This window comes from Nelumbo nucifera, chromosome 7 (genome assembly GCF_055504915.1).
Source record: "Nelumbo nucifera cultivar China Antique chromosome 7, China Antique-T2T, whole genome shotgun sequence".
Classification (NCBI taxonomy): Eukaryota; Viridiplantae; Streptophyta; class Magnoliopsida; order Proteales; family Nelumbonaceae; genus Nelumbo; species Nelumbo nucifera.
In genome coordinates, this window is record NC_142655.1 from 39,559,179 (window position 1) to 39,703,357 (window position 144,179).

General features: G+C 40.7%; 1 protein-coding gene across 2 annotated transcripts; it reads right to left on the reverse strand.

The window, feature by feature from the left end:
• Nucleotides 1–32,181: 32,181 nt before the first annotated feature.
• LOC104589884 (MAP3K epsilon protein kinase 1-like) lies at nucleotides 32,182–108,545 on the reverse strand. Of its 2 annotated transcripts, none has more exons than XM_010248336.3 (24): nucleotides 108,269–108,545; nucleotides 107,982–108,116; nucleotides 106,426–106,446; nucleotides 105,885–105,958; nucleotides 105,709–105,799; nucleotides 105,519–105,602; nucleotides 102,671–102,772; nucleotides 96,018–96,149; nucleotides 95,588–95,659; nucleotides 94,105–94,211; nucleotides 70,631–70,739; nucleotides 69,823–70,236; nucleotides 55,682–55,978; nucleotides 55,547–55,591; nucleotides 53,411–53,590; nucleotides 53,197–53,280; nucleotides 52,720–52,811; nucleotides 52,543–52,626; nucleotides 49,407–50,209; nucleotides 48,791–49,179; nucleotides 48,549–48,683; nucleotides 45,213–45,619; nucleotides 32,844–32,958; nucleotides 32,182–32,711 (listed from the first exon to the last, which is right to left on the reverse strand). In XM_010248336.3, exons 1-24 carry the CDS (start codon nucleotides 108,326–108,328, stop codon nucleotides 32,535–32,537), a joined length of 4,209 nt encoding a protein of 1,402 aa, XP_010246638.1. In that variant the 5' UTR covers nucleotides 108,329–108,545; the 3' UTR covers nucleotides 32,182–32,534. The 2 variants fall into 2 exon arrangements, with proteins under 2 accessions (XP_010246638.1, XP_010246639.1); XM_010248337.3 differs by having other exon boundaries at nucleotides 69,823–70,230; nucleotides 108,269–108,540.
• Between the last annotated feature and the right edge of the window lie 35,634 nt (nucleotides 108,546–144,179).

A 144,179-nucleotide genomic window follows, 5' to 3' on the forward strand; every position in this document is an offset into this window, starting at 1 on the left:
TCATTATCATGGTTAGGCTTTCCACAGCCCTAGCTAAAAATAAATCAATTCATGATAAAGGAAATAAAGCAAACAAGAGGAAAGAAAGAACTCATGAATTCGTCCATGGTGCTGAGATCTCCTCTTCTTCTTGCCGCCACCTCCTTCTTGAAGTTTTCTTGATTGATAGATTGGTTGCTCCTATGCTTCTTGATACCTTTCTAGTCTGCCCCCAATCCCTTTATATAGCTTAAAGGGGAGGGGGTGGTCTCCAACTCCTTCTTGGAGTTTATCTTTCAAAAATAGAAAATCCTAGTCTAATCCTACTCTTATCTCTTTATCTAGTGAACTCAATCTCTTTATCTTTCTAGGATTACATCACAAATTTAAATCTGGTGGAACTCTTATCAGTTTCTTGTTCTTGCATTCGTATTAGGCTTCCTCTGCGAATTGGGCTGCTGCAAGGCTTTTCTGCAAGTTGGGCTTCAGTTGCGAATTGGGCCTTCCTACGAATTTGCCCCGACTTCAGGCCCGGATTTGACTTCGATGCAGGCCGATTCTGTGAAAGCCCAAAACATGAAAGTTGTAGCTTTATCTCTTATCTTTCAATTGAGTATTGAATCATCCTAATCGGATCTCGGATACGAGAGTTAGGCCCAGATTACTGAACGGTGCCGAAACTGTGAAAAATCATCCGATTTTCCTTGCTTTTCTCCTGATGCCTTCTTTCATGCCCTGAACCGAAATACAAGAAATATGAGTCCAAATAAGTACTAATTCAGTATAAAAGACTGAATATTTGGGGATAAAAAAATGATAAATTTTATTCTCATCATTTCCTACAATGAATTCGGCCAGGCCTTGTAACAAAGACTGGGCTGAACCCATGTGGCTGATGAGTAGATCAATGTTTGGGTCCCACGCCATACAAGGATTGCAAACTGGGCAGCAGTTAGGAGGTTAAGTGAGCACATAGACTTAATGGTCCTAAAATCCAATTCAAACTGGCTTAATAAAATTAATTAATTAGGGGCGGTTCTGGGATTTAGATCAGCAGATAGAATAAGGGATTATCCCTATCAAATCAGAGAGTCCACATCCAAATAAAGATTTGAATAAGGAAACTCCTAATTTGATTAGGAAGGCTGATCTTTATCTGCAAATAAGATAAGGAACTATCCTTATCTCTTAAAGAGAGTTCAGATCCAAATACAAGATTTGGATTAGGAAACTCTTAATGGGATTAAGAGATGCTCTCTTTAAAGGCTATAAATAGAGGAGCAGGGCTAACCTCCAAAACTATATACTCAGTTTGCAGATTACAAAGAGATAAGAATCTGCAGTTTGACTGCTTCTGTCTTCTACTCTTGTTCCTGCTCTTGCCGCCCCTATCAGTTCGATCTCCACCTATGGGAGTGATCAAGAAAGATTCTTGATATTACCTTTTGGTAGAAAAGGTAATCTGAAGTCGTTCTCACCAACCCTCTTTGGTTCTTATTAAAGAACCATCCTGCTGATTCTGCTCCACCTCACAGTGTCATCTTTAGTGGGAGCAGTTTTTGGTTTTCTCCTTGGGCGTGAACACCTTCATTGGGAGTTACTGTTACTCCGTATCAAGTATATCCCTTCACTCCCTTTTGGTTTCAGATCTGGTTCGGTTTGGTTTCAAGATTGATTCTTGAAAATGCAGTTTTCTAAAATAGGTAATGTGATTCCCACATGCGAGAGAGAGAAATTTTTGAAATTTCGCCCAACCTTCTTTCAGGGTTCGGCCATCCATATGATGGATCCCTCATCCCTTCACGAGGATCCTCATAACCGACATGTGCTACCACCTTTTGCACCTTAGTTAACCGACATGGTGCTAATGACGTTACTGCTCGGCGAGCAGCCTCTTATTAGATGTACGGGGCACCTTGTCACGCTCATCGCTCGAAATTACATGTGCAGTGATGTGCCCGGAAGCGTGTTGTTAACCACTTTGGAACACCAGTTTAAACATTTATAAATTTTTTCCACAGTAAAATCATGAGAACGGGTCGTATCCATAGGGTAGCGAGGGAAAATTAATACATACTCAAATACGGACAAAAAAACACAAGAGGGAAGTGCAAAAATATAAAAATTAATTAATTAAACTGAGGAAAATAAAAAATTCGAACAGTACTAAAAGTTAAATGTATAGAAACATAAATAAATATAGAAATAGATAAACGAAAGAAATGAAATAAAAATCTATAATCCGATCAGAGGTAGCAGTCTCCGCATCTCTCCTTTGATCCTTGAACTTCTCGAACTAGGCCTTCCGTCTTACCTAGCCGAATTGCGTAGAAAAAAAACAAAGATCAAATAGAATGAAAATAAATTGCAGAAAGGAAAAAACAAAACCGGAATAGAAAGAACAAAAATTAAAACTAAAATAAAGTAAAAGTGGTTGGGATCCGATTCCAGAAGTGGTAGTAGTGGTGTTGGCGATTGGCAAGTAGGAAACCCTCCTCTTGCCTGAGTGTCCTCCTATTCCTCTACTCTTGAACTTCTCAAGATCAGCCTTCTTCTTACCTAGGGGCAGAATTCAACCCTTTCTCGGGAGCCATTGGGTCCTTTTTATATAGAAGAGTGGATACAACTGGGATTAGAGAGAAAGAGGGAGGCGACAACTGGTTTTAGCAAAGATATAGGCACCCTAGGATTTCTAATGGTGGGTTAGGATGGTTCCGGGGTGATCCTAGGGCTGAGAAGAAAAGGAGAAGGTGCCCAATATTATGTAGGGTTGAGATTTGGGCGCCCATAAATGAATGGAGGAGATTGAGGTGCCTAGGGTTGAAAGGTGGAGATTAAAGGAGGTGGGTGGCGTCCTAGAGTGGATGGTTGAGATAGAAGATGGAATGGAGGACTGAGATCTAGTGGTTAGCGGCTGAATGGTGAGGATTAGTAGTTAGGTGGTGCCCTAGGGTCTAAAAGCTACAAAAAGAGTGCCCTAGAATGAGTAGTGGAGATTAGAAGAAGTGGAGGGTGGAGATTAAACAACTAGTGGCAGCTAGGGTTTTCTAAGAGTGAAAAGAATGGGTTAAAAGGTGCCCTAGGTTTTGCTAAGGCATGGGGAGCATGCTAATATAGTAGGAGAGGCGTCAAACTGGGTTTAGCAGATAGGAGGCACCCTCATGCTCTTAGTTTTTCACAAAAACACCCCTGTCTCAGCTGGACTTCACACCAACTTCCCAAAAGTTGCATTTCAGCCATGTATCTTCCCCTGTTTTGCACAAAATTTGCATAGGGACCCTCAGAGGTCACAATATTGAAATTAACTAGGGAAAGGGCACCATTTCTAAAGCCGAAAATACCCCTGAATTGATGCCCTTAAGGCATCAAAATGCAGAGTTATCACAACCCCCAACTTACCCATTGCAAGTCCCTTAGCAATGCAGCCTTAAAATTACAGTGAGCATAGAGATCCATCGCATCTTAAGATCATCATTGACAGAATTAGTCAAGTACCCTGATTCCAGAATTCTCAAACTCTGTATAGATTGGTATTGGGCTTAAGGGGTAAATCCGTCTTACTTTGAATATTACGGAAACTTGGCTTAAAAATCTTATATACCCTTCCATTTGCAGATTGTCTTGATAAACTGAGATTGATTTTTAAAATCAGACATGTATTCTTCTTATCATTTTTTACAGTGGATTTCTACCCCTGAACTTGATTTGCACACTTATTTCTATTGTTACCTTCCACCGTTTGACGTGAATCTCGACACTTGCCTTAGGTGAAGAGACCTGGCTACTAAGTGTTAGGTGATTGTCTTTGGAATTCCCTTTCCTGTTTGACTCGAATCTCAACACTTGACTTAGGTGAAGAGACCTAGTTACTAAGTTTAGGGTGTCCATTGACCTTTTATTCTCTCTCTCTCTCTTTTTTTTTGCAACACTGTTCAGGGTAGTCCACTGTTTCTAACAATTTGAAGAACTTTTGTATCTAATTTCTCCATCTTTCTCTTCTTATCTTGGCTGGGGCAAATTTGGGAGTATTTTCCAATTTCTAAATGGTTTCAACAATATTCAAATAAGACCAATTTTTTACTCCTATCACTTGCTACCAATTTCTACAAAATTCAATATTCTTTTATCAGTTTCCTCATCTTTTTCTGTTTGTGAATCTCTTTTAATGGAAATTTTTTTTAAAATTTTTAGTGAAATTTTAATTCTACATATTTAAAGGCTTAGCTTTTCTCTTTCTCTCTCTCTCTCTCTCTCTCTCTCTCTCTTTCCTCACCCCCCAACTTAAATGCCATTGTCCTTAATGGCATAACTAGAATGATGCAGAAAGGACTTGGGCCAAAGGGAACAATTAATAGGGTTTTCCTGAGGGGTTCAAGGTCTCCCACCTAGTCTCAAATCAAGAAAAGAAAAACTCTAATCATAATAGTAACCAAAAATTACGTTGGGTTGCCTTCCAACCAACGCTAAGTTTAACGTCTTTAGATGGACACATTAACACACTTTCTTCATCTAAACTCTCTGACTCACTTTCATCTTCCGACAGACAGGGTTCAGACTGGGCTAACCAAGGGATTGGCAGGGCATCTAAAAGATCATCCACTATATCCACCTTGCACTCATCTTCCCTTAGGTTTGGATGCTTAGAGGCATTAAAAATGTTTAACCGAACTTTCTGCTCCCCTAATGAAATGTCCATTTCTCCCAATTTATAGTTGATGTTTGAATTGGTCATTGCTAGAAACGAACATCTTAAGATTATCGGGATATGGTTCAGTTCCTTGATTGGGGTCATGTCTAGGATGATAAAATCCACTGGGGAGTGACAACCCTCAACCCTGACAATGACGTCCTTAATAACACTTCGAGGAGTCTTGACTGACCAATCAGTGAGTTGAAGAATTATTGGGGTAGGTTTTAACTCGCCGATCCTGAACCTGTCATAAATGGATGGAAGCAAATTTATACTGGCCCCAAGATCCAATAGGGCTCGATCGAGGGTGATTCCAGAGATGACACAACTTATGAGAGGAGCACCAGGGTCTCATTTTTTGGGGAAGTTGGTTTAGGAGAGCTGCACTGACATTTGCCGAGAGCATCATTTTTTTGGAGGTCGATCGTGGCTCCATCATTTGAGTACACAACTCTTTCAAGAACTTGGCATAGGCCGAGACATGCTAGATCGCGTTGAGGAGAAGGAAGTTAATATGGACTTCTCGGCTCTCCTCGTTGCGAGTCTGATGAACATACAATTTATCTATAATTTATGAGATCTTTACATGAATTCTTATGCCGGTTTTATTCAATTTTGCCCTAATTTAGTTTAATGCCAAGAAAGATTTTAGGGATAATCAATTCAAGAAAAATAAGGCAAAAGGTAAGAAAAGAAGGCAAAAAATTACCAATTTCATCCTAGCTCAGCCATGGAAGCAAAAGAGCATAATTCGGCCCAAGTAGTGCAAGTTAATTCCTTGGGAAAACCTAAGGAAGGAAGCCTAGCAAGGAGAAAATTTAGGCCCAACGAGAGGAGGCCCATTCTCAGCCCAAAGAATAGCCTGGAGTGTAGCTAACATGTGCTAAGAAGGAACTTAATTGCAGCCCAAATAGCAACCCAAAGGAGCTAGGGCGGCAACCCTTAGAAGGTTCTTGAGAGAGCACTCTAGAAGGTTCAAAGGGGGTGTAATACTCCCCATTCTAGAGGCTTCAAGAAGGGGCAAGAGCTCCCTTGAAAATCTATATAAGGAGGCCTCTAGAGGGGGGAGAGGTGTTCAATTGCTTGAGATCAAGGCTCTCCCACTCCTTGGGGTTCGAACATCTTGAAGAGAAGAGGAGAAAGAGAAGGGCTAGGCACAAGAAGGAGAAGGAGAAGGGCTGAGGAGTTCAATCTAGCAAGAATAGAAGGTGAGTTCGAAATTGGGGATTTTGATTCAGAGATCTAATGTAATTAATTCCTTTTTAGTTTCAAATTTTCTTTGATTCGAATTCAGCTTCCTTTGATGTAAATTTTTCTCTCTCCCTCTTCCATTCTTTCTTGATGTAATTAAGTTTGTAAAATTTCAGATCAAGCAATCAATTTCTTTTTGTTCATTCGAATGGATGTGATTTGTTCTTGAAGTTTCTTGAATAGAGATTAATTGTAGGTCAAATCAGTCAATTAACCTTTCAAAACTCAGATCTGAGATTTGCAAGATCTGAATTGCTTGAAAGAGAATTCGGATATCAAATTTTTAGGTTGGCCAATTTGATCTAATGCTTGGAATCCTTAGAGTGCTTGAGAAAGACTCTAGGAGTTCAGTGAAGGGATGAGGGATCCATCCTATGGACGCCCAAAGATTGCGGAATAAGGGGGCGAATTTCAAAAATTTTTCTCTCCCTTCAACTGGGAATCGCATTCCCTATTTAAAAAATCATATTTTCAAGGATCATTCTTGAACCATAAACTGAACCAGATCTGAACCAAAAGGAGTAGGAGAGGATTATACCTGATACGGAGAAATAGTATCCCCCAACGAAGGTGTTCACGCCCAAGGAAGGATCCAAAGACTGCTCCCACTGAAAATGGCGCAGTGCAGGATGGAGCAGAATCAGCAGTGTTCTTCTCCAAGAACTCTGTCTTTCGCAAGAATCAGCAGGATGGCACGTGAGCAGAGCTTCCTATCAATTCTTTCTCAAAGAACTGATGTCAAGATCGAATCTTGACTTCTCCCACAACTGGAGATCGAACTGGCAAACAGGGGCGGCAAGAACAGGGAGGCGGCAAGAAAGAATTCTGCAAGGATGCTTAAGTCTTCCTTCTGCGTTTTTCAGCACTAAAGAGGATCTGAATGTGTGTCTTCTCAAGGCTGCCGCCCCCTCCTTATTTTGTTAACCTAAAAGAACATCTCCTAATCCAATTAGGAGCTGCTTAATAAGACCTCTCTTTAGCTGATAGGGATAAACCCTTATCTTATCTGCAAATTAGATTAGCTTTCTCCTAATCTCATTAGGAGGTTTCTAGATCTGAATCAAATTCAGATCTGGACTCTCTGAGTGGATAGGGTCAAGACCCTATCCTATCTGCTAATCCATCTTAGAATTCGCCCCATTATTAACTAATAAAATAGCCCAGTTCGAAATGGGCTTTAGGCCCATTAAGCTTATGTGCTCACTTAACCTTCCTAACTGCTGCCCAGTTGGGCTTCCTTGTATGGCATGGGACCCAAGCATTGATCTACACATCAGCCACATGGGTTCGGCCCAGCCTTTGTTACAAGGCCTGGCCGAATACATTGTTATGGACAGTGCACCCCCCGAAACCCATCAAATGGGCTCTCTGGGTCCAACACTTACCCTAAGTGGTCCCTGGGCCAAGCCACCTTGTAACACCCAGGGACTGTGGGTAGATGCAAGATTAGCCCATCAGGTATTATCCTCAATGGTCTTACACTTAACCTCTCAGTCCATAATGATCATACACTATCCGATAGGAGAGGACTTCTCCCTCGGCTGCAAGGAACAGTGTTGCACTCTCTACTTGTATGGATCCCGGGAATTAAAACCTTCTTGCAAACCTTTTAGAAACCATAATATTTATACATAGGATGAACATGTGCTTGAGAGAGGCTGTTCATGACCTTGGGGTTTTACCAAACCAAGGCTTAATCATGGCCTATTCGAATGACTCAAGTTGATTGATTGCTGAATCTTGAAATTGGGTTTTATTGCTTATTCTTCTAACTTGAATTGAAGGCATTTGAGCCAATGTTTTAGGTAGATTTTAGCTTAGGATTTAAGTTTTTAAATAAAATTATAATGTGTTGTTAATCAAAAAAGAATTGACCAATTTAGTATTTGTAGTTGTTTCCTAAATCCCCGTGGGAATGATACTCTATTCACTACTTTACTACTTGAACGGTTAGTGCACTTGCTAGTGTCACAATGAGCCACATCAGAGTCTCTTTATTTTTTCGCACTGGCCTAACTGTGAGTGCAGTTGGAAAGGGAACTACGGATTGGTTCAATATAGTTTCTTCTTCTAAATTTTCCTTTCCTTTTTCTTCCCCCCCCCTAACTTATGGTCTTCTTGCTCCTTTTCACTAACTCTCTTTTTCTCACACGTGTTCTGTAAAATCCTCCAAATCCTTAAGGTTGTAATAGCCTTGGTATTTTCAGGCTGAGGGTTCTTAGGAGGTGGTTGAATTTGTTGTAGAGGAAAACCCAGGGGCTGATTTCTAGGAGTCGCAACTGGTTGACTCAGTATTTGCCCCACTTCTCTCCTCACCTTGTCTTCGGCTAGCCATCCTATTTGGCTTTCTAAACAGGCAATGGACTGTTGTTGATTTAGGATCAACTATTGAAGCTGCATGAATTGATTATCTACTGTACGGGTTTGAAGAGGTTGAGGGTAAGCCTGATACGGTTGGGCCGATTGGTTCCTAGGGTACATCTGTTGGAATTGGTTCTGTACTTGTGGCCTCTGAAATTGTTGGGCCATGGAGTTAGATGGATGATAATACTGTTGGGACTGTGAATTGGTTTGACATGGTGGTCGGTTGAGTCCCAGGATAATCATTGTACTCCCAATGATTTTGGGTTTTTGACCATCGAGAGTGCACATTTGGCAGGGGGTTTTCATGGACTTGGGCCCTATAAGTGAAGCTGAGTTGATTTTCCCACCCTGGGTTATATAAGTGAAAGAATGTGTTAGTATTGGGTTGGAAAAATCTGTTGGTCGCATGTACTTGGTCTGGAATGACTGGTTGACATGGGCCCGTCGCAGGGCACTGGCTAACATGATGGGCCGGGGTTGCACAGATGGAACATGATGGATAGGATGACAAGGTTGGGTATGGGCCATTTTGTTGATGATATGCAAGGACTTTTGTCAATTCTGTGGGTCATCCCATTAATCTTGTCTAGTTGTCGAGACACATGGTTCCAATCTATTTGTGGCTCAGGTTGGAAGTAATTTCTCATTCCACACACTCCGACCATTGAATTCATTTTCTCTTATTTTGTTTTAACCCCCCTTTTTTTTAATTTTGAATTTTAATTTCAAATTTAGATTTTAAAATTTAAATTCTGCAATTTAAACTCAAATTTGAATTTTTTTCTCTTTTTTTTTGTTTTATTTTATTTTTTTATTTTCTCTTTTTTTTTAATTCGAAATTTAAATTCAAATTCAGATTTTGAATTTTAAGTTCCTAAAATTTAAATTCAAATTTGAATTTTTAAATTTAAAAAAAAATGCAAGCAAATCAATCACACGACCTAGGGTTTCCTAAACTTGTGGTTCAACCAATGTGAATCCTTTTAGGTTCACTTGGAATTACACCACTTCCTTTGGTTAGCCAGGTAAGAGGTGGGGATGTGGGAGGCTCGCCTTGCTCTCACAAGGACCTAATTAAGTAACCACATAACCCGCTTAAGCTTAGCCATTTAACCTCTTTCCTTAGACACCAACCGCCGGTTATGGGAAGTAATCACAAGTTTCCCTAAACTTCAGCACACTTTTGAACCAAATGTGAGGCTCCCTAAAGGATCTTGCTATCAAAATTTTAAATTAGGGTTAAGGTGAACTACACGTGAAGGGTGGTGATTTTTGGGCCAAGGAAGGGTGATGAAATCCCCACCTTATCTTTTTTAAGTTGAATGCCCTTAAATGAATTAACAAAACAAAAACAATCAAACAAAATGAATGCAACTAATTACAATGCATGAACAATTATTTCTAAAATGCAATTCAGCAATATAACATAAAATAATAAAGCAAACTAATTAAGCAAAAGGAACAATTAAAAATAATAAAAAGAAAACCTAACACATTCACAACTAGCAATGATAATTTAGTAAACCTATATGATGCATGCTCTAAAATGTGAAACCCTAAACGTTGGGATGCAAATGCAAAACTTTTAAAATATTAATTAATTAATTAATTTTTATTTATTTATTTATTATTTTTTTTGTAAATTCAAAATTTTAAATTTAAATTTTGAAATTTGTAATTCAAATTCAAATTCAAATTCAGATTCTAATTAAAATTAAAATTTAAATTCAAATTCAAAATTTAAACTCAAATTCAAAAATTTAAACAGTTTCCTATTTAATGATTAATTATTCAATTAAATAACTAGAAAATAATTAAATAAGGCAACAAATAATTATAACAAACAGAAAATAAAAGAATTAACTATGCTAAAAAGATTAACAACTACCAAAATAAATTCTCACAAGAAAATTACTATTCTAAAAATTAAACCAAAAATAAAATAAACAAAAAAAATGTTTTATTTTTTGCAATAAAAGAAAAACACAATCCTAATAAGACAAAAATTCAAATAAGAAATTAAAATAAAGAAAGAAAATAGATATAGAAACAAAATGGAAGAGAAATAATATTAAACAAAACAAAAAAATTAAAAAAAGAGTTCAAAAATAAAAACAAAAAAAAATTAAAAATAAAATGGGACGACTACACCTAAAACGCAATCCAATTTTTCTTCTCTTCTCTCCCGTAGTCCCGTAATGCTCCAATACCCCACCTTTCGCTATTACATCCTGCAAAATCAAGAGAAACAAGAATTAAACTGAGATAATGGATCAAGTAATTAAATGAAAATAAAAAAAAATAATGAAGCAGATCTGGACAAAGCAAATAAAAAATTTTCTCCATTCTTCCCCAGCAACGGCGCCAAAAACTTGGTGTGTCTAGAAGCATGTCGTTAACCACTTCGAAACACCATTTTAAACATTTATAATTTTTTTTCAATTCTCAAACAATTACAAACATAGTAAAATGATGAGAACAGGTCATATCCACAGGGAAATGAGGGAAAAATTAATACATACTCAAATCCAGACAAGGCAACACAAGAGAGAAGTGCAGAAATATAAAAATTAATTAATTAAACTGAGGAAAATATAGAATTCGAACAGTAATGAAAGTTAAACGTGCAGAAAGATAAATAAATATAGAAATAAATAAACAAAAGAAATGAAATAAAAATCTGTAATCTGATTAGAGGTAGTAGTCTTTGGATCTCTTCTTTGACCCTCGAACTTCTCGAGCTAGGTCTTCCGTCTTACCTGGCCAAATTGCAGATCTGTAGAAAAGAAAACGAAGATAAAACATAATGAAAATAAGTTGCAGAAAGGAAATAATGAAACTGGAATTGAAAGAATAGAAATTAACACTAAAATAAAGTAAAAGTGGTTGGGGTCCGATTCCAGAGGTGGTAGTAGTGGTGTTGGCGAACTGCAAGTAGGAACCCCTCCTCTTGCCTGGGCATCCTCCTCTTCCTCTACCCTTGAACTTCTCAAGATCAGCCTTTCGTCTTACCTAGGGGCAAAATCCAACCCTTTCTCAGGAGCCCTTGGGTCCTTTTTATAGAGAAGGGTGGATACAACTGGGATTAGAGAGAAAGAGGGGGGTGGCAACTGGGTTTTAGCAAAGATATAGGCGCCCTAGGGTTTCTAATGAAGGGTTATGATGGTTCTGGGGTGATCCTAGGGCTGAGATGAAAAGGAGAGGGTGCCCAATATTATGTAGGGCTGAGATTTGGGTGCCCAAAAATGAATGGAGGAGATTGAGGTGCCTAGGGCTGAAAGGTGGAGATTAAAAGTGGTGGGTGGCGCCCTAGAGTGGATGGCTGAGATCTAGTAGTTAGGGGATAAATGGTGAGGATTACCAGTTAGGTGGCGTCCTAGGGTTTGAAAGCTACAAAAAGAGTGCCCTAGAATCAGTGGTGGAGATTAGTAGTGGAGGGTGGAGATTAAACAACTAGGGGCGGCTTGGGTTTTCTAAGAGTGAAAAGAATGGGTTAAAAGAAGCCCTACGGTTTGCTAAGGCATGGGGAGCATGCTAATACAGTAGGAGGGGCGCCAAACTGGGTTTAGCAGATAGGAGGCGCCCTCCTGCTCTCAGTTTTTCACAGAAATACCCCCTCTCTTAGTTGGACTTCACACCAGCTTCCCAAAAGCTGCATTTCAACCATGTACCTTCTCTAGTTTTGCACAAAATTTGCACAGGGACCCTCAGAGGTCACAATATTGAAATTAAATAGGGAAAGGGCACACTTTGACTTTTCTAAGGCCGAAACCCCTAAATTGATGCCCTTAAGGCATCAAAATGCAGAGTTATCATGCAGTCAATATTTAAGCCCAGTTCTTAACGAACCGAGGTCCCATAGTGTTCCTGGTTTTATCACAATCGTGTGATGAGGTGTGGGTTTATCGCAAGCTTGCGATGTACTGTGAGTTCATTGTAGAGGAAAGATGAGCTATAGAATGATCGCAAGCATCCATATGGTATCAATTTAGTGTTTTCTATACTCTAAAGGACTGTGCAAGCACTATGTACCTACAATGTGTGATAAAAATGATACCCTACGGAATCCTTGGGGTAGCCCACAAATAGGCAATGACTGGTTTTGGATTCTAATGAGGGGTGATTTGGCCCAACCTAGTAAGTAAAGGACACATAGACATGACCTGCCAGTTGGATGACAACTCAGCAAGGGGAGCCTTGTCAGTAGTTCGGGAGCCCGGGTGTTCAGGCACCTTGGCACTAAAGTCGCTTCGGCACCCGAGTACTAAAGTGACGCGCAATCAACTCCAGAAGCTTCTCAATGGACTCTGAATCTCCTGGGATCACGACGCGTAATGGCAAGCCTTATCCTCTTCCCACCCAGATTGGATGGTAACGATAGACTTCATTGACTAGTGCTTTACTATCCTTCTAAAGTGGAACAGATCTCATCTACATGGACCGAGGATCCCAGAGTCATTTCGTGAGACCCACGGTAGTGATAACCCTGCATTTTGATGCCTTAAGGGCATCAATTCAAGGGTATTTTCTGCCTTAGTGTAGTTGAAGTGTGCCCTTTTCCCAGTTAAAATTAATTATGTGACCTTTGAGGGTCTCTATGTAAATTATGTAGAAAACTGGGAAGTTTTCATGGCTGAAGTGTAGTTTTTGGGAAGCTAGTGTGAAGACCAGTTGAGAGAGGTGGTGTTTTTGTAAAGAACTGAGAACAGAAGGGTGCCTCTTATTTGCTAAACCCAGTTAGCGCCCATCCTATTGTATTACCATGCTCCCCTCTCCTTAGCAAACCCTAGAGAGACTTTTTAACCCATTCTTTTCCTCCTTAGCTAACCCTAGCCGCCCCAGCTGTGTAATCTCCACCATCCACTCCTAATCTCCCCCATCCATTTTAGGGCTCTCCTTTGTAGCTTTTAAACCCTAGGGTGCCACCTATTCTGCTAATCCTCACCATTCATCTCTCCTACCATTAAATCTCAGCCACTCCCTCCATCTTATATCCCAACCATTCAATCTAGGGTGCCACCTATTCTTTTAATCGTAACCCCTCAACCCTAGATGTTCTAATCTACACCCTAGATGGTAACGGTAGACTTCATTGACTAGTACGTCACTCTCCTTCTAAAGCGGAACAGATCTCATCAACATGGACCAAGGATTCCGGAGTCGTTTCGTGAGACCCACAGCAACTTAACTATATAAGGGCATCAATCCCCCCAGGACCCAAGTACGCATGATTAAGTGCATTCTAGCTCTCCTACTTCTCAAACTCTCAGGTCGCATACACTATTACTGATTGAAGCATTAGAGCAACCTCGCTGGGCTAGCCACCCTGGGTTCTCTGATACCTCCCTTTCTTTGTAGTCGAGCGACCTACTTGGCGATAGGTGTCCAAGCTGCCCTATTGCTAGGAGCATCTAGATCGCGCACCATCAATTGGCGCCATCTATGGGAAACGATCAAAAGGTCATCCCAATCCTAGTCTCAATCTCAACTCCAATCTCACTCTCAATGGCATCCACTAGAAATACCGGAAAGGGTCTCAACATGAACGTCACTAGGGGCAAGAGCAACAAATGACCATTCCACAAGGTCCCTCAATGACCATTGGCCAATTCACTATTCCCCTGACAGTCTTAGGGGCTCCATCACTGTCGATGCCGCACACCACCCAACAGGTGAATGTCCCGCTCTCCCAAGTGAACAACACATTTTCGGAGCCCTCTATGATTCCCCCTAGGATCAGGCATTCCTAGATTAACGACCTCATTCAGAGCGTCCGAACGATGCAACAGATTCACTAGTTCCAACAGTTTCAACAATATTACTTCTACCAACAGTTCCCACCACTGCAGCCGAACCAACCAACAAGTCAATATCAAGGACAAACTCAGAACTAGAACCAGCATCGGGCCCATCAGAACGTCCACCAGTCTCCTCCCCGCGATGAGAGAACTTCACAGGTACCCATCCCTCCGACGGGATGAACCCCACCACGGGGTAGAGTAGATGAACGACATACTCCCCCAGTCTCTCAAAGGGGGAACTCGAAGGACAGGCCCGAGCTTAGCTAGCTTGAGAGGCACAGTTGGCAGCTTCCGCAGCAAGAGAACGTAGATCATCAGCTTGGGGCCCGAGGTGTGAGCTCGAGAGGAAGCCCCTCAGTACCCTGCGATAGCCAGCACCAGTCACGTGGCGAAGAAGCGGCAAGAAGGACCCCAATCCACCTTGCCCCATTATTCGGAGCAAAATCAACATACCTGACAACACTGAGGCTGGTAGCACATATGCAACACAAGTGGAGAAGCAGCAGCGGTGACGTCACAAGACTCACCGTTCCTCAAGCAGGAACAGTCCGCTAACGAAGCCCAGTCACTCGGTAGGGCAAAGCAGAGAAAGAGAAGAGATAGGCTCGGTGGCCACGAGAGTGGCACTTGTTCTATTGAGCCGGCCATTACCCTTATCAGCCGAGCTCCTAGCTGCCCCAATGCCAAAAGATTTCAAAGTACCACCACTGGACAAGTACGACGAGTCTTTTGACCCAATGATCATGTAGACGCTTTGCAGTCCCAGATGCATCTTGCTGTGCCGACAAGGCTTGTATGTGCGTGGCTTTTTCCACCACATTCAGGGGCATAGTTTGGACTTGGTATAGGAACCTCGCGTCAGGTTCTATCAGGAGCTAGACGCAGTTCGCGGACATGTCTATGGCCCACTTCATCACTAGTAAGAAGTGCCTGAAGTTGCAGGAGAGCCTTCTAAAGGTGGTGCAAAGGGAAGGAGAATCAATTCGGAGCTACATCAAGTGCTTCAACGAAACTTGTTTGTAGATACTAGACCTTGATCCAACAGTACACTTTACTACAGCTCGGAAGGGAATTACTCACAAGGAATTCAAGTGGTATGTCATGGCAAACAAGCCAAAGAACTATTAGACAGTGTATGCCCTTAGCTCCAATCAAGATGATGTACATTATGACATTTATTGTAAATGAATAAAATACATATTTGATTCATGTTATTGTGGTGTGTTTCTGTGTAATACCCTTAAACTGGACACTTATGAGACTCGTGTTAGTTTAGAATCTTCACAACCGTTGGATAGATCTGGGGAGATTTATCTTGCCAAGGCTAACACTGATGTGCCGCCAAGTTGGTTGGGGTGGCTTGTCTCAGTTGCCAGGGTGAGACCCGAGGTACATGCAGTGTGGGTTTTCTTGAAACCCTGAACCGGACCAGAATTTCAGTATTGCCCTGGACCTTGGAGACTGGTGGGCAAAACTGGAATGTTACACCTGACCCCTAGACTCGATTATGATATTGCACTAGGTGTCGGATTGGGCTGTGTTTGATATGTCAATCAGTGAGATCCTTAGAGGGGGTCAAAACCTGGGTATGTTGGGACAGTCCGAGAATTTATCTGAGTGGGTGATCATAGTGACAGGATCAGCCCCTTTGTTGGACAAAGATAATGATCGGGGATGCACTCTCCCTGATGGAAACCAAGACTGCCGGCAGCTGATTTCAATCGTTGAAATTTGTTTTGCAAAATATATTTATATATGGATATATATATATATATATATATATTACGGTTTCAAAATGTTTGCAAAAGGTTTTAATTCCCGGGATCCATGTGAGTAGAGAGTGCAACATTGTTCCTTGCAGCCAAGGGAGAGGTGCTCTCTTGTCAGGTAGTGTTTGATCATTATGGGTTGAGAGGTTAAGTGTAAGACCATTGAGGATAATACCTGATGGGCTAATCTTGCATCTTCCCATAGTCCTTGGGTTTTTATAAGGTGGCTTGGTCCAGGGACCAGTTAGTGTAAGTGTTGGGCCCATTAGGACTCCATGTGATGGGCTTCAGGGGGTTCACTGTCTTTCCAGTGAATTCGGCCAGGCCTTGTAACAGAGGCTGGGCCGAACCCATGTGGCTGATGTGTAGATCAATGTTTGGGTTCCACACCATACAAAGAAGCCCAACTGGGCAGCAATTTGGAAGGTTTATGAGCACCTAGACTTATTGGGCCTAAAGCCCATTTCGAATTGGTTTAGTTGGACTAATTAAAGAGAGGGACGGATCTAGGATTGGATCAGTAGATAGGATAGGGAGTTATCCTTATCCACTCAGAGAGTCTAGATCTGAATACAGATTTGGATTTGGAAACCTTCTAATGAGATTAGGAGAGAGCTGATCCAATCTGCAGATAAGATAAAAATTTATCCTTATCACTTAAAGAGAGTCCAGATTCAAATAAAAGGAGGAGGGGGCAAACCATTCAGTTCATCATACCATCCCAAAAATCGCAGAGATCAGATCTCAGATCGCCTAGAGAGAAGACAACAACAGTGTGACTGTGCCATCTTCTCCTTGCGTTCTCCTCTAGTTGCCGCCATAGCCAGTTTGATCTCCATTGTTGTAGGAGCGATCAAGAAGCGTTCTTGATATAATTTTTGGTGAAAAACTGATTGGGAGTCGTGCTCACCTACCCTCCAGCGAATTCTTGGTGAAGGATTTGGTTCTTGGGAAGAACACGTTGATTCTGCTCCACCCTACACTGTGTCATCTTCAGTGGGAGCAGTCTTTGGATCCTTCCTTGGGCGTGAACACCTCCATAGGAAGATATTATTTCTTCGTATCAGGTATATCCCTCTCCTACTATTTTGGTTCAGATCTGGTTCGGTTCTTGGTTCAAGATTGATCATTGAAAAAGGCAGTTTTTCTAAAACAGGGAATGTGATTCCCACATGGGAGAGAGAAATTTTGAAATTTCGCCCTACCTTCTTGCAGGGTTCGGCCATCCATATGATGGATCTCTCATACCTTCACTGGTATCGGAGCCATGGTTCAAATCTTGAACCGAAATTGAATAGATCTGAACCTGCACAAATGGGTAGAAGACGTTCTACCCGATTTGCGTAAATTAGGGTTTTTCTGGGAAATCGATTCCCAGTTAAAGGGTGAATGATCTGAAATTAATTTTTCTAAATCTAGAATTTATTTAGAATTGTTCTTTATTATTTTCTTGATTTATGGGCTATTCGTACAACTGGAGATCGAAATCTTGATTGGCGCAGTGAACCTGCGATTTGCAGTTTTTCTTTTTACATTCTGGTCTGTAAATAATTTTTTTTATTTTTCTAGACTGAATGTATAGGATTCGATCAGATGTAATATTAATAGAAATTAGGTTTTCTATTTATTTTATTTTCTTGATCGAAGATGGCGGCGTAGAAGGAGATTTCGCAGATATCAAAATCGCTATCTGCGATTTGCAGTTTGTGAAACTGCAAACTGAGTTCTGATGTCTGTTTTGCACGTTTGAGATGTGCGAACAGCCCTGTCACCGATTTCTGATTGTCTTTGATCAGTAATTAATTTCAGATTGTTTTCTTGAATTACAAATCAAACCCTAGACCCATTCGAACCAGGTTGGACCAAACTGGTTGGATCGAATCTGTGGTTCGATGGGGGCTGTTCTCGGCCCTAAATCTGGCTTTATGAAAGTCAGTGGGAGCCACTTTGGTTTGACCTAAATCAAACTAGGGTGTAACTTTTGTTCCCTCCTGAAATATGAGTGCATGTGATAGGGAGATTCATATGATGAACTCTATAAAGGCCTTCCATCATTTGCATGAAGATGGGTTCTTCAGTAATGAGGAAACGCACCATAAAATTGGGCTATCCATTTGCTGTAGGATTTGTCGGAATGTTTCATAAGATGATAGGGGTGTCATAGACCGATGTGGGAGGAGCTCACTAGAAAATGGGAGATTCTCACGGTACCTTGGCGTTCACGAATATGATGGGTGAGCACTCACTGGACAGAAAGGTTTAACCTAAAATGGCAATGAACCTTGTCTGACAGAAGCCAAAGGGAAAGCTCATATGATGAGTGGATATGATCATTCACAGAAAGGTGGTGGGGTTATGCAGCTGAAATAGTTGGCTCCATGCACCCTATGTGATTTCCCACCCAGAATCAAGTTAGGTTGTGGACTGATGTTTGCTCTTTTATCAGAAAATGGCAAACGGACAATTTGCAAAGCTTCTTGACGGCAACAAGCTTAAGGGCCCAAAATATGCCGACTGGTACCGTAACCTTATGCTGGTCCTGACTTCTGAGAAGTTGGACAAGGTGGCTAAAACCCTACCCCGGAGTGTCCGGGTGATAGGTCTTCTGAGGCCCGTAGAAGGGACTATCAGGATTGGGAGGAGAAAAACTCGGCTCGGTGCTATATCATTGCCTCCCTGGACAATCTGATACAGAGGTAGTTTGATCAAATCGAACTTGCCAAGGACATATTGGACAGTCTAAATATAATGTACGAAGAGCAGAATCGTTCTACTTGGCAAAAGGTCTTTAAGCAGTTCATGACCGCACAGATGTCCAAGGGGCAGCAAGTTCATGACCATTGTCTTCGGATGATGGGTTACATCAATGAGCTTGAGGCTCTTGGATCCGGGCTGGATCACACAACCCAGATAGATGCCATCCTGAATTCTTTGCCTCCTTTAATCCGTTCATCATGAATTACAACATGAATAAGCTAAATGTCAGCGTTCAAGAACTCAGCAATATGTTGCTGAGGGCCAAGGAACTGATTAAAAAGGATGAGCCTATTGCTATGCTTGTTGAAGCTAGCAAGTCAAGCAAGAAAAAGAGAAAGGCAAAGAAGAAACCCGAGAAGAGAGGCACCAAGTCCAAAAAGCAGAAGAAGGATAGGACATCTGATGCATGTCACTTCTGCAAAAAGACTGGCCACTGGAAGATGAACTGTCCTCAATACCTGGAATCCAAGCAAAAGGTGTTTTATAGTCGAAATACCCATTTCTTGGAAGAAGATTACATCCTGAACAATCATTATCAGGAAGTTGTTTTTGATGAGGAGAGCTCAGGGGTAGTGGGAGATGTCCCACAAGCTCCAGATAATAACCAACCTAGAAGATCTACCCGGGTATCTAGGCCTCCAGTTCATTACAGCTATGACCAAGAAAGTTACTTGGTGGAAGCCACGATTAGTAAAGATGATCCCATAACTTATGCGGAAGCTATGTTGGACATAGATTCCTTGAAATGGGTAGATGCCATGAGAGCTGAGATGGACTCAATGAAGACCAATGGAGTCTAGACTCTTGTAGATCCGCCCCTGGGGTGAAAGCAATTAGTTGCAAATGGATCTATAAGAGGAAGAAGGGCCCTAATGGTAAGTTTGAGACCTACAAGGATCATTTTGTGGCAAAACGGTACACTCCAAAAGAGGGAATCAACTATGAGGAAACCTTTTCACCCGTGGTCAAGCTTAAATCCATTAGGATCCTGCTAGCTGTAGTAGCATACCATGACTACGAGATTTGGAAAATGGATGTCAAAACCATGTTCCTAAATGAAGATCTTACTGAAGATATCTACATGCAGCAACCACAAGGATTCATTGCCACAGGTCAGGAACACATGGTATGTAAACTTAATCAATTCATATATGGACATAAGCAAGCTTTTAGGAGCTAGAACATTTGGTTTGACTCTACTATCAAACAGTTTGACTTTGAGCAGAATATAGATGAGCTCTGTGTTTATAAGAAGATAGTGGGAGATAAGGTTACTTTCTCGGTTTTGTATGTAGATGACATTCTATTCATTGGAAATGATGTAGAGATGTTAATTACGGTGAAAGTGTGGCTTTCACAATTGTCCATGGAAGATCTTAGAGAAACCTATTACATCTTAGGTCTTCAACTCTGTAGTGATAGATCGAAAAGGATAATAGGATTATCCCAGTCTACTTACATTGACAAGATAACCAAAAGATGCAGTATGGAGAACTCCAAAAAAGGAAATGTTCTTTTTAGGTATGGAGTCACTCTCTCTAAGGGTATGTTTCCCAAGATTCTCGAGGAGATTAAGGGCATGAGAGAGGTTCCCTATGCCTCACCATAGGGAGCATCATGTATGTCATGCTATAAACTCGGCTTAACAATGCTCAGGTAGTGAGTGTAGTAAGTAAGTTTCAATCTAACCCAGGTTAGGAGCATTGGATAGCTGTAAAAAACTTACTCAAGTGCCTTTGAAGGACAAAAGGAGTTTTGTTTGGTACTCAATGGTAATTCACTATAGATCATTGGATATATTGATACCGACTTCCAATCAGACCCAGATGATAGAATGTCTACATCTGGTTACATCTTCACGATGGGCATTTCGACTGTAAAACACATTTTGCTCATTTGGGTCATAGAATAAATAACCTACAAATCTTTTGGGGTAACCTACAAATCAACAAGTGCTCTTGGATTCTACTTTGTCAGCACTTGTTCTTTTAACATGTGTCGGACAACTCCAAATCTTTAAGTATTTCACACTTGGTTTCTTACCGGGCTATAGCTCATATGGAGTCTTAGGAACAAATTTAGTTGGAACCCGCAGCACATATATCGCAGTCTCTAATGCGTAACCCCAAAAGGATATAGGTAATTCTGAGTAGACGAGAAGTGAACGGACAATATCTAATAGAGTATGATTTCTTCACTCCGATACACCATGTAATTGTGGTGTAGCAGAAGGAACCAATATCGAAGGGCTTTAATCTGTCTCCCCAACTGTTTCTCGACCTCTTGTTTGAACTCCTTGAACTTTTCAAAGGATTCAGACTTATGTCTCTTTAGGTACACATAACCGTACCAAGAGAAATCATCAGTGAATGTTATGAAATAAACATGCTGGTTACGTGTCCTAACATTTATGAGACCACATACATTAGTATGTATCAGGTCAAGTGTGTCTGTAGATCTTTCATGAATAATTGTAAATGGTTGTTTTGTCATTTTACCCTAAAGGTCAGGTTCACAGGTTGGAAGATCTTCTACAATTAGAAAATCCAAAGGACCATACTCTACCAACCTAATGATATGATCTATGTTAATGTAGCCAAGTCGATAATATCACAGGTACGTGGGATTAAATGTATCACGAGTTCTTTTCCTGGGGGTTATTTCCGACGTATATTCAATAACATTAGTTTCCAAAGAATGATGAAGAACATAGAGACCATCCTAACACAATTTTGAAACAGAAATCAAATTTTCTTTTAATGTTGGTATATAAAGACAACTTTTAAGTACAATAATGCTTTCTCTGAAAAATAATTCTACAGTTCATATGGTTGTAGCTGCAACTATTGTAGAAGTTCCCAAGTAAAGAACTACTTCTTGTCACTTAGCCTTCTACTTGTCTTCAACCCCTGCAATGTGTTATATGCATGATTAGAAGGCCCGAATTCAATACGCCAGGATGCAGAAATAACCAACAAATTGGTTTCTATGACAAAGGATTCGAAATTACCTTGCTTCTTGGTCTGCAGATATTGAGGCAATTACACTTCGAGTAGTCGGTCTACTTGCAAAAATTACATGCATCTGATGCCTTGTCTTTTTTCTACTTTTTTGGTTTACCAACCTTTTTCTAAGGCTTCTTCTTTGACTTCCGCTTTTTGTTGCCCGATTTGCCACCTTCAACAAGCATGGCAATTGGCCTGTCCTTCTTAATTAGTTCTTCAGCCCTCTACAACATATTGCTGAATTCCTAAAGGTTAACATTTAACTTACTCATGTTATAGTTCATGATAAACTGATTAAAGGAGGGAGGCAAAGAGTTTAGGATGGCATCAATCTTGATGTCATCATCAAGCCCTAACTCGAGAGCCACCAGTTCATTGATATAGCCCATCATCTTTAAACAATGGTCATTAACTTGTTGGTTCTCAGTCGTTTGTGTGGTCATAAATAGCTTCAAGACCTTAGACTATAATGTAACACCGGTCCTTAGACTATCCATACACGGTCCTTAGACTATCCATGATATTCTTGGACACTTCGATCTTATCAAATTGTCTCTGTATCGGTTTATCTAAGGAGGCTATAATGTAACAATAGGCAAGAGAGTTATTCTCCTCCCATTCTTGATATTCCCTTCTACGGACCTCAAAAGCCCTATCACCCAGACATTTCGGTATAGGATTTTTGGTTACCTTGTCCAATTTCTCAAACATCAGCACTAGCATAAGGTTACGAAACTAGTCAGCATAATTTGGGCCCATAAGTTTGTTGTCATCCAACAATTTGGTGAACTATCCGTTTCCCATTTCTGATAAAAGGCAATGCAATTATTAGTTCACAACCTAAATTGATTCATGTTATTTACATAGAAAAGGCTTTTAATTGATGTTCCATTTCCATTTCTTCATCTTTGAGATTTCCCTCCCATCTTAGTGATGGAGACACGGTTATATCTCTAGAAATGTGGAAAATCACATATGGTGCATGGAGCCAACTGTTTCATCTACAAAGCCCAACTTCATGCTAATGACGAAAAGCCTTTAGAGAGTTCATCATATGAATCTCCCTATCTCATGCACTTATATATATATATGGAGGGAACAAGTTGTTACGTCCCTAGACCTAATTTAGGTCAAACCAAAGTAGCTCCCACTAACTTTCTGAAAGTCAGATTCAAATGGGCCCAAAATGTCTAGGGTTCCGCATGGTTCCTCTTAAGGAGGAAGCTGATCTGAGACCCATCGAAAAAAGAGATCATCCGATGATCTTTAGGGAACCATGGAAATGACGTGCATTCAGCCGTTGTGTGCATAGAGAGCCATTAACGAATGAACATGGGCCGAGTACTTATGGCCCATGTACATAGCACATCTCACCCATCCACATGTATAAACAATCACATAATTGATCCAATCAATTAAATCAACTGAAAAACCCTAATTAATTTAAGTTAAATCTATATCAACCCATTAAAGCTCATAATATTATCATATAACATTATCTTGCAGTTTAGCCCATATAGCATTTATGCTGAAATAGGGCTAATGCAGTTTTAACTTAACAAAATTGGGTTTTATAGGGTGGGCCGAATCAGATCTTGTAATAGGCCATCAAACCCTTGGCCCAAATCAGAATTTGGGGCTGAGAATAGACCCCTATTGAACCACAGGTTCAGTCCTACCAATTTGGACTAATCTTGGATCAAATTGGCCTAGGGTTTGGTGTCCATTGCAATATTCAATTCAAGACTGTGATATGAAATTAATTACAGCCGATTAAAGACAATCAAGAATCAGCAAGAAAACATATCAGATGGTTGTATGTTTGATTGCAAACCTGCAAAACAAAGGGTTAATCGCGGATTGTGAATTCGATATCTACAAATCGCAGATTGCAATTTCTTTAACTACAAAAGGTCTTTCTTCCTCCACATGCTCCAACAAGTCTTCAAACATAAAAAAAAAATTAATTAATTAATTAAATAAATAAATTAGAAAAACCTAACTTTTCTATTAATTACATCACATCAAATCCTATACATTTTGTCTAAAAAAAAATTAAAAGAATTATTTACAGACCAAAAAGAATAGAGTGAAAAATTGCAGGGTGTGTAAATCTTGGAGCCTTTAAAGAATTCGACGTCCATCACACGACAGCCCAAGAATTCAAGAAACAATTACACAACCATTCCATAATCATTAAAGAATAATAAAGAATTAAATTCAGATCTACATGCCCAAAAAATGGGAACCAATTCCCAGAAAAACTGCAAACTTGTGCAAATCGGGAATAACAGTTTCTGCCCATTTGCATAGGTTCAGATCTAGTATAGATTTGGTTCAAGACTTGAACCTGACTTTGATACCACTAAAGGGAATGGAGATCCATCATATGGATGGCTGAACCATGCTGGGTGGCTGGGTGAAATTTCAAAAATTTCTTTCTCCCTTTTAAGAATCCTATTCCTTGACTGCATTTTTTAATATTCGTTTTTGAAACAAATTGGACCAAATCTGAAACCAAGATTAAGGGAGAAATATACCTGATACAGAATCAACAGTAGTTCCCAACATAGGTGTTCACGCCCAAAGAGTTCACTAAATCCGTTCTCCACTGAAGATGACACAACTTAGGGTGAGGTAAAATCAGCAAAGAGATTCCCAACATAGGTGTTCACGCCCAAAGAGTTCACTAAATCCGTTCTCCACTGAAGATGACACAACTTAGGGTGAGGTAAAATCAGCAAAGAGATTCTTCAACAAGAACCCTAATTTTTCAGCAAGAATTATGCAGGGATGTGAGCACAACTTCATGATTGTTTCTTCCAGCACAACTTCTTGGATTAGCTTCCTAATCATATCAGGAGAGGCTTCTCTGATCCAAATCTTTATTAGGATCATAACTCCTAAGTGGATAAGACATATCTTATCCTCTTGCTGATCTAGAAGCCGATCTGATCTCAAATTCGCCCATCTCTTATTAATTTCATTAAGCCAGTTCGAATTGGGCTTTAGGAACATTAAGTCATTAGGCTCATTTTCCCTTTAATTTGCTGGCTAGCTTAGCTCTCTTTGTATGGTGTGGGACCCTAACATTGATCTCCACAAAATCCATATGGGTTTAGCTTAGCCTCTATTACAAGGCCCGACCAAATTCACTATTGGAGGCAGTGAACCCCTGAGCCCATTAGTATGGGCTCTTAGCAGGCCCAACATTTATACTAAATGGTCCCTAGGTCCAGCCACCTTATGAAGGCCCAAGACTATGGACTTATGTGAGATTAACACATCAAGTAAAAGCCCTAAATGGTCTTACACTTAACCTCTCAACCCATAATGATCAAACACTACCCAACAATAAATGGCCTCTCCCTCGGCTGCAAGGTACAATGTTGCACTCTCTGCTCATATGGATCCCGGGAATTAAAACATTTTGCAAACATTTTGTGAAACCATATATATATATGTATATATATGTTTATTTCTATATAAATATATTTTGCAAAACAAATCTCAACAAGTTTGAAATCAACTGCCGACAATTTAAGTTCCCATCAAAGAGAGTGCATTCCCCGATCGCTCACTTTGTCCAACAAAGGGGTTGATTCTGTCACTATGATCACCCACTCAGGTGAATTCTCAAACTGCCCAAACATACCTAAGTTTTGACCCCTGCTAAGGATCTCACTGATTGGCATATCAAAGACAGTACAATCCAACACCTAGTGCAGTACCATAATTGAGTATAGGGGTTAGGTGTAACTAGAAAATGGTTTGATTCAGGGTTTCAAATAAATCCACATTACATGTGCTTCAAGTCTCACCTTAACAATTGAGACAAGCCACCCCAACCAACTTGGCAGCACATTAGTGTTAGCCTTGGCAGGATAAACCGCCCTAGGTCTATCCAAAGGATGTGAAGATTCTAAACTAACACAAGTCTCATTAGTGCCCACTTTAAGAGTATTATACAGAAACACACTATAATAACATGAATCAATTATGTACTTTATTCATTTACAATAAATGTCAATAATGTACATCAATCTGATTGGAGATAAGGGAATACACTATCTAACACACTGTCTTTAGTAGTGAATTTGGCCAGGCCTTGTAACAAAGGCTAGGCTGAACTCATATGTCTTTTGTGGAGATCAATGTTAGGGTTTCACGCCATACAAAGATAGCAAAGCTAGCCAACAAATTAAAGGGGAAGTGAGCCTAATAACTTAATGGGCCTAAAGCCCAACTTGAACTAGGTTAATTAGTTAATTAAAGGGGGCAAATTTGAGATTAGATCTGCTTCTAGATCAGTATCTTATCCACTTGAGAGTTCAGATCCTAATAAAGATTTGGATCAAAGAACCCTCTCTTAATAGGATTAGGAAGCTTATCCAGAGAAGTTATAAAATAGAGGGAGAAATCCTTTTGTTAAACACATTTTGCAAATCCTAGATCTTCTCTCTATTCATGCCGCCCTACCTAGTTCAATTTCCACATTCTTGGACTGATCAAGAATAGTTCTTAATTCTGATTCTTTCTTGAAGAATCAGATCTAAAGTTGTGCTCACATCCCCTGCATGATCCTTGTTGAAGGATTGCAATTTTTGTTGAAGAATTGCTTTGTTGATCCTGCCTCATCGTAAGCTGTGTCATATTCAGTGGAGGTGGGATTTAGTACCCTCTTTGGGCATGAACACCTATGTTGGGAGTTACTTGCCTGGATTCCATATCAAGTATATCCCTCCCTTAATCTTAGTTACAGATTTGGTCCAGTTTGTTTCAAGATCGAAACTTAAAAAATGCATTTTTTCTAAATCAGGGAATAATTCCCGAAAGGGAGAAAGAAATTTTTGAAATTTTGCCCAACCACCCTACATGGTTCGGCCATCCATATGATGGATCTCATTTCCCTTCAGTGGAATTACTGTAAGCTGGGAACAAATAATCGACACACGTGCATCACTAAATTACATACGTGATGGGACATCTCGTGGGCCTAATAAAGGCGAGCAATACAAATAGTGACGTCACTTGGACCACGTCGATTTAAAATAATCACAAAAGGAAGTAGCATATGTGGATTATGAGAAAAGAAAGTTCATCCTTAAGATATCTCATAAGACACGTGGCGGAACCTTAGCAGTGTTCCCTAATAACTGATAGTGAATCTAAGATTCCCTTCTCAATGGCAGTTAAACGCTTTTGGCTCCTTCCTTTCGGGACACCGGGATCTCTTCCTATAAATAGGGGTCCATCTCATAACGAAATCATCATTCTATCATCCCATTTGCCCTAATGTCACGGTCTGACACAGGCTTAGCCTTGCCTATGCTTGGCAGGCTTACGTTAAGGGACATCATGTCATTTTTTCCTGTAAGATTTTTGGGAGAATTGATGTTATCTTCAGGTAGACCACCAAAAGCTTAACATACTCTTTGAGGAGGGGTGGTCGACCTCCTTGTGTGCCTAACCTTGGTAGTCCTAGACCAACATCCCTTGTGGGGCGGCCCTAGTTAATGGCTAGCATACCAGGGTTCTTCATGGGCGCACACTTGCTCATGGGGACAATGCATGGACCGACACTGCGCTGCCGACACTCAAGGGAGGCTTGGCATGCGGGCCTAGCTCTAACATGACCCTTTACCAGCCAGCCCCTTGCCCAAGCTGAATGAACTATCCCATTGCCCACATCGCACGGGTGTGTTCCGGCCCAAGCGGTTGCCTCTCATCATGGCACACAGGTGCCCACATCATTGGCATACAGGAGACCCATCACATCGGTTCCCAATCACCTCTCATCGGTGCACGGTAGCCTCACATCATGGCCTTCCCCCTTCTGCATGTAAGAGGCACCTCCCATGGACTGGCCAAAACCAGCCGAGTGCCCCGGCCATGTGACTTGAGGTCATGATCCAGTGCTACTGACCTTGGTGGAGCCATCTCATTGGGCAACTCCTAGCCTCCAAGCACACATAAGGCTTGTCCTAGCCTACCTTGGCCTAGACGCCGCACGGGTTTCTTCCACTGCAAAACAACCCCTATGACGGTATCAGAGCAAGCTAGCCAACCGCTGCCACAATTGGTATCAGAGCAAATTAGCCCAGAAACAGTTGAAACGGTCATCATAACAAGCAACACATTATGGGGTGTGGTCCTTAGGCACTTCCACTCGGGTTCAAGCAAAGTTTCACATCAGGCCTAGCAAGAGATCATTCATTCGTGTCCCCATTCCAATGCCCCCAAAACAGCGCTCTTGCAGGGGAAGACGCATTGGTCGCTGTGCTCATGCGGGGGCAAACGCGTGAGCCTTTTTATGGAAGGCATGTTATGGTGGTTTGAGTGGGGGTGTGCCTACATCTAAGTTTCATGACGGATGCGCCATTGTTTCGTAGCTTTGTCTGAGGCACTACTAAGGTAGGAACAACAATCCGAAATTGGCTGGTGTCGACGGTTGGTCAAGGAATATCATTAAGGTGGCAGTTTTGCATCATAGGTCATTAGTTGAAGCCACAATATTGGAATGATAGGAATGTGGGTACATTAGCTGTTGGAGCATGGTGGCCCTACACCAGCAATGCATCGAAGGACATGCTCAATTCAACAACATGTGGAACGTTGGCAGTAGCAACTCTTATCACAAGGCGAGTGCATGTTTAGCAACATTATGGGTAAAAGTTGCCACACTCGCGTTCATTGCGGTCAGATCTCCTTGAAATAGTATCACATTGGGGCTGAGGGAAGAGGTAGCCCAAACCGGCATGGTGAAGTGTAGTTTTGAGGGCCAACAAAGCATAAGCCATGGACTAGGTTTGAGTAACCCGCACACGGCGAGGTGAAGTCTACAGGCCAGCATGGTGAAAGGGTACCTAGGACACATCTCCAACAACAGTAGACATATCACATCGTGTTCGGTAGCACTACCAAAAAGCTACCAAGAAAACGGTCAAGCTTTGGGGTAAAGATGATACATGGGGCGGACCTCCGTGAAACACACATCCAATTTCTTCGAGGGCCCTTCTTTCACACAGTTCAATAGCATAGCCATTGCGCGGTTTGAGTAACCTTAACACAGGAAGTGAAATCCAAGTAGGTCGTCATGGTGAAATGGTTCCGTCCCCAGAAATAGACACCAACATTGGCAAGACCTGGGTTGGCCAAGCAAGCTCTGGAACTGGCAGACAAGTGGATGGCGTAGGACACATACGCCCATTCACAGAAGGAGCCATTGTCGAGGACGACAATGGATTGAGTGGGGGAGTCTGTCACAGTCTGACACAGGCTGAGCCTACACTTGGCAAGCTTACGTTAAGGGACATCACCGTCATTTTTTCCCATAAGTTTTTTTGGAGAATTGATGTTATCTTCAAGCAGACCACCAAAAGCTTAACGTACTCTTTGATGAGGGGTGGTCGACCTCCTTGGGTGCCTAACCTTGGCACTCCTAGATCAACATCCCTTGCAGGGTGGCCCTGGTTAATGGCTAGCATGGCTACTAGGGTTCCTCATGGGCGCACACTTGCTCATGGGGACAGTGCATGGACCGGCACTGTGCAAGGAGGCTTGCCATGTGGGCCTGGCTCTAGCATGACCCTTTACCACGCCAGCCCCTTACCCAAGCTAAATGAGCTATCCCGTTGCCTACAGCGCACGGGTGTGTTCCAACCCAAGCGGTTGCCTCTCATCATGGCACACAAGTGCCCACATCATCAGCATACAGGAGACCCATCACATCAATGCCCAATCACCTCTCATTGACGCATAGTCGCCTCACATCATGGCTTTCCCCCTTTAGCACGTAAGAGGCACCTCCCATGGACCGGCCAGAGCCAACCGAGTGCCCCAGCCATGCGACTTGAAGTCATGATCTAGTGCTATTGACCTTGGTGAAGCCATCTCATCGGGCAACTCCTAGCCTCCAAGCACACATAAGGGTTGTCCTGGCCTACCTTGGCCTGGACACCGCATGGGTTTCTTCCACTACAGAACTACCTCCGTGACAGAAGCCTTTAACCTACCTCTTGCACTCGGTTTTCCTTTGTCCTTCAAGGAGACTCCCGTACATAGCCCAACCACCACACTTACACTAACCACTTTGGATTGCAATTGGCTTGATGAATTCGACCTTAATGAATCTCTCGATTTCTTCTTTGATTTTCACGACAACATTTGGCTAAAATACTCAGAGGCTACTTTATTGGTTTGTATCATGGATCTATGTACAAGCAATGCTTGAGAAATTTTAAATCCAGTCTAGGCATCTAGTCGTACAACCAAGTGAAAACATCTTAGACTCTACGAGTTGACAAGAGAAGGATATGGAAAAAATGTAAGGAGACGGCTATTGGATTTTAAAGGTAACACACCTTTTAAAAGTGAGAGCAAGGTCACCCAACGATTCATTGAATGCACTATTGGAACAAGTGATGTTTGTCGCCTTGTCCTTCTAAGATGTTGATTTCCTCCAATGATTCATTGAATGCACTATTGGAATCTTGCATGTACTTGGGAGGTCGGATTCCGTCATAATAGTATAATACGATGACCATTGTTCTCAACCTATGGGAAGGTTTTATTGTTAAAATTCTCTTTTTGTTATGTTTGTTAAATTATCTCGTTTATTGTACTTGTTTCTTTGTAAACTAAATTTGTTGCGGTGTCTATACTGTAGTGTCTTGGTGCGGTGTCTGTATCACAATTTTTTGTCTATTGTTGCAAGAGAAAAAATAGTTCGAGAGATGATGAATTTTCATAAGAGAATTTATAACTTGATTAAAGCTAGAAAAAGTGATAATGTTCATGTAATATATTCTTTAGCATACATTGACATCATATAACAGAAGTAATATACCTCATTTGTTGCTTTTCTTGGTAATAGGATCCTCTTCCACAATTTTGTAGTACACGGGGCCATTTAGGACTGTTACCTTTACACATTGGTGCCGCTTCTTCTCCTAAATTAACATTGTAGTCTCAACCTTGTCTTCTTTTGGGAGCTCAACCTTTGCAATTTGCGCATCACCATTGTCTATCGGCTCTATATAATAAGTCACATCTTGTATAAGTGCCTCCAATCACTCGAGTGGTACTCTATTGGCAGGTATCCAAGATACCAACCCGTGTGCCTCGCCTTGATACATTGGTGGTACATATACAACACTATGGTGAGGTAGAGGATCATTGGCCGACCGAGGACATGTCTTCCTAACAAAAGACTCATCATGACGAGGCTATTATAGCTATGCATGAAACAAACCCTATTGTCTAAAGCTTCAAACGGTATGAGCAATGTGTATAAGACATTAAAAGTGTAAATGATCATATTCGTTGCATCGCAAAGGTTTGAGATTGTGTTTGCTAGTAAATTCATCGACAAACACAATGCTCATGCCTACTATGATGATCACCTCTATATCATCATGATCCTCATTGAAATCCCCATGATGTTAATCTATATGTACTTACACTTGATTTGCATCATTTTTACCAAATAAGACAACATTTTAAAGTGGAGTCCAGGTCCCACTTTGCACATATATAATCCGATCATGATTGCATGAGCAACATATAAATACTTGCAACACAACCAACACAACAAATCATGGTGTGATATATGCCCCTAAAATACTTCATAAAATGTGTGCATCAACCACACGTGATATTTAAAATTCCACCATCAAACTACATATATTAATGCCACAGCATTTAAATGTATTATGTGATGTAATGTGTGCCAAATGGTATCATATATTAATGCCATGTGGCACTAAAATGTAATCAATGACGCATGTATGCCATATGATATATATGGATAATATATGGTACTGGAATATATTCAATGATGTGCACCATGCGACAATATATTTGAATGTCACATGGCACTTGAGTGTAACCATATGGCACAATATAAGGATGCCATCGATGCTGTAAATAGCATGTCCACAAGTTAAATAGAAAACATATGAACAAATTTAAGGAACTAAAATTTAGCCATCTAATTAAAATACATAACAATATACAGATACATACCTTCTACAGTTCCAATATCTCACGCTCAGCTATCAACGATCAGCTACTGAATCAGGGGTGGTTCAGCTAGTTAAGAAATTAATGCAAACAATCAATCTTTAGTAGTTTAATCAAGAGACATTCATAATCTGTAGTTGTCTATTATCATATAATGCACCAAGGCAGCCTTCAGATAATCTTATTCCACTAAGTATGTTCCCTCACTCAGCAAATGACATCTTGATAAGGCAAAGGACCACCAAAGCTTTTAAATTGTTTTCCGTTTCTTTCTTTCTTGCCTGTTCCTAAGCACCTGCATTACAACACAGCATCTTGTTTACATGTCAAATTAGTAATGATGTTATTTATTCAAAGAAATCCTGTACGATGTTCAGAGATGTTAATTTACCTCAAACCAAGTCCATGTGCCATTTACCGTGTACCAATGGGATTTTGAGAACATAAAAGTCACCCATAACAATGCTTATTAAAATAAAATTGGAGTGGCAGTCTGCCATTTACCGTGCCATTTCTTTCTGGCTATTTTTCCGTCCATCCCATTTTGTGGAATAAGCAGTCTTGCCTGATGTTATGATTTAAGAATAGCAATGTAGATACAGAACAGTTCAATTAAAAGTCCAAAATTCAGGTTTTATGTGAGAACCATCTATGGCTGTAGCAACCTTTACACAAGACTATCCTAACTTAGGTAAAAGGAAGAAAAAAACTTACAATCTTAACATCTCAATGTGGGGCTAAAATGACATCTAGACCTAGCAACCCAGATAAAATAGGGGGCCTTGCCAGCAATTAGTGTTCATCCTATAGACGGAGTGAAAAGCAAACACAACCATGTTGCTCCCAAGAAATCAAATATACAGAAACAGGGAGTAGAGGTTAGAAAGACCAAAATTTACAGTACAGTATTGATATGAAGTGCTTTGAGCAATGCTGTGGCCATCTGTTTCACCAAGACTTGACCTCCAGATCGCTGCCCATCCCTGCGCTCTTCAATCAGATTTTGAAGCTTCTGAGGTAGATCATTCTCCACAATGAGTTGTTTAGGCCGTGGATGGTGCTCATAAACAGCCTGCCATATTGGCTCCAAGTAAGACTATATTATTAATGCTGCCACAAAAATCTGAAATCTATAGAAAATTCCACATGAAAAATCTGACGGCAAATAATCATGGTAAAAGAGCACAAAAAAAATTAAACTCGCCTTTATTAGCTTGAGTAAATTGAGACGAGCAATTGCATCTTGGTGGTCAAGCCTTGCAATAAGCAATGGGGTCAAACCATTAACTGCCAATGTTGTATTTATTCGGGATGATTTCCTGCATTACAAAATTATCTCTAAGACTATCAGAACTTTTAAGAAACAAAGGAAAGCTGTACAATAAAAGAGGAAACCAAAACATTGCATTAGCTACAGGAATTAGTTGAAACCCATGAAATAATATTATTTTTAATAAAGATATTTAATATTAAGGAGGATCACATTTTCTTTATTTTTAATAAAAACCTTTTATGGTAAGAAGAATGAAGATTCATTGCACTAGATGAAAGGAGGGGGGGGGTCTTTCCCCTTATCTTTTCTTCCCTTCCCTTTCCTTTTCTTTCTTTTCTCCTTTTTTCTTCCTTCTCTATCTTTCTTTTTCTTTCTTTTCCCTTTCTTTTCCTTTCCTTTCCTTTTTTCTTTCTTTTTTTCTGTCTTTTTATATCAGGCGTATGCCTCCAACACACCTCATGAAAAAAGCGTATGAGTACGCCTCAGAGGTGTCAGTGCCTGTGGCATATGCCTCAGGGAATTTTGGGGGCGCCTTGCCTCCAGACATACGCTCCCATGCCTTTAAAACACTGCCCAGAACATGGTACTGAACAACTTGATATACAACAACAATTTAAGCAAAAGTCAGACAGAGATAAATGTACTTATGATACAAAAGACACGAGTGGTTTTATATAAAAGGAGTCATCTGAGCAGGTTAATGAATCAAGAGATCTTCTAGTTCTCAAACCCATCCACTAACTGGATCTACATTCTTTCTTCTGCATGTGCACAAGCATGCCATTGTATTCTCTACATTCTTCTATTGCATTTTATAGTTGAGTAACATGTTTACTTTATGTTTTATAGCTTTATGAGATATTCTTATAATCAGGGGTATATTTGCCCATCTTGGTATAATGATTAATAAGGGTGATGATTCTAATTTTGCTTTGATTTAATGATGCAGATATGAAAGCACAGAAAGAATCAATGGAGAATTTAATCAGTTATCTAATTCCTATACCAATTTCAGAAATTTAGGCTGATAGGATATACTGATCTCATTTGAGTTTTTAAATTTATTTCCCAGTCATAGGTTAATAGCTATCTTAAGAATAGGGTTTTAAGTTCTCCAACAATTTAAACTCACAATACTATTGTTAGTAATTTCAGATGTCTTTAGAATAGTTTAATTTTAGTAGGATTAGAAACATTTTCTTAGGGTTGTTTTAGGAATTAGTGTCTGTTGGAGTGTCCCTATGGTATAATGGGATATCTGAGTGATAAGAAAATTCAATTAGACATTGAGATGGGATTACTCCAAGTTTCAATCTATAATGGGATATCCAAGTTCATAAGCTAAATCTATAAATAGAGTCATTGAAATTCCAATTAAAAGAGGACGATTTGATGAAATAAAGTTTGGGTTTAAGATATAAAAATAAATAAATAAATAAAGTTTGGGTTTGTAAATTCTAGTTATTGCCAGGAACTTTTCCCTTCTTCCTCTTACCATTTCTTCAAGACCTCTCTTTCTCTCTCTCTCTCTCTTACTATTTCTTCTTATAACCATCCATCTCTTTTCTACCAATATACTTTATTTCTAATCACCCCACGAAGCTTAACACCAGATCTAAAGTTTATAGGACCCCTAGACCATCATACATAATTTGATATCAGTGCCATAAAAAAAATAAAAGAAAATTCAATAAGATGGGAACAATTACAACAGGAGTGATAAGAAATAACCCCCCAAAAATAAACAAACACGAGTCATCAGGTTCTTCTACTAAATACCCTTAGTTCATATAAATATTATGTATGAGACCACGTGATATGGACTTGAAACTTCACAACCTCTGGATACACTTGGGGAAGTCTATCCTAACAAAGTTGTCATTCTCACATAGCCCAAGGTAGTGGAGCAATGGATATCAACTACTCGAGTTGTGACCTAAGGTGTGGGGATGAATGTTTGCAAGAAACGTTAAATTGGACCAAACCCAACATGTTCTTGGACTTTCTAACAGGTTAAACAACTGGGTATTCAGTGGTCACTAAAACCATCTAAATACAAAGAGTGCTGAACCAATACTACACAAACGACTGCGATGAATCTATAACCTATCACTCATCTGTGATGAGTCCACAACTCATCGCACACCTGCGATGAACTTTGGCCCCGCTTAAACTTGTGATGAGTTCCGGACACACGCGAACTTGCGATGAGTTTCGGACTCGCGTGGACTTGCGATGAGTTTAAAGCGATTGTGGAACCGTGACGAATGTGGGCTTACCGTAGGTCATAAACAAGTAGTAGAAACACGTGCGTCGTTAAATAACGTGCGTGACGAGACACCCCGTGGGCCTAATAAAGATAGACAAACTAGGTAATGACATCACCCGTGCCACGTCGGTTTAAAAGGGTCATGGAAGGAAGTAGCACACGTAGATTATGAAAATCCTCAGACGAATGGAAAGTTCGTCCTTAAGATATCCCATAAGACACGTGGTGAAACCCTAGCAGTTCTCCCTAATAACTGATAGCGAATCTAAGATTCCCTTTCCTAATGGGAATCATACGCTTTTGGCTCCTTCCTTTCGGGACCTCGGAATCTCTCCCTATAAATGGGGGTCCAACTCATAACGAGATCATCATTCCATCATCCCATTTGCCCTAAGCCTTTAGCTTACCTCCTGCACTCGGTTTTCCTTTGTCCTTAAAGGAGACCCTCGTACGTAGCCTAGCCACAACACTAACATTAGAATCTCTGGATCAACATGTCTGGGTGGTCTTGGCTTGGTGCTCCAACCACGTTGATACTTCCTGAGTGTGTGCAGGGAGGGGGTTTGTCTCTACTTGTGCCGGTTTCCTCTTAACAAAATCATCAAGTTTCACCTTTTGTACAAATAATCACCTCAATGAAAGGTAGTCCATGAGGTCGTGGTGCGGCGACTGGTGAAAGGTACACCTTCCTCTGTGCCTCTCCTTTGGGTCGATCCCTGGCGGCGGCAGTGGTAGATTGATGGCACGATCTTCCACGAGCTTATTCATGATCATGATCACCTCCTTGGTGCAGGCGAAAGGAGGGATCGGTGCATTATTTCTTCTGCCCTGGACATTGTTGCGGTAATAGGGCCCTGGCCTAGGCCCTCCAATATTGCGAGGTTTTCTGTCCATGGCATAGGCCTAGTTCTTCCCGTACTGTCCTGCTACTAGTGTAGACTAGGACAAAGTGCTTTTGACAGTGTGCGTCATCCTCTCCGTGCACTTCCATAATTGGCTGAAGGTCTCTACTTCTACATTCTCTATGCCTATCCTATAGGCGGGCTGCATGCCTTGCACGCATTGTTCGACGAAACTCTTCTCAGTGACATGTTCGTCAAAAACTGAATGGGTCAGCTTCTGAAATCTAATCACATAGGCCAAAAGATCTTCTCCCGCGCATTGCTCTATGTTGCGCAAGTCATCCATCGTCAGTCTCCGCTCTAAGGTAAACCATTTTGACAAGAACCTCTTTGTCAGTTCTGCCCACGAGTCAATGCTACATGTGGTTAGATTGACAAACCAGGTATATGCCAACCCAGTCAAAGATTTAGAGCTCCCCAACTTTCAGGTCCCCGTTGAGAGCAAAGGACCCCAAAACATCCTCAAACTTGTTCACATGTTCCTGCGGGCTTCCCTTCTGCCTGTCGTACTGTGGCCACTACTGGGGGGGACGTAGCCGGTGGGATAGGGTTTGTAAAGGATTCGATCAGAGTAGGGCTTTTGTAGGACAAGGGAAGCCTAGGCTCTGCTCTAGTATTCCACCATCAACCCTAGAATGTATTCCTTTAGTCGTCATGGCTAAGTGGTGCCTCTATTGTTGGGTTGGTATGGGAAGTGACTAGAGGCTGTTCAACAGTGGGCTAGTTAGTCTGTGCAGGTGTAGAGTTGGTCCTTGCAGGTTACTCAGGCATAGTGGGGTTCTGATTGGCAGACTGGTGGCTGGTGGGGATGGAGGCAGGAGGAGCGGCTGGGGTAAAGGGGGATTGTTCAGTCCTGGCCAACTACTAAAGGAGAAGTTGTAGAGTGGCTCTCATCTCCTGTTGCATCTGCTCCACGCGGTCGAAGCGGGACTCGAACTCGTAGACCTTGATCAAGAGTATTTCAATGTTAACCTGCTCGGTCGACTCCATACCGAACTAGTTCCCAACTTCTGGGTTGACGTTCTCCTGGGTGTTGTCATGTTCTTCAGGAATGGGAGAAGAATAATCTTGCAAGCGGCTTGTTAGACAGTCTTGTATGCCCTTAGCTTCAATCCGATTTGATGTACTTTTGACATTTAGTGTAAATAAATGAAGTGCATGTTTGATTCATGTTGTTTGGTATAATTCTGTGGAAAACCCTAAAACTGAACACTTATAGAGACTCGTGTTAGTTTTAAATGTTCACAGCCATTGGATAAGTCTGGGGAGATTTATCCTGCCAAGGCTGATACTAGTGTGCAACTAAGTGTTGGGATGGCCTGTCTCGGCCACCAGGGTAAGACCCAAGGCACATGCAGTGTGGGATTACTTGAATTCCTGAACCGGACCAGATTTCTAGTATTGCCCTGGACCTAGGAGACAGATGGGCAAAACTGGAAAGTTACACCTGACCCCTAGACTCGATTATGACATTTCACTAGGTGTCGAATCGGGCTGTCTTTGATATGTCAATCAATGAGATCCTTAGCGGGGGTCAAAACCTGGGCATGTTGGGGCAGTCTGAGAATTCATCTGAGTGAGTGAACATAGTGATAGGATCAGCCCCTTTGTCAGACAATGGTAATGATCGGGAATGCACTCTCTCTGATGGAAACCAAATTGCCGACAGTTGATTTCAATCGTTGGAATTTTGTTTTGCAAAATTAATATATATATATATATATATATGTATTTGTACGGTTTCGAAATGTTTGCAAATGGTTTTAATTCCCGGGATCCATGTGAGTAGAGAGTGCGGCACTGTTCCTTGCAGCCGAGGGAGAGGTCCTCTCTTGTCGGGCCGTGCTAGATCATTAAGGGCTGAGAGGTTAAGTGTAAGACCATTTAGAATAATACCTAATGGACTAATCTTGCACCTGCCCAGTCCCTGGGTTTTTATAAGATGGCTTGGCCCAAGGACCACTTAATGTAAGTGTTGGGCCCATAGGGTCCATGTGATGGGCTCAGGGGTTCACTGAGTTTTTCAGTGAATTCGGCTGGGCCTTGTAATAAAGGCTAGGCCAAACCCATGTGGCTGGTGTGTAGATCAATGCTTGGGTCCCACACCATACAAAGAAGCCCAACTGGGTAGCAGATTGCAAACTAGTTAAACACTGAACACTTAATGGGCCAAAAGCCCATTTCGAGCTGGGCTGATATGATCACCCATCTATGGGGCGAATCTAAGATTAATGTTAGTAAAAGGATTGGGCCTTTAACCTTATCCACTCCAGGAGACCAAATTCAAATTAGATTTGAATCTGGTAACCTCCTGATAAGATCAGGAGTAAGCTAACTTAATCTGCAGATAGGATTAAGATAATCCCCTATCCAAATACTGATTTGGATTGGGATAACTCCTAATTATGAAGTTTTCTTAATCAAGAAGAAAGGAGGAGAAACCCAAGAGGAAACATCAGATTTCGAACCAAGTTTTTTGGCAAGAAAACTCCCTACGAATTGAGATTAGATCTCATACAGACTCCAGAGAGAAGAGAAGCAGTTCAGCCATCTTAGTCCCAAGAGTTCTCCTCCAATCGCCGCCATTCCCTCTCGCAAGATTTGATCTTTGCAGCAATAGGAAGTCAAGAAATCAGTTCTTGACATCAGTCTTGCAAGAAAGATTGAAAAAGATTCGGTGTTCAGTGTTTCCAGAGGGTTCTTGCAAAGGATCCAGTGTGTAGGATGCACCCTGCTGGTTCTGTTCCACCCACAGCTGTGTCATCTTCAGCAGGATCGGTTCTTGGTGTCTTCTTTGGGCGTGAACACCAACTTTGGGAGATACTGTTTCTCCGGATCAGGTATAATCCTCCATTTTTCCTTTTGGTTCAGATCTGGTTCGATTATGGTTCAAGTAGAATCATTGAATATTGTATTCTAAATTTAGGGAATGCGATTCCCAGTAGGGAGAAGGTAGGAAAATTTTTGAAATTCGCCCACCCATTCCGCAACCTTTATGGCGTCCATTAGATGGATCCTACCATTCTTTCAGCATCCTCTGTGATCAAGGAAGTGTTAGACAGTTTTGTATGCCCGTAGCTCCAATCAGTTTTGATGTACTTTTGATAGTTAATGTAAATAAATAAAGTACATGTTTGATTCATGTTGTATGGTATACTTTTGTGTAAGACCCTAAAACTAGACACTTAATGAGACTTGTGTTATTTTTAAATGTTCACAGTCGTTGGATAAGTCTGGGGAGATTTATCCTGTCAAGGCTGACACTGGTGTGCTGCCAACTGTTGGGGTGGCTTGTCTCAGCCGCTAGGGTGAGACCCAAAGCACACGCAGTGTAGGATTACTTGAAACCTTGAACCGGACCAGATTTCCAGTATTGCCCTGGACCTTGGAGATTGATGGGCAAAACTGGAAAGTTACACCTGACCCCTAGACCCGATTATGGTACTGCACTAGGTGTCGGATTGGGTTGTCTTTGATATGCCAATCAGTGAGATCCTTAGCGGGTCAAAACCTAGGTATGTTGGGACAGTCTGAGAATTCATCTGAGTGGGTGGTCATAGTGACGGGATGAACCCCTTTGTCGAACAAAGGTAATGATCGAGGATGCACTCTCTGATGGAAACCAAACTGCCGGCAATTGATTTCAATCATTGGAATTTTGTTTTGCAAAATTTATATATATGATATATACTTATATATGGTTTCAAATTGTTTGCAAATGGTTTTAATTCCCGGGATCCATGTGAGTAGAGAGTGCAGCACTGTTCCTAGCAGCCGAGGGAGAGGTCCTCTCTTGTCGGGCAGTGCTTGATTATTATGGGCTGAGAGGTTAAGTGTAAGGCCATTTAGGATAATACCTGATGGGCTAATCTTGCATCTGCCCACAGTCCCTGGGTTTTTATAAGATGGCTTGGCCTAGGGACCACTTAGTGTTGGGCCCATAGGGTCCATGTGATGGGCTCAAGGGGTTCACTGGGCTTTCTAGTGAATTCGGCTAAGCCTTGTAACAAAGGCTGGAACGAACCCATGTGGCTGATGTGGAGATCAATGCTTGGGTCCCACGCCATACAAAGAAGCCCAACTGGGCAGCAGTTTGGAAACTTATTGAGCACTAATTACTTATTGGGCCTAAAAGCCCATTTCAAACTGGGCTGATCTGATCACCCACTTAAAGGGGCGAATCTGCAGATAGGATTAAGACTAAACTCCTGATGAGATCAAGAATGGGCTGATCTAATCTACAGATAGGATTAAGATTATCCCCTATCCAAATACAGATTTGGATTGGGATAACTCGTAATTGGATTAGGAGGTTTCTTAATCACTAAGAAAGGAGAAAACCCTAATAAAGAATTACAAGAATTCGACCTAGGGTTTTTGCAGTTAACACTCTCTGCAATCTGAGATAGGATCTCATCCTCCTTAAGCTGAAAACTGCATTCACGCCACTTTCAGCCTAGGAATCTCCTCCAGCCGCCACCACCTTGCTGCATAGTTCGCGAACTCCATTGAAGAGAGAATCAAGAAATCTGTTCTTGATATCAGTCTTTGCTGAAAGGCTGATTTGGTTCGGTGCTCTAAGCCTCCAACGAGTTCTTGTGAAGAGTTCGATATGTGAGACGTACACTCTTGGTTCTGCCCCACCATCGCTGTGTTATCTTCAGCGGGAGCAGATCTTGGATCTTTCTTGGGCGTGAACACCGACGTTGGGAGATTTTGATTCTCCGTATCAGGGTATAACCCTTCCCCTAATCTTTGGTTCAGATCTGGTCTGGTTTGGTTCGAGTAGATCCTTGAATATTTGATTTTAAAATAAGGGAATGCAATTCCCAGTTGGAAGAAAGGTAGGAAATTTTTGAAATTCGCCCACCCATTCCGCAACCTTTTTGGCGTCCATACGATGGATCCTACCATTCTTTCAGGAAGAACCAAAGATTCTAAGTATCTGGTTCATCTATCTTCGGCTGAACCAAAGACAGGGGGCTAAAAATCAAATACTGCTTCAGTTGTCTTCGGCAAAGCATTGCCCTATCATGAAATTGGGGGGCTATATTCCTAAAACGATAGACTCCCTTTAACCAATAGGGGACTGGTTATGTCTTTCTATAAGACAATTTCTGTTGATTCGCAATGGGGCTCAAACCTTCGCCAACCAATTCGACACACGTATGCCACTCAATAAAAAGCAACTTGTATAAAGACAAGGGGGTTGAATCACAGAAAGCAACTTGTCAAAAGATAGGGGGGCTGGATTACAATGAAAACAAAAAGTTACTCCAAAACAAACGCACCCGATTCTCATCTAGATAACATCCCTAAGTCGGATGCCATTATGCTTATTGATAAGTAGGGGGGCTAATAACCCACCCAAATTAAAATTTCCCACACACAAAGTCCATAGAACTTGCCATCAAGAGCAAGAACGACCACCAGACCTAATGCGAAAGAATCTGGGTACCACAACACCTACAATCCTCATCCCCATCACCCCATTACAAAAATTCAAGGCAAACCCAATAACGGAAATAATTATCAATAAGCTCCCACTTACCGATAAGCAAGGGGCTAATGCAAGTATATAGTGGTCACTCAGACCATCTGAATACAGAGGGTGTTAAACCAATACTACACATCTGCGACGAGTCCACAGCTCATCGCACACCTGCAATGAACTTTGGCCCCACTTGAACTTGCGATGAGTTTTGGATTTGCCCGGGCTTGCGATGAGTTTAAAGCGATCGGGAAACCGCGACGAATGTGGGCTTACCGTAGGTCATAAACAAGTAGTAGAAACACGTGCATGACGAGACACCCCATGGGCCTAATAAAGACACACAAGCTAGGTAATGATGTCACCCGTGCCACATCGGTTTAGAAGGGTCACAAAAGGAAGTAGCACAAGTGGATTATGAGAATCCTCAGACGAAAGGAAAGTTCATCCTTGAAATATCCCATAAAACACGTGACGAAACCCTGGCAGTGCTCCCTAATAACTGACAGCGAATCCAAGATTCCCTTTCCTAATGGGAATCATACGCTTTTGGCTCCTTCCTTTCGGGACCTCGAGATCTCTCCCTATAAATGGGGGTCCAACTCATAACGAGATCATCATTCTATCATCCCATTTGCCCTAAGCCTTTAGACTATCTACTACACTCGGTTTTCCTTTGTCCTTCAAGGAGACCCCTGTACGTAGCCTAACCACCACACTTACAATTTTTTTTGGTATTGAATCATCGTCGGGTGACCCCATAGGGGCCATGTTTCATTTTTTTTTCTTGGCACAGTACAATCCTTTTCAACAACAATAACTTCTCTCAAAGGTGTGATGGGAATCGATAGCGGGGCTCAAAACTGCATATCTTCTGGGAGTACCCAGTGTATGTACCAACTGAGTCACCATTCAGTTGGTTGGTATTAGATTGAGTATCAGACTTATTTATCTTTGATATACCAACCAATGAAATCTTTTTGGGGTCAAATATCTAGGTATGTTGGGACATTCCAAAATGATATGTCGACTTATGATCAATGTAATAGGATCTGCTAGTACATTAAGTCATAGAGAATACTTTGTACAAACTTCCTCCTTGGAATCTTGAATATGTCGACAAAAGGATTATGTGAATCTTCAATAAACAATCCAATGGTTTTGGAAGTTGGACACCATGTAATGAAGAAAGGGAAAAAGTCCTTCCTTTAATGTGGTGTCAAGTGTTTATAGCAAAGAGATTGATTGCAAGTTATTAATTGGAATGTATTGACTTGATTATCACATAATGGGTTGAACCAATGGACTTGGGCCTTGGGGATGGTAAGGTCCCAAGTATCCCTAAGGCCCAAGTAGTTTTAAGTGTTTAGACACTTAATGGGCTTGATCACTTAAGCCCATAAAAATTATGGTCGAATTAGCCTGAAATGGGTGATTAAAACTTAATTGGCCAAACCCACTGGATTGTATAAAGCATTTGACATTTTTGGCTCTCCCATTAAGTTGTGGGACCCACACCATAAAAGTTGTAATCTCCTAATTAATAGAGTTCTAATGGATAATTAAGAGTCTTACATAAGAGTCCTAGTAAAACTATGTGATTTGACTAGTATGACTAGTTAGATGGATTCTGATTTACTAGCTGGTTTAAGAAAGCTGGACTCTCTCTAATATTATTTTAAATGAGTTAGGAGTTGTAAATAGATTAAGAGAGGGCTCTTGCAACCCCCCCCCCTCCCCCCCAAGTAATAAAGAGAGAGGAATTAGAAGGGATCAAACCATGTAAGTTCTCTCCTACTAGCTGAATTCAATCCCACCATTGTGAGACATTTAAACTAGGGTTTTGAACCCCATTCGACCAGACCTTTTATCCATTCCTTCTATCACATCCAACAAAAGAGATCTCTAACAATTTGCTTACCTCCACCTCCATGTTGACTAACTCCTTGTGCACAACATGAGTTTCATCCACAATGACCTCCTTATCTTTGAAGGGTTTAGTCAAGACCTCCTTGCCTCTTCTATTTGATTCTTCTAATGGCTTTGTTTTATATTTTCTACTACCCATTGCCCTACTTAAGAAATCTTTTGAACCCTTAATTGGATACTTCTTTCCCAACCCCTCTTTATCAGAAAGAGAAAAAAAAACTACTTAATAACTGTCATTGCTAGACTTGACCATGCTTGAAACCACTTAAACTCTTTTTCACTTTTCCAAAATAAACCCTAATTTGTTGGAAGGACCAACACCACAAACTCCTTTTAACCAAGAGATCTTCATAACATGAACCAGCTGGCCATTTTTTGAGGTCTTCATCTTTTTTGGACAAACCAAAGTTTTAAATTTCTCCTTACCCTCTTTCGATTCGTCAGCCTTGCCACCCTTCATCCTTCTTCCCAAATCATAACCCAATCTTCCAACAAATATTTCAAAAAAAAAAAAAAAAAACACTCCTGATATCACATCTTCTAGCACAACCCCCATAACATCCAAAAAACAAGATGAAACACTACCATACCCCATTTCCATTCCACCTCCTACCTCTTTTAGGGAATCACCAACTCCACTCACCAAATTCCCTACTGCCAAGCTCCTAGATTCCAAAGGAATTGGAGCTGTAGCCAAGCCCAACACGATTGCCATCCCTCCACTTAGGTCAGACATAGTTACTTACCTCCCCCACCACCGAAGAGAAGATGTCACTCTCTAAAACTTTAGGACCCCTGGCAGCACTAGGGGGGGAAGTGATCTTACCTTGTTTGGCAACAATATTGTTGACAAAACTAATTCCCCATGAGAAGAAGCCCCAATAAAATCAAAACCACAACCTTGTTCCTGTACATCCGTTTGAAAAACCTTGGCATTCACCTCCCCCCATCGCTGAAGGTCTGAGGAGAATGGCGAACTGAACCTAGTGGAGGAGGGGAGGAAAGGAGTTGGGCAAACCCCTAGAGGGGCTACTTACATACCCTCTATCGGCAAAGCTGAGAGCATCAACTCCTCTATCATGCGCCTCAGGGTGTTTTGGGGGCACCTCAGGTTGTACGCCTCCCACACCTTTTAAAACATTGATTACAAGTTGAAAGGTTTAGCAATGCAGGCCAAAACCAAAACGGACTATAGTAATAAAAAATAATTTGAGGGCCTATAATATAACAATGGATATGACACTAAAATGCATGTAATGAATCCCATTAGTTGGGGTAAGGTTTATTGAACTTGTGTTTTAGATCACTCAGACTCCATATGCATTGTGTGATTCCAATTACCATGTGCACATGCCATGTAATACTGTTGGTAAATCACCTTTACTATAATTAATACAACATATGCAATACATTTATGCATATAAAATCTATCTTGGAAGAAGATTTGTAGTTGTGCCCTTTAGTATTGAAGGCCACAAAACCAAGGAATCTTTGACAAGGAGATATGCTTTAGAGCCAAAAAAAAAAAAAAACTCAAATATGAGGTGAAATATGGTATTTATGTAGATTTAGGGAGTGAAGACGTGGTCATTCCAATGAGCCCCCACCCCACACACTATATATAGATAATGCTTGAAAGTAGAAAATGGTAAACAAATTCTTACACATGGATGGGAAAGAAAAAGATATGTGGATGGCAAGACACATACGTGATAATTTTCAAAAAGGGCTCCAGTATATTCACAAAATGTTGCTCTGGACATCTCTGGAAGAACTTCACCAATTTCTGAACAGCTTCCTTTTTGAGTAAAGCTTGTTCTACTTTTTTGTTATCATTGTCATGTGCCAAACAGACTGCAAGAGAATCCAATGCGGTCACTGACCAGAGTTCATCATCCAGCAGACTCAAGTACACATCCAGCCCACCATGGGCCCTTAACTGCTCCCTTGAATTACGAGATGCATGCGCCATATCACACAGCAGAGGCAATGCATACTGTTTCAAGGGTGAATCTGACATGATGAAACGCATCAAGTGTGGAATAATTCCATTTTCAGCAGCCTGCTCCTGCCGCCTCTTGTTTATTTTGCAGAGATTGAAAAGCGCATTGAGGACCTTCAATGATGGGAAATTGTCAGAAAATATCCAAAATTGAGTCGTGGAAGAAAAAAAAAATATGAATGTACACAAATTATGATAGAAAAATTTGTTCTAAAACCATCATACATTTGCTCAATAACAAGATAGAAAATAAATTACAACCGCAACATTCAACTACCTACTCTAAGCGATAGGGAGACTATCAAATCTCAATGAAGCTGTATGCAAACCATATAACTACATATAGGGAAGTGATGAGGTGTCCAGTCCAAACCATGCATCAGATAGAGAACTCTATGAATCAGTTATCTGCCCTGACAGGTGGGCTGTTCAGGTCTGCGGTTCTGTAACTGCTGTGACAGCAGTTTTTTCTTCCTTAGTTCCTATTAAAACTTCAATGGTTGTGTGGAAAATTGATGAATTATTGTTCGGAGGGACTGGTCAGACCTGATTTTTGATATGTTTTGCACATCTGAACTGGTTCAGTAGGGTTGTAATCTGAGAACAAGTGATGGTGTGTGATCAGATTTGATTATTCTGTGTGAGAACAAGATTTTTTGTGCCTAGAACTGTGGCTGAACTAAGGCTTTAACCTTTTTTTTTGACTGAACTATGATTCTGAACTTAACTGAGAACTAGTTCTTTGACTGAATTGTGACTGAACTGAAATCAAGTTCTATGTCTTGTGAGGATTCTAGTCAGAGTGGATTGAGTGGAGGTTTTGACATGAGCTTTCCCATGGCTATGATTCCCTTTGATGGTCTCAATTACCTAGAATGGTCAAAGGGAATCAAGCTCTACATAACTGCAAGCGGAAAAGTGGGGTATATCAATGGTAGAGTTAGAGACCCCAATCTGGAGCATTGTTTAAAATGTCCCTGATTTCCCTAATATTTCCACGACATATTTCCATTTCCATGGGTAGCAACACAAAATTTTACTGGAATCGACATTTCCCCAATGAACACTACCAGACCTACATGGAGTACAAGAGATGGCATCCACGACATATTATGGAATTTTACTAGAATTGACATATTCCCTAGTGAAAACTACCAGTACTATGTGGAGTAGAAGAGATAGTATTATAACATAAGTTGGTGACAATATTATAGATATGTGAAGTAACAAGTTATTGTCCACCTAACTTACATGATTACAACTTTGAGCTAGCTCAATATTCATTTAAAACATTAAGTTAAATAATAGTTTTTGTTTCTGTAGTAGATTATTTGGTTGATCTATTACAACCATTTACATTTTCTCTGAGTTTAAATTTTGCTTTAACTAATTCTATCATGAAGTTCTAAAGCTTAAGGTTTACAGGGCAACTTCAGAACATATTCTTTTGTCTATAACCTTAGTTTCTTAGTTTTGTTTAATAATTTGGAACAAGATAATAATTTAAAAAGGTGTGCCTACGCTTCTTTTGTTATTTCATAAAATACCATTCTATATTTTGCATATTTTACAATGTTTCCACCATGTCTATAATTTTTACAATATTTTCATACGATATTTCTGACATTTCCGACACGTTTCTTATATTTGGATGACCGACATTTCTAATGACATCGACATTTTAAACCTTGGAAGAAATGGAAGGAGGTACTGTTGATGACTACAATAAAAATGAAGTTGAACTTCCTAGTGGAGATGAAGATGCTTTGAAAATCTTAATTGTATTGTAAACTTGTCAAAAAATTAAATATAAATATAATAAAAGGCAAAATATATATAGGAAAATGACTTGACCCTATTTTTAATCTACATCTACCATTATGTACTTAACAATAGAATTTACCACTTATACAATAGAAGACTAAGATGAAATAATCAAGTTTGACTTGAAAATCAAACAAAATCTACATACAATGGCTTTAATATCTTGTTTCTTTGAATTTCAAGTGTGACCTTAGACTTTAATATCTTGATTGTTTGAATTTCAAGTGTAAACTATGTCTAATTGTCTTTGTGACTGAATTGCAATAATGGCTTGATGTTTTTTTTGAAAGGTAAGGTAAAATTTTATTAAAAGGAGGAGCAAATGATACAACAGCTTCCTAGCCATACTAAGACTAGCCAAGGAAACAACTCAGATTACAGACTCCAAATAGACTGGGACCTCAACACCTCAGGGACATTCAGGTGCTTAAACTCAGATTTTACAGAAAACTAATATACCAATTTACTGACTGCACACTGCACCAGATCATCTGGACTTTTTGACTTGTTACAGAAAATTCTATTGTTTCTTTCAGTCCAATTGACCATAAAATAGCTGCAGGGACAGGTCTCCAAACCAGCTTTCCTTTTTTCTCAAATATCAGCACAGCAGGTCTTTGACTGATCATGAAATTACCCAACAGAGACCACCAGATAAATCCAAAAGCTGCAGCCCTCTTCTATCCAGACTGGTTCTAGTAAGTTTAGGTATTTAACTTTTTTAATTATATTATTCAAGTTTTTGATTAAAAAAAAATGTGCCTTGCTTCAATAAGTTCATACCTCACCTTGCTCTTTCAAAACACTTCCACAACCACATACTAGAAGGATAAACATGATTGAACAGGTTTATAATGACTAGAATTTTCAACCTCAAAGTTAAGAACCTATTCTTGATGATGAGGAAGATGTGGGAAGTGATGCTCATTGGGATTTTGCTGAATAAGAAAGAAAGTCTTTTAATGCGATCAAGTGCATCTTTCATGCAGCCAAACAACCACTATGTGATACACAAGTAAAGAAACACCTAGAAGTAGCCAATGCCAAGTACAATGAAGCAGCTGAACAGCATAGATATTCTAAAGTTTTTAAAGAAGGCATTTCAAAAATTTAATTTTCAATTAAGACACAGAAAGCTATATCTGGCATATTGTCATCCAATTTGAACATATTAAGTGCAAAGCAAAAAAAGAAAAAAAAAAAGAAAGAAAAGACTCACTTCACTATGTATCTGATGTATGAGAGGTCCTTCTTGGAGATCAAGATTTGGAATCAAATGTTTGATTGCATCAGCACGCTGAAGATTCTCTAAACAGTTTGGATCGGTTGACAAATGGTTGATACACTTCAATAACTATAACATAGAATAAGAGAAAAGATAACAATGTCATAGATTTGAAATCAAAATTATAAAGAGAGAAACCTCAGTGGTACAGCATCAGCATGTTTCTTTTCTCAAACCTTCAGAAGTATAGGAGGTTCTATCTTATTGAACATCTGGAAAAGACGGCTAAGCAAGCTCTGGCTACACATGTAAGATTTAACTGTTGTGTCTGCTTGGGCAAACTCAAGCAGTAGGTCAGCAACCTTCTCAAGGTACTCCCTAGCCACATCAGCATTCAATGTTGACACCATGTGTGAAAGTAATCCAGAAGATGTTGCACTTCCTGGTCTAGCATTTAGAACACCTGAGCCAGAGAGTACACCTGATGCAGTCTGAGATGCAATGCCAGATGTTGAGGCAGCTCCTTCATTAGACATTGGTGGTCCTAACTTCTTGGTTACTGTTTTGTGTGATAATCTTGGAGCGGAGTCAAGATTTCCATTTTCTCTTCCACGACCAGAAACCTCTGTAAACAGAAGGAAAATTTTACTGATAAGTAATACTAAGAAATAAATATATACAAGTGTTACAGTCACTCCTTGTGCAAGCACTAATAAGTTAATTATGGCACCTCCCATAACTTAATAGTCAATAACAACAGAAAGAATAAATTAGAGTTGCAATTTAAGCAATCGGGAGCTGAAAAAAAAAAAGAAAGTCTTTTTTTACCTGCAAATAATCAGAGTTAGTTACCTGCAAATTCTGCCATCAGAAAATCTAATTCACCATTTGTTTTCCTTTCTGCGGATGAATGTAACAATGGCAGTATGCTTTCATGTCTCTCCAATCCAGAGAGCTGGCGTACATACTCAAGCTGACCAGAGAAATGTCTGGATGGAGGTTCCTTGTCCAACAAACTAAGAAGTGGTCGAATTTGCTCTTGCTGAGAAGCTAATGTGGTTGGGAAACCATTAGATGCATTCTCCGTTTGTTTTAAAGGCTTGTCAGTAGAAATCCTATTGTCCAAGTTAGTGACTCGTTGTCTAAGGTCAACTTCTGCTCGAGAAGTATCATTTTCTATAACTGTTGGCTCCGGAAACTTGGAAGCAACTGAAGCTTCCATTACAGTGTGGTTTGACTGAGCTTTATCACTATCACCAAGAAAGTACCTGGAGTCTTGGTTGGCATCTGATCTTTGGGAGTATGAAGCTGAAGCACGCGATGGTTCCATTGTTCCAGTTGACAAAGGATGGTCAATAACCCCATGTCTAACCTTAAGCACATCAAGTTGATCAGGACTAGAAAGGGGTATTTCACCTTGTGTTGAAACAGGAAAGCTAGAATCTAGAGGACCAGATCGTGGTCTTGGAGCTAAACCATCCCCTTGAACATACCCACCTGCCAATCGAGTTGCTTCATTCAAACTGTGAAGGGTGTTAATGAGCCTTATAAGTATACCATTCTTTGCAGCTATGCGACAGAAATCATTTCTAGGTGTTGAACGCTGAAGCATAAAGACCTGCCACATGCCATCAATGGCTAGATGAACCATTTCTCTGGAGAGGTAGAAGAAATTAATCAATACATTTGGGGTAATATACTGAAAAAAAAAGAGGAAAAATAAAGAAAAAGAAGGAAGAAAAAAGAAGAAGCTCAGCAGGTATAAAATCCTCTGACTGATGCCGATGAAAAATAAAATGCATTACAACCTCCACACACACAGCCTACTTTTGTTGTACATGTAAATGAAGGCATCACAGATACAATAACACAATGGTTCCTGCTTAGAAAATTATGATCTTCAGCCTCCACATAAGAATGCAACTTGGGTTCACTTAACCAAATTCCCACCCAGCATGTACAGGGCTTTTACATGGGGTGGTCTTAGATTTTCAGGCTCTGCTCTGGACCTAGGCCTGACTCCACCTCAGGTTGGTATAGGGTTGAAGTCACAAGTGGCCCAAACCTGCCCAAGCCTTTGGGTAAAGTACAAATATATATTTACAGTGCTCATTTATACTACAAGTGTACACACATATCTTACATAATCACACAAGTTTGCATGCATTTGTTATTTAGACAAGGCTATGCATGCATACACTGTAAGCCATTAGGTACTAATGTAATTTCTATATTTTCTCCTATTTTCTTTTCTAAATTGGACCATACAGCCCAAGTAAAATGTCCAAGTGCAAAAAAAAAGATCCTCTACTGAACCAAGCCAAAGCCTAGCTTGAGTTATGTCAAGGTTTAGCTACAACTGACTTGGGGTGCCCATACCAGGCTTTACCTCAGGGTGCATCAGGCCTCAGGCTAGGGCCCAAGTCTCATAGTTGGACCTGGATTAGCCCTAAACCCTTCCTCACCCTTGGCCAACGTATCAGTTGCCCAATCGAGGTAATGCAGTAGGATAAACCATCACATAACAGAAGAGAGCGGAATAGAGAGAGAGAGAGTAGAGAAAGAGGACTTGTGGAATAACAATGTTATTTCCCGCCTAACTTACATGATTACCACTTTGAGCTAACTCAAATATTCATTTCGAACAGGAAGTTAAATATTAGTTTTTATTTGTGTAATAGATTATTTGGTTGATCTATTACAACCATTTACATTTTCTATGAGTTTAAATTTTGCTTTAACTCATTCTATCATTAACTCTGTATCTTAATGTTTACAGGGCAATTTGAAAATGTATTCTTCTGTCTATAACCTTAGTTTCTTAGCTTTGTTTAATGATTTGGAACAAAATAATAGTTTTAAAAAGTGTGCTTATGCTTCTTTAATCATTTCATAAAATAGCATTCTATAATTTGCATACTTTACAATGTTTCCACCATGCCCATAATTTTTACAACATTTATGTACGATATTTCTGACATTTCTGGCGCTTTTCTTAGGATGATCAACATTTTCACCCACACTGATATTTAAACTTTGGATTCTGGGTTTTTACCATGGTAATGAGCCATTTGAAACCTAATGTTCTGATACCAAAACTGATGCAGTAGAACTTCAATAACCTATCACAAGACAGAAAGAGAGGAATAGAGAGAGAGAGAGAAGAGAAGAGAAGAGAAAGGGTAGAGAAAGAAATCCCAAAGAATGACTCCAAGGGTCCTAGAACCACTCTAGGGTTTGTAGGAATCGCTACATACAAAGGCTTGCAAAAGAGCTCTCAAGAAATCATCATTCATTCATTAGCTTGAAAGGAAGAGAATACATCTATCTATAAAGTGACTTGTATGGCTCGGAATACTGTTCACCATAATTACAAAAAAATGTCACTCCTTCTATTGTGCATCAAGAAACACAATAACTTTCTACCCACTAAAAAATTGAAAGAGAAGCACTACTAGGCTAGAGGAACAAAATGCTATATAGCCCAGGCCCACATGGGACTGGTCATAATGATGAAAATACCCCTGACGAGATCAGTCCAAGTCCCAGGAGTCTTGCCATGCGAAATCAGAACCTGTTTGTTGTCCTTCTTATGAGAATAGGTCTTATAATGCCTGGACTGATCCCTACCACTTGGAGGCCACCAGAACATGATATTCACACCAGATGCTGAATTGGTAACCAAGGTTCACCAGTTCTATCTCTGATCCATTGAATAATATTACTTGATTAACCACCCAGCATCACTACATCATCTTTGAAACATTAAAAGCAAATCTGTACTCTAATAGAATTCCCTGAGCCAATAAGACCTGAGTAGACTAATTTGTTGCTCTGTACACACCCCAATCAAAAACAAAAAAAAGAAAAAGAAAAAAAGAAAAGCTCTAAGACCATACCATTAGGTACCTATGACATTCAATCTTAAGAACATCCTATCCTAAAAATTGAAAATCTAATCCATGCATAAAATGGATGAAGTACAAACCTGTATTTTGCATAGTCAGCCTCAAGAAAGCCCACCAAAACAGGTATTCCACGGCAAGCAATGAACATTTGCAATGTCAAGGAGCTGGATAACAGAAGCTAACATGATCAATTCAAACTAATCAACAATGTATTAAAAATACTATATAACAATAGAATGTATATAACGAATCTACACCTTGATTGACAAAGCTGCTGCAAGAAATAGGCAGCCTGCATACGAACTTCTCGGGGTCGATCAGGTACCGCAAAGCTCATGATAACAGGAATCTGATTTAATTTGCAAGACAATCAATATTAATAAAAGAATAAACGACAACCCAATAACAACAGCCAAAAAAAACCCTATATAACGTTCAAAGTATTCTCACACACTCATCCTCTTGATTTAACCACTGCATTTTTAGACTCAGGCCCACAATTCCATATGTGACAATAAGAATAGCTATCTAATAATCAATTAAATCGATAAACCTACCAGTGAATAACAACTGAAAAAATATATAAATTGGATGGCAAGGGCCAACTAGTTGGGACAATTTTACATTCTAATTTTTTTTGAAAAACAGCATTAGAGGGCCACAAATCTCAATGGAATTAACAAAAGAAAGTTCCCTGACTCAAATGTACACCTAAGAGGTAATATGGTACTTACCAAGCCAACAAGACATGCATTTTCTTGGAAACCAGTATTATCTTTGATTATCTGGTTTATAATTTGAAGAACAGAACATATAACCTGCATTTGTTGAATCATATGGAAAAAGTTAAAACAAAATGTGGAAAGCCACCATATTGAACTTGTTGAGATGCTAATGGAAAGGAAGACATCAAATCAGAAGATGAAACCACCAATAAAGCAAACTTACACGAGTTTTAGGAACTTCAAGCAATTCCATTAAGGGGAGAAAACCATGTTGAGAAACAAAGACAATTTTCTGGTCTGGACGCTCTTGAAAGAAAGCATTAAGCTTCTGACATGTAGAAACAATCACATCTTCCGACTCTTCTGGCCTTAGTGACCCAACTAATCTGCTAAATTCTACAGCCTACAAATGGGAAAACATATAATATTCATTCAAGGTCAGTTGATCTATATCAAATTAATTCCCTTACTCTGTTTAAATCTTGGGAGTGCATTTGGAATTGAATTCTAATCCCTGCCTTGAATACCTGGTCCCCCAATGTGTGTCTAACAGTGTGTGTGTGTGTGGCTGAGGGGAGGGGGTAACCTCTAAGTCAACAAACATATATGATTCAAACACTAAAGTCTGTATTATCCTGAATTCTGTTCCAATTGGAAAATGGACCCAAGCAGTGGAGTCCAGATACAAGAAATTGATCCCCTGAATGTCTCCAATTTCAACTTCACCCTGATCTATCTCATCCAACCCAACAACACTTAAGTGACTATCTCAGGAATTATGGAATATTCCAAAACAAGGATTTGGAGGCAATGCTCCAATCTCTCTGGAATTAAAATTCAGCTCCATTAATAAATTCAGCCCTAACAGTGGGATCTCGAAACTTCCAGGATGGGAGCCAATCCAATTTCATTTCCACCATAATCAAGAAATAGTGCCAAAGAAAGGACAGCCATGGACCAAAATAAGAGTATCAGAAATAACAGGTGGAGCCACTGTTTTATTTAACAATAAGAGCTAGAGAATAGAATAAAGAAGGAAAAAAACATCTTTATCCTACACATGTATGCCCAGTCCACCCCTCCCAAGGCCAAAGATAGTGAGCTGAGACTAGCATTTGCTAATGGGCTTTATACATGGTATATTAATCTATTAGCACGCATATTAATAGGTATTGATATTGTAGCACTGTGCCAAATCAAGGGCACCCAGCCACCTAGGAGATGCCTTGACATCAATTTCTTGTACATCTTGGAAGGTCTCAATTGGGGAAATAATTTGATGATGGCAAATGAGTCAAGACATGTAGGCAGTGAGAGAAGGGACCAAGATTCCGGCATTCCGCCTTAATAAATTAGAGATTAATTCTGTGGTATCATTAGTAACAAGTTGTTTTCAGCAGCCAGTTATAAAATTTGGTCAATGGATGATTCAACAGATACTTCAGACTGAGAGTCTGAGGAAGATGATAATAAGATGGTGGAGGCAGACAGCAAGGCAGGAGAAGTGGCAGTAGTATTGGATCAATATTTAAGGTAGAAAAGAAAGTAGATCTTGGTTGATAAAGACACAGAGGTAAGGACGAAATTGGGGTTGTTTTTAATAGGTGGGGAGGAACATGCCAGAAGAGTCTATGGAATTAGAAGGTCAAGAGGAAATGAAAAGTCTTAAGAATGCAAATTCAAACCTTTGAATGAGTTCATGCAACAGGTAGAAGAAGGCCTTCAGTAATAGTAAAAGAAAATGCTTGCTTAAGTCTTTTATTGTATTGTTTACAAAACAAGGATTGTGATAGGATTGAGGGAATTCTTCATTTTTTTCCTGAGATAGGTGGTGGCAGGCTGTGCCTGGGGGCCTTTCTATTTTTTTTTTTTTTTTGGTTTGAGATTTTCCTTGTGGATTTCTGGTTGCTATAGTTGAGTCTGGACTTGAGATTTTCCTGTGCCTGGTGACCTTTTTTATTGGTTTGAGATTTTCTCTTGAAGCCTTATCACTTGAAGTTGCATTCATCTTTCCTTCAATTTTTTTAATATCAAAAACAAACATCTTGCAACAAGGGTCCCCAGTATATTCAGTTACTCACCACTGTTTTCCTTTTTACTTTTTGGTTAAAGGTGCAATATGCAATTTTTTTCATTCTTCTTTTCCGAATTGAAAAAGTACTGAGATAACTCACTTATAATTAACCAAGATTAATTTTGTGAAAGAATGCCAAGTGTGCCCATGCATGTTAGGAGTACAGAAGTAATATAATGCATGGTACACATTCTATCACAAAAAAAGAGATAGCCAATACTTTATCTAAGTACATAATTGCTACAGAAAAGCTGAACAAGTATATGATAAGACAATCTGGAGCACCTGTAGAGGAAAAAGGTTTTCTCCAGCCAGTTTGTCATCAAAAACCTGCTCGGAAAAAAGCACCATAATGTTAGGATGAAAAATTAATACAAAACACCATGTACACAGTACACCAAAAAAATAATGAAAACATACCGAAGTGTCAATGCCAATAATGAGGCGCAACAAGTCTCCCCCAGTCTGTCCCATTTCATTTTCTGTCCGCTTTTGAGCCATTCGAGCCTTGAGCTTTGTTGCCAGGTCATTCTTTCCAGCATCATGTATAACACTAACTTGATTTATCTGTGATGAGGAGGATGTTGAAGCTTCAGCTGCCCGGTCCTCTTGGTTTCTGTCAAGCGGATGAAATAAATCATCCAAAGAAGCATCCCCTGGTGTGTCACTGAATCTACTTAATTCATGTCCTCCGGAAATGATTGATGCCTTAGCAGCCTTCAAAAGAAGCAGTTCAATAAATCCATAAGTCGAGAGTTGAAAGAAAATGCAAAACACAATGTCTAATCTCAAATATTTCCATTCAATAGTTCTGAAGTTAGTAATGGATTATGTCCCACTTATAAGTAGGGATGTCAACAGGTCAGGTTCGGTACAGGTTTAACTCAACCTCAACATAGCTCAAAGTAACTCCAACCCCAACCTGACCTGGCCTATCCTACATATACACATTTAAAGCTATCTAAATAAATCTCTCAATGCTGCAATGTCAAAGGGTCGGGTTTGGTACAGGTTTATCTCAACCAAAACCCGAATAGCTGAGCCAACCTTAACCAGATAAGGAATGGCAGTTTACCACTAAACCCAACCCACAAACAACCCTACTCATAAGGCATGCTTTATATGAATCCCAAATGCCATGGTTTTTACAACAAAAAAAAAAGTGCCCATCTATGCAACTAGGCACCCAACTAAGTGATAGAAACACAAGAATGGTGCCTTATTCTGGTATTATTACTATAGCTACTTCCTATTACTATATCTGATAATGTATCCTATCATACTGCATATTACCTATGCTTTGTTAAAGCGTTTTAGCATTAAAACATAAATGATGAAAGTGTTTAAAATAGAAAAATAGAAAATCAGAAGAGAAGGATAAATACTCTTCTTTTTTATACATTCAATAGAAAAAAGGGTCAACCTTTTTTCCCTTCCTGATACTTTTTCTCTATTAAAAGATTTTTATCAATATAAAACTTTAGCCTTTCTCTGTCCAGCCCAACATAACATTTAAAAGAGATCTAAAACAGGGGAAAGTACAAGATTGCCCTTCATTAGGTGGGCTGAACATGAACAATCACTAAGAGACAAATAACTTTGGCCAGTGGGCCCAAAATGGAATAAGTTAAGTAAGAAATAGCCCAGCCCATAAAACATTAAGGCTAACAATACTCCCCCCTCAAGTTGAGCATAGATATTCATCATGTTTAACTTGTCCAATGATTCATGAAATTTTGATTTGGGCAATCCTTTTGTAAACATATCTGCAAGTTGCTTTGTAGTAGGTAAATAAGGAATACATGGATCTCCAGAAATGGTTCTTTCCTGAATTCAACTTTGCAACAGGAGCAAATGTTTCCTTGTAATCAATGCCCTCACTTTGAGTGAATCACTTAGCAACTATCTTGACTTGTATCGCTCCACTGACCCATCTGCCTTGCATTTTACTGTAAAAACCCACTTGCAACCTACAGTTTTCTTCCCATGTGGCAGCTCTACTAACTCCCATGTGCCAGCCTTCAAAATAGCTTTCATTTCTTCATCCATTGCTTCTCTCCATTTGGAATCAAGAATAGCTTCTGAATACCTAGAAGGAGTAGTAATAGAAGATAAAGTAGACACAAAGGAGTAATAAGTAGGGGAAAGATGAGAATATGGAACAAACTTTGATATTGGGTGCGAAGTACATGAGTGAGTCTTCTTATAGAAGGCAATGGGTAAATCCAAATCAAGTTTAGAAATAGTACCTTGACCAAAGTTGAGAGCCACCCAATTTATCGTAGAATTCAGCTGGAGGATCTCCATCATAAAGATGATAAGAAACCATTTCCTCTTTCTTTTATACACACTCATTTCCATGCCATCATAAGTAGTGTGTTGGGTGTTGACAGGGCCAGCAGTCGTAGAAGTCTTTCCATGGCAAGACGTATCAGAGGAAGAAGGTGGAGGGGATGGAGGTGAGGAATCAGGGTTGAGGCCGAGACAAGAAAGGATTTACTCGAAGGAAACCTCTTCCACCCTACTAGTCTCCCCCTGAAGAGAATTCCAGGGAGGCTCAAAAGAATTACTGGGATTCAAAAAATGTAACATCTTTGGTAACAATCTTCCTTCCAATGTGAAGATCAAGACACTTGTAGCCCTTTTGAGTAGGAGAATAGCCAAGAAAAACACCATGTATAGCCTTGGAGTCCAATTTGGTTCTCTTGAGGTCTGTGACATGGATAAAATACACACACCCAAACACCTTGGGTGGTAGAGAAAACTCAACCTGATTAGGACAAAGAATTGAAAATGGAGTCAGCATGCAATCAGCCACATTTGGGTGGGAGACTGGAATTAGTAGTATAAGTCTGTCCAGACTGGGAGGAAGCACTTGAAGTAGTACTTTTCTTACCACAATACATTTGGACTTGCAACATGGCCAGCACCATTAGGACCTTTGTATGGCTTCTTATCCTTCCTTAGAGCTTCTGATTTGAGGTGGAGATACAGAATCTAGCAAGTATCTTTTGTATGTTTCTCTCCTCCACAACAAGTACACTTCAAAAGGTAATTGTCTCCACCCTTGTTCCCTTTACCTGGAGATGAAACAAGGGCTGATTGTTCAGTTGGATGAAACTGAACCTCACTTCCCATCTCTTTTCTTCTCAACTCTACACTCCTAATTAGATAGAAGACATGCTGAAGGTCAGGTAGTTCATTCCTTCCCAAGATCTGAGAGTGAATGCTCTCATAGGAAGAATTCAGACCTGCAAGGAACTTGAAGAGAATCCCTTCTTCAACTTGTTTGTCAAGGTTTTCTTTGTCCTTGGTACTCTCCCAGTCCAATATTAAGAGATGGTCAAGTTCTTCCCAAAGGTCTTCAAGGGTTGCAAAATATGTTGCCACCATAAGTTCTCCTTGACACATCACTGCAATGTCTTGATTCAGCCTATATATCCTTGCAAAATTTTTCCTCTGCCCCTATCTCTCCAGCAGTTTATCCCATATCTTGTATGGAGTACCATAGTGTTGCACAGTCTTAGTAATCTTAGGACCCGAGAAAACCTATGCAGTACCATGGGTATTAAGGTAAATACCCTCAACATCATATACCACTCTAGAAAACCCTCATCCTCATTCCCATTTTGTCTTCCATTTTCATTGGTTTTTCTCACAACATCTCTTTAACATAGAGGCTTCTCCATTGGTGTCAACCTCTCAGCTAACAACCTTCCTTTTTTTTTTCTTCTTCTATATCACAATCAACTCTCAGCAGCAACCTCAGTTTACAGTCCAATTAGCCTTTGTAAACATCTTGCCGGAAAAAGAATTCCAATTGATCCATGCCTTGATACTTTTCTGTCACTGTTTCTCACTATCCTTTGTAGGCTATATAAATCCAAAGTATATAGTTTCTCAGCTCAAGGTTATTTCGTTTGGGGTAAATGATTGATGGATAACAAGTGGGAGAATGCTGAAAGAGGAGTCATGTTGCCAAACCCATATAGTTGGGATTAGGTTTGGATGATAGTGATGATAATGATGATGATGATGACAACGACGAGTCGATGACAATGACGATAGGATTTCCAGGGAGGGTTTTGTAAATACACTACTCTTCCCTGCCTCCCTAAACCTCCCAATCCGTACCCTCCCCAAAATTCGCAATGTGTTGGATTTTTGAACTCCAAACCTACCCACTGTTAGACAGTTTTGTATGCCCTTAGCTTCAATCATTTTGATGTACTTTTGTTATTTAGTGGAAATAAATAAAGTGCATGTTTGATTCATGTTGTTTGGTTTAATCCTATGTAAAACCCTAAAACTGGACATTTGTAGAGACTCATGTTAGTTTTAAATGTTCACAGCCGTTGGATAAGTCTGGGGAGATTTATCCTGCCAAGGCTGATACTGGTGTGCCACCAAGTGTTGGGATGGCCTGTCTCAGCCATCAGGGTAAGACCCGAGGCACATACAGCATGGGATTACTTGAATCCTTGAACCGGACCAGATTTCCAGTCTTGCCCTGGACCTTGGAGACAGATGGGCAAAACTGGAAAGTTACACCTGACCCCTAGACTCGATTATGACACTTCACTAGGTGCTGGATCAGGCTGCCTTTGATATGCCAATCAGTGAGATCCTTAGTGGGGATCAAAACCTGGGTATGTTGGGGCAGTTTGAGAATTCATCTGAGTGGGTGGTCATAGTGACAGAATCAGCCACTTTGTCGGACAAAGGGTAATGATCGGGAATGCACTCTCTCTGATGGAAACCAAACTGCCGGCAGTTGATTTCAATCGTTGGAATTTTGTTTTTGAAAAATTAATATATTTACATATATATGTACGGTTTCAAAATGTTTGCAAATGGTTTTAATTCCCGGGATCCATGTGAGAGGAGAGTGCGGCACTGTTCCTTGCAGCCGAGGGAGAGGTCCTCTCTTGTCGGGCAGTGCTTGATCATTAAGGGCTGAGAGGTTAAGTGTAAGACCATTTAGGATAATACCTGATGGGCTAATCTTGCACCTGCCCACAGTCCCTGGGTTTTTATAAGATGGCTTGGCCCAGGGACCACTTAATGTAAGTGTTGGGCCCATAGGGTTCATACGATGGACTCAAGGGGTTCATTGAGATTTTCAGTGAATTCGGCTGGGCCTTGTATTAAAGGCTGGGCCGAACCCATGTGGCTGGTGTGTAGATCAATGCTTGGGTCCCACGCCATACAAAGAAGCCCAACTGGGCAGCAGATTGGAAACTAATTAAACACTGAATACTTAATGGGCCAAAAGCCCATTTCGAGGTGGGCTGATATGATCACCCATCAATGGGGCGAATTTGAGATTGAAGTTAGCAAAAAGGATTGGGCTCTTAGCCTTATCCACTCTTAGAGACCAAATTCAAATCAGATTTGAATCTGGTAACCTCCTGATAAGATCAGGAGTAAGCTAACTCTATCTGGGAAAGGGATTAAGATTATCCCCTATCCAAATACTGATTTGGATTGGGATAACTCCTAATTAGGAGATTTCTTAATCAAGAAGAAAGGGAGGAGATTTTCGAATGAACCAAGAGAGAGAAATCAGATTTCGATCCAAGAGGTTTTGGTAAGCAAGAAGGGTTCCTGCGAATTGAGACTAGATCTCATTCTCTCCAGAAAAGAAAACAGTTCAGCTTTTTCGTTTCTGGAAATCTCCTCCTGCCGCCGCCATCTGCATTATTGCAAGATTTGATCCTTGCAGAAAAGAAAGTCAAGAAACCAGTTCTTGACATCAGTCTTGCAAGAAAGACTGAAAGAATTCAGTGTTTAGTACATCCAGGGGATTCTTGTGAAGGATCCAGTGTGTAGGACGCACCCTGCTGGTTCTGTTCCATCCACAGCTGTGTCATCTTCAGTAGGGACAGATCTTGGAGCATTCTTTGGGCGTGAACACCAACTTTGGGAGATACTGCTTCTCCGGATCAGGTATAATCCTCCCATTTATCTTTTGGTACAGATCTGGTTTGATTAGGGTTCAAGTAGATCCTTGAATATTGTATTCTAAATTCAGGGAACATGATTCCCAGTTGGGAGAAGGTAGGAAATTTTTGAAATTCGCCCCACCCATTCCGCAACCTTTATGGCGTCCATTAGATGGATCCTACCATTCTTTCAGTGGTATCAGAGCCACAGGTTTGAATCTTGAACCAAAAGAAAATCAGATCTGACCCTGCGCAGATGGATAGAAGGTGTTCTTTCAAGATTTGCGCAGATTGTTTTCTTTTTTTTCAAGAAACTGTTTCTTGTTAAGGGCGATTGATCTGAAATTAATTTCTATTAAATCCAAAATTTATTTGGAATTGTTCTTTATTTATTTTGATTTAATGGACTGTTCAAACCTGGAGATCGCAGTGCAGTTTTAGCGCAGATGGTCTGCGCACCCTTTTTCTTTTCTATTTATTTATTTCATTCAATTCGGTCTGTAAATATTTTTTTTATTTTTAGACTGAATGTATAGGATTTGATCAAGAATGTAATTAATAGAAATAGGATTTCTGTTATTTTCTTGATTAAAGAAGATGGAAGAAGATGGCGGCGCTGGAGATTTGCAGATGGAGAAATCGTTTTCTGCGATTTGCAGTTTATGAAACTGCAACCCTTGTGATTAACCTCTGTTTTACAGGTGGTGCGAACAGTCCATAATTGTTTTGTGTTTGCTAGAAATCAAAACTATTAATTTCAGATCATTCAATAATTAATTCTTGAATTGAAAATCAGTTTTGGACCATTTCGGACTAGATTGGACCAAAACTGTTTGGACCGAATCTGGGTTTCGAAAGGGGCTGTTCTCAGTCCAATTGTCTCACACTTTTGTTCCAAATCTGATGTTCAATTACAGGGATTAATTTGGCCCACTTGTAAAGCCCAGTTTTAAAGGGTTAAAACTGCAAAAGCCCATTATTGTGAGATAAGCTGTATGGGCCGAACTGCTATCTGCGATTCAGCCCATACACCTAGTGGACATTAATCGTTAATGACTTGGTTTTTAAATGGGCCGTTGAATGGGCTTTACAGCAATTAATTGATTGGATCAATTCCTCCTTTACATGTGATGTTTGGATGTTTGATGTGCTGCGACCATGGGCCATAAGTACTTGGCCCGTGATGACTCGTTAGTGGCTCTTGCGCACACCATGGCTGAATGCACATCATTGCCATGGTGTCCCTGAAGGTCATTGGATGACCCCCCTCTTTGCCTGGTGGGCCCCACAACCCTGAAAAGGGATGCGTACGGAACCCCTAGCCGATTAAGGCCCACCAGAAATCTGACTTTATGAAAGTCAGTGAGAGCCACTTTGGTTTGACCTCAATTAGAACTAGGCCGTAATTTTGTTCCCTCCAGCAAATATGAATGCAAGTGATAGGGAGATCCATATGATGGACTCTCTAAAGGCCTTCCGTCATTAGCACAATGATGGGTCCATCAGTAATGAGGAAACGCACCATAAAATTGGGCTATCCATTTGCTGTTGGATCTGTTAGAGTGTTTCATAAGATGATAGGGGCGTCATAGACCGATGTGAGAGGGGCTTCACCAGAAAATGGGAACTCTCTCACGGTACCTTGGCGTAACCTGAATATGATGGGTGTGCACTCACTGACAGAAGGGTTTACCTGAAAACGGCTCTGAACCTTGTCTGATAGAGGCCAAAGGGAAACTCATTTGATGAGTGGATATGACCCGTCACAGAAAGGTGGTGGGGTTATGCAGCAGAAACAGTTGGCTTCACGCACCCCATGTGATTTCCCACATTTCCAGAGACATTTCGTCATCTCCGTCACTGAGATAGGAGGGAAATCTCAGAGATGAACAAATGGGAATGGAACATAGATTAAAAGCCATATCTATGTAGGTAAACATGAATCAAACAAAGGTTGTGGACTAATGATTTTGCTGTTTTATCAGAAAATGGCAAACGGTCAATTTGCAAAGCTTCTAGACGATAACAAGCTTAAGGGCCCAAACTATGCCGACTGGTACAGAAATCTTATGCTGGTCCTAACTTCTGAAAAGTTAGACAAGGTAGTGAAAAATCCTGCTCCGGAACGTCCGGGTGATAGGGCTTCTGAGGCCCGTAGGAGGGACTACCAAGATTGGGAGGATAAGAACTCCCTAGCCCGCTGCTTTGTCATTGCCTCATTAGACAACTCAATACAGAGGCAGTTCGATCAGATCGAACTTGCCAAGGACATATTGGACAGTCTAAGGACAATGTATGAGGAGCAGAACCGTTCTACTCGACAGAAGGTCCTGAAATTGTTCATGACCGCGCAGATGACCAAAGGGCAGAAAGTTCATGACCATTGTCTTCGGATGATGGGATACATCAACGAACTTGAAGCTCTTGGATCCGGGCTAGATCTTGGCACGCAAGTGGATGCCATCCTAAATTCTTTGCCCTCTTCCTTCAATGCGTTCACTATGAACTACAATATGAATAAGCTGAATGTCAGCGTCCAGGAACTCAGCAATATGTTGCAGAGGGCCGAGGATTTACTCAAGAAGGATGAGCCTGTGGTTATGCTTGCTGAAGCTAACAAATCGGGCAAGAGAAAGAGAAAGGCAAAGAAGCCCCAGAAGAAGACTACCAAACCCAAGAAGCAGAAGAAGAACAAGGCATCTGATGTCTGTCACTTCTGCAAGCAGACCGGCCACTGGAAGAGGAACTGTCCTACCTACCTGGAATCTAAGAAAGGTAATATCGAAACTTGTGTCATAGAAACCAATATGTTAGTTACTTCTGTGTCCTGGTGTGTTGACTCCGGGGCTTCAACTCATGCGTGTAACTCACTGCAGGGGTTCAAAGTTAGCAGAAGGTTGAGTGAAGGTGAAGTGACACTGTTCTTGGGAACAACTGCAAGTGTTGCAGCTGCGGCAATAGGAACCGTAGAATTAGTTTTTAAAGAAGGAGTCCTTGTACTTAAAGATTGTCTTTATGTACAGAACTTGAGAAGGAATTTAATTTCTGTTTCAAAATTGTGTGCTGATGGATATACTGTTTACTTTAGTAATATGATTACTGTTAAACGGAATAATAAATTCATCGCATGCGGGGAACTAGAGAACGGTCTCTATGTTCTGCATCCTTCTTTGGAAACTAACTTAACCGAAACTACGTCGGTCGAAAATCCCAAGAAAAGGACTCGTGATACAGTAAATCCCACGTGCCTCTGGCATTACCGACTTGGCCACATCGGTGTCGACCGAATCGCAAGACTGGTAAAGGATGGTCCTTTGGATTTTCTAACCGTAGAAAATCTTCCCACTTGTGAACCTTGCCTCCAAGGTAAGATGACTAAGCGGCCATTTGACGGTAAGCCTGAAAAATGTGCAGGCACACTTGACCTAATACATACTGATGTATGTGGTCCCCCGAGTGTTAAGACACGGAATCAACACGTGTACTTCACCTTTACAGATGATTTTTCACGATATGGTTACGTGTACCTAATGAGACATAAGTCTGAATCATTTGAAAAGTTCAAAGAGTTCAGACAGGAAGTCGAGAAACAGTTAGGGAGAGAAATTAAGGCCCTTCGATCAGATCGAGGTGGCGAGTATCTCTCTGACGAATTCAGGGACTACTTAAAGGCCAATGGGATAGTGTCACAACTAGCTCCTCCTGCTACACCTCAACTCAACGGTGTTTCAGAGAGGAGAAATAGGACCTTGTTGGACATGGTCCGGTCACTTCTCGTACGCTCAGAATTACCCACATCCTTTTGGGGATACCTATTAGAGACTGCTATCTACATGCTGAATAGGGTTCCAACCAAATCAGTTCCGAAAACTCCATATGAGCTTTGGACCGGAAGGAAGCCAAGTGTGAGACACTTGAAGATTTGGGGTTGTCCTGCACACGTTAAAAGAACAAGTGCGGACAAGTTGGAATCTAAAACCAGCCGTTGCCTGTTTATAGGCTACCCAAAGGATTCGGTGGGTTATCTATTCTATGACCCAAGTGAGCAGAAAGTGTTCTGCAGTCGAAACGCCCGATTCTTAGAATCCGATTACATCCTGGACACCCATCGTCAGGAAATAGTTCTTGATGAGGAGAGCTCAGGAGCAGTGGGAGATGACCCACAAGTTCCAGGTAATGACCAACCTAGAAGGTCCACCCGGGTATCCAGACCACCAGTCCGATATGGTTATGGCCAGGATAGTTACCTGGTGGAAGCCTTGACTAGTGAAGAGGATCCCGTGACTTACGCGGAAGCTATGTTAGACATAGACTCCCGGAAGTGGGTGGAGGCCATGAGAGCCGAGATGGACTCAATGGAGACCAATGGAGTCTGGACTCTAGTGGATCCGCCCTCCGGGGTAAAAGCAATTGGTTGCAAATGGATCTACAAGAGGAAGAAGGGCCCCGATGGCAGGATTGAGACCTTTAAAGCTCGTTTGGTGGCGAAAGGGTATACTCAGAAAGAAGGCATCGACTATGAGGAAACCTTTTCACCGGTGGCCATGCTTAAATCCATTAGGATCCTGCTAGCTGTAGCAGCGTACCATGATTACGAGATTTGGCAAATGGATGTCAAAACAGCGTTCCTGAATGGAGATCTTAGTGAAGATATCTACATGCAGCAGCCGCAAGGCTTCATTGCTGCTGGTCAGGAACACATGGTATGTAAACTTAATAGATCCATATATGGACTTAAGCAGGCTTCTAGGAGTTGGAACATCCGTTTTGATTCTGCAGTCAAAACGTTTGACTTTGAGCAGAATCCGGATGAGCCCTGTGTTTACAGGAAATCCAGTGGGGATAAGATCACCTTTTTAGTCTTGTATGTGGACGATATCCTACTCATTGGGAATGATGTAGGAATGTTGACTTCGGTCAAGGTATGGCTATCACAGCAGTTCTCCATGAAAGATCTTGGAGAAGCTTTATACATACTGGGTCTTCGACTCTATAGAGATAGATCGAAGCGGATAATTGGATTATCCCAGGCTGCTTACATTGACAAAATTGTCAAAAGATACAGCATGGAAAACTCCAAGAAAGGAAACGTTCCTTTCAGGCACGGAGTCACTCTCTCCAAGAAGATGTCTCCCAAGACTTCTGAGGAGATTGAGAGCATGAGAGACGTTCCCTATGCCTCAGCTGTGGGGAGCATCATGTATGCCATGTTGTGCACTCGCCCGGACATAGCTCAGGCGGTGAGTGTGGTAAGCAGATTCCAGGCAAACCCAGGACAGGAGCATTGGACTGCTGTGAAGAACATACTCAAATACCTTCGAAGGACGAAAGAGTTTTGTCTGGTATTCGATGGTAGTTCACTGCAAGTTCTAGGGTATACCGATGCCGATTTCCAGTCGGATCCAGATGATAGAAAGTCTACATCTGGGTATGTTTTCACGATAGGATCGTGTGCTGTTTGCTGGAAAAGCAGCAAACAGGGGTCCACTGCAGACTCCACAACCGAGGCCGAGTACATTGCCGCAAGTGAAGCTGCCAAGGAAGCCGTGTGGATGAAGAAATTCATACAAGAATTGGGAGCGATTCCATCCAGCACATCACCCATCCCGTTGTTGTGTGACAACAATGGAGCGATCGCCCAGGCTAAAGAGCCTCGGGCCCACTCGAAGTCAAAGCACATCAAGAGGAAGTACCATGTACTGCGGGAGATCGTTGGTAGAGGGGACGTCCTAATTCAAAAGGTAGCATCAGCGGATAATGTGGCAGACCCATTGACTAAGCCACTGACACAGAAGGTGTTTGAGAAACACGTGGAAAGTATGGGACTCCGGCTTGTACCAGATTGGACCTAAGTGCAAGTGGGAGCTGTTAGACAGTTTTGTATGCCCTTAGCTTCAATCATTTTGATGTACTTTTGTTATTTAGTGGAAATAAATAAAGTGCATGTTTGATTCATGTTGTTTGGTTTAATCCTGTGTAAAACCCTAAAACTGGACATTTGTAGAGACTCATGTTAGTTTTAAATGTTCACAGCCGTTGGATAAGTCTGGGGAGATTTATCCTGCCAAGGCTGATACTGGTGTGCCACCAAGTGTTGGGATGGCCTGTCTCAGCCATCAGGGTAAGACCCGAGGCACATACAGCATGGGATTACTTGAATCCTTGAACCGGACCAGATTTCCAGTCTTGCCCTGGACCTTGGAGACAGATGGGCAAAACTGGAAAGTTACACCTGACCCCTAGACTCGATTATGACACTTCACTAGGTGCTGGATCAGGCTGCCTTTGATATGCCAATCAGTGAGATCCTTAGTGGGGATCAAAACCTGGGTATGTTGGGGCAGTTTGAGAATTCATCTAAGTGGGTGGTCATAGTGACAGAATCAGCCACTTTGTCGGACAAAGGGTAATGATCGGGAATGCACTCTCTCTGATGGAAACCAAACTGCCGGCAGTTGATTTCAATCGTTGGAATTTTGTTTTTGCAAAATTAATATATTTACATATATATGTACGGTTTCAAAATGTTTGCAAATGGTTTTAATTCCCGGGATCCATGTGAGAGGAGAGTGCGGCACTGTTCCTTGCAGCCGAGGGAGAGGTCCTCTCTTGTCGGGCAGTGCTTGATCATTAAGGGCTGAGAGGTTAAGTGTAAGACCATTTAGGATAATACCTGATGGGTTAATTTTGCACCTGCCCACAGTCCCTGGGTTTTTATAAGATGGCTTGGCCCAGGGACCACTTAATGTAAGTGTTGGGCCCATAGGGTTCATACGATGGACTCAAGGGGTTCATTGAGATTTTCAGTGAATTCGGCTGGGCCTTGTATTAAAGGCTGGGCCGAACCCATGTGGCTGGTGTGTAGATCAATGCTTGGGTCCCACGCCATACAAAGAAGCCCAACTGGGCAGCAGATTGGAAACTAATTAAACACTGAATACTTAATGGGCCAAAAGCCCATTTCGAGGTGGGCTGATATGATCACCCATCAATGGGGCGAATTTGAGATTGAAGTTAGCAAAAAGGATTGGGCTCTTAGCCTTATCCACTCTTAGAGACCAAATTCAAATCAGATTTGAATCTGGTAACCTCCTGATAAGATCAGGAGTAAGCTAACTCTATCTGGGAAAGGGATTAAGATTATCCCCTATCCAAATACTGATTTGGATTGGGATAACTCCTAATTAGGAGATTTCTTAATCAAGAAGAAAGGGAGGAGATTTTCGAATGAACCAAGAGAGAGAAATCAGATTTCGATCCAAGAGGTTTTGGTAAGCAAGAAGGGTTCCTGCGAATTGAGACTAGATCTCATTCTCTCCAGAAAAGAAAACAGTTCAGCTTTTTCGTTTCTGGAAATCTCCTCCTGCCGCCGCCATCTGCATTATTGCAAGATTTGATCCTTGCAGAAAAGAAAGTCAAGAAACCAGTTCTTGACATCAGTCTTGCAAGAAAGACTGAAAGAATTCAGTGTTTAGTACATCCAGGGGATTCTTGTGAAGGATCCAGTGTGTAGGACGCACCCTGCTGGTTCTGTTCCATCCACAGCTGTGTCATCTTCAGCAGGGACAGATCTTGGAGCATTCTTTGGGCGTGAACACCAACTTTGGGAGATACTGCTTCTCCGGATCAGGTATAATCCTCCCATTTATCTTTTGGTACAGATCTGGTTTGATTAGGGTTCAAGTAGATCCTTGAATATTGTATTCTAAATTCAGGGAACATGATTCCCAGTTGGGAGAAGGTAGGAAATTTTTGAAATTCACCCCACCCATTCCGCAACCTTTATGGCGTCCATTAGACGGATCCTACCATTCTTTCACCCACACATGTAAATGCAAAACCCTCCCTGACCCCACCCTCCCCACATTTGAGGTGGGGCAGGTTAGGTCTAGAACCCATATCTAATTTCCTGCTACTTTCTGCTATATATAAGCAATAAACAAGGGAATTTACATGAACAAACATCAAAGTTTCCAATTATTTGATTGAAACATGTAGAAAACACATAAATTATTAATTATCCTTTACATAAGGTTCAAAGCATTATTAAATTCAACAGATAACACCTAAGTTTATATGCCTTAAACTATAATTTTATAATAAGCACTAGGGGTATTTTAGCAAATTCAATGTGCAGGTCAGACTGTCAAAGAGTGTTGGGTTTAGCCTAATACCATACCCTACCTGTACCCATACAGGTTTAAAATCCCAAAACCTGTCCCCACCCCAAAATCCAATCATCAAACAAAAAGAAGCCCCATCAGGGAGGGTACCCACCAGGTAGGGTGGAAATTGCCATCCCAAAGATTTCCCTAGTAGCCAGATGAGGGAACCCTAGGTCCCATCCAAGGTCGTATTATGTTTTGAACGGCTTTACATGGAAAATGTTTGATGTTGAATCAACTTACTATAACTTTATAAGTTTGCCATTACTTAAAACCACGCACTGCTTAAGTTGCAAGCTGTAGAAACCAGCTTATCATTTCCTTCCTCATTGTGCCTATTTTGAGTTCTCATAGTAAAGCTCCTTGCTGTACATTGTCTAAACTTTATCACTATAACTGTTGCTTGATACACTTGTATTTTAGATTCCAAAAGAGAGTTAAAGAGATTTACCTTCTGAGGACCGTTCTCATCATTCCTTAGTCCAGGGCCAAATAAATCAATATCACCAACAGCAGGACCACCTTTTCCTTCATGTTCTCCATTCATGAAGTTTTCCCTTTTCAACTCTGGAGAAGCCATCTTACCATTCATCACTAGATCATCCTGATCGGCCATTTTTGACAATTCTGGTGATTGCCCCTGGTTAGGAACCTCACCTCTGGTATAAGACAGCCTACCAGAACTAGTTTGCATGGATTGCTTGTCATGGAAAGCTAAAGTGGGATCTTGATATGAGAGAGTATCAGCTTCTTGATTATCTAAACTTTCTGGAACAAAATTACCGTTTGCATTGTGATCCTGATCAGGCCTGCTCATATCGACAGCATCTGTTTCTGATAACTCTTTCTTAGATTCCTCCTGAAGCTTCAAAGAACAAAAATCCATTAAGATCATGCACAGTTCAAATGATTAATGATTAAAGTTGATGGTTAGTATGATATTAAAGAAAATAGACTTTAAATAATGTGTCGATTTACAGTAACATATTAACAACAACAGACTGTAGATGAAGTGCCTATTTACAGAAAGATTTAACACCAAAGAAATGACAGCAAGCAACACCAAATGCAACTCCCTGAAAGCAACGTCCCAGACATGGTGAGCCCAAGATATCAAACTACAAGACAAAATTGAAGATGTTCTTCATGGGTCCCACCATGTCTGCAGGGCAATGTTTTCAAGGAGTTGCAACTTAATTGCTAGAATCCCCATTTGTTCTCATTTACCAAAGAAAATGATAGAGGCACAAGTTTCTTACTACTTCCATATCAGAGGCATCTCTTTTCATTTTTCCCCTGGAAGGACTTTCACCACTATTATGATCTTTGCTTGAAATTTCGGCAGGCTCTGAAACATCTTCTATACTTCTGCAAGAAATAGTTATTTTTAAATATTTTTACCATAAGGATTTAAGAGAATCAATAATTACATTATGGTTGGTCCTTCCTGCTTACACAAAACATTTAGAACAAGAGCTAACCAAAATTCCCTGAGAAAAAAACATTTGAAAAGGAATCGCTAAGAAATATAGAAGTTCAATACAACAAAGAAAATGAAGACTAAAAGGGAGCAAAACAAGAAACAGAATAACAAACATTAACATGGACGAGATGTTAGTGAGGGGTTAAAATGGACTAATATTTGTCTGAACATAATTTAGCCCCCTTAACCTCTGCATATTGCACATGTATTAATGTAGGAAGATAGCAACATTTAACTCCAAAAATTGTAGGTTCAGTCTTATGAACCAGTCCTTAAACAAGCAAATCGGACCTTTATTTGGTATTCCATATCTGTCAGCAGTCCAGCAAAAGTTTCTATCCAAAGTCAATTATCTACACCAAGCCTAAGCCCATATCCAAATTCATGACAAATTAATTTGACTTGTATAGCCATACCAACCACTGTTCTTTCTTATAGGTTGATGACACCTTTAAGTGATTGGTATGATTTTTTTCTTTTTTTTGATAATTAACAGAAACTTTCATTAATGGATATTAAGAGAAAAAGATACAAGAGGGGTAAAATCTCTTAACCCTCCCTAAAGGTACATTTAAATTTACAATATTGCCCAAAATAGATTGACTCTTCCCACCCCTTGTTTGGCCGGTGAATCTGCCAAGGAACTAGCACTCCTCTTGGTCCACTAAAACTTGATTTCCATGTTTTGAGTAAACTGTTTTAACTTTCTTTTTCTCATTTAGATGCTTCCAAAAACTGAAATCATCCTTCTATAGCCAACTGATAGCCAGCTTGGAATCACCTTCCACCATCAGTTTTCTGATATTCAGCTTCTGGGTTCTTTTTACCCCCTCCAGAACAGCCAATATTTCAGCTCTTATTTTTTTGAACCTAGACCAATTTCCAATTACGCCCTGGACCTTGGAGACTAGTGGGCAAAACTGAAAAGTTACACATAACCCCTAGACTCGATTATGATATTGCACTGCGTGTCAGATTGGGCTGTCTTTGATATGCCAATCAGTGAGATCCTTTGGGAGTCAAAACCTGGGTATGTTGGGGCAGTCTGAGAATTCACTCAAGTGGATGATCATAGTAACAAGATCAGCCCCTTTTTCGGACAAAGTGAATGATCGGGACTACACTCTCTCTAATGGAAACCAAAACTGCCGGCAGTCGATTTCAACTATGTTTGAGATTTGTTTTGCAAAAATATATTTATATGATAACATATATATTATGTTTTAAGAAAAAGGTTTGCAAAAGGTTTTAATTCTCGGGACCCGTCCGAGAGAGAGTGCGACACTACACCTTGCAGCAAGCCAGGGGAGAGGTTCTTTCTTGTCGGGCAGTGTTTGATCATTATGGGCTGAGAGGTTAAGTGTAAGAGACCATTTAGGGCTATTTACCTGATGGGCTATATCTTACTTAAGTCCATTATCCATAGGCCTTCATAGGATGGCTGGACTTGAGGATCATTTAATGTAAGTGTTGGGCCCATTAAGAGCCCATACTGATGGACTCAGGGGTTAATTGTGCTTGACAGTGAATTTGGCCAAGCCTTTTCACAGAGGCTGAGCCGAACCCATATGGGCTTATGTAGGGTCATTGTTGGGGTCCCACGCCATACAAAGTGAACCAAATGGACCAGCAACTACCTAGGGACGTGAGCCACTTGCTTAATGGGCCCAAAACCCAAGATTAATTGGATTAATCAAGTTGTCACATGATAGCTTAAGCAATCATGTGACTTGGGCAAATATGGGTTTGGATAAGGGTCTGGATCAGCCATTAGGATAAGAGGATAAGTCTTATCCACTTTAAGAGTCCAAATCCAAATAAAGATTTGGATTAGGAACCTCCTAATTCGATTAGGAGTGGTGATCCTTAAGGCTAAAGAAAGAGGAGATTGAAATCTGCTCCAGATCACTCTGCTCTTGCCGCCCCAGAAACCCTAGTTCGTTCTCCACCTTGTGGTTAATCTTGATCAGTCTTGATTTCTGATATTTTGCAAGAAAATATCAGAAAGAATTCGTGCTCACCTCCCTTGTTCGACCCAAGGTGATGGATCACAGTTTTGCTGAAAATTGTGTTGTTGAACCGGCTTCAATTCAAGCTGTGCATCTTCAGTGGAAGCTGGTTTTGGTACTCTCTTTGGGTGTAAACTACTACTTTGGGAGCTACATTTGTGGAATCCGTACCAGGTATATTTCTCCATTTTCTGTTGGTTTCAAATCTGGTCTGGTTTCGGTGCAAGAACGATCCTAGAAAAAGTAGTTTTTCTAAAATTGGCAATACGATTTCCGAAAGGGTAAAAGAAAATTTTTGAAATTTCGCCCAGCCATCTAACATGGTTTGGCTATCCATATGATGGTTTTCCCCTTCCTTCATCTAACATGATTTGGGCCAAGAGTTTGATGGCCCATCACGTGGACCAATTCAGCCCCCCCTTAAGAACCCAATTTATGTTAAGTTAAAGCAACATCAGCCCATTTCAGCACAACTACTATGTGGGCCAAACTACTTTTTGTAGTTTAGCCCATAAACCAAGATGAAATTATTGGATAATTTTGGGCCTTTAATGGGCTGATTGTGTGTTAACTTAAATTAATTAGGGTTTTACAAGTCTTTTGATTGATTGGATCAATTTGTGGTTGTGCTTGTGCTTGTGATGTGCTGAATGTGATTCGTCCATGGGCCATAAGTGCTTGGCCCATGTTTAATTGTATGTGGCTCTATGCGAACACCATGGCTAAATGCACATCATTGCCATGGTGCCCATAGATCATTGGATGATCTCCCCTTTTCGATGGGCCCTTGATCAGCTTCCTCCCCAAGAGGAACCCCGCGGAACCCTAGCCCGTTTTGGGCCCATCTGAATCTGACTTTATGAAAGTCAGTGGGAGCCACTTTGATATGACCTAAATCAGACAAGGGATTGTTTTGCTTGTTTCCTCTGAATTAATATAAGTGCAAAGAGATAGGGAATTTCATATGATAAATTCTCTAAAGGCCTTTCGTCATTAGCATGAAAGCGGGCTGAATCGGTGGGTGGAGATGCACCATAAAATTAGGTTATCCATTTTGTTGGTCCAGTCGGTGGGCTTGCTTCATGAGATGATAGGGACATCATAGACCGAGGTGGGAGAGGTCTATCCTAAAATAGAACTCTTTCATGGTACCTTGGGGTCCATGATATGACGGGTCAGCACTTACCAGACAGAAAGGTTTAACCTAAAATGGCAATGAACCTTGTCTGATGGAAGCCAAAGGGAAAACTCATTGGATGGGTGGATATGATCCATCACAGAAAGTGGTGGGGTTTTGTAGCTGAAACAGTTGGCTCCATGCACCTATGTGATTTCCCACATTTCAAAGGACATGCATCGTGTCCTTGTCACTGAGATAGGAGTGAAATCTCAAAGATGAATAAAATGGAATGGAACATAGATAAAAGACCATTCTATGTAAGATAACATGAAACAATTTTAGGTAGTGGACTAATATCTATTGCCTTTTATCAGAAATGGCACACAGACAATTCGCCAAATTGTTGGACGACAACAAACTTAAGGGACCTAACTATGTTGACTGGAACCATAACCTTAATCTGGTCCTTACGTCCAAGAAATTGGACAAGGTTGCCAAGAACCCAGCTCTAAAACGTCCGGGTGACAGGGCTTCTGAGGCACGTAGGAGGGAATATCAAGAATGGGAAGAGAAGAATTCTCTTGCCCAGTGTTACGTTGTAGCATCTTTAAATAATGCTATCCAAAGACAATTCGATAAGATCAAAGTCTTTAAAAACATTTGGATAGTCTAAAGACTATGTATGAGGAGCAAAATCGTTCTATCCAACAGAAGGTCCTCAAGCTATTATGACCACGAGGATGACCAAGAGCTAGTCGGTCCATGACCATGTCATGCGGATGATGGTGTATATTAACAAACTGGAGGCTCTTGGATCCCAGCTCGATGATGACACCAAATATGATGTCGTCTAAACTCTCTACCTCCCTCCTTCAATCAATTTGTCATGAATTACAACATGAACAAGCTATAAGGTTAGCCTTCAGGAACTCAGCGATATGTTGCAAAGGGTAAACTGATTAAGAAGGACAAGTCGATGGCCATGCTTGTTGAAGGTGGCAAATCTGGCAAAAGGAAATGGAAGGGCAAGAAGAGGCCTCAAAAGAAAGCAGGCAAGCCAAAAAGGCAGAAGAAAGACAAATCATCTAATGAGTATCACTTCTGCAAGCAGATCGGACACTGAAAGAGGAATTGTCCTCAATATCTGGAATCCAAGAACAAAGAAGGTAATTTCGGATCTCTTGTCATAGAGACCAATTTGTTGGTCACTTCTGCATCCTGGTGTATTGACTCCGAGGTTTCTACTCATGCATGTAATACATTGCAGGGGTTCAAAGAAAGTAGAAGACTGAATGACGACGAGATGGTTCTTTACTTGGGGACTTCTACAACAGTTGTAACTACAGCTATAGGAATTGTAGATTTAATTTTCAAATGATGAATTATAACTCTTAAAGATTGTCTTTATGTACTGTTACTAAGAAGAAATTTGATTTCAGTTTCAAAATTGTGTAAAGATGGTTATTCTATTTTATTTAGTGATAAGATTACTATTAAATTGAATAACAAATTCCTTACCTATGGAAAACTTGAGAATGGTCTCTATGTCCTCAGTCCTTCTCTAGAAATGAACATAACCGAAACTACATCAGAAATTATCACCAAGAAAAGAACACATGATATGGTTAATCCCACGTGCCTGTGGCACCGACTTGGCCATATCAATATAGAACATATCACAAGTGATTGGTACAGAATTGTCCTTTGGATTTTCTAACTGTAAAAGATCTTCCAACTTGTGAGCCTTGCCTTTAGGGTAAGATGACGAAACGACCATTTACGGGAAAGCCTGAAAGATCTACAATCACATTTGACCTGATACATACTGATGTATGTGGTCCCATGAATATTAGGATACGGAACCAGCACTGTTATTTCATAACTTTCACCGATGATTATTGGTTCCAAATAGATCTATAAAACTAAGTGAGATTCAAACAGCAACACTAAAAAGTACAAAGCTCAACTGGTGGCTAAAGCCTTCACTCAAAAGGTAGGTGTTGACTACAAAGAAACCTTCTCCCTATCTCCAAGGATTCTTTTAAGGATTGTTATGGCTCTTGTTTAATCTAGAATTACATCAAATAGGGTGACAACTAAGGGTTGTTGCTAGGTCGAATTAGGCCCTTCTATAGCCACTCTTTAACCATCTTCTCTATTTCAGTTCTCTGATAAGGTGTTGACTACAAAGAAACCTTCCCCCTATCTCCAAGAAGCATTCTTTAAGGATTGTTATGGCTCTTGTTTAATCTAGAATTACATCAAACAAGGTCAGGTGACAAATAAGGGTTGTTGCTAGGTCGAAATAGGCCCTTCTATAGAAACTCTTTAACCAACTTCTCTATTTCAGCTCTCTGATAAGGGGGACCAATAAGGATGCACATTAGCTAGTTGTGTTCTCGGTACAATGGAAATCTGATGGTCATGGGCCCTGAAGGGTTGAAGTCCTTGGGTTCTTGAAATATGTCATCATACTCCTTAAGTAACTGACTCAACGGTTCAGATTTCAGTCTCCTATATCTGATTCGGACTAGCCAATAATGTTTAATCCCAGGTTTAGGGCCCAAGAACCCAAGAACATGAAAGTAGGGGATCCCAGGTGTTAACAGCTTTTGAGCAGGGCTTAAGAAGATGCAATAATGGGCTGGTATGATTTATGGCCCTATAGATGACACTTCTACCCATCCGACTTGAAATCCATAGTTAACAAGGCCCAGTTGCACATCACATACCCTAGTTATTCTAACCATTGTATGCTAGTACCATGTCAACACTCGAAAAGTCCAATGGGTGTAGATCCACATTAAATAAATGGCCCTGAATTTTGAGGTCCATTCCATAGAACAGTCCATTGCAAGTAATTTGATTTCCATTTGCCACCCAAAGTGAAAAGGTTTCAATGGGCCGAACAACCAAGCCCAATCTTTTAGCTTATTGCTTAGTGATGAAATTTAAGGAACCCCCACTATCTATTAGAACCGCCACCTTCTAGCCCATAAGTAAGCCCATGACCTCCATCATCTTAGGCAAGTTAAGCCCAATTAAAGCTTGTAGGAAATTTCAGGATAACTTGAATCCCCCCAAAACTTACAATGTCTAACATATCACCCTATTCAACTTCCTTTGGTTCACTAATGGGTTCATCAACTTGTAACCAAAAAAAAAATTGTTGAGTTTTATATCAGTGTCCTTGTGCAAATTCCTCGTCACAATTATAATAGAGACCCTTCTCGCATTGGGCCTACATTTCATTCCAAGATAGCTTCTTCTAAGGTAAAGTTGCAAGGGAGCTAAGCTTGGGCGAAGCCTGCCCTGTCCTGTTTGAAGGTGTCTTGCAAGAGACCTAGAGGTTTTGGCAGTTTCTTCAAGCAATTCAGCTTCTCTTTATGAAGCTTGGCCAATCCGACTGATGCCATTATTGAGGTTGGCTCCATGGCCCCTGCCTCCAAGCGCAGATCTTCCTTCAGCACTCCCACGTAACACTCAATGAGCGCTTCAGTCATGCACCCTATTAGCCAACCTCTCAAATTCCATCTGATATTCCCTAACAGTCCCTGTCTATTTCAATTTTTTTTTCTTCTTTACTTTTCGAAAAAAAAAAAAAAAAAAAAAAAAAAACAAATTATTACAGTTCCGGCCACAGGGGTAAAATTGTCCTTTTACTCTTAACATCTAGGCAAGAACTCTAGTCTTTCGTAAAGTCCCCATAGCTTCCTTCAGTGAGGGAAGCCTCCCTACTTCACCAAATCTTTTGTTGTACCTATTTAAATTAATGAAGGAAACTTTTCATTGTGTTGCTGATCAAAAAAAAGTCATTCTTGTTGTGACAAGATTATCTAAGATTTATTTGTTCATGGCTGATCTCAATGCTTTGGAGTTTGGAGGCATATATTTTGACATGTTTCAATTGTAATGCATTATTTATAGGTGCAATGGGATAAGCCAGCCTCCATTCAATGACCAAAGAGGGTTTCTCCACGGGAGATGGAGTTTAATGTGTTCATTTTATAGAGCACTGTCGTAAACAGCAACAGAAAATGTAGTTCAAGGACCTAAAAAGGAATTAAGTGGACTAGTTAATTAATCTTTTATTTTTTCTGTAATTACTGTAATTCTTACATTTTTCTTTAATTTCTATTATTTTCTACAGTTTGTATGTTTTTTCTATAATTTTTGTTGCTTCTCTGCATTTTCTATATTTCCTTCTAAAATTTCTGATATTTTTTCAGTAATTTTTATATTTTCTATAATTTATTTATTTTCTGCAATTTCTATGTAAATGCTGTTATTTCAGTCCATTCAGATCATATTGAACCCAATCCAACCCATTTGCACATAAATGAATCAACTTGGGTTCTATTTCTATCAGATCCAGATTGGATTGCACCCTGGTCATCTATAATGGGCTGATATCAGATCGAATCTGATAAGATCAAAAACCAGGTCCATTGACCGCCGTACCCCCTTTCACCTCTCACCGTGGCACCTCGAAAACTATGGCACAGCTGCATACAGGCTTAGAGTCTTATCCTAGAGGTGACTATCTATCCATCCAATGATGAGTCACACAAACTCACCCCCAACTGGGATGTTTCAAGTCTACAAGGAACTGGGTCATCACTCATTATATCTCTTTCAACAAGTTTCACACAGCACCTGATGCCCTACAAATATTACCTTGGAACCTTCTAGTCACACCAGTGTTTTAAAAGCACAAGGCGCAAAAAAAAACCGCAAGGCGAGGCATGCACCTTTTTGAAGCAAGGCGCAAAAATTCAAAAAAAAATGCTATAAAAGTCAAAAAATGTCAGAAAACTCAAAAAAATGCCAAGAAATCAAAAAAAAAATGCAAAAAATATTAAACATAATATTAATAAAAAATATAAACTTAAATTTTAAAATAAATGTTTTAAAAAACGTATTATCAAAAATTACCGAGTCACACAGAATAGTTGCATGACAGATGCCCTAAAGAGCAATGTTTTAAAACACGAAGGCATGATGTGAGGTGTTCCACTACCTAGAGCATGAAACGTAGAGTAGAACGTAAGTGGTGTAAGCCTCCTGAACACAACGAAGTGTAAGCCTCCTGAACACAACGAAGTGTAAGCCTCCTTAAGAGGAGGGGGATGAGGAGGAGCCTCCTTCCCTTCCCTTTCCTTTTCTTTCTTTTGTCTTTGTTTTCTATTCTCTTTCTTTCTTTGTTTTTCTTTCCCTACCCTTTCTTTTTCCTTTCCCTTCCCTTTTCTTTTTTTCTTTTTTTTTTTGTCTTTTTGTATGTGGTGTGCATGAGGTGCATGAGCCATTCGCCTCATGAAAAAGGCATATGAGGCATACACCTCAAAGGTAGGGGTGTAAATCGGATTTGGACGGTCCATTAAAATTATTAGATTGGGCCAATCCAAAATAAATTGGTCCATATTCTTATTGGTCTGAATTGGACCTAAACCAAATTTCCAATAATCTGATCACGAGGCCAAACCCTTGTCCAATTTGAAACCGATCAGAACTGAAGCCAACATAAAATCACTTATATGAAAGTACTTTTACAAAAGCAATTTTACAAAAGCACTTTTATAAAAGTAATTTTATGAAAAGTACTTTTACAAAACCACTTTTACAAAAGTGCTTTTTCAATGCCAAAAGGGTATATTTTTGTAATTTTCAGATTTTCTTCATTTTAATATATTTTTGTAATTTTTTATATGTTCTGTTTCTTATATAATTTTTTATATTTCATTCAGTTTTAATGGATCGGATTGGATTTGGTTTGTATTGGATTTTGAATGGATTGGGTCCGGTCCATTTGTAAGTGGACTCACATTGGACTGGATCGGGTTGGACCAAATCCAGTCCAATTGATACTTCTACTCAAAGGTATCAATGCCTCTGGCACACACCTCAAGGCATTTTGGGGGTGCCTCACCTAGAAGCATGCCTCCAAGCATAAGCCTCCCACGCTTTTTAAAACACTACTAAAGAGTAATAGCTCCCTTAATATTGAGAAAAAGACAAAAGATCAAGCTTTAATGAAAGCGCAGAAATCAAGTTTCTAAGATTCAACACAATTGAGTAACTATCCAACCACAATACATAACAAAAATTCAACTAACTCATGCAATCAGCAAAACGACCAACCAAATACCCCCAAAATAGCCAAGCCAAACAAAAGAGATCAACTACATGGCCTGTCTTTTACCCCTATAGTCCTATACCCCATCCCCTACCTCTCTGATACTTTAGAGGACCACCTCGTCAACTTTGAGAAGTGCCTTACAACTTTACTAAGTTTAGCCTCCTTTCTCTAACCAACCCAAGTATTCTTCACTCAATACCGCACCCTTACTATCAAACAATGGATCTCCTCAGCCATAAAAAACGTTGCTTAATTCAAGAGGATTTTTTTATCAACTACAGATTTCATTAAATAAGAAAAAAGCATGTGTACTGTGTACAGAATAAAATACAAAGACTAAGCGATAAACTCTCCTACCTCTCCCTGAGCATTTTCTTTATACAACTGTGTCCAAAACAAATTTTCTCTTCCCACCCCTTGCTTTGCCAAAACTCAGGAGGATTATTCCCACCCATCCAGTCATCTATGATCTGCTTATATTTCCTTTCCTCCCTAAGATGCTTAAATCTCTCCATGGATAAATTCTTTTCTCTTTTGAGAAGTAAAACCATGAGATTTGATCAATTGAATCTCTTTAACAACCACTTTATTCAAAGGGAAATCATGCCTTACCTGATGAACCTCATCAAGTTGGATTTCTTGGTTTCAACTCTACCATCACCACATTCTACATTAATCAGCTCTTCCTCCGCAATAGTGGACTCTTAACCAAAGCTCTAGCAAGAGGATGACCTTGCACCTGACTCTTAACAGTAGTCAATCAAGACTACAGTCAGTCTTGAATCCCAAAAAGGTTTCGGATTGAGAAAAGTAGAAGGAAAGAAGAAGAAGAAAAAGAAGAAAGCAGAAGTACACAAGGGTTTAGGAAAAGAAGGACAGATCAAAATGAATCTACCGCCGCCACCCTCTCAATATTTATATGTTATGTTCACTAATTGTAGGAAAGGGCAGAATTGCCCTTAATGCTTACATGGCAAATAAAAACAATAATAAACTGAAATAACAAGTTGTCTGAAATAACTACCAACTAACACTGATATAACTAACAAAGATTACATGTGCTGTCATACGAACACAGTGGGGAACACAGCCGTGGGGCCCACATCAGTGTTCTCTACACTCCCCCTCAAGTTGGAAATAGATATTTGTCATTCCCAACTTGCATAGGTCTGCCTCTAACTTCTTCCTTGGAACAACCTTGGCGAGAAGATCTGCAAGCTGCATGTTGGAGGTGATATACGGGAGACACACTTCTTGAGATGAGACCCTTTCTCTAACAAAATGTCGATCAACTTCGATATGTTTAGTTCTGTCATGCTGCACGCGATTATGAGCTATATTAATAGCCGCCTGATTATCGCAATACAGCATCAAGGGCTTCTCATAATCAATACCCAACTCTTCAAGTAGTGACTTCAGCCATAGGATTTCAGCCACTCCATTAGCCATCGATCTGTATTCAGCTCCGGCACTAGAGCGAGAAACAACACTTTGTTTCTTACTCCTCCGAGAGACAAGGTTACCTCCTACAAGGGCACAATATCCAGAGGTAGACCTCCTGTCATCCGCACTCCTAGCCCAATCAGCATCTGTATAGACCTCCACCTTCATATGATCATTATTCTTGAACAATATACCTCTACCTGGACATCTCTTCAAGTATGCTAATATTCTCTCAACTGCAAGAAGATGAGTAGTTCTAGGGGAATGCATGTACTGGCTGACAACACTGACTGCATAACTGATGTCTGATCATGTGAGACAAAGATATAGGAGTTTTCCAACCAACCGTTGGAACATAGCTTTGTCTTCAAGAGGCTCTCCACTCTCTGCATTGATCTCGTGATTCTGTTCAATGGGTGTATCTGCAGGCTTGACACCTAACTTTCCAGTTTCCGCTAACAAATCTAGAACATACTTCCTTTGAGAAATAAATATCCCCTGTTTAGATCTAGCAACCTCAATACCCAAAAAGTATCGTAGTGCACCAAGATCTTTCACCTCAAACTCTTGATGGAGTTGTTTGAGGGACTCAATCTCACTATTATCATTCCTTGTCACTACAATATCATCCACATATACAGCCAGCAAGGTTAAAGAAGAGTTCACTCTTTTAATGAACAATGTATGATCTGACTGGACCTGTACATAGCCGAATTTTCCAAGGGCTCTTGCCTGAATCTATCAAACCAAGCTCTAGGGGACTGCTTTAGTCCATACAATGCCTTATTCAGTCGGCAAACCTTCTTACTTGTCTTTACATCATAAAATCCAGGGGGTAACTACATGTAGACTTCTTCCTATAAGTCCCCGTTCAGAAAGGCATTTTTAACGTCCATCTGGAACAAAGGCCAAGAATAACTTGCTGCAAGGACTACAGAACTCGAATAGTGGTCATCTTTGCTACTGGGGCAAAAGTCTCCAAGTAGTCTATACCATAAGTTTGAGTAAATCCTTTTGCAACCAACCGGGCTTTGTACCTTTCAATGGAACCATCAGCATTATGTTTCACAGTAAATACCCATCTACATCCAACCGGTTTCTTTCCTTTGGATAGGTCAACTAGCCCCCAAGTATTATTTCTCAAAAGGGCATCCATTTCAACCCTCATTTCATCTTTCCACTCAGGAACTGACAAGGCTTCTTGCACTGTTCTAGGGATAGGAATATCAGCAATGGAAGTGAGAAAGGACCTGTAAGAGGGAGATAGGCGATCACAGGACAGAAACTGGGAAATGCAGTGAGCTGTGGATGTGGTGCAACGTCGTTTCCCTTTATGGACAGCAATAGGGAGGTCAAGGTCATCCGAAGGAAGGGAAGTAGCAACAGTGGAAAGTATCTCAATGGGACCTGGATCTGATAAGGGGACTATAATACCTGGATCTGGATCCGCAGAAGGAACTGGGGCTGGCCTGGACTGGTGATGACCGAAATCAACCTGCCTCCACCGCCTGTGATAGACTTTCAACTCCTGATCCCTCTAACAACCCTCACCATTACAGCCCTCATCACTCAATGGAATGGGTAAAGGAACCTCATATGAGTTAACCCCACTCTCACTGCGCTCCCCCTGAGGAAAAAGACCCAAATTCTCACTACTCTCCCCTAAGGAGAAACCCTAGGGTAATAGGGTACCTCCTCAAAGAAAGTGACATCCATCGAGACAAATCTCCTCCCGGAAACATGATCATAGTAGCAATAACCCTTTTGAGTTTGTGCATAACCGAGAAAAATGCATTTGGAGCCCTTAGGATCAAATTTGGAATGATGAGGTCCAAGGATCTGAACAAAGCAGGTGCAACCAAAGGTTCTAAGAGGAACAGTAAACAATTCCTCGTCTGGGTATAGAAGGGTAAACGGAGGCTTCATGTCAAGAACCCATGAGGGAAGCCGATTAATGAGATACACTATCGTGAGGATAGCATCTCCCCAGAAACGGATAGGCACATTGGAGGTAAACATGATGCTTCTAGCCACCTCCAAGATGTGCCTATTCTTCCTCTCGGCAACCCCATTCTATTGTGGTGTATAAGGACAAGTGCTCTGGTGAATAACCCCATGATCGAGTAGATAAGACGCCAGTGGCTTGGCAAAGTATTCTTTTGCATTATCAGATCTGAGGATTTTGATTTTGACCCCAAACTGGGTTAAAATCATCTGATGAAAGGTTTGGGTCAGAGCGGGAACCTCATCTTGAGAACGCATAAGGTAAACCCAAGAAAAACGGGTATAATCATCAACAAACAACAGGAAATATCTGTACCCCCCCCCCATAGAAGGGATGTGATACGGGCCCCAAACATCGGTGTGCATAACATCAAAAGAATTACTACTTCTTTTATTACTCAAGGAATAAGATATTCTACAATGTTTTGCAAGCTCACAACTCTCGCATCTCAAATTTGACACCTCAACAAACTCAAACAAATTAGGAAACAGACTCTTCAAAGACCGAAAAGATAAATGACCTAACTGATTATGCCAGAGCATAACCGAACTCATAGACTGAGAAACAAAAGACTTCTTATCAACAGGCTCTTTCCAATGAGAACTCTCTCCAAGCAGATAGATCCCATTCGTCTCACGGCCAGTCCCAATCACCTTCCTCGTCTCCAAGTCCTGAAAAACACATCGGTCAGGGAAAAATGTTACTGAACAGTTTTGATGTTTTGTAATACTACTGACTGAAAGCAAATTAGTATCAAGTTTAGGAACATGCAAGACTGAGGATAAGGAGATAGTATCAGATAACTTGATGTCACCCTTGCCAGAAATGGGAACAAGGGAGCCATCAGCAATGGATACTTTATCTCTACCAGAAGATAAGTGATAAGTAGTGAACAGTGATGGCAAGCTAGTCATATGGTCAGATGCACCTGAGTCTATTACCCAACAATGTTTAGTGTTACCTGGAGTTGAAGCATGGTAAGCTGAGGCCCGAGTACTTGAATGAGCAAAGGCTGATGTGGCAGGGGCTGATGATGACTGAGATGGCTGAGCTGAATTCCCATCCTCCTTTTCCAACTGTATTAGGGCAGCCCGAACTGCAGCTAAGGTGTCTAGGGGCGTGCCTTTTGTGCCCGATGAGGATGCAGAATTGGTATTCACAGCCATATGAGCATTACCCCTTTTATTCCTTAGTTTTGTTGGAACTAAATGAGGGTGCAGCTTCCAACATGTGTCTTTAGTATGCTTGGGTTTCTTGCAATGTTCACACACTAGATCCCGTTTATCTTCCTTCTTCATGTCCCTTTCTGTATCACCCCCAGACTTGGGTTCCTTCTTCATGTCCCTTTCACACACTAGTCTATTCACCATGCACCAAAGAGTAGGCTTGAGATAAGGTCACACTGTCTCTTGTCAGTATCTGTTGTCTCACAATGTCATAATCATAATTCAAACCAGCCAGGAATTCAAACACCCTATTGGTCTCGACTTGCTTTCTATGGGTCTGTGCATCTTTTGGACTTTCCCACTCAAGAGTCTCTAGATGGTCAATTTCATGCCACAGAGATTTCAAGGTAGAGAAATAAACAGAGACTAGTTTCTCTCCTTGTTTGAGGCTATTTACCTCACACTTCAGTTCATAGGCTCTAGCAACATTAAGGGGTTGGGAGTAGGTCTCTTTCATGACATCTCAGATCTCCTTTGTTGTTTTTGCCCACAAATAATTTCGGTTGATATGTAGTTGCATAGAGTTGCACAGCCATGTCATAACCAAGTAGTTCTCCTAAACCCACTTGGTATAACATTGGGTCCTCCTTGGAAGGTTCTTTCACATCTCCCAATAGGTAGCTAAGTTTTCCTCTTCCCCCAATAGCCATCATGGCCGACTGGGCTCATTCCAAGTAATTGGATCCGTCAAATCTCACAGTTGTAATCTGAAACGCAGTCTCAGACATATTACTAGAACTGTTATTCCCAAAGACACCTTCCCCCTGATTTTTGAACTCCATTCTTGGTTAAGAATCAGTAATTAAGAACTCTTAGGGCTACTGCAATAGAAAACAGCACTTAAATAACTGATCACAGTCAGAAATCTGTATGAGATCAGTTCAGATCTGATCTGAAACCAATCGGCAGTCAGAATATAAGCAGTCCGATAACAGTTCTCACCCCCAAAACAGGCTCTGAAGCCGAAACAGGTCTAGAAACCACTTAGAAAACAACCTGTAATGCTGAAGCAGAATTAGGGTTTTAATCATAGGGTTAGAAAAAACTTTGTGAGAACATAAACAGTGCTCAGCCACACCTTCCAAAAGGAGTCACAGTCAAGTCTGGCCGTAGGGTTAATGACAAACCCTAAAAGAAAAAAACTGATCGCCTCTGAGAAAATAAAGGGGAGTTCAGCCGCTCCTCCTAGATAGGTCCAACCTATCTTTGACTGACAACGATCTCAAGGAAAGATAACAACTTACCCAAAAAACTCTAATCGCTACCTTCAATCACGACCTGAACCCTAATATTGATCCTTTGAACCTTCTCTGATTCTTCCTGATTACCAAAAAACTCTCCAAGCCTCTACAAGCCTTCGGACAGCTGCTAAACCCTTCTGGTAACCTCCAAGAATCAGCCAACGAACAGTCCTTTGTAAGCTTCCAGCCCTAGACAGTTCTCATGTGGTCGGCTGGACTAGACACACATGAGAAACCCTAGATAGACTCTGATACCAAGTAGTCAATCAAGACTACAGTCAGTCTTGAATCCCAAAAAGGTTTCGGATTGAGAAAAGTAGAAGGAAAGAAGAAGAAGAAAAAGAAGAAAGCAGAAGTACACAAGGGTTTAGGAAAAGAGCGACAGATCAAAATGAATCTACCGCCGCCACCCTCTCAATATTTATATGTTATGTTCACTAATTGTAGGAAAGGGCAGAATTACCCTTAATGCTTACATGGCAAATAAAAACAATAATAAACTGAAATAACAAGCTGTCTGAAATAACTACCGACTAACACTGATATAACTAACAAAGATTGCATGTGCTGTCATACGAACACAGTGGGGACCACAGCCATGGGGCCCACACCAGTGTTCTCTACATTAACTAATGGACGCTTAACCATCTGACTTGTGAAAAGCCGAAATGGAGAGTTTCGTTCAGGCAACAAGATGGAGAAGAATACTTCAGTTGGAGAAGAAGAAGGTCCTTATGGAGGAAATAACAAGCAGAGGGAAGAAGCTATTGAAAATCAGGGAAGATCGACGAGCAACTATCATAATGGAATCAGAAGTAGTGGACTGGCTTAAAGGTTTCGTAGATGGCCTTCTATTTGCAGAAAGAATACAAGGGTGGGGAAATGAAACGACAAACAATGGGAAGAGATTCACAGTAGAAAATAGAAGGAACACAAATGGAGGATTTATTTTACTAACAGAGTTCTTTGGCAAAGGGAGAAAACAACTAGTATGCCTTCCAGAGGGACAAGCTAAACAGGGGTGGAAGATGGTCGCAGGTGCACTTGATGATTTCAACCAGAAAAAATGGGAGTTCTCGAATACTGAAGAGAAAACTATGAGGAAAGAACAAAAATCTGGGGAGGTGAGTGAGAGCCAAACTGGGAAAGCAAACCAGCAAAAGCAAACTAAAAAGATTACTCCTATAACAGTACTTTCGACAGATATGAATTCAAAAATAATATGGGATGGAAGGAATGGGGACTGGTTTAAGACGAAAGTTGTGAAAGTGAAAACAGAGGTTAAGGATTGGGAAGAAGTATTGCAAATCCTACTGGAGACGCTTCAGCCAAAAGAGAAAATCACCCTCATCCCATTTGAAAAGAACAAGGCAATACTTGACATGGCCGAACTTCAGACTGTGAGCAGAATCCTTGAAACCAAACTTGGCCAGATTGCAGTGGTAAATTGGTCGCCCTCCTGTAACAAACTGAATATCTCGCAGAAGACCATAGTTATCAAGATTCTGGGTTTACCCTTCAACCTCTGGCAGGAGCACATATTCCATAAGATAGCAGCGGCATGTGGTGGGGTCTTGGAAGGTTTTTGCATGCAAAACCTTCAAGCGGCAAAGATTAAAGTTGCAGGTGGAAGATTGGAAATAATCCCAAGAAGCCTGGACATCTTCGTGGATGACTGTTGGAGAAAGGTGTGGTTGGTGTCAGAAGTCGAAGCAAGGCTGTGGAACAGTTTGGAGGTAGAAGAAGATGATGACGTAGACTGTTGGAGGCCATGTGGCGAGAGCTGGGTGGACCGTCCAAAAGGTCAAGTTGACCAGGCGTTTTTGGAAACTGAAAAGTCGGGCAATAGATTAAAGGAGACTGCTTGGCCATTTAAGGGAGATTTTTTGAAAAAATGCGAATGGGATCCAACGGCCCAAAAGAAATCCTATGCTGAGGTGCTGCAATCGAAAAAAGGGCCACCTCACACTCAATTTACAAAATCAATTGAAAAGTCGGACCCGGGTCTACATAACCCGATCAGAAAGTCTAATCTGGGCCAGGTCTTTCAAGTTGGGTCACGTGACCCTTTTAAAAGTCATGCGCAAAGCTCCCTTGCATCGATGGGGGACGATGATTGTGGTCTATCATCATCCCAAAGTGTGCCTATCCGCTCAAATCGTCCCCAAACAGGAACGACGATCAGAAAACCCTCCCCTCCTCTTCCTCCGGCTGCGGGAATGACACCGGCAACTGGGTTGAAGCTGCAATGGAGGCCGGCGACTGAAGAAAACTCCACGATGCCTGAGAAGCCAAACCCTCGCTACAATAGGGTCTCGCAAAGAGACTCTGAAGATGACTCAAATTGGGAGGCGTTAAGAGATGTGGAAGAAGACGAGGGTGATCTGTTGTCAAGTTTGGTAGCATCAATTCGACAAAGACCTGCAAACTTTTAGACTCTGAAGCTTTCAGAACTGAACTGCTCTTCTCTGAAGATGCTGGTACGGAGATTCTGGAGATACAGGATTCAGGGGCTGGTAACCTTACTGCGGAAAGTGGAAGGCCTACAGGAGCTTCTCAGAGAGAGAAGAAAATAAATACAAATCAAGAACAAAGATAGGGTGGCAGTTTTGTGGAGACGGGTTTCCATAGCAAACCGACTTTGGAACCACTTGAGGAACAGCTCCCCCCAGCTGCACAGGTGGACACTGTACCTGAACCTGAACCATCTGGGTTTGTCTTTGGAGGAATCGATGAAATCCAAATTCAAGATCAGGGAGTCTCTTCCCCCCTCCTCTCAATATAGTTCTTTCTTCGCCCCCACTTTTCTGTCAAAACTCATTTGATTTTGATCCTTGTAGTAATCTTCAGCCTTTGGATTTTGCAGTTCCAGCTGTTGAAACGTCACTGGTGGCGGATAATGACCCATGTGCAATAAAAAAAGGAGGGGGTGGTGGAAAAGACAATGAGGAGAAATTGTTTAATGTGATGGTTTTGGAAAAGGATGAAGGGGGAAATGATGTTATTGCAGGTACCCAAGAGAAGGAAAAGGAAGACTATCATTTGGATGAGGGAGAAGAAGGATGTAGAGAGATACCCAAAGTAAAAGGAGAGGAACAAAAAGAAGCTAAAAGGAAGTTCGCCAAAGGAAAGGTCTATCTTAGAAAGGGGGTAAAAGATGATAAAAAAAGAAAGAGAAGAATGAAGGAGGTGGAAAGGCTAGCCTGTGGTGTGTCCTATGAGAAGACTGTAAATAGGAAAAGGGAGAAGAAAAGAGGAGAATAGGATTTGGGATTGAATTAGGGTCGGGGAAAAAAGAGTGAAATGAAAGTGCTTTGTTGGAATATAAGAGGTTTAGGAAGTGCAAAGAAAAGGAGAATCATCAGGAATGTGATAAGAAATGAGAGACCGGTTATAGTCATGTTACAGGAGACAAAGCTTTCGGACTTGGACAGAAGGTGGATAAGAAGTATCTGGAGTTGCAGGGGTCTAAGTTGGTCTTTTGCCCCGTCGTGGGGTGCCTCGGGTGGAATCCTTACAATGTGGAAGAATGAGGAAATTGACTGTCAGGAGGAACTAATAGGCCAGTACTCAGTATCAATAAAAGCCAAGAGGATGAGTGATGGAAGGGAGTGGGTCTTGACTAATGTGTATGAGCCGAATTCATATAGAGAGAGGAACTCATTCTGGGAAGAGATAGCTGCAGTCAGAGGCATATGGGAGGGTCTGTGGTGTTTGGGTGGGGATTTCAATGTAATAAGATATACAAATGAGACAAACAACCCCAACCAACCCTTAACATCTAGCATGAAACACTTCAATTCCCTAATTGAGTCCCTAGAACTAAAAGAGCCTACCTTGTTACAAGCCTCTTTCACTTGGTCAAATCTCCAAGAAAATAAAGTGTTCTCAAAACTGGATAGATTCCTATACTCCATTGATTGGGAAGAGCTGTGGGGCACTTTGACACTAAAAGCCCTACCTAGAGTGACTTCTGATCATTGCCCTTTAAGCCTTTACCAAGAAAATCTTATTGGTGGCCCCACACCTTTTAGCTTTGAAAACATGTGGCTAGAAGTTCCAAACTTTTTGCAAAGGGTAAAAGAATGGTGGTTAGAAGATGGGATTAGGGCTAGAAACAAAGTGGTGAGATTCTCTAAGAAACTAAAAAGATTGAAGGAAAAGGTCAAGGAGTGAAACAAAGAATTTGGAAAAGTTGAGGTCATAAAGGAGGATTTAGCCAGGAAAATAGAGGAAGTGGACCAAAAGGAGGCCAAGAAAGAGTGTGGGGTGGAGGATACAATAGAAAGATGGAACTTAAAAGTGCAATTGGAAGAGATTCTAAGAAAAGAAGAGATTTCTTGGAGGCAAAAATTTAGATGTAAATGGCTTCTGGAAGGGGATGGAAATACCAGTTTTTTCCACTCTCTAACAAATGGGAAAAGACGGAAAAACCAAATTTCCAATATAGAGGTGGATGGAAGAGTGATAACTGCAAAAGAGGAAATTGAAAGATGCTTTGTGGACCACTTTAAGTCAATCCTAGCATCCTCTGATGAAAACATGGCAGAATTGGGAGATTTACAATGGGACAGAGTGCCAGAATCCGAAGTTAACCTCCTAGAAAGAGCCTTCACTATTGAGGAGATACATGAAGCAAAATTCTCGATGGATAAATCTAAAGCACCGGGGCCAGATGGATTTTCAATGGCTTTCTATCAGGATTGTTGGGAAATTTTGAAAGATGAATTAATGGATGTATTTGTGGAGTTTTATCAAGAAGGGAAATTATCGCCTGGAGCAAATGCAACTTTTGTTGCTTTAGTGCCAAAAAAGGAGGAGGCCAAAACCCCTAAGGATTACAGACCGATAAGTCTTGTGGGTAGCTTGTATAAAATCATTGCTAAAGTCCTGGCTGGTAGGTTGAAGACTGTACTACCCTATATTATCTCTCAGAACCAAGGAGCTTTTGTAGAGGGGAGACAAATTGTGAATCAAATTTTAGTGGCAAATGAGTGTGTGGCAGCTAAGAGAAAACAAGGTGACAAAGGTTTGATTTGTAAATTGGACCTTGAAAAAGCTTATGATATGGTGGATTGGTCCTTCCTATTGAATTTAATGGAAAAGATGGAGCTAGGTGAAAGATGGAAGAAGTGGATTAAAGAATGTATTAGCTTAGCACATTTTTCTATTCTGATGAATGGGGTAGCAAAGGATTTCTTCCAGGCTAAATGAGGACTAAGACAAGGTGACCACTTATCTCCATTCTTATTCACCTTTGTGGCTGAGGTTTTGAGTAGACAAATCACCAAAGCTGATCAAGAAAACCAGTTTAAAGGTTGGAGAATGGGTAGATTAGAAGTGGTGGTGTCTCATTTGCAATTTGCTAATGACATAATTATTTTCTGTGAAAGTTGTGATGAAGCCAGTTTAAGGAATCTGAAAAGATTGGTGGATGAATTTCAATAGGCCTCCAAATTGAAAGTTAATTGGGGAAAAAGTTGTGTAGCCGGAATCAACATTGAAGGGGGGGATATCCAAGCCATGGAAAATCTACTAGGTTATGAAGTGAAAAATTGGCCTCTGGAATACTTAGGAATGCCCTTGGGTGGGAATCCGAAAGCTGAAAGCTTCTAGAAACTGGTGGTAGAGAGGTTCATGAAGATGTTGGCAATGTGGAAGAGAAATTATATTTCCTTGGGGGGAAGAATCACCTTGATAAAATCAACCCTTGCAAACCTTCCCACTTACTTCCTTTCCACCTTTGAGATCCCGGTGAAAATAGCTAGGAAATTGGAGAAGATTATTTAGTGAAATGGGAGCAAGTTTGTTACCCTAAGGACCAGGGTGGATTAGGTATAGGGAACCTAATAAGGAGAAACAAGGCCCTCCTAGGGAAATGGCTATGGAGATTCCCTTGTGAGGAAGAAAGGTTGTGGCATAGGGTCATTAAAAGCTTACATGGTGATGCAGATAACGGCTAGGATGCAAAATTAGCCCCCAATGCAGCTCATCCTCTCCTTAGAAGGCAATCTTTGAGGTATATCCAACTTTTCTTCAATTTATCAAGTTTGATGTTGGTTGTGGCAACAAAGTTTTATTCTGGGAAGACCTTTGGGTTGGGGATGTGCCTCTTATGCTCAATTTCCCAGACCTCTACTCTTTATCAAACTATAAAAACAAACTTGTTGCTAGGTTTGGTGTGCTTTCGGAATCAGGGATCTCTTGGGATTTTGGCTTTAGAAGAGGGTTGAGGGAAAATGAGTGTGAGTCTCTAGTGCTGTTGATTTCAACACTTGAGAGGGTCTACTTGGACCAATCTATAGCTGATTGTAGAGTGTGGTCCCCAACTTCTGATGGTTTATTTTCCTGTGCATCTTTCTTTGGTTTGCTCACTCATATTAACCCTATGGGGGTGAACTTCCCAGTGAGAGAAATTTGGACTAAACCGATCCCTCCAAAAGTACAAGCTTTTTGTTGGGAAGTGTTCCTAGGGAAGGTAAGCACTTGTGATGTGCTACAGAAAAGGATGCCAAACAATTGCCTCTCTCCTCATGTGTGTGTCCTTTGTTTGGGACGTGGTGAAACTCTAACCCACTTGCCATTATCCTGCTCTTTTGCTTCTGGTATTTGGAATGTTGTTTGTTCTCTCTTTGGATGCAGATGAGCTCCCCCACAAGATGTGGTAAATCTATTCAGCCCCTCTTTCCTGTATCAACGGAAGAAAAGAGGAAAATGTATATGGAAGGCAGTGAGAGCAGCTACAGTATGGACTATTTGGGAGGAAAGAAACCTAAGAATCTTTTCAGGAAAAAGCAAAACAATGGAGGAAGTTATTGAAGCCATAAAAATCAGAACTGCGCATTGGGTGAAGAGCATGGAGATTTTTAGAAACTACTCCACGAATGAGATACTAAGGAATTGGGCTGAAATAGCACAAACGGATGTACCCAAAGTTTTTGTAAGCATGGAATGGAAGCCACCAGCACGGAACAAACTAAAACTGAATTTCGATGGGAGTTCTCTTGGCAACCCTGGAAGGGCAGGCATAGGGGGTGTGTTTAGAAATTATCTAGGTGTGGTGGTGGCACTCTACTCTGGACCAATAGGTTATGGTGACTCAATACAGGCTGAATCTCTAGCCCTACTTCAAGGTCTAAAGATGGATGAGCAGATAGGAACAACAGACTTAGAAATTGAAGGAGACTCTCTATTGGTCATCTCTTGGGCCAAAAACATCACATCAGCACCTTGGAAGCTCAAGTTTATTTTCAGAGAAATTGACACACTTGCAAGGAAGTTCAACTCTCAGTTTGGTTGGGTTAAAAGGGATGCAAATGGGATGGCGGATACCCTAGCAAAACAAGGGGCAAAGAGATCTTCATTGTATTGGGCAGAATTGTAACTGATTGCTGGAGATTGCAAATTCCTATGCAATCTTTAGCTATTGTATCTTTATCTCTCTGTTATTAATGAAAGATTTTTACTGATCAAAAAAAAGAGGATGACCTTGCACCTTCCAATCATCTGTCTCTAGGCTCTAACCTTTTAACTTTTTATTTACAGAATACTAGTGGTAACACTGACCTTCAGCCAAAAAAATGCGAAACAGAAAGAAAAGAGAAAAGATAAGGTAATTTGTAGTTTATTATATTGAGTACCTATGACCAAAAGTAATGACAACAAAGAAACATCACAACCATATTTACTAAATTCAACATTCTATTCAATTTATACAATTGCAATTTGCAAATATTTTTCTAAATCTAACTTAAAATTGACTACCTTGAGTCCAAAATTTTCTAATCCTTTTCTCTGATAATAGATTTTATAGGAAATTAGGTAAATATAGCTGAAATAGCATAACCTCTAAAATCCATGTGGTATCAAACAGTACAAAATACCAAGGGAAATAACAAACATAAAAGTCTACAATTACCTTTAATTTTAATACTCATCCAGTGACATAAATTTTTAAATTGAGCACCAGAAGGTACTTTATAAAATTTGCCTCAATGGATTGGATCAATGAAAACCACTTTAGTAAACAAAAACCTTTAAAAAAGTTTACTAGAAGTTGAAATTGTATACTTTACTGTTCCACTAGAAGGCCTAAGTGAGGATTGCAAAGCACGCCTTGAGTTCTGAATCCAGGGATGCATAAGTAGCGTCTTTGCATCTGGTCTCTGCCTAGCATCCTGAAATATGCTTCTCAAAGTGAAAATAAGTAATTAAAATGGCTGTAAGCTATAAAACATCGGCCATTGTAGTTGAAATAACCTAGTATAAAACTCAATCATGTGCCTTTTGTGAACTTTCATAAGCATATCACTGTTACAATACAATGTTAACCTCATGTTCTTTGTGCAGACATGAATCTTTTTCTTTTACATAATTATGATAAAAGAAACTTCGCTAATGAAAAGAAAAATTATATCATGAAATTACACTGAAGTAGGTGATGAGAGATATCAATCATACTGATGAGAAAAACATGCAAAAGAATGACCTAAACTTCAACATCTATAATATCAAATAACAACCAAAAACCAGATCCAAAAGAAACTGAATTACAACTACATATTCCAGATGCACCATTAACCAATCAAAAAGACCATACTTTCATTCTTGTTTCATATACTTAATACTTTTTTTCATACTTTTTGAAAGTATGTAAAACACCAAAAGCACAAAGTCAGCTTTTCATACTTCGTGCTTTTGGCAAAATAGTGCTTCCATTTTGTGCAAACAGCGGATCACATGTGACCACCCTTCGGTAAAACTCTCAACCCTACCTCTGCTCACCGCTGCTGGAGTTGGATCGTCGTCACCAGTATCAGACCACCAAACCACCAGAAACCGTCACCAGAAGCTCTTGCCAGATGTCGCCACTGCTATTCTCCACTGGGATCACCATTAACAGCAGGAAAGTTGCAGGTACAGATTACCTATGTCCTCTTTTCCCATTTTCAATTGTTTTTTCCATTTGTTCCATTATTCCACTGCTTCTCTCCACCGGAATCACCAATTCACCATCATTGGCTGGAAATTTGTGTATGGAATGTTGGACTGCTATTTCATATTTGTTCTGTTGTTTCACTATTTCTCTCCACTAGAATCACCATTATTGGCCAGAAATTTGTGTATGGAATGTTGGACTGCTATTTTATGATTGTTTTGTTGTTTCACTATTTCTCTCCATCAGAATCGCCATAATGTGTGTTTGCTAGTGTGCGTTTGCCAAACAGAAAATGGTAGTTCTGTTTTTGAAAGCATACTTTTCAAAATTTTTTACCCAAACGGTTTTCAAAGCGAAAGTACCAAAGTAAAAGTATTTTGTGTACTTTGTACTTCGGTATTTTTAAAAGTACAAAAGTAGAACTCTATCCAAACAGGGACTAAGTTTATCAATATATGATTCACTAATATTACTTGCATGCCAGAGTAAAGAAAAAATTAACCCAGAAACTCAGAGTTACAAGTCTTGATTAAGTTGACTCGGTGGAACCACATCTTAAGAAAAATAGCATAGACAGGATGATATGAAATTGTGGATTGGTAGATTCTACCTCACCTTTTTAAAACATTGACGCAGAAAATCTGTAATGTCAGGAGATAGACGATCAGGAATTGGAGGATGCTCATCCTGAAAAAAGAAAAGCATAGAAAATTTAAATCTTTAATTTCAGATTCAGATATCAGGACAGTGCACTTTTCTTAACTGGTTTCATTAACTTCCTCCTATTTAACCATGTGGGTCATTTCTGGATAGAGAAGAGAAAAGCAAACTCAACAATCGCCAAGGCAATCAGGTAACAGAAACAGAAAAACATCAGAAAAAAAATTCCACAAGATTGACTAGAGGGCCACCGGCCACTATGGTGATTGAGACAGAAAACATTTCACCCTGATATAATAAGACAATGTATGATGATAAGAAAACACTTCACCCCAATATAATAAAACAACAGACAATGATGATAAGAATGGGTTGATAATATAACCTGAACAATCCGGAATAAAGCTGGCATAGGCTGGAGATCATAGTAAGGCGGGACACAAGTAAGAAGTTCAATCACAGTGCAGCCAACACTCCAGATGTCTGATGCTGCACAGACTCCTGACATTTCTATTACCTGTACCAGATAATTTAGTCATGTGTTATTTTCTAAACCTGGATATAAAGAAATTTATTATTACTGTTTTACTTTTGTTTCCGGGAAAATGAAGATTAAAGTAAATTACTCCTCCCTGAACACAAAACTAAAGCAGATTGAATAGGGCTACAGGAAAGACCATGAGAGAAATTATGAAGAAAAGCTTTCCCCAGTGATCATGACTCATGAAGACAACAGTGTGAATTGCCATTGCACCATTTACTATTTGATTTACTAATTGATGAGATGTGTGGGATTTCTTGAGAAGCTGTTTTTTTTATCAGCAGAAAGAGAATTTTATTCAATTAAGAGAATTAGATACAGAAATACAGCAATTAGAAAACAGACATTGCACCAGAAATTGTTACCAAAAAGCCCAAAAGAGGTGTTGCCTTTGAACTCCCTGTTTGGCTAGAGAATCAGCCATTCCATTTGCAATTCTGCTGACCCATGTGAATGAGGCATTAAGTTCCCTTGCTATACTTACTATCTCCCTTAGCGGATGTCTATATATCCAAGGAACATTCCCGCTTGATTTGGTCCAAGATATCACTATTTTTGAGTCCCCTTCTATCTTCAAGTTCTTAAGATCTGCTAGCTTGGCAAGTTTTAACCCTTGTAGCAGAGCTAATAGTTCGGCTTTTAGAGAACCACCTTACACTAAAGGTCCTGAGTACATAGCCAATACTTTGCTTGAGGAACCCCTGAACAACCACCAATGCCTGCCATACCAGGGTTTCCTATAGAACTCCCATCAAAGTTCAGCTTAACCTTGGGACTCGAAGGCTTCCACTCCATCACCTTTCTTTCTTTATTCTCCACAGTGTGCCACTTCATTCCACGCTCTTAATATATCAGAAAGTGAGAAATTTTGAAAGATCTGGAGTGATTTCACCTAGTGTGCAACTTTTATCTTTATGGCCTCCACTAAATCTTCTTCTTTTTTAATGAATGATAATAAATTTATTAATTCAGAAGCAGATTTAGAGTGAGTTCATACAACATCCCAGGGAGAGGCGTGAGCTGCAGCCCCTCCTTGAATCTTACAAGTAAACTAGGAAAGAAAATTAAGAATCACAACTGAGCCCAAAACAATTCTTCCCTATTTACCCCTTGCTTAGCTAACACATCTGACAAAGTATTTGCTGATCTCCCCACCCACTGTACAGTGATCAACATATTCCTTGTCAACCAACTAAATTTCTTCATTTCATTCTTGTAACGCCACATAGCCACTTCAGGATTTTTCAACCAACCCACCACCACTTTGGAATCCAGCTGGTTTGCAAATTGCACCCCTTGTACAGCAGCTAAAAGTTCTGCCCTGATGGAGTCCCCAATTCCCAAGGGACCTAAGTAGAGCAACAAAATCTCTCCCTTCTCATTTCTCAAAGCACCCCCCATTCTGGATAATCCTGGATTACCCATGCTACTTCCATCAAAGTTCAACTTCAGTGAGCCTTCGGATGGAGGAGACCAGCTTGTAATTGATTTGTCCTTTAGAGATGAACACCTCGCTACTGCTGACCAATTTCTCCAAATGTCATTAAAGGAGAATTGATGAAAGATTTCCAAGGTCTTCAGCCAAGGTATTGCCCTATTTAACACATAGTCTTTCAATTCCTGACAGCCCTTTTCCTTTTCTTGAAAAATTCTAATATTCCTTTCTTCCCAAAGAATCCAAATCAAGGCAGCACGAGCACATCTCCACATAATTCTCCCTATTGTTGTAGGCCAATAAAAGGTAGAATGGTTGAAGACCATGTGAACTTCTACTGGTAGACTCCAACTACTCCCAAACAACGAAAGTAGCCAAGCCCAAAGGTCTGCAGAAAAGGGACAAGATATTAATAGGTGGTAACAATCCTCACCGTGAGCTCTACAGAGGATACACCAATTAGGAGAAATACAGAGGAAAGGTCTTCTCTTTTGTAGGTTATCTAGAGTGTTTACTTTCCCATGGAATACTTCCCAACAAAACGCCATAATTTTTCGAGGAACTGGCCTACACCAAATTTCTTTTGATGGAAAGGGTTGGTGAGTAGAAAGTTGAGAGATGGACTTGAAGAAAGAAGCACAAGTGAAGGTTCCATTGGGTCTAGGAGTCCATACCCTCTTATATGGCTTGGAGGGATCCAAACAAACCTGATTAAGACAACCAAGCAAAACAGAAAGAGATTCAATTTCATCATCCCTAAGTCCTCTACGAAACCCAAAATCTCAAGTAGGATCTAAGGGTGTTCCCAAAGGTGAGACAAATTTTGAGACCACCTCTTTTTTGTACAGAGAAACAGAAAATAGCGAAGGGAACAGATCCTTTAAAGGTGTGCTTCCTACCCAAATATCCTCCCAAAAATGAACAGTGTTGCCAGAACAAACTTCATACTTGATAAAATTGAGGAAGGGTGTTGTGAATAGCCTTCCAAGGTGCTGCTAGGTTAGCTTGCCTTGATACACCAGCATCACATCCATTCTCTGACCTCCCATGAATGCTTCCCACCACCTCATGCCACAATCTCTCTCTTTCCAATGGCCATCGCCACAACCATTTCCCTAACAGAGCTTGATTTTTTCTAGTTACCTTCCCAAGTCCCAAACCCCCCTCTTCTTTACTTCTGCGCACAATTTCCCAATTAACCAAGTGATCATTTTTTTCTTGTCCCGGCTCCCATAAGAAATCTCTCATCAACTTCTCCAGTTTCCTAGCTTCCCTAACTGGTATCCTAAAAACAAACAAAAAATAGGTAGGTAAGTTATCCAAGGTAGCTCTTATTAGGGTAATTCTCCCTCCTAAAGAGACATAATTCCTCTTCCATGATGCTAATCTCTTCTCAAACTTTTCTATCACTGGGGTCCAAAATCTACTCTCCCTAGGATTTGCCCCTAAAGGAAGCCCTAAATATGACATAGGCCAAGCAGAGGTGGAACACTCAAGACACTCCGCAATAGCCTCAACCTCCCCTACCTCCAAATTTATACCCGCTATGCAGCTCTTTTCCAAATTTATTCTCAAATTAGAAATATTTTCAAATCCTTTGATTAGCTCCTTTAGGTTTGCTACCTTTTCGCTAAAACCTCCTTCACAAATGATCATTAGGTCATCTGCAAACTGAAGGTGGGTGACGGGGACTTGGTGTCTCCCTATTCTCCAACCCCTAATGGCATCTTCACTGTCAGCCTTAGTAATGATCCTACTGATCACATCAGCTACTAAGGTAAAAAGGAAGGGTGAGAGTGGATCCACTAAATCTTCTTTTGTCCTATACTTGTCGTTGAAAATTCTTGCATTCCTTTCCTCCCATATTGTCCACACCACAGCTGCCCTTACTGATTCCCACATAACCCTTCCTCTTTCTGTTGGCTGCCTAAGAAAGTTTGGACCAAAGAGGCTTTCTACATCTTGGGGAGTACACCTGCAACCAAAAAGAGAGAAAAAAGATTCCCAAACAAAAAGCACAAAAGGGTAGTGAATAAATGGGGTAGGGATTCACCATCTGCAAAGCAAATAATGCACATATGAGGGGAGAGGCATTTATTTCACCTCCTTTTTTGAAGCATGTCACAGGTGCTCACCTTCCCAAGAAACACCTCCCAACACAAAGCTTGGGCTTTTAGTGGAATGAGCTTGCTCCAAACCTCTTTCACCAAAAAATTCTCACCCCCAACAGGAGTTTGTACAAGGGCATTGAAGAAAGAAGCACAGGTAAAAGTGCCATCAGAAGAAGCAAACCATACACTAGTGTCCTCCAAAGATTGAACCAAGTAAACTGACTTATGACAATCAAGCAAACAAATAAGGGACTCACATTCATTATTCCTCAAACCCCTTCTGAAACCAAATCCCAACTCAAACCAAAGTGAGAGAAGCTAACGAAATTTGAAATGGGTTGTAACTTGTAGGTAGAAACTGAATAAAGGTCAATGAAAAGGGAGCACAAAGTAGTATCACCCAGCCAGAGATCTTCCCAGAAAAGCACCTTAGAACCAAAACCCACATCAAATTTGATGAAATTAAAAAAGATAGGATATACCTCTTGAATTGCTTTCCACAGAAAGCTCATGGAAGATGTGGGGGCTATCTTTTCTTTCCACAGGATTGCTTGAGAAGCCGGTAATTCATTCCACAAATCCTCAGTGCCAAATGAAAGGCTATGTGAAAAGCATGCTCTTCTGTAATTTGAGCTGCTCTCCATGTGGACAAAGGAGATAATGGGAAGTATTCCATGCATGGTTAGGAAGATATATAATGATACGCCGGTATGTTTTATTCACTTAGCCCACCTCTCCAATGACTTCATGGTCTAACCAACCAATATGCCCTTAACAAATCTATATGCATTTTGGGCAATGGACCTTTGGTACATTTGGAAAGGGAGAAATGCTAGACTGCTCAAGAAGAAGAACACCATAGTTTGTGATGGAATTAGTCACTATCCAACTAATCTATTGGGTTAGACCAATGTTTTAAAACGCGGAGGCGTTCCACTACCTAGAGGCGTGAGGCGTTCAGAACGCAAGAGGTGTAAGCCTCCCGAACACAAGGAGGCATAAGCCTCCTTAAGAGGAGGGGTTAGGAGGAGGAAGGGGAGGAGGATGAAGACGAAGGGGGGATATCATTTTTTCTTTATTTTAATAAAAATCTTTTATACTAAGAAGAATAAAGATGCATAACATTAGTTGAAAGGGGGGGTCTTGTCGAAGCGGATAGGGTTAGTTGATTAGGGTATGGAGATTTGGAAGGGATAGGGTTCCAGTTACCCACCTTCAGTTTGCAGATGACAATCAATTTTTTGAGAGGGTGGAAGAGTCAAGGAAATTGTGGAACTTAAATTTGGTGGCAAATTTGTTTGAGCAGATTTGTAACTTGAAAATCAATATGGATATTGTAGAGATGCACTAGGGCTGCTGTACTTTGGATGGTCTGGGATGAAAGAAATGCAAGAATATTCAAGGACAAGGAAAGAAGTATGGAGGCAATCTTGGAATGCATTCTATATAGGGTGATCCTTTGGCTCAAATCTTTGGACCAGTTTTCACCCTATTCTTTTGATGACTTGAGAAAGAAGCGAAAGGAAGCCACTGCCTTGTCAACAAGGAAGAGTAGAACCCTAAAAGATTGGGAACCACCTGAAGACAGCTTTATCAAATTAGACTTTGATGGGAACAGTTTTGGCAATCCAGACCCTTTGGGGATTAGAGGGGTTTTTAAGGATAAAGATAGACTCCAATGATTAGAGGGGATTAGAGGGGTTTCCAGCCTTGGGAGGCATATTTTAAAGATATATTCTGCCTCCAATGATTATGCCAAAAATGAATAGAATGAGTCCCTGCACTAGTTTTTTCACCTTCAAGCCTCCCACTGGCCTCCGTTCTTCCAACACCCATTTGCTAATAGTATCTACAACGTGTTTTCAGCCCTTTGGAACCAGCATCATTCCTCCTGTGGCCATGTCCTTGTCTGTATCACCTCTTTGAATTAAACTCCCTCCTGAGTCTTAACATATTGTGGTCTGGCCGGCCCATGGGCAGACTCTTACATTGCGATTGGATTTTGACATTTTAGTCGTTAGATAATTTGCACTTTTACAATATTACACCTGCCAATGAGAGTCACCATTGTACATATTTCATATTCTTTCATTACCAATTAATAAAGTTCTTTTCCATTCAATTTTTGTGTCATTGTGCCACTTTGGGGATGATTTGTTCTATAGCCCTGTCTATTTTCAGAAATTTAACTGATCCATTTTTTATTAGTACCATTGACCTTCCTTGATTTTTTTTAGTTTTCTATGAGAACCTAGATTGTTGCCCTAATCATCCTTATCTAGAGTACAAGTATGATTTTGAATCAGACATGAATCAGTTGGGTTAAAACCTTACATCTTCTGCTGTTTTGGGAAGCCATATACATGATTTTCAGAAATCAGTTCTTTTTTCTACCTTTGTTTTTTGGTGAGGCATTAAGGGCGGAGAATTTTTTATTTGAATTTTGTGGTTTTTTTCAATTAAAAAATTAGGGAAAAACATCAAAGGTGAGTCTACTTAAACTCAGACACAACCAATTCAATATCCTCTTTATTAGGAAACTGAATCTAATCACTCTCGTAAAGAATATGGGATATTTTTTACACCAACCCATGCATTGCACGAGTTGCATCTAGTATTGTGTGTGTGTGTGTGTGTGTATATATATATATATATATATTCATTCTTGGCCCCTTTTTGTCCTTGGGGCTTCCAATGACTTTAATTTCTTTTTTAGAACCTATGTTAGTGTTCCATTTAAAAATTTTAACACAATAATAATTATAATAAGAATAAATAGTAGTTACAGCAACAATAATAATATCAACAACACCAACCTAAATGTCACTTCAATGCTTATTTTAGTGACAAATTTTAATAGAATAAATTAGATAGAAATAACAACAAATTCCTTTATCTTCCAGCAGATCTGACTTGTGCAATCAGATATAGCACAAGATTCTTGGGGGTACCTCAGGAGCCATCCAATATGGTGTTCCAACAACAGAATGTGTATTAACATCAGCCTCGGTCAGTTTTGTTGCAACTCCAAAATCAGCAAGTTTAACAAGACCCTGAAAAGATCAATTTAAATTGAGTAAAAATCTGGAAAAGAATGGTCAAACAAAAAAATATATGACACTAAACAAATCTCACAATAAAATAACCAAGATAAGCAAATGCAACCTAATGGCAATAAAGATAAATTACTATTTTCATTCTCTTTCTTGTATGAATAAAAGATGAAATAATGACGATAGTATATTATTACAGTTATTAGTGTAAGAGAAGAAATTGTTAGTTGAACAAACAGTCAATTCACAAAATTAGTTACGCTTCTTATTTTGGAACGAGGGGCAAAGGAAAGGGAGCTTGCAGTGGCAGCAGTGGCCTCGAGCCTCAACTGAGCACCCAAACCCTAGATTTGATAGAAAGAGACAAAGGCGGGGGAAAGACAGCAAAGTGTACTAGAGCAGTTCTGAGATGGATGAGGAATGGTCCTCTTCGGACGATGAGTCGAGTATAGGTAGTGTTCAAAATCAGGCATTTCCACCAGTTTTGGACTCAGGACTACATGTTGGAAGGCCGGTTTAGTCTAAACATCGAAGATCAGAGGGACACAGCACGATTGAATGGTCAAGGTTCTAATAACAAAAATCCAAAGACTCAGGGTGACGGCTTGTATCCAAGGAAGAGAAAACCAGAACTTTCGCAAAGGCTGGGGCAGGAAATTTCAATCAGGTCAGGATCAATCCAGGAGAAGCACATAGAAATACCAGATTTCTTCCAGGAGAACCCTCCTTATTCAAAACTTGATAGGTTTCTGCCTATCTCAGGAGTGGGAGAATCACTGGGAAAATGTGTTAGGGAGAACCTTCCCTAGGCTTACTTCGGATCATTGGCCGATTTGTATCTTTTCAGAATCAAATGGAGGAGGACCCAAGCCATTTAGATTTGAAAATATGTGGCTTACTGTACCTGATTTCATGCAAAAGGTCAGAGAGTGGTGGGAGACAGATGACACTCAGGCTCTGTTACGATCCATTTGTCCCATGTTGGTAGTATGGGATGCTAATGTGAGGTATCCCACATCAGTAAAATGGGATGCTGTTCTGGGGTATATATGTGCATGGGTTCCCTCCCTCTAACAGCTAGCTTTTAGGGGCGAGTTCTCCCAAGGCACATAACGAATGGTATCAGAGCCTACACTATGCTTCCCAGTTGCAATCGTGTGGCGCAGGTGGTGACGTTGGTATTGCAGTGTTCGGCCGGAACTAGGTGAACTAGAACAAAGCCAGCCTGCGTGGGCGCTGGGACTGCGGAGCGTGGTGGAATGTTATGATCCATTTGTCCCATGTTGGTAGTATGGGATGCTAATGTGAGGTATCCCACATCGGTAGAATGGGATGCTGTTGTGGGGTATATATGTGCTTGGGGCCTCCCTCTAACAGCTAACTTTTAGGGTGAGTTCTCCCAAAGCACATAACAAGCTCATTGGGAAGGTGTAAAGTTTCAGTTTCATAGGAAACTCAAGAATCTAAAACAAAGAATAAGGGAGTGGAAGATCAGTAATTTTAGGAAAATTGAGGAGTGTAAATCAAGCCTAATAAACAAAATTGATGAGATTGATAGGAAAGAGGAGCAGCAGTATTGGGGCTACAAAAGGCATGGGAGATGGGGGTGAGAAAATTGATAGTTGAAGGAGACTCAAGAGTAGTTATCAGCTGGTTGAGGCAAAAAGAAACAGCTCCTTGGATCTTAAGGAACGATTTCAAGAAGGTAAAAAGGTTCACAGAAGGTATGCAAGTGGATTTTCAATGTACTCCAAGATCAGCAAACAGCTTGGCAGATCAACTAGCAAAACAGGGGGTGCACAGGGAAACCTGTTTCTGGGCTCAATTGTAATGGCAAAAGTAAAGTTGGGTAGTTTCTAATGTTTAGACTTTCAAGGGTAACCAAGGCTACCCTTGGTGTAAATCTTATTCTGTTTAATAAAATCTATTTTATTCATCAAAAAAAAAACATCTATGGCAAATTAATGGGCAAACTAGTTAATCTGAAGTGAATAATTTGTTGAATATTTAGCTTACAGTTTCTTCCTTGTTTCTTTTATTTTCATTTATTACTGCCGTTTGTTTATTACTTTAGAGTTGATCTTTGGGTCTGCTAACTCCATCTACGAGACTTGCCGGAATCAAGGTTCAATGTATCAATATGATATGCCCCATATCAGGTTTATCGTATCATACTTTTAGTTCTCAGAAACGTTAAATACTACTACATTTTTAAGTTTGATTTGCTTTATATTATTATATATGCTTTGACAACACGTCTAGCAAAGTATTAGACAAAACATTCAAAAGAAGTATGCCTTTTTTTATCATTTGAAACTCTCGATATGCAAAACTTGTGTATTGAGAGTATCAATACTTTTACCATGGCCAGAATTATGGTTTTAAGGAGTGTATCTATGTATGGTTGTGGGTTTTATATTCTTGGGTAATCTAAACTTTCTTGTGCATCTTGTTTAGATTTCTGCTAGAACCCTTTTTCTGTCAGGGCTGGTTTTCGTTATGTTTTTCCCATTTTTGTTCCAAGACCATCAGCTTTTGTATTGTCTTCCTTTTTCCTCTTTGGATTTTTTTCATCAATACTTCTTTAGATACCTTTCTTTTTGTTATCGATCTTAGAGGAGAAACTATAAAATAGCAATTTGTAACAGAATACGGACAACACAGAAATTACGGTGTTCATTAGATAACTTGACTATTCAGTTCATAACAAGGATCATCAGATGCATTCACATTTCACACCAACTACCTCTTTGGTTGTCAATATATTTGCACCCTTGATATCCCGATGAATTACACCTTGTTCATGTAGATAGACCAAACCTTCTAAAACCTTCAGATGAAGAAAAAGCAACATTACATGCTAAGGAAAAAAAAAAATAAAAAGAAGAAGGAAAAAAAGTAAAGGAAAGAAAAGAAACTTGAAGCCATATCCAAACCTGAGCTATGTAAACAGCCACCAAAGATTCTGGAAAAGGGCCAAACTTGTTTGGCTTGATAATGTTAGCAAGTGAGCCGTTCTCCACATACCTACATCAGCACCATGTACATCAATTACATTACAAGAAAAGCAGTATTTTGTTCAATAATTGAAGAGAAGTTGAAGCATACATACTCGAGAATTATGTGCAGATGAGTCTTTGTCTTCAAGGATCCAAGATATTTCACAATGTTTTTGTGATTCAAATTCTGCCAAATGAATAATGAAATAACAATAATAATAATAATAATAATAATAATAAATAAAATACTTTGAATGACAACATCATATGTTGAATTTAGCATACTGGATGGTAAAGACTCAGAATGTTAAACTCAAAAAAGAAAAGTGAATTATAAGGTAGACCATTAGGGCTTTCTACCAGGAGTAAATCTATATTTGTACAGTTTAAGGGGGAGTGACAATGATAATTTGATAGGTCCATGCCCCAAGTATTTGTTTGCTAATTTAATTGCTCTACTGAAAATGACAAAAGTGATAGAACAATTAACTTTCAGCATAGCAGATCTTTCAAGACAGTACCAGATATACACCATATCAATATGACATTGGTAGATGGCCCTGATGGCATACTCAAGGGTAATGTTGGGTGTTCTGGCGATATATAATGCTATCAAGGTCATAAAAGAAAAAAGAATGGTAAAGAAAATAGCACCTTTAGTAGATCAATCTCTTGCTGAGAGATAGAACACATCCACCAAGCAAAGAGCATTGCAAAAAAGAAAGCAGAAGATGGTAAGACACATAATAGTGATAGGAAGCAAGCATCTTGCACCAATAGTATATCATTTAACATATACAAAATAGGAGGTGCAAATATGTTCTAAGTGTAGCATCACAAACATGGTTCTTTGGAATTCGAACATACTTAACAATCAATTGATTCATCGCACCTATTCATCAAAAAAAACTGATTCATTGCACCTATTCATCAAAAAAAACTGATTCATTGCACCTAACATAATACCAGCATTGCAAGAAAAACCACAGCACCCTAAGCAACAAAAAATTGAGAGCCCGAATGTCAAATTCGGATCCCTTCAGCATGCATCCAAAACCACAATACATGACAATACAAGAACGTCTTGGTTTTAGGTGATATAGGATTTTCTTGTCTTGGACTGAACTGCTTGGTCCACCCCCACCCCCTTTCTTCTTCCTTCTTACATGTGCTTTTGCTTTTCTTTTCTTTTTCTGGTCAACAGGCTTTATTTGTTGGACATTAACATGCATTCCATCATTTTAGAGCAATACTTCAACCAAGCTACAGAGCCCAAACCCTTTTCTTTTATTATTAGCCCTGACTGCACCAATGACATTAACACGCATTACACACAAAATGGCGTTTAACTTGCTCAATAGCAAGATATTTTTTGGTGGTAAAATAAAAATTTCATTAAAAGAAAAAAGGATAACAACCTTCCAGATGATAAGACATCACCAAAAACAATGCATGAAGAAATACAATTTACATATTCAATTATTGTTCAAATAAATAAGCTAATAAAACTAATAGTACTTTATGCAGTAAAAGGAAAACAGTAATTAGTTTCCTCCATCTTTTTCCTAGTCCTGTGATAGAGTAACTAAAATGTCAGTCTCCCTTCCCAAATCAATTCATAAATCTTTAAATAGTAATAACAAACTGTCAAAGTATAAAGAACTAAGCCACCAGCAGGAAGAACTCCAAAGAATAAACAAGTAAATATGATGAAAGACAGACTGTATCTGAGAAAACGACTAAGACTCTTTCCTTTTTTTCTATTCTTTTCTGATTCTGATATTGAGTGGACTTGCAGACAACTCAAAATGGCCTCCAGTTTTCAAACCATAGATTACATACATGTAAGTAAAAAAATCGTAATCGGTTTTGCTGAATCAGCAAGTAAGCCCGTACAAGAACCAATGGAGAATGAGTAACAAAACACATAAGAACATTGTTCCTCCTTCCATGCAATAAAAGTAAAGAAAAAACATGTAATTAACTCGTCAATTATGGGATATTTGTCAAAATAAGATAAAGAAAACTTGTGTGTGAGGGAGAGAAAGAGGGGTAGAACCAATAATTAAGCAACTGAATTCCAGCAATGACAATCATAATTATGTCAGAACCAAATTTTCATTTGGAAGCATCAAAATTTCCAAATGTCACCGAACGAATTCAAATAAGAAAAAGTAGAACAGGATATTAATAAGTGAGTGGAATAAAACCATGATAATGTTGAGATCCTCTTGAGCGATATTCTCCAAGGAAACTTGCTTAATTGCAACGAAGTCTCCATTCTCCAAGTCCAAACCCTTGTACACGCGACCGTACGCTCCCTTCCCAATCTCATCCCCGAGCATCTGAACCAAATTCTTATATATAAGTCAAATTCCTATCGGATTCAACTCCACCAAAGTCTCACATAATAGAAACGAAACCCTAATAACACTGAAACGAAAGAACAGGCTGCTAAATCGAAAAAACGCGCGCGAGAGAGAATAAAATTGCTCACGTATTTGTTATCGAGCGTCTTCGATTTGTGGAAATGCGTAGAAGCTGCGTGGCGAGACATCTCCGGAGAACGCTCGGTTCCGGCGAAGGACCGGAGGTCCAAGGAATGGAAGAAACGTCAATACTCTGGTTCCGATCTACCAATTTTCGTTAAAGGGAGGCCATTTCGGTAAATAAAGAACATATCGTCGTCTGGTTGCTCTAGTCGGAACTCGGAAGCGGGTACAACGGGTACAAGACGATAGATATGTGCAAGCCAACTGACTTCGGGGTGTCAACCCACGGGCTGCCCAGACCGCACATATGCAAGAGGTGAGGTGGCTGTATTACTATCCTACTTTTATTTTTTTGTTATAAAACGAAGAGGGACCATACAAGAGGAGCAAATGAAAACTAGGTACAAAAGAAGATTACAATGGTAATGTAGTTTGTAATGTAATGTACAATCTTTTTAGCTTCATTGAGCAAGCCAATCTGCAGCGTAATTGTCTCATGTAACACATGTCTGTACTCTACACCTTTCTCAAAATGCTCCTTAAGCTCCAGATGCTTAAGGCAGGTCAAGCATTTGTTGAAGGTTGGAGATCACAAGCTTTGAATCTCTCTAGATGATGATGGAGTGGTCCTTGAAGTTCATCGCCAAGTTGTGAGTTTTCTAAGCAGTCCACGCTTCAAAAACATTGATGGTTGTAATTACCAAGGTGGATTACCAAAGTAATACCACCACTAAAACAAGAAGAATCAAAATTTATTTTTATTGTTCCATATGCAGGGTGTTTCCACAAGATTGGCTTCCAAGTCTTAACAATCTTGTCCGAAAAAGAGTAGTTTATAGCTTCTTGGTTTTCTAGAAAGGAATTTAGAGCCCTTTCTAACACAATTTGAGGGGGGTTAAGGAGATGTTAAAGTTTTTTTTTTGGTACCTATTTTTCCAAAATGCCATAGAATGAAAACACACTTTTTCGCTTTTGTTTTCTCCCCTAGTAAAATCATTGTTACATGTAATTTTTTTTTCACCACACTTTCAAAGAGGGGTCCATGTCGTTTGGCCCCTTGATATTAGGCCTGATAGTCAACAAAATTTGCTTAGAAAGTGTGCAGTTTTTTAATATATATTCTAAATACTCATCCTCACTATAAAGGCTGCAACAACCGTCAATATTATCTCCCCTACTTCTAAGAAGGCTCTTCGTTGGGAGCTTGTTGTTAAGAAACAAAAGCAAGAAGACCCTCAAATTTGGAGGGCATTTCAGCTTCCACACTTTGGAGTTCCAAATAAAATTATCTCCTGAACTCACACTTCCTGAGTTTCATTTGAGTTAGTCAAGAGGAGGTTTCTTTAGGAATTGTTAATTTCATCAATAACTAGCGGAGACCCATGCGATGCATGGGATTTATTAAGCGAAAGATAAATAATAGTGATGAGAGGTAAGTTGGCTCGACCTAGCAACCGAAGTACATGTGGATGCGATCAGCCACTAGGATGACAATTCAGCAAGGGAGCCTTGCCAACAGCTCAGGAGCTCGGGACCTTGAGCACCTTGTCACAAAGGCACCTTGGGACCTGATCCAATTCGGAGCCAAAGAACCAAGGTGCAAGATTGGGGCCAAAGAAATGAAGCGCCACGTAATTGACTCTAGAAGCTTCTCCAACGGACTCCGAATTCCCTGGGTTCACGCATTCATTAAGAAGGCTCATCCTCACTCCGCCCAAATCGGAGGGAATTGATAAACCTTATCAACTGGTGCATTGCTCTCCGAAAACGGAGTGGATCTTATCTACACAGCTCGAAAATCCCGGATCCTTTTCATAGGATTCACGACTACTCAACTATATAAGGGAATCAATCCTCAAAGCGAAGGTACGCGCAATTATTTGCTCACTAGCACTCTAGCATTCGAGTATTCAGCTCGCATCCATAATATAGTACTAACTTAAGCATCGGAGCGACCTCGTCGGATTAGCCACCCCGGGTTCTCTGATCTATTATCTTGCAGCTTGGTCCAGCTCATCATGCAACTGGTGTTCAAATCATTGTCCAGCTAGGAGTATCCAGATCGCGCACCATCAATTGGCACTGTCTATGGGAAACTGATCAAAAGGTCATCCTAATTTCAGTTGCAATTCTAGCTTTCGATTTATCTTAATGGATTCTTCCAGCACAACGGGAAAAGCATCGAGATGAACGTCACCGAGGGGCAAGATCAGCAATCAACCTTCCCCCAAGGTTCCACGGTATGCATCAACCAATTTACTATTCCCCTTATAGCTTCAGGGGTCCCGTCACTGTCCGTACCGCAAGGCACTATGCAAATGAACGTCCCACTTCCCCCAGTGGGTGTAATTTTCTTTGAGCCATCTATGGTCCCCCCTGGAATCGAGCACTCTCAATTCCATGACCTCGTTTAATGCGTCCAGACAATATAGATCCAGATGCAGCAGGTCCAATAGTTCCAACATTATCAGCAGTACTACCTGTACTAGTAGTATCAGTAGCAGTTCCCACCACTGCAGCCAAACCAGCAGCCAATTCCACCCCGGCACCCAGGGTTGCTAGGGCCATAACCAGAATTGGCTTGGAACTAGCCAAAACGTCCACCAATCCCCCGTGAGAGGAGAGATGGTCAGCACACTCCTCCAGTCTCATAAGGAAATTTTAGAAATAAGCCTGAGGATAGTCAGCTCAACAGGGCCAATCCGGCATGACACTCCCAGCAGGAAAACAACGGATCACGAGGAGATAACAACTAGCCCAGAGTTCAAGGTGCGAACTCAAGGCAGGACCCCTCAGTGCCTCGTGATAGCCGTTGGGAGCTCCACAATCAGGAGAACTCGGCAAAAAGGAACCAAGATCCACCTCGCGACAATGTCCGTAATAATGCCGAGATACCAGATTAGACCGAGGTTAGCAGTACCGACGCTGAGCCGGTGAAGAAGCAGCAACGGCGACGCCGCAAGACACGTTGCTCCTCGGCCAGAAGTAGTCTGCCAACGAATCCAAGCCAACAAGCAGAGCGAACTAAAGAAAATGAAGAAATGAGCTTGGTGGCAATGAAGACTGCACCTCCCTTGCTTTGCCAGTCATCTCTGTCTCCCAAGATATGCCGAAAGACTTCAAGGTACCCCCATTAGATAAGTATGACGGGTTGTTTGACCCCAACAATCATGTGGATTCTTTCCAGTCACAAATACACCAAGTTGGGACAGACAAATCCTGCATGTGTGTGGCCTTTTCTACCATGTTCAAGGGGGTAGTCCGAACCTGGTAATGGAACCTCGCGCCGGTCTCCATCAAAAGTTGGGAACAATTTGCCGATCTGTTCACTGCGCATTTCATTACAAGCAAGAAATGCCCGAGGCCGCAAAAAAGTCTTCTGAATGTGGTTCAAAGGGAAGGAGAATCAATCAGAAACTATAAAAAATGCTTCAACTAGGAATCGTATTCCCTATTTTAGAAAAATCATATTTTTCAAGGATCAATCTTGAATCAAGAACCGAACCAGATCTGAACCAAAAGCAGTGGGAGAGAGATATACCTGATACGGAAAAATAATATTTCCCAATGGAGGTGTTCATGCCCAAGGAAGGAACCAAAAACTGCTCCCATTGAAGATGGCGCAGTGCAGGATGGAGCAGAGTCAACAGTGTTCTTCCCAAGAACCTGATCCTTCGCAAGAATTAGCATGACAGCATGTGAGCACAGCTTCCTATCAGTCCCTTCACAAAAGCTGATATCAAGATCCAATCTTGATTTCTCCTACTTAACTGGAGATCGAACTGGCAGGTGAGGCGGCGGAAAGAAGGAGGCGGCAAGAAAGAATTTCGCAGGTTGCTAGATTCTTTCTTCTGTGATTTCAGCTCTGAAGAGGATGTGAATATATGTCTTCTAAAGGCTGCCGCCCCCTCCTCCTTTTATAAGCTTAAAGGGATCAGCTCCTAATCCCATTAGGAGTTGCTGATCCAAATCATATTTGGATCAGAATTCCCTTTAAGTGATAAGGGTGAACCCTTATCTTATCTGCAGATTGGATCAGTCTTCTCCTAATCTCATTAGGAGGTTTCCAGATCATAATCTCATTTAGATCTGCACTCTCTGAGTGGATAGGGTTAAGACTCAATCCTATCTGCTAATCCAATCTCAGAATTCGCCCCTTATTTAACTGATTAAATCAGCCTAGTTCGAAATGGGCTTTAGGCCCAATAAGGTTATGTGCTCATTTAGCCTTCCTAACTACTGCCCAATTGGGCTTCCTTGTATAGCATGGGACCCAAACATTAATCTACATATCAGCCACATGGGTTCAGCGCAGCCTTTGTTACAAGGCCTGGCCAAATACACTGTTATGGACAGTGCACCCCCTAAAACCCATCACATGGGCTCTATGGGCCCAAAACTTATGTTAAGTGGTCTCTGGGCCAAGCCACCTTGTAACACTCAAGGATTGTGGGCAGATGCAAGTTTAGCCCATCAGGTATTACCCCCAATGGTCTTACACTTAACCTCTCAGCCCATAATGATCAAACACTGCCCGACAAAAGAGGACCTCTCCCTCGGCTGCAAGGAACAGTGTTGCATTCTCTACTCACATGGATCCCGAGAATTAAAACCTTTTGCAAACAATTAGAAACTGTAATATATATACTTTTATATCTCATATAAAATATATTTTGAAAAACAAATCTCAACGATTGAAATTGGCTGCCAGTAGTCTTGGTTTCCATAAGAGAGAGTAGATCCCCGATCATTACCTTTGTCCGACAAAGGGGCTGATCCTGTCACTATGATCACCCACTCAAATGAATTCTCAGACTATCCCAACATACCCAGGTTTTGACCCCCGCTAAGGATTTCACTGATTGGCATATCAAAGACAGACCGATCCGACACCTAGTGCAGTATCATAATCGAGTCTAGGGGTCATGTGTAACTTTCTAGTTTTGCCCATCAATCTCCAAGGTCCAGGGCAATACTGGAAATCTGGTCCAGTTCAAAGATTCAATTAATCCTACACTACATGTGCCTTGGGTATCACCCTGGTGGCTGAGACAGGCCACCCCAACATTTGGTAGCACACCAGTGTTAGCCTTGGTAAGGTGAATCTCCCCAGGCTTATCCAATGGCTGTGAACATTCTAAACTAACACGAGTCTCATAAGTGTCCAGTTTAAGGGTATTACACAGAAACACACCACAGGAACATGAATCAATTATGTACTTTATTCATTTACAATAAATTCATAATGTACATCATTCTGATTGGAGCTAAGGGCATACAACTGTCTAACAGCTCCCACTTGCACTTAGGTCCAATCTGGTACAAGCCAGAGTCCCATACTTTCCACGTGTTTCTCAAACACTTTCTGTGTGAGTGGCTTAGTCAATGGGTCTGCTACATTCTCCGCTGACGCTACCTTCTGAATCAGGACGTCCCCTCTACCAACAATCTCTCGCAGTACGTGGTACTTCTTCTCGATGTGCTTCGATTTCGAGTAGGCTCGTGGCTCCTTAGCCTGAGCAATAGCTCCATTGTTGTCACACAACAACGGGATGAGTGATGTGCTGGATGGAACTACTCCCAATTCGTGAACGAACTTCTTCATCCACACGGCTTCCTTGGTAGCTTCACTTGCGGCAATGTATTCGGCTTCGGTTGTGGAGTCTGCCGTGGACCCCTGTTTGCTGCTTTTCCAGCAAACAGCACACGATCCTATCGTGAAAACATACCCAGATGTAGACTTTCTATCATCTGGATCCGACTGGAAATCGCCATCAGTATACCCCTGGATCTGTAGTGAGCTACCATCGAAGCAGACAAAACTCTTTTGTCCTTCGAAAGACTTAAGTATGTTTTTCACAGCAGTCTAGTGCTCTTGCCCTGGGTTGGCCTAAAATCTGCTTACCACACTCACTGCTTGAGCAATGTCAGGACGAGTGCACAGCATGTCATATATGATGCTCCCTATGGTTGAGGCATAGGGAACTTCCTTCATGCCCTCAATCTCCTTAGAGGTCTTGGGAGACATCTTTTTGGAGAGAGTGACTCTGTGCCTGAAAGGATCATTTTCCTTCTTGGAGTTCTCCATGTTGTATCTCTTGACAATTTTGTCAATGTAAGCAGATTGGGATAATCCTATTATCCGCTTTGATCTATCTCTATGGAGTCGAAGACCTAGTATATAGGAGGCTTCTCCAAGATCTTTCATGGAGAATTGCTATGAAAGCCACACTTTCATCGTAGTTAACATTCCTACATCATTCCCAATAAATAGAATGTCATCCACATACAGAACCAAGAACGTAACCTTGTCCCCACTGGTCTTCTTGTAAACACAGGGCTCATCCGGATTCTGCTCAAAGTCAAACGTTTTGACAGTAGATTCAAATCGGATGTTCCAACTCCTAGAAGCTTGCTTAAGTCCCTATATGGATTTATTTAGTTTACATACCATGTGTTCCTGACCCGCAGCAATGAAGCCTTGTGGCTGCTGCATATAGATATCTTCAGTAAGATCTCCATTCAGGAATGCAGTTTTAACATCCATTTGCCAAATCTCATAGTCATGGTATGTTGCTACAGCTAGCAGGATCCTAATGGATTTAAGCATGGCCACAGGCGAAAATGTTTCCTCATAATCGATGCCCTCTTTCTGAGTGTACCTTTTGCCACTAGATGTGCTTTATAGGTCTCAACCCTACCATCGGGGCCCTTCTTCCTCTTGTAAATCCATTTGCAACCAATTGCTTTTACCCTAGGGGGCAGATCTACTAGAGTCCAGACTCCATTGGTCTCCATTGAGTCCATCTCAGCTCTCATGGCATCTACCCACTTAAGGGAGTCTATGTCCAACATAGCTTCCGCATAAGTCACAGGATCCTCCTCACTAGTCAAGGCTTCCACCAGGTAACTATCCTGGTCATAACCAAAACGAACTGGTGGCCTGGATACCCGGGTAGATCTTCTAGGTTGGTCACTACTTGGAACTTGTGGAACACCTCCCACTACATCCGAGCTCTCCTCATCAAGAACAATTTCCTGGCGATGATTGTCCAGGATGTAATTATTTTCCAAGAATTGTGCATTTCGACTGCAGAACACCTTCTGCTCACTTGGATCATAGAATAGGTAACCTACAAAGCCTTTTGGGTAGCCTATAAATAGGCAACGACTGGTCTTGGATGCCAACTTGTCCGAACTCGTTCTTTTAACATGTGCCAAACAACCCCAAATCTTCAAGTGTCGTACACTTGGTTTCTTTCCGGTCCAAAGCTCATAGGGAGTCTTCGGAACTGATTTGGTTGGAACCTAGTTCAGCACGCATATTGCAGTTCCAATGCATATCCCCAAAAGGATGTGGGTAACTCTGAATGGACGAGAAGTGACCGGACCATATCCAATAAGGTCCTATTCCTCATCTCTGAAACACCGTTAAGCTGTGGTGTAGCAGGATGAGCTAACCGTGATACTATCCCGTTGACCTTCAAGTAGTCCCTGAATTTTTCAGAGAGATACTCGCCACTTCGATCCGATCGAAGGGTCTTAATTTCTCTCCCTAACTGTTTCTCGACCTCTTGTTTGAACTCTTTGAACTTTTCAAAGGATTCGGACTTATGTCTCATTAGGTACACGTAACCATAACGAGAATAATCATTGGTAAATGTAATAAAATATACGTGCTGGTTATGGGTCCTAACACTTAGGGGACCACATACATCAGTATGTATAAGGTCAAGCGTGCCTATACATCTTTCAGGCTTACCGTTAAATGGCCTCTTTGTCATCTTACCCTGAAGGCAAGGCTCACAAGTGGGAAGATCTTCTACAGTTAGAAAATCCAAAGGACCATCCTTTACTAGTCTTGTGATTCGGTTAATACCGATATGACCAAGTCGGTAATGCCACAGGCACGTGGGATTAACTATATCACGCACTCTTTTCTTGGGGATATCAGCCGACGTAGTTTTGGCTATGCTAGTTTCTAGAGAAGAATGTAGAACATAGAGACCGCTCTCCAGTTCCCTGTATGCGATGAATCTGTTATTTCTTTTAATAGTAATCGTATTACTGAAAAAGACAGAATATCCATCCGCACATAGTTTTGAGACAGAAATCAAATTTCTTCTTAAATTTTGCACAAAAAGACAATCTTTGAGTACAATGGATCATTCTCTAAAAAATAACTCTACAGTTCCTATTGCTGTAGCTGCAACACTTGCAAAAGTCCCCAAGTAGAGCGTCACTTCTCCTTTATTCAGCCTTCTACTTACCTTGAACCCCTGCAGTGAGTTACTCGCATGAGTTGAAGCTAAGCTACCAATAAATTGGTTTTTATGACACAAGATTCAAAATTACCTTTCTTGGATTCCAGGTATTGAGGACAATTCCTCTTCCAGTGGCCGGTCTGTTTGTAGGAGTGACACGCATCCGATGCTCTATCCTTTTTCTACTTCTTGGGTTTGGCAGCTTTCTTTTAAGGTTTCTTTGCCTTCCTCTTTTTATTGCCTGATTTTCTAGCTTCAGCAAGCATAGTCACAGCCTCATTCTTCCTAATTAAATCCTTGGCCCTCTGCAACATGTTCCTAAGTTCCTGGACGCTGACATTCAGCTCGTTCATATTGTAATTCATTATGAACGGGTTGAAGGAAGGCGGCAAAGAGTTAAGGCTGGCATCCACTTGCGTGCCAAGATCTAGCCCGGATCCAAGGGCTTCAAGTTCGTTGATATAACCCATCATCCGAAGACAATGGTCGTGAACCTGTTGCCCCTTGGACAATTGAGCGGTCATGAACTGCTTCAAGACCTTCTGCCAAGTAGAACGATTATGCTCTTCGTACATTGTTTTTAAACTATCCCATATGTCCTTGTCTAGTTCGATCTGATCGAACTGCCTCTGTTTCGGATTGTCTAGGGAGGCAATGACATAGCAACGGGCTAGGGAGTTTTTATCCTCCCAATCTTGGAATTCCCTCCTTCGGGCCTCAGAAGCCTTGTCGCTCGGACGCTCCGGGGCAGAATTTTTAACTACCTTATCCAATTTTTCAGACGTTAGGACCAGCATGAGGTTACGGTACCAATCGGCATAGTTTGGGCCTTAAGCTTGTTGTCGTCAAGAAGCATTGCAAATTGTCTGTTTGCCATTTTCTAATAAAACAACAAACATTAGTTCACAACCTAATTTGATTCATGTTTATTACATAGATATGGCTTTTAATCTATGTTCCATTTCCATTTATTCATCTATGAGATTTCCCTCCCATCTCAGTGACAGAGACAGCGACTTGTCTCTGGAAATGTGGGAAACCACATAGGGTGCATGGAGCAAACTATTTCAGCTGCAAAACCCCACTACCTTTCTGTGAAGGATTATATCCACTCATCATATGAGTTTTCCCTTTGGCCTCTATCAGACAAGGTTCAGAGCCGTTTTCAGGTAAACCTTTCTGTCCAGTGAGTGCTCACCCATCATATTCGTGAACGCCAAGGTACCGTGAGAGAGTTCCCATTTTCTGGTGAAGCCCCTCCCACATCGATCTATGATGCCCCTATCATCTTATGAAACACTCAGACAAGCCCAACAGCAAATGGATAGCCCATTTTCTGGTGCGTTTCCTCATTATTGAAGGACCCATCCTCATGCTAATGATGGAAGGCCTTTAGAGAGTTCATCATATGAATCTCCTTATCACATGCACTCATATTAGCTGGAGGGAATGGTAAAATTACGCCCTAGTTTGATCTAGGTCAAACCAAAAGTGGCTCCCGCTAACTTTCATAAAGCCAGATTTCGATGGGCCCAAATCGGCTAGGGTTCTGCACGTATCCTCTTCAGGAGGTGTGGGGCTCACCACTGAGGGAGGTCATCCAATGATTAGTAGGGACACCATGGCAATGATGTGCATTCAGCCATGGTGTGTGCAAGAGCCACTATCGATTTAGCATGGGCCAAGCACTTATGTCCCATGTACGTAGCACATCACATATCCATACATCACATGCAGGGAAGAATTGATCCAAAATTAATATCTGTAAAGCCCATTTTAAAGCCCATAATATGAACAATTAATATTATCTAGGTATATGGGCCGAAATTAGGGTTGAAGAATTCGACCCATATAGCTTTTCCTGCGAAGTGGGTGTTTAGCAGTTTTAACAATTTAAAACTGGGCCTTTACAGGTTGGGTTGAATTAAACTTTCAATTAATTATCAATCCTTAGTCCCATTAGTGGGAGAAATAGGGCTAACATTCAGCCTTGATCGAACCCTAAATCTGGTCCAACCAGTTTGGACCAATCTGGTTCGAATGGGTCTAGGGTTTGATCTTTAACTAAAGATTTAAATCAAGAAATTAATCTAAAATTAAATACTGATAAAAGAAAAACAAGAATCAGTCAGATAGGGCTGTTCGCACAATCCATCATGCAAAACAGAGGTTAGATCACAGGTTGCAGTTTCATAAACATCAAATTGCAGATAACGATTCTCCCATCTGCGAAATCTCCTTCTCTGCGCCGCCATTTTTTATCCAAAATAAAATAAATAGAAAACCTAATTTCTATTAATAATTACATCAGATCGAATGCCTATACATTCAGTCTAAAAAATAAAAAAAATTATTTTACAGACCAAATGAAATAAAAAAACAAGAAACTACAAAATCGCAGGTTCCTTGCGCCAATCAAGATTTTGATCTCCATGTGTACAAACAGCCCATAAATCAAGAAAATTATAAAGAACAGTTCTAAATAATATTCAGATTTATAAGATTTAATTTCAGATTAATCGCCCATTCACTGGAAACAAATTTTCCAGAAAAACATTATATCTGCGCAAATCGGGTAGAACACCTTCTACCCATTTGCGCAGGTTCATATTTGATCCAATTCGGTTCAAGACTAGAACCTGGCTCTGATACCACTGAAGGGATGAGATATCCATCGTATGGACGCCCAAATCTTGTGGAATAAAATGAGCAAATTTCAAAAAAATTTCTCTCCATCCTACTGGGAATCGTATTCCCTATTTTAGAAAAATCATATTTTTCAAGGATCAATCTTGAACCAAGAATCGAACCAGATCTGAACCAAAGCAGTAGGATAGAGATATACCTGATACGGAAAAATAATATTTCCCAATGGAGGTGTTCACGCCCAAGGAAGGAACCAAAAACTGCTCTCCCTGAAGATGGCGCAGTGCAGGATGGAGCAGAGTCAGTAGTGTTCTTCCCAAGAACCTGATCCTTCGCAAGAAGTAGCAGGACAGCACGTGAGCACAGCTTCCTATCAGTCTCTTCACAAGAAACTGATATCAAGATCCAATCTTGATTTCTCCTACTGAACTGGAGATTGAACTGGCAAGTGAGGCGGCGGTAGGAAGGAGGTGGCAAGAAAGAATTTCGCAGGTTGCTAGATTCTTTCTTCGGTGATTTCAGCTCTGAAGAGGATGTGAATATCTGTCTTCTAAAGGCTGCCGCCCCCTCCTCCTTTTATAAACTTAAAGGGATCAGTTCCTAATCCCATTAGGAGTTGCTAATCCAAATCATATTTGGATCAGAATTCCCTTTAAGTGATAAGGGTGAACCCTTATCTTATCTGCAGATTGGATCAGTCTTCTCCTAATCTCATTAGGAGGTTTGCAGATCTGAATCTCATTTAGATCTAAACTCTCTGAGTGGATAGGGTTAAGACCCAATCCTATCTGCTAATCCAATATCAGAATTCGCCCCTTATTTAACTGATCAAATCAGCCTAGTTTGAAATGGGCTTTTGGCCCAATAAGGTTATGTGCTCACTTAGCCTTCCTAACTGCTGCCCAGTTGGGCTTCCTTGTATGGCGTGGAACCCAAACATTGATCTACACATCAGCCACATGGGTTCAACGCAGCTTTTGTTACAAGGCCTGGCCGAATACACTGTTATGGCAGTGCCCCCCTTGAAACCCATCTTATGGGTTCTATGGGCCCAACACTTACCCTAATTGGTCCCTGGGCCAAGCCACCTTGTAACACTCAGGGACTGTGGGTAGATGCAAAATTAGTCATGATTCCCTCTCCCTACAATAAGATAGTTGGTCAGCCTATCACGCACGTTTTGCATGCGATAGTGTCCACTTACTACTTAGCGATGAACATCACCAGGAAAACCATCAATTGACTATGGGGTGGGTGTCGTGGAAGGTGACTAGCTCGAATCCCACAAGTGCTATGTGGCCTCTTTGAAAGGAAAAGCAATGCTGGCAGAGGACGTCGAACTCGAGCAATCGGCGGAGTATACCGACGAGTGAGCTGCCCTGAAAGAAGAAATAGTACACATACTAGTCTCTGCCACTGAACCAGCCAGAACTCTTCAAATCGGTGCCTCAATCAATGAACCACTTTGAACCCAGCTAGTAAGTTTTTTACTTAAAAATTTGGATAGTTTTGCTTGGTCCGCGACAAAGATGTCTGAGATTGATCCAAGAATTATAACTCACAAGCTTAATTCTGACCCTTTAGTCAGGACAGTAAGACAAAAGAAATGCAACATTGCCTCAGAACGTTGGAGGGTAGTCGATGAGGAGGTCGGGAAGCTCCTCGTGGCAGACTTCATCAGGGAAGTCCACTACCCGAGCTAGGTGGCCAACCTAGTTCTGGTGATGAACGTCAATGGCAAGTGGCGCATGGGCATTGGCTACACCGACATGAATAAAGCTTGCCCGAAAGACTGCTTCCCACTGCTTAAGATCGATCGCCTAGTGGACATGACTTCAGGTTATGAGTTGTTGAGTTTTTTGGATGCCTATTCTAGTTACAACCAGATTATGATGGATTCCGCTAACAAAGACAAGACCGCTTTCATAACTGAGCTCGGGCTATATTGTTACAAGGTCATGCCCTTTGGATTAAAAAATGCTAGGGCAACATTCCAGTGCCTTGTAAACAAAGCTTTTGAGCCGTTGATCGGCAATAGAGTAGAATGTTTATGTTCATGACATGGTCGTGAAGACCCAGTTTTTCAAACTCTTTGTTGAATGATTTAAATGATGTTTTTCAAATTTTAAGAAGATATAACATGAAATTAAATCCGAATAAATGCATCTTCGGAGTCACTTCGGGTAAATTCCTAGGCTATATAGTCAATCGACGTGGCATCGAGGCCAACCCTAAAAAAATAAAGGTGATCGTAGATATGAGACCACCTAAAAAATAAAAGAAGTCTAGAGGCTGACTGGCCGGATAGCTGCCCTAAGCCGCTTCATGTCTAAATCGGAAAATCGATGCCTACCCTTTTTTAAAGCTATAAAATAGAGCAAGAACTTCGAATGGACCGAAGAGTGCTAGCTTGCTTTTGACAAGCTGAAAAGGTACTTAAGTACTGCTCTAGTTTTAACTCGGCCTAAAGAAGGGGACATGTTAAGACTATACCTCTCCGCAAGCGACGATGTAGTTAGTTTGGTATTGATCAAAGAAGTAGATCGGGTCCAACGACCCATCTACTATGTTAGTAAAGTTTTGTAGGATGCAAAGACTAGGTATCCGGAGATCGAGAAACTAACGTACGCGCTGGTCATAGCAGCCCAGAAACTTCGCCCATACTTCCAGGGCCACACTATCATTGTTCTCACCAATAATCCCTTGAGGCAGATTCTGCTTAAGCCCGAAGTGTTTGGAAGATTAACGAAGTGGTCCATCAAGCTGAGTGAATACGATATCCGGTATGAGCCACGATCAGCAGTGAAAGCCCAGGTCTTGGCGGACTTTGTAGTAGAGTGCACGTTCAGCGCAACGATCCCCAAATTGACTGAGCTCGCTTACACAACGGGAGCATGAACTAGTGCAGCACCAGGCCTAGTCAGAGTGGTACCGACCTGGGACGAGGAGCCTTGGATCCTCCACGTTGATGGCTCATCCAACTAGTGGGAAAGCGGTGCAGGACTGATACTGTACGGCCCAAGCGAGGTGAAGCTGGAGTATGTTCTCCGGTTCGGATTCGAGGCATCGAACAATGAGGCAGAGTATAAAGCGTTGATTGCCGAGCTGACCTTAGCAAGGGAAATGAAAGCGAAGCACCTTATCGTATGTAGTGATTCACAACTAGTAGTCAACCAAGTCACTGGCGAATACGAAGCCAATGACACAACTATGGCAGCTTACCTGGCCAAAGTCAGAGAGATCCTGTATAGCTTCATTTCCTGCTTTATCAGGCAAATTCCGAGGTTCGAGAACGCTGAGGCCAATGCCTTGTCACATCTAGCGAGCACAAGTGACAACACTATGCGAACTGTGTACATAGATGACTTACCTTGGCTTAGCATTCTCGAGGGGGCAAAAGAGGTCGCTCCCGTGTTGCAAGTGGAACCGAGCTGGATCGACCCGCTTGCTGGTTATCTGCTCCATAGGACCCTACCTGCAAAATGCAATGCGGCTCAGAGGGTAGAGCGTTAGTCAGCCAAGTACGTCCTCATAGACGGATAGCTGTACAGAAGATCCTTCACGCTCCCTTACCTGCGCCGCCTGCGACACTCTGAAGCTGAGCACGTATTTTGTGACACCCATGAAGGCTTGTGTGGTGGACACTTGGGAACATTTCCTTTCTTGGAGTTCTCTATACTGTATCTTTTGACAATCTTGTCAATGTAAGCAGACTGGGATAATCCTTTTATCATCTTCGATCTATCTCTATAAAGTTAAAGACCCAATATGTAGGAGGCTTCTCCAAGATCTTTCATGGAGAATTTCTGTGAAAACCACACTTTCACCATAGTTAACATCCTTACATCATTCCCAATGAGTAGAATATCATCTACATGCAGAACCAAGAATGTAACCTTATCCCCACTGATCTTCCTGTAAACATAGGGCTCATTTGGATTCTGTTCAAAGTCAAACTGTTTGATAGTAGAGTCAAACCGGATGTTATAACTCCTAGAAGCTTGCTTAAGTCCATATATGGATCAGTTGAGTTTACATACCATGTGTTCCTGACCTGCAACTATGAAGCCTCCAAGAATGTAACCTTATCCCCACTGATCTTCCTGTAAACATAGGGCTCATTTGGATTCTATTCAAAGTCAAACTGTTTGACAGTAGAGTCAAACCAGATGTTATAACTCCTAGAATCTTGCTTAAGTCCATATATGGATCGGTTGAGTTTACATAGCATGTGTTCCTGACCTGCAGCTATAAAGCCTTGCAGTTGCTGCATATAGATATCTTCAGTAAGATCTCCATTCAGGAATGCGGTTTTGACATCCATTTGCCAAATCTCGTAGTCATAGTATGCTGCTATAATTAATAGGATCCTAAAGGATTTAAGCATGGCCATAGGCAAAAATGTTTCCTCATAATCGATTCTCTCTTTCTGAGTGTACCCTTTCACCACAAGACGAGCCTTGTAGGTCTCAACATTACCATTGGGACCCTTCTTCTTCTTATAGATCCATTTGCAACCAATTGCCTTTACCACAAGGTGTTAATCTACTAGAGTCCATACTCCATTGGTTTTCATTAAGTCTATCTCAGCTCTCATGGCATCTACCCACTTTAAGGAATCTATGCCCAACATAGTTTCCGAATAAGTTACGGGATCCTCCTCACTGGTCGTGGCTTCCACCAAGTAACTTTCTTGGTCATAGCCGTAACGAACTGGATGTCTGGAAAACCAGTTAGATCTTCTAGGTTGGTTATTTTTTAGAGTTGGTGGGACATCTCCCACTACCCCTGGGCTCTCCTCATCAAGAACAACTTCCTGATGATGATTATTCAGGATGTAATCTTCTTCTAGGAAGTGGGCATTTTGACTGCAAAACACTTTTTGCTCTTTTGGATCATAGAACAAGTAACCTACAAATAGGCAATGGCTGGTCTTGGATTCCAATTTGTCAGCACTTGTTCTTTTAACATGTGCCGGACAACCCCAAATCTTCAAATGTATTATACTTGGTTTTTTACCGGTCCATGCACATATGGAGTCTTAGGAACGAATTTGGTTGGAATCCGGTTCAGCACGTAAATCACAGTCTCCAATGCGAAATCCCAATAGGATGTACGTAACTCTGAGTGGACGAGAAGTGATCGGACCATATCTAATAGAATCCAATTTCTCCTCTCTGACACACCTTTTAATTGTGGTGTAGCAGGATGAACTAGTTGTGATACAATCCCATTATCGTTTAAGTAGTCCCTGAATTCGTCAGAGAGGTACTCGCCGCCTCGATCTGATCGAAGGGTCTTAATTTCTCTCCCTAACTATTTCTTGACTTCTTGTCTAAATTCTTTGAACTTTTCAAAAGATTCAAACTTATGTCTCATTAGGTACACGTAACCACACCGTGAGTGATTATCAGTAGAGGTTATAAAATAAACGTGCTGGCTATGTGTCCTAACATTCAGGGTACCACATACATTAGTATGTATAAGGTTACGTGTCCCTGTAGATCTTTTAGGCTTACCAGTAAATGGCCGCTTTGTCATCTTACCCTGGAGGCAAGGTTCACAGGTTGGAAGATCTTCTACAATTAGAAAATCCAAAGGACCATCATTTACCAACCTTTTGATACGATCTATATTAATGTGGACAAATCGGTAATGCCACAGGCACGTGAGATTAACTGTATCACAAGTCCTCTTCTTGGGGATTATTTCCGACATAGTTTCGGTAATGTTTGTTTCCAGAGAAGGATGAAGAACATAGAGACCATTCTCAAGTTCTCCGTATGTGAGGAATTTGTTATTCCGTTTAATAGTAATCACATTACTGAATAAGATAGAATAACCATCCATGCACAATTTTGAGAAAGAAATCAAATTTCTTCTTAAATTAGGTACGGAAATACAATCTTTAAGTATAATTGTTCATTCTCTAAAAACTAGTTCTACATTTCTTATGGCTATAGCTGCAGTAAGTTAGTCTTCTGCTTACTGCAGTAAGCAGTAAGTTAGTCTTCTGCTTATCTTGAACCCCTGCAGTAAGTTTCACACATGAGTTGAAGCCTCGAAGTCAATACACCAGGAAGCAGAAGTGACCAATAAATTGGTCTTTATAATAAAAGATTCGAAATTACTTTGCTTCTTAGTCTCTAGATATTGAGGACAATTCCACTTCCAGTGGCTGGTCTGTTTATAGAAGTGATAGGCATCCAATGCCTTATCTTTCTTCAGCTTTTTAGTTTTCCTACCCTTCTTCTGAGCCTTCCATTTAGCCTTCCGCTTTTTCTTGCCCGATTTGCCACCTTCAACAAGCATGCTATTAGCTTATCCTTCTTAATCAGTTCTTCAGCCCTCTGCAACATATTGCTGAGTTTCTGAAGGCTAAAATTTAGCTTATTCATGTTGTAATTCATGATAAACTGATTGAAGAACGGAGGTAAGGAATTAAGGACATTGTCAATTTTGGTGTCATAATCTAGCCCTGATCCAAGAGCCTCTAGTTCATTAATATAACCCATCATATTTAGACAATGGTCATGAACCTATTGGTTCTCGGTCATCTGTGCAGTCATAAACAATTTTAAGACCTTTTGTCGAGTAGAACGATTCTGCTCTTCATACATAGTGTTCAAACTATCCAATATATCCTTGGACACTTTCGATCTTATTGAATTGTCGCTGTATCGGATTATCCAAAGAGGCTATAATATAACACCGGGCAAGAGAGTTTTTCTCTTCCCATTCTTGATACTCTTTTCTTTGTGCCTTAGAAGCCTTGTCACCCGGACGATCCAGAGCAGGGTTCTTAGCAATTTTGTCCATTTTCTCGGACGTCAAAACCAGTATAAGGTTTCAGAACCAGTCAACGTAATTAGGGCCCTTGAGTTTGTTATCATCCAACAGTTTGGTGAAGTTTCCGTTTGTCATTTCTAGTAAAGGCAAGGCAGATTTGTAAGTCCACAACCTAATTGATTCATGTCATCACATAGAAAGGGCTTTTAATCTATGTTCCTTTTCCATTTTTGGCATCTTTGAGATTCCTTCCTATCTCAGTGATGGAGACAGTTGTGTCTCTGGAAATGTGGGAAACCACATGGGGTGCATGGAACTAACTGTTTCAGCTACAAAACCCCACCACCTTCTGTGAAGGATCTCATCCACTCATCTTATGAGCTTTCCCTTTGGCATTTGCCAAACAAACAAGGTTCATAGCCATTTTAGGTTAAACCTTTCTATCCAGTAAGTGCTTACCCATCATGTTCGTGAACGCCAAGGTACTTTGAGAGAGTTTTCCATTTTAGGATAGGCCCCTCCCACATCGGTCTATGACGCCCCTATCATCTTATGAAGCAACCCAGTTGATTGCATTATCAGGTGGATAGCCCAATCTTATGGTGCATCTCCACTCACCAATACAGCCAACCTTCATACTAATGATGGAAGGCCTTTAGAGAGTTTCATCATATGAATCTCCCTATCACATGCACTTATATTTTCAGGAGGGAACAAATAATTACGCCCTAGTTTAATTTAGGTCAAACCAAAGTGGCTCCCACTAACTTTCATAAAGCCAGATTTAGATGGGCCTTAAACGGCTAGGGTTCCGCATGTTTCCTCTTGGGGAGGAAGCTGGTGTGGGGCTCACCCCGTAGGGAGTTCATCCAATGATCTTAAGGACATCATGACAATGATGTGCATTCAACCATAGTGTGTGAAAGAGCCACTATCGAATCAGCATTGGCCAAGTGCTTATGGCCCATGAACGTAGCACATCAAACATCCACACATCACATGTATGAAATTCATAATTGATTCAATTAATTAAATAACTTTAAAAACCATATATAAAGCCCATTTAATTCCATAATATTACAAGTTAATATCATCTAGGTATATGGGCTGAACTGCAAAGAGCAGTTCGACCCATATAGCATTTATACTGAATTGGGCTAAAGCAGTTTTAACAGATTAAAACTGGGTTTTACAGATGTGGGCCAAATTGCATCTTGCAATTAACCATCAATCCCTTGGCCCATGAAGGGAATTTTTAAAGCTGAGAACAGCCCCCATCAAACCAAAGATTCAGTCAAACCAGTTTGGTTCAATCTGGTTCGGTTGGGTATAGGGTTTGATGTTTAATTCAAGATTCAATTCAAGAAGATGATATGGAATTAAACAACTGATACATGACAATCAAGAATCAGTAAGAGGGCTGTTCGTAAGACTGCTAACCTACAAAACAAAGATCAATTTGCAGTATGTAGTTTCCAAAACTGCAAATCGCAGATTGCTGAACCCGAATCTATGAAATTCTCTCCTTTGTGCTTTCTGCTTCGTCTTCGAATGAAATAAAAATAGAAAACCTAATTTTTATATTAGTATTACATCAGATTCGAATTCCTATACATTTTGTCTAAAAATAAAAAAAAAATAAAATTAATTATAGACTAAGAATGAATAAAATAAATCAGCAGGTGCACAGATTTCTTGCACCAATTAAAGAATTCGATCTCCACCATACGAACAACCCAAAATTCATTAAAAATATATAGAAGAATTCTAAATATAAATCAGATTTATAAAGATTTAATTTCAGATCATTCGCCCAAAAACTAGGAACCAATTTCCTAGAAAGACACTGACTGCGCAAATCGGGTAGAACGCCTTCTGCCCATTTTTGTAGATTCAGATCTGGTTTAATTTGGTTCAAGATTTGAACCTGCCTTAGCTACCATTGAAGGGATGAGAGATCCATCATATGGATGGCCAAACCCTGCAGGAAGGTTGGGCAAATTTTCAAAAATTTCTCTTTCTCCCATTTGGGAATCACATTCCCTATTTTAGAAAACTGCATTTTCAAGGATCAATCTTGAATCAAACCGGACCAGATATGAAACCAAAAGGGAGGAGCGGGATATACCTGATATGAAGTAGCAGTAACTCCCAATGAAGGTGTTCATGCCCAAGGAGATAACCAAAACCCACCTCCACTGAAGATGACACAGTGTGTGGTGAAGTAGGATCAGTAGGACGGCTCTTCAGTAAGAACCGAATTCTTCAGCAAGAATGGAGTAGAGGGCTGGCGAGCATGACTTTAGGTTGCTTCCTCTACCAAGAAGCTATATCAAGAACAATTCTTGATCACTCCCACAAGTGGAGATCGAACTGGGTGGGGGCGGCAACAACAGGGAAGAACTTTGCAGTTTGTTGTGTCTTGTCTGGTATGTTTTGCATGTCCGCCCTGATCTCTTATTTATAGCCTTAAAGAAACAACCTCCTAATCTGATTAGGAGTTTCCTGATCCAAATCTTTATTTGGATCTAGACTCTTTAAGTGATAAGGATAATCCCTTATCTTATCTATAGTTTAAGATCATCTTAATCCTAATCAAATTAGGAGTTTCCTGATCCAAATCTTTATTTGGATCTGGACTCTTTAAGTGGATAAGACTTATCCTCTTATCCTTATCTACTGATTCAAACCCAGATCCGCCTCTATTTAATTAATTTAATTAACCTAGTTCCAATTGGGCTTTAGGCCCATTAAGTTTATGTGCTCAATTAACCTCCTAACCTGCTGCCCAGTTGGCTCTCTTTGTATGGCGTGGGACCCAAACATTGATCTACACATCATCCACATGGGTTCAGCCCAGCCTTTGTTACAAGGCCAGTCGAATTCACTGTAGGAGACAGTGAACCCCTGATCCCATCACTGTGGACTATTAATGGGCCCAACATTTACACTAAATTGTCCTTGAGTCCAGCTACCTTATGAAAACCTAAGGACTGTGGGCAGATGCAAGATTAGCCCATCAGGTATTACCCTCAATGGTCTTACACTTAACCTCTCAGCTCATAATGATCAAACACTACCCAACAAGAGAGGACCTCTCCCTCGACTGCACGGTACAGCGCTACACTCTCTACTCACATGGATCTCGAGATTTAAAACCTTTTGCAAACATTTTGAAACCATAATATATATGTATATTTTTATATAAATATATTTTGCAAAAACAAATTTCAACGGTTGAAATCAATTGCCGACAGTTTTGGTTTCCATCAGAGAGAGTACATTCCCCAATCATTTACTTTGTTTGACAAATGGGCTGATCCTGTCACTATGATCACTCACTCAGGTGAATTCTCAAACTGTCCCAACATATCCAGGTTTTGACCCCCTTTAAGGATATCACTGATTGGCATATCAAAGACAGCCCAATCCGACACCTAGTGTAGTACCATAATTGAGTGTAGAGGTCAGGGTAACATTCCAGTTTTGCCCATCTATCTCCATGGTCCCGGGCAATACTGGAATTTTGGTCCAATTCAGGGTTTCAAGAAAACCCACACTACATGTACCTCAGGTCTCACCTTGGCAGCTGAGACAAGCCACCCCAACCAACTTGGCGGTACATCAGTGTCAGCCTTGGCAGGATAAATCTCCCTAGGTCCATCCAACGGCTGTGAAGATTCTAAACTAACACGAGTCTTATAAGTGAATCAATTATGTACTTTATTCATTTACAATAAATGTCAAAAGGTACATCAATCTGATTGGAGCTAAGGGCATAATTGTCTAACAACACACACTACATGTGCTTCGGGGCTAACCCTGGCAGCTGAGACAAGCTACCCCTACCTACTTGGCAGCACATTAGTGTCAACCCTAGCAGGATAAACTTCCCTAAGTCTATCCAATGGCAGAGAACATTCTAAACTAACACGATTCTCATATGTGTCTAGTTTAAGGGTAATTACACATAAACACCAAATGTAACATGAATCAATTATGTACTTTTATTCATTTACAATAAATGGATATGTACATCAATTTGATTGGAGCTCAGGGCATACACTGTCTAACACTCTCTTGTGCTGGTGGATCCCAAGGTGGTTGGTCATGGTCATTTCGCCAGCTCGACTCTGGTGCATCTTTACACTGCTCAATAGGTCGGTGGCCTATACTGCCGTACTTGATGAGCTGTCTGAGGTAATCGCGATGGATCAGCTCCTCGATCTCATCCTTTAGGTTTCAACAACTCTCTGTATCATGTCCAACATCACTGTGGAAGTGACAATATCGGTTAGGCTTGCGGTTGGCAAGGTCTCCTCTCATCCTGAGTGGCCACTTGGCATAGCTGGCTTCCTTTTTTTTCATCAAAATGTCACCCCGTTTTGCATTCAGGGCAATGTAGTTGCGGTTATAGATTAGGGGGGGGGGGGGTGTTTGGATCACCAACCTGATCTGGAACCCCGGTGTAGTGATCAGCTATTTTTGGGCGATCTGCTTCGCCTGTTGCATGGTGACCTGCTTCTTTCTGACAACTTGCTTTTTTGCATTGGTTCTTGCTTCTGATACCTTCTTCTTCTATTCTCTTCCTCTGCCTAGCCTACTATAGCTCTAACCAGGACCCAAGAGTCTCCTCCGCCTTAGTGAACTTGTCATCCTCTTTGAGGAACGCCTCCATGGATGTTGGGGGGTTCAACTCGAGCCGTCAACGCAGATCGGGGTGGTGAACTCCCTTTTGGGCTGCGGGGAGCTATACGGTTGGGTCGAGGTTTAGCACTTAGAACCTTTCAAGGTTGAACCTTTTGATGTAGTCCCTAAAGATTCATTTTCCCGCTGGACCACATCCAATAGGCTTGTCGCTGACTTTGGGCACCTTTATTGAACCAGGGGGCAGCCTCGGTACCACAATCTCACCGTACCTCTAAAGGTTAAGGCCATACAGAGGCAGGCATGATCTGCCTGCCCCATGAAGTAGCATCAGAGATTGGAAGCTGTTGCTGTGATCATTGGGATCATTCATACCATCGTATGTCTCCAAGGGTGTGCTTTGATGTTCTTTGGTTGTGGAGTTGCAAGGATCTTTGGTGCCAATGGGGAAGGTTGACTTCTTCTCTCTTTTCCTTCTCGGCCTCCATAGTTAGGGCAACACTACTCTTTGTGACAGTGTGATGTGTGCATGTGCGGCATTGCTTCTTTGTCACGTTATTGGTGTTGTTGGCCTCTGTGTTCGTCGGAGTCGGCTTTAGTGTTATCTTGCACGGGGGTTGGGTCTCAGTTATCAAGGTGGTAAGACGGGTCCTGGGCCAGGTTCTTGCTCCTTACACCAGGCTGCTGGTTACTAGGCTGTCGGTCATTCTATTGGTGGCAATGCTGGTCGTTCTGTGGATGGTGGTGTTGGTCATTCTATTAATGGTGGTGCTGGTCGTTCTGAAAACTGTTCTGTTGCTGTTTAAATTGCTGGTTGGTCAGTTGGTTGTTTTGCTGGTTGTACTGCTACTGGACCACAAGCGCTTGGGGTGGCAATGGGCACAGGGGAGGTGTTGGACCCCGAGGCGGTGTTGGTCCCTGAGGTGGTGTTGGTCCCCGAGGTGGTGACAGATGTCGAGGTTACTACGGTGTCATGAAAGCTTCGAACCTCTCTTCCCATCCGCATATCTGATGGTTCATGCTCTTGACGTATTGCACCAATTCGTAGAATTGCCATGCATCTATTCCTACGGGAATTGCAGATGGTTCTACTGCTAGGAGAGGGGCGTTCACATGAGGTAGTGGCGCATTTACCTATTGTAGTGGGAATGCTGGGTTCGACATTCACTACAAGAAAAATGACTTTTAGCGGTAGTCAGCCGCTAAAGGTCCCTAAAACTGCCACTATAGATTTTATCGACAGCTGACTAACTGCCGCTAAAAGAACTGTCGCTAGACGTTCTAGCGGAAGTTTTCTTGGCTTCCGGTATAAACTTTAAACTACCGCTAAAAGTATCTTTTAGTGGCAATGACTGCCACTAATACTAGATCGGCTACCACTAAAAGTTCGACGCGTGCTTCTTTTAGCGGTAGTCAGGGGCATCTTTAGCAGTAGTCATGACTACCGCCATAACCATATTTTTTTTCATATAACCTATTTTTTAAATTTTTTCTAATTTTCTTCAAATAACCAATTTTCTCTATATTCATTTTAATTGAAATGAAATACAAAAATAAGAAAACCATCAATTACAAATAAAATTTTGAAACCCATTCTCAATTCAAAACATTTAAATACATCTTAATTTCAATTTGATAAACTCTTGGTTTGTACAAGAAATGTTCTCTTCACAACTCCTAATTGAATTAACCCTTATTCCCCTTGATCCTTTTGTTTCAAATGGTGGGTACGACCTTCAAGCCCATGCCAACAATATGGGCTACAATGGAGGAAGAATTCAGTGATTGGATAATATTGTTGGCATATGGAATTTCTTCTGAAATACTATGATTAAGACACTGATTCATGTGAGCTGTGCTTCTTACTGGTGAGTCACCATGTTTAGGAAAAGGTGAAAAGACAACACATTCATCACCAGTGTCTTCATCTGTAACTGGGAAAGAAATTTGGATCTCAATACTGTTCACCCATTCATCAACTCTTGTTAAGGAGGATGGTTCTACACAAAATGCAACCCATTCGTTCTGCAACGATGAACCAGAAACACCCTCATGAAATGTACCCCGCTTCTTGTTGTTGCTAGCAGTGTTGTTGATTCTGCCATTATTCTAGGATTGTTTGGTGATTCTGGAGATTCTGTCTTGCTTGACTCTTTTATAACTCGGTTGATTTCCAAAGTATCTGAAGAATATCCACCTTTCCGGTTCGTAATATGGTCAATGGAGGACAGTTTCAGTTTTACATTGGATGGTTTGTGAAGGTTTCTATGGCTCTAGAGGAACAACTTCCACTATAGCCTCCCACTCAACAGAACTTGACTTGAAGAATGTTTCTTCAACATCACTCTGTCAGCACTGCAAGGAGTGATAACTGATACTAGATGTCCTATCTGACAGAGACTAGAACTGAGAAAACAAAAAAAAAAGTACAGAAAACTTTCTTCAAGAAAATAAATAATTAAACAAATCAGTTAGTAATATCAGAAAATATGATATATGGGTATCAAAAGGATTGTACCAGTAGTAAATGGCCTGAAAAATCAATCGATATATATGTATTGTATCGAGGACTTTCTGATACAACTTTAAAAAGGATTATAATTTTTATAGCTTTAAAAATTAAAAATTAATTGAACTCTTAAACTTCAAGATTATTAGACAACTCTTAATTCACAAGAAAACTTCAATTAATGTTAAAACCCAAAATATTTGAAACATACATACAAAAATGTGCATGGAAAACTTAGAAGTTGGTTTCTTTGGTGGTTTTTCTATGGATCATGGAAAACTTAGAAATTTGTTCAATCTTAATGCATATTGTACATGGAAATCAGTCTTGTGCTGTACACATTATTTCTTTTCTTGTTCAAGCTTATGGAAGAGCCTTGCCAGTCTACCAGTATATTTGATTCATGCATTAATAATCCATCGTCAGGGCCTCTTGGAAAGGTATCAGATTTGTCTTGTCAAAAAAAAAAAAAAGATATCAGCTTTGCTTAGTGGTTCTTTCTTATACGTCCTATCCCCCGACCCCCAGTCTTTTAATCAGCAACAACTTGGATAAATTCCTCTTCCTCATTAAGATTCACAAATTTATATTTTTATTCACAATCGTGGTAGAAAGAAGATTAACAAAAAAAAGTTTGTGGTAGAGGCAATCTATATTTATAATCCTATCTTATGCATGAACTCTTTCTCATTCTACCATATTTGTCGCTTAGGTCTAGCTTTTGGTCTAAGTGGACCCCTCTAGCATCAAGCTAGATACCATGCATACACTCAAGTCATATAGCAAGTTAATTTCCCAATTTTAGAGATAGGATTCTATTTTTATAAACCTGACACATCCTTCTTAGTATGATTATTGCTAAACAGCTATAACAGAAAGTTTAATATTCAAGCAATGGGTCAAAATTTTGGCATCATTTTGTATTTTGGGAGTATTATGAGTTCTTTCTAAGGTTCTACAGAAGCATTGTTTTTCATTGCTGTGAAATATTCATCTGTTCGGGACAAGTAATTCGCTTGTTCAAACAATATCTAGTGATTGTGGAGATTTAATCCTCTGTTTATTTAAAAGGTCTTTTTTACTCTTCTACAATTATTGTTATTTTGTATTTAATTGTCATAACTGCTATTTGGTTATGTAGAAGCATACCACTTTGTGGTGATTGATGTCAGCCATTTATCCTTCTATTGTTTCTTTATGTTTTCTTGTGGTTACATGCTATTATATGTACTGCACTTTAGTATTTTCTATTATTGTTAACGTTATGATGCAATTTTCCACTCTATCTAAGCAAAACAAATCTAGAAAGGTCCAAGAGCCAATGCTAAAAAAGGTTTATTATAATATCCACATAGTTCTCCAGTTCTTTAGTTTCAGGAAGTACCCCTCCTTGGGTAGAAATAACTCTCCAATAGGTAGTCTAGTACTCACCTAGAACTGGGTGACTCAACTTTGATTGGCCAGTTTCTTCAATGCTCCATGATGTGGTCTCAAAGGGAAAATTAGGCTTAAATATATTGTAAAGCAAGATAAGAACATCCATCTTGTGGATGATGTCAGCTCTTTGGATTCCTGCAACATAATCCAAGCAAACAACAACTGATTCAGGAACATAAATTTAAAAAGAATCAGCATCGGCCAAGAGCAATATCCAATATCCAACTCACTTCTAGCATTTTTGTGAACTCTTTGTGTGCCTTTTTCTGTCTTATACGTCTCTCTTCAGCCTCTTGTTTTCTTCCTCAAGCCGAGGTACTGAAACATAAAAGAACAGGTCTTACTACTAACCTGATGGAGCAAATCCATCTAAGTGCTTAGGCATACAATCACATAAAATCAACAAAATACCCACTACAAAGGTTTACTTCATTAAATGCTTGCTTCCATTCTCCAAGTGTTTTCAGAGCACCATATCTCTTGTCATTGATTATTACCCTCATGGCTTTAGATTTTCCTTACAACTATCAATATCAAACACTAATTTAGAATCCACAAATGTTGAGAATAACCTTCACGCAGTTCAGCTTACCTGCTCCCAAGTCCAGTTAGGTTCAACATTTGTTGACTCCAAAAGTGCTTTGAAAGCAGTTTTTGCTTAGGCATACAATCACATAAAATCAACAAATTAAAATACTCACTATAGTAGATAAATGTAGATGGGAAGAGTGAAGATAAATGTAGATGGAGCTACTTTAAAATCAGCAGCAGGTGAGTGTGTGAGGGAAATGGGAATAATAATAATCTACACATGAAAGGGTTTATTAAGTTCCTCCCCTGAATTTACACACATTTGTTATAGATTGACCTAGTTTAATTTTTGTCTTATTTTGCCAGATTTGTTTAGAGAAGAGAATAATAATAATCTACACATGGACAACCTATGCAGATCAGCCCCTGAATCTGTTCAACACTTGCTTATTCATTGCCCCATTACCTACCATATTTGGTGCCATTTTCTTTATTTATTGCATCTCCAATGGGCTCCCACACACATAGTGGATGACTTGCTAACATCTTGGAAAGTTGGGTTTCCATATAAGGAAGAGAGTTTAGTACTCTTGAACTTTTATTTTCATTAATAAAGAAGCCTTATGATCTTGTTGCTGATTAAAGAAAATGTTAAGCCTTACTGGAATAATTAAACAAATGACACCTTGTAAAAATGCTCAGTGTGCCAACAAGGTATTTCCTCCAGACAATTACACTGTTGTGAATCCTGAGGCTGTTTACATTCTTAAACTCCTTGAGATTTAAGGTTGATGAGACCATAATATTTATGGTTGAGGGAGCTACAGCCCATAGTTTTTTGTTAGATGGTAGCCATCCTGATGAAAACAACCACATCATCCCTGAACCTTGCACATGAGCCATTATGATGAAAACATGTTGTGTCTAAATGAATAAATTAACTAGGCCTATCACCATTTTCCTAACTTGGGGGGAGTGAAGGAAGGGGAAATCCATCATATGGATGGGCAAACCATGCTGGATGGTAGGGCGAAGTTTCAAAAATTTCTTTTTACTCTTTCAGGAATCGCATTCCCAGTTTTAGAAAAGCTACATTTTTCAAGGATCATCTTTGCATCGAAACATACCAGATTTGAAACCAAAAGAAAGGGAGAAGAATACCTGATATGGATTCTACATGTGTAGTTCCCAAAGTGGGTTTTCATGCCCAAAGAGGTGATTCCACTAAAGATGGCGCAGCTTGAATTGAAGCTAGTTCAGCAATGTAATCCCTCAGCAAGAACTACAATCCAACAGCTTGGGTCGAGTAAGGGGAGATGAGCATGAAATTAATTTGATTTTTCTTGCAAAATCAGAAGCCAAGACTAGACTGATCAAGATCAGTCACCAAGTGGAGAATGAACTAGGGTTAGGGCGGCAAGAGTAGAAGGAAAGAACTGAGAGTAGAAGTGTGTAATCTGGAGCAGTTCGCCTCCTCTATTTATAAGCATTAAAGAGCTTCCTAATCCAAATCTTTATTTGGATTTGGACTCTTTAAGTGGACAAGATTTATCCTCTTATCCTAAAGGCTGATCCAAACCCTTATCCAAACCCAAATTCACACAAGTCACATGACTACTTAAGCTATCATATGAATTCTTAATTTATCCAATTAATTATGGGCTTTAGGCCCATTTAACAAGTGGCTCACATCCCCTTTTAGTTACTGGCCAATTTGGCTCTATTTGTATGGCATGGGACCCCAACAATAACCTCACAAAAGCCTATATGGGTTCAGCCTATTCTGTGACAAAGCCTAGCCGAATTCACTACTAAGCACAGTGAACCCTTGAGTCCATCAGTATGGGCTCTTAATGGGCCCAACATTTACACTAAATGGTCATTGAGTCCAGCCATCCTATGAAGGCCCAAGGACAATGGTACAATGGTCTTAAGTGAGATTAGCCCATCAGGTATGACAACCCTAAATGGTCTTACACTTAAACTCTCAGCCCTTAATGATAAAACATTGCCCAACAAGGGAGGACCTCTCCCTCAGTTGCAAGGTGCAGTGTTGCACTTTCTGCTCAGATGGATCGTGGGAATTAAAACCTTTTGCAAAACTTTTTCTTAAAACATAATATATATTTTGCAAAACAAATCTCAAACAAATTTGAAATCGACTGCCGACAGTTTTGGTTTCCATTGGAGAGAGTGCAGTCCCGATCATTCACTTTGCCCGACAAAGGGGTTCATCCTATCACTATGATCACCCACTCAAGTGAATTCTCAGACTGCCCCAACATACCTAGGTTTTGACCCCCTCTAAGGATTTCATTGATTGGCATACCAAAGACAACCCAATTCGATCCCTACTGTAGTACCATAATTGATTGGCAGAATGATTATGCTCCTCATACATTGTCTTTCGACTATCAAGAATGTATTTAGACACTTTGATCTTATCGATTTGTCTCTGGATCTGATTGCCTAAAGATTCTATGATGAAACACAGGGCAAGAGAATTCTTTTCCTCTCATTCCTGATACTCTCTCCTTCGAGCCTCAGAAGCCCTGTCACCCGGACATTCTGGAGCAGGGTTCTTAGCAACCTTGTCCAATTTCTCGAATGTCAGAACCAGATTAAGGTTATGATACCAATCAACATAGTTGGGTCCCTTAGGTTTGTTATCATCCAACAATTTGGCGAATTGTCTGTTTGCCATTTCCGATAAAAGGCAATAGATATTAGTCCACGACCTAAAAATTGATTCATGTTATCTACATAGAAAGGTCTTTTGTCTATGTTCCATCTCCATTTATTCATCTCTGAGATTTCCCTCCTATCTCAGTGATGAAGACACGGTGCATGTCTCTAAAAATGTGGAAAATTACATAAGTGCAAGGAGTTAACTGTTTCAGCTGCAAAACCCCACCACTTTCTGTGAAGGATCATATCCACCCACCCAATGAGCTTTTCCTTTGGCCTCTATCAGACAAGGTTTATTGCCATTTTAGGTTAAACCTTTCTGTGTAATAAGTGCTGACCTGTCATATCGTGGACCCCAAGGTACCGTGAAAGAGTCTTCCATTTTAGGATAGGCCTCTCCCACATCGGTGTATGACGCCCCTATCATCTTACAAAGCAATCCAACCAACTGGACCAACAAATGGATAGCCCAATTTTATGGTGCATCTCTGATGTGTGCGCATGATACACATTATTTTATAGTTTTATACATGGTTTTGATGATGCTTTTCAATGCTTTTACCCTAATTGAGAAAGATTTCAGGAAACCAAGAGTTTGGGATAGTTTAGGGTGAAGAGAGCGTGAAGACATGCTGATAGGGCGAGACGGAAGCACTTCGTCCCATCAAGAAGAAAAGCCCAGCCGAAACCCTATGGGGGCCCATCTAGAAGAAAACCCCAACCGAAACATTATGAGAGACTCCTATAAGAAAGGCCCAGCCAAAACCCTATAAGGGAAGCACTTCGGCCCATCAAGGAGGGAGGCCCAACTACAGCCCTAGGGGAGGCTCCAAAAGGCGGCCGACTTTAGAGAAGAAAAAAGGGATGAAAAGAAGAGTATGAAAAGAAAAGAAAAAGGGGAATTAGGGTTCGAATCCCTGAAGATATGAAAAGAAGAAGAGTTTGTTGAATCTTTCTTTCTTTCTGTTATTCGAACCATGGTGGATGTTAATTCAGATATGTAATTAATCCTTTAATGCTATTTGATTTATTGTGATTCATTCTTGGGATTTCTTGATTAGGGTTTTCGATTAATAAAGTAATCTTGGCTGAATTATTCTTGTTTCTTGGATTACTTGAATTGCTTGAGAAAGGGTTTAGGTATTAAGATCAACTGATCAAGAAAGCGGATTGAATGCATCTTAGAGATAACATGCATGATTCGTTTGGCATTCATTCAACAAGAATGTGTTTCCTTCGAATTCTTTGTTCTTAATGCATCTATGGTGACTAAATTCTTGATAGAAATATAGGAATTGTTGCGCACAGATAGAGTGGGCTGTGCTCGGGAGAGTCATTGTATGAGTCATGGGAGTGTTACAAAGAATTACTAAGGAAGGTCCCTCATCATGGACTTCACGTATGGCTGCAAGTTTAGACATTTTATAATGGATTGACCGAAGCAAATAAGACCATTATGGACGCTGCAGCTGGGGGATCCATTAACAACAAGACCTCTGAAGTTGCCCATGCACTCATTGAGGAGATGGCTGCAAACAATTATTAGTGGCATTCCGAGAGAGCCCAATTTAGGAGACAGCCCGGTCTTCACAATGTAGACACCTATACAACATTATCTGCACAAATCGGCGACCTTAGCAAGAAGATAGATGAAATGCAGTTGGCAGCCTTGCATGTTTAGACCGTAGCTTGTGAATGGTGTGGGGGAGGTCATATCAACTCCGAATGTCAAGTTGGAAATCAGTTCATGCAATCCCCCAAGCAAGTAGATTTTGTAGGAAATCTGCAAAGGCAACAAGGCAATCAGTACCCTCGTGCATTTAACCCCAGATGGAGGAATCACCCTAATCTGTCTTGGTCAAATCAAAATGCGGTGAAACCATTCCCTCAAAATTTCACTCAGCCAGAAAAGAATTCTAATCTAGAGGAGCTGATGACCAAGTTCATATCAAGTGCAAAAATGAGATTTTAGAACCAAGAAGCATCGATCAAGAATTTGGAGACTCAAGTGGGGCAGTTGGCACAGATGATATCTTCTAGAGTCCAAGACGCTTTACCCAACAATACCGAAGCAAATCCAAGAGAACAGGTGCAAGCCATTACCTTGAGGAGTGGTAAGGAGCTGCAAGAGGTGGAGAAGAAAACAAAGGAAGAAGGTAAGACGGGCGCAACCCTAGAAACCTAAAAGGAGGAAGAGCAGTCTGAATCAAAGAAAGAGACAAGTCAATAGCCACAAGCATTTCCTAATAGGCTTAAGCGACACAAAATGGAAAAGGAATTCAGTAAGTTTCTTGAAATTTTTAAGAGTTTGCATATTAACATTCCTTTTGCAGATGCCTTAGCCCAGATGCCGCACTATGCAAAGTTCCTGAAGGAAATCTTGGCAAACAAAAGGAAATTGGGAGACGTAGCTACAGTTGCATTGAATGAAGAATGCTCAACAATCCTCCTCAACAAGCTGCCTCAGAAACTGAAAGATCTAGGGAGTTTCACTATTCCTTGCACTATAGGCAGTTTGAAAATTAATATGGCATTGTGTGATTTAGGAGCAAGTATAAATCTGATGCCCTGTTCGGTTTTTAAGAAATTTCACCCAACCCACTCGAGTTGTATTGCAATTAGCTGATAGGTCCATCAAGCATCCTAGGGGAATCATAGAAGATGTACTTGTAAAGGTTGACAAATTCATTTTTCCCGTGGATTTCATAGTGTTAGGCATGCAAGAGGACGTTGATGTCCCACTTAGCGTAGGGTGACCCTTCCTAGCTACAGGAAAGGCAATGATCGATGTCTAACAAGGGCAACTCAGCCTTAGGATTCAAGATGAGGAAGTAATTTTTACAATGTCAGATGCTATGAAACATGCACCTTTTAGTGATGATTCATGTTATATGATAGATGTCCTTGATTATGCGGTTGGTGGCTGTTTAGGTTAATAGGTCGGCCGATCCCCTTGAGCTATGCATACAAGATGAAGAAGCCATATTGGGAGAAAACGAAGAGATTCAAAGCATGGTAGCATACTTGAATGCCAATCCACAGTTTCAAGGGAAGGGGTTCATCAAGTTGGAGAGCTTGGACAGACCTTCGATGCCAGAAAGCAAGCCTTCAATTGAAGAGCCGCCCACCCTTGAGTTAAAGCAACTCCCACCGATCTGGAGTATGCTTTCTTGGAAGCACCTTCAGCCCTACCAGTGATCATATCAGCAGCCTTGTCCCCTTTGAAGAAGGAAAAACTGTTACGGGTGCTACGGGAACACAAGACAACTTTGGCTTGGAAAATAGCAGATATCAAGGGCATTAATTCGTCCGTATGCACTCATAAAATTCTGATGAAAGATGGAAGCAAGCCCACGGTTCAGCCCCAAAGACGCTTGAACCCGAACATGAAGGATGTGGTGAAGGTAAAAGTCATCAAGCTGTTAGACACAGGTATCATCTATCTGATCTCCGACAGCTCATGGGTGAGTCCCGTCCAAGTAGTGCCGAAGAAAGGAGGCATGACTATGGTACCGAATGTGAAGAATGAACTCATACCAACTAGGATCATTACCGGGTGGCGAGTGTGCATTGATTATAGAAGATTAAACGAAGCCACACGCAAGGATCATTTCCTTCTACCCTTCATCGATCAAATGCTAGAGAGGCTAGCCGGACATGAGTTCTATTGTTTCTTAGATGGGTACCCAGGCTATAATCAGATTCCAATTTCATCGGAAGATCAGGAGAAGACCACCTTCACATGTCCCTACGGTACCTTTGCCTATTGGAGGATGCCATTCGGGTTATGCAATGCTCTAGCAACATTCTAGAGAAGCATTATGGATATATTTTCTGATATGGTTGAGAAGCTTATGGAGATCTTCACGGACAACTTTTTAGTCTTTGGCTCTTCCTTCATTGCATGTCTACATAACTTGGAGAAGGTACTCAAGTGGTGCAAGAAAACCCATCTAGTACTGAACTGGAAGAAATGTCACTTCATGGTGCAAGAAGGCATTGTGCTTGGACATAAGGTTTCATAGAGAGGGATTGAGGTCGACAGAGCCAAGGTGAAGACAATTGAGAAGTTGCCACCACCAACATCCATCCGGTCTGTGAGAAGCTTCTTGGGACATGCAGGATTCTACAGAAGGTTCATCAAGGATTTCTCCAAGATAGCTAAGCCGTTGTCCAATTTGCTGCAGAAGGACGTGCCCTTCGATTTCACAAAAGAATGCCTAGAAGCGTTCAACATCCTGAAGGACAAGCTGATCAATGCCTCGATCATAATAGCACTGGATTGGACAACGACTTAGCTATCAAGAAGGAATTGTGCGATGCGAGTGATTCAACAGTTGGAGCTGTTTTAGGACAAAGAGTGAACAAACATTTTCAACCGATTTACTATGGTAGTAGAACCTTGAATGGAGCTCAACAGAATTACACCACGACGGAAAAGGAACTACTAGCAGTAATTTTTGCTTTTGATAAATTTCGTTCATATTTGATTTTTTCCAAGGTTATTGTGTATACAGATCACTCGGCACTTAGGCATCTACTTGCAAAGAAGGGTGCAAAGCCAAGGCTGATCAGGTGGATCTTGTTGCTGCAAGAGTTCGATGTTGAAATTCGTGACAAAAAGGGTACTGAGAACCTAGCTGCTAATCATCTTTCCCGGTTAGAGAATGCAGATTTGGAAGGGAAGATAACCAGCACCCTCCGAGATGAGTTTCCGGACGAGTAGCTTTATTTCATTCAGGTAGATACATCTCCTTGGTATGCTGATTTTGCCAATTATCTTACTGGAAATGTTCTCCCTCCTAATCTTTCATATCAGTAGAGGAAGAAATTCTTCTCTGATGTGAAACACTATCTGTGGGAGGACCCATTTCTGTATAAACTTTGTGCAGATCAGATCATTCGGAGGTGTGTCCTCGATGAGGAGATGGAGTCGGTACTCCGATATTGCCATGATCGGGAAGCGGGAGGCCACTTCGGAGCCAACCGCACTGCAGCCAAGGTGTTACAATTAGGTTTCTATTGGCCCACCTTGTTCAAGGGTGCTCATAGGTATGTGTCCGCATGTGACCAATGCCAAAGGATAGGTAATATCTCTCGACAGAATGAAATGCCTCTCACCAATATATTAATTTGTGAAATCTTTGATGTATGGGGTATTGACTTCATGGGACCCTTCCCAAATTCTTTTGGAAATAAATACATCCTAGTTTCTGTTGACTATGTGTCCAAGTGGGTGGAAGCCATGGCTTTACCCACAAATGACTCTAGGAGAGTAGTTCATTTCCTCAAAAAGCTATTCACTCGATTCGGCACACCTCGCGCCATAATTAGTGATAGGGGAACTCATTTCTGCAACACCCAATTTGAGTGGCTGATGCGAAAATATGGTGTAACGCATAAATTAGCAACCCCATATCACCCTCAAACCAGTGGCCAAGTCGAATTAGCTAATAGGGAACTAAAAAGAATTTTGGAGAAGACGGTAGACTCTTTTAGGAAGGACTGGTTAGTCAAGCTAGATGATGCATTGTGGGCATATAGGACTGCATACAAAACACCCATCGGCATGTCCCCATATAGGTTGGTCTTTGGAAAACCATGTCATTTACCTGTTGAACTTGAGCATAAGGCATATTGGGCCCTGAAGTTATTAAATTTTGACTTGCAGGCCGCAGGAGCATAGAGAGGAATGCAGTTGAATGAGATGGATGAATTCCGATTTGCAACCTATGAGAATGCCAAGATCTACAAGGAAAGAACCAAACAATGGCATGACAAGAATTTGTTGAGACGTGACTTCCAGGTGGGACAGCAAGTGTTATTGTATAATTCATGCCTCCGGTTGTTCCCAGGCAAGCTGAAATCGAGGTGGTCTGAACCTTTCACCATATCACATGTTTTCCCCCATGGAGCTGTAGAGGTCACTCACCTGACACAAGGCACATTTAAGGTCAATGGTCAGCGCCTCAAACCATATATAGTGGATGGAACATTGCCTACTCCATCCACTGTATACCTAGATGATTGTTGATCCTACTGGGAGGTCGAGTTTCAAACAGAAAACAAGCGCTTATTGGGAGGCAACCCAATGCTGATAAGTAGTTTTTTTTTTATTTATTTGTTCTTTTTCTGCTTTTCTTTTTCTGTTTCATTCAAGTTTTTTTTAGGATCTTAATTTCGTAGATTGCTAATCACCCCTAGTGTATCTCATTCTTTCCTCCTAGTTTCTTTTGATCCGTGGCAGCTAGAGGGTCAAAAAGAAGGAGCCGTTCCATGATTTTAGAACGCTCTTCAGGGAAGTTCTCTAAACCCCTTCAAATGCTTGAAGTCCCACTGCCCTCATTGCTGAATTCATCTTCGCAATCTATCTATATGAACATTGAGGACAATGCTCATGATAAG

Bases quoted from the DNA above. Each gene is read 5' to 3' on its own strand.
- LOC104589884 (XM_010248336.3), bottom strand. From the start codon at position 108,328: ATGTCTCGCCACGCAGCTTCTACGCATTTCCACAAATCGAAGACGCTC. The intron at 94,212-95,587 runs GTGAGGTAGAAT...AGCATATTTCAG, and splicing joins TGCGTCAATGTTTTAAAAAG to GATGCTAGGCAGAGACCAGA. The intron at 45,620-48,548 runs GTGAGTCTTTTC...CCATCATTGAAG, and splicing joins TACATCAGATACATAGTGAA to GTCCTCAATGCGCTTTTCAA.